Source organism: Colossoma macropomum, unplaced genomic scaffold, assembly GCF_904425465.1.
Source record: "Colossoma macropomum unplaced genomic scaffold, Colossoma_macropomum, whole genome shotgun sequence".
NCBI classification, from domain to species: Eukaryota; Metazoa; Chordata; class Actinopteri; order Characiformes; family Serrasalmidae; genus Colossoma; species Colossoma macropomum.
In genome coordinates, this window is record NW_023494796.1 from 13,475,270 (window position 1) to 13,619,448 (window position 144,179).

At 37.6% G+C, this 144,179-nt stretch overlaps 1 protein-coding gene across 3 annotated transcripts; it reads right to left on the reverse strand.

Moving 5' to 3' along the window:
* Positions 1-1,830: 1,830 nt before the first annotated feature.
* Positions 1,831-101,605, reverse strand: slit2 (slit homolog 2 (Drosophila)). Of its 3 annotated transcripts, XM_036583838.1 has the most exons (37): positions 101,135-101,605; positions 99,857-99,928; positions 97,248-97,319; positions 92,965-93,036; positions 53,836-53,907; positions 52,428-52,499; positions 50,295-50,366; positions 47,425-47,588; positions 46,622-46,754; positions 42,257-42,328; positions 41,611-41,682; positions 39,929-40,000; positions 39,326-39,469; positions 38,713-38,876; positions 37,374-37,397; positions 33,353-33,503; positions 32,798-32,872; positions 32,427-32,570; positions 30,368-30,511; positions 28,256-28,422; positions 27,069-27,201; positions 25,933-26,001; positions 23,562-23,633; positions 22,826-22,897; positions 22,123-22,194; positions 19,990-20,153; positions 18,663-18,787; positions 18,243-18,340; positions 16,431-16,570; positions 13,961-14,054; positions 12,525-12,662; positions 11,648-11,888; positions 10,464-10,594; positions 9,966-10,120; positions 8,752-9,040; positions 7,693-7,901; positions 1,831-4,564 (listed from the first exon to the last, which is right to left on the reverse strand). In XM_036583838.1, the coding sequence occupies exons 1-37, from the start codon at positions 101,296-101,298 to the stop codon at positions 4,320-4,322; spliced, it is 4,569 nt and encodes a 1,522-aa protein (XP_036439731.1). In that variant the 5' UTR covers positions 101,299-101,605; the 3' UTR covers positions 1,831-4,319. The 3 variants fall into 3 exon arrangements, with proteins under 3 accessions (XP_036439731.1, XP_036439732.1, XP_036439733.1); XM_036583839.1 differs by lacking the exon at positions 37,374-37,397; XM_036583840.1 differs by lacking the exon at positions 23,562-23,633.
* Positions 101,606-144,179: the final 42,574 nt, after the last annotated feature.

The window sequence follows — 144,179 nt, forward strand, 5'->3', positions numbered from 1 at the left end:
ATAATGTCTGATTCTGTCTGAAGTAATCAGAATGATCACTAGCGAAATATATTACAGCAAAAAAATCAAAGCTGGGTAAATTGCTGATGTTGCTGTTGAATTTAATGGTAGAAATGTTCTGAGCAGATATCAGTGAAAATATACCGTTTGAAGGCTGCGAATGTGTTTACTGTCTGTAGGGGGTTGCATCTATTAACGTAATCTAGAGTCCAAGGAGCTGATGGGCAGCAGGACTCTCACTAAAATTATACTATTAATTAAGCAGTCTACTCATCATTTTGACTTAATTAAACAGTAATAACCTCTGCACAGCCTTTTAGGGATTCTAAAATACTTTATTGGAAACAGATAAACTAGGAAGCCTTATATAATCAACTTTTTATCATTCCATTCAGTATGCTGTCTGGCCCACATGCGTTCTTTGGTCTTAGTTTGTTAATGTTCTCCTTGAGTTCCTGCTCAGTAACTGAGAGGTTAGAAGGGTTCTGATTATCCTTAATAGCCAATTCTAATTCTTCAAGTTTTTTGCTTATTGCTGTTTAATGTAGACCTTGTGCCTTACACAGTTCACAGAAAAAATGTGTAAATGTGCACTAGCGGAGCATGCTGATCAGTCTCAGCTCTCAGAACTTTTTTCCCCACATAATATCAAGTTTTGCTTTGGTGTTTTTCTGTACAGATTATTTCCAGTGATGTAGCCGAGTCAGCTCAGAAATATGTTCAGGTTGTGACAGCAGAAATATGAAAAAGTAACTTGAGTACTTAAGTAGTTTTTCAGTAAACTACTTATTTACTCTTACTTGAGTAATTTTATTTACTAATACCTTTACTTGTACTTGAGTAAAATATCACTACAGTAACAGTATTTGTACTTAAGTAGGGATTTTCAGTACTCTCCATACACCCCTGCTCATTGTGTTTTAAACTACCTTAGACCATTTAACACAATACCTGCTATTATCTAAATACAACAATCTGTCTTAAAGGCTTATGTAAATATGCTAATAGATTTACTTCTGTTTTCTATTCTCTCATACTGCACTCTAATATATGTCTATTTTTTATTTCTGCCTAATTTATTTCTGATTTATCCATCCATCTGTCCATATATCTAATCTATCTATCTACCTATATGAAAATCTTCTCTACCTTGTCAGGATTGTGTGGACATTACAAACAACTCCACCCCAGCAAGTCGTTTTCTGGCAAAAATGAGACTTTGAATCTTTTTGAAATATTGAATTGTGGATGCCATGTCTCAGAAACATAATCAGAGTAGGAGTCAGGTGATTGATTACATGTGAATGTGCAGGTTTATATTGCTAAACATAGTGGTTGGATAACGGGAAGCCCCGCCCTTCTTAAAAAAAGAGCCAATCGCCTTTTCTCAAAATCTCAAAAAACAATGCTGCTGTCGCCATCTACAGCCCTTTTTGTGTCATGACACTTTGACAGCTATGGTACTCTCACTACTTCTAAAATATTCAAACTGACCATGCCTATGGCAGCATAATCTGGTCTTTATTCCCGTCCCGCCCTCAGAATCTGATTGACAGGTTGCCAAAAGAATAGGCAGAATTGTGAAATGACAGGCATTGCATGTTACACACAGAAAAATGCAAATGCAAACAAATCACTTGCAATTAAATTTACATTCACAAAATGTAACTGCAAATACTGGACTGAACAAGCAATTTCTGATTAGAATCTGAATTTGAATACAGTCTGGATTATGCTGCACTTGTTCAGACTAATCAACACACCATTAGTTTCATGAGTTTCACACATTTTACTCATTCATAAGAGTATTTCCACAAAGAAACGACAATATAACAAGGAAGGAACATTTTTATTTAAAGATCAGTAAGATAATGTGCTCATCAGTGAAGGAGCACCATCCTCTACAATAAACATCATCATCATCATCACCCGGGTCTACAATACCGATTTAGCAGCAACATGTTAACATTAGGGGAGGAGAGGGTGGTATTAAAGTAGTATCATTTAGAAAAAAGAGTCACAGTTTTTCTTTTCTATTTATAGAGTTAAAAGGATTTTTGAGGAGAAACATCTTTAAAAGAGTTTTCTGGACTTCTATGGAAGCTAACACTACTCTCTCAGTCTAACACACAGTGGTGCTCTAGCTGGGGGGTAAACTATACATTTAAATTCTAATGTAAAATACATCTCTGTCACCATACAAAGTTTAAGGATATTCAACAAAAATATACACTTCACATTTGAAGATTTAGAACACCACTAAGGTTTTAGGCTTGTTTTTTTTTTTGTTTTGTTTTTTTAATCCAGTAAATTGGTCAAACCAACCTCTGAAGAAACACAATGTTAGTTTCTCTACTCTGTAAGCTATAGTGTGATCTACATTGCTAAGAAGATGAATATAAATTAATATATATTAAGAGGCTCCGACTTGTAACGCTACATGTGGGAAAAGAGGGAAATACAGTATAAGTACTGTGAAGGTTCTGCTGATACAATAAATACACAATGCTTCACATATAGAGTGTGTTTGTGTGATAAACTGTCAGAAAGAGGTCCAATGGTACACCACACTCTTAAAAAAATGAAGGTGCCAAAAATAATTCTTTGCACAATGCTGTAGAGAAACCACTTTCGGTTTCCTAAAGAGCCAGGATGCTGTGAAATTTCCATGGAAACATCATCAAAATTAAAAAAACAAAGTGATCTAAAATAAAACAAAGTGTCAAAATCTAAGGTCTTACTTTTTATTTTAATGGCAATGAAAATTAGAAACCGTGATTAAAAAACAATGTTTGTGTTCTTCGTTCTCCTACGGCGGTCACGTTCAAATAGTTTGAGTCTCAACAGTGAAAATATCAGCCATGTGCAACTTATTTCACTATGAGGAACATTAAACATGGGATTTATAATCTTGGTATATGTGCAGCATCAAGATGCGCCATAACTTCGCCACTACAGAGTTGATAGCACCTGAAAGCACAACTCGATACGCAGAATACAGCAAATACAGTACCGTCATCTGTATACTCAGTTTATGAAATGGTGAAAACATCCACAAACCACAGAAAGTGCAAAGAATAGCTACAAATAATGGAATTCACATACTGTAGCTACATATTGTAATCATTCTAGCATGTTTATGTTTATTTATTGTCATTTTCGTTTTTTGGCCAAGAACCTTTTAATGGATGGTTCTTTGAAGGACCTTTTTAAAGTTTACAGAAACTCAACATAATGTATAGGTCCAACAATGGGTAAAGAACCTTTACATTAATTGAAGGTTCTTCACTCTCATCTCTTTTTCACACGTGGTTCTTTAGGGTAGTGTTTCCCAACCACTGGCCAAGTGGGCACCCTCTGGTGGTCCTTGGGTCTCTATACTGTCATAAAAATCACTGTCTTCAAATGGTAAACAAAATTAATACAAGCCCTTCACAAAGCAGCTTTATCTATTTTTGCCACTTGCCTTTAGAAACAAAATACACTGCCCCAAAGTTCTAACCTTCCACTTGTGAGTGAAAAAAATGGTTAATTTGCCTGATTTCAGGTATAAAATAAGCTTATGTTAGCCTAATCTGTGTATGTTTTATGTTCAATGATATATTACACAATGACTTTTTATGGCACCCACACACTGCTGCATTGAAAATTTCCCCAAAAATGAATTTTTTAACATTTTTTTTCCTGTGGGTCTTCTTGCTTTCTAATGATAAATAGGTGCACCTTGAGGTGGAAACACTGCTCTAGGGAACCAAAAATGCTTCTTCTATGGCATTACTCAAAGTGGCACCTTTTTTTAAGTTTAGGCGGGTTTTTTCAATATCGCTCTCTATGGTGACATCTTACTTTGACCGGTCATTGTGGTAAAATGAGCCAATCGCAGTCCAAAAACCCGTAAAAAAAAGGCAAACGACAAGTTAAAAACGTTTAAAAAAAGTGGAAAATCAAAGGAGGCAAGTGTATTTGCCCTCCTTTTTCTCACTGAGGTGTTCTAGACAAAAAAACAAAAATAAAAACTCACAGTTCTATTGTGACTGCAAATGAAAAACAAAGAAAAAAAAAAAAACTCCACTAAGATCAATTTTTTGTCCTTTTTTCTCTGCTTCATAATAAAAAATAGGTTCTGTATCTTACAATAATTCTTCTCTTCTGAGGGAAGCAATCAATAGAGTCCAGCACTGAACAAAACAAACAAACAAACAAAAAACATTTCTATAAACAAACAAATAAACAAACAAACAAAAAAACTAATAAAAGCAAGTAGAAGAGTAAGGGAAGGCTAGGATTTCTTTTTTTGTTTGTTTGTTTTTTGTTTTTTTTTAGGATGGACATTTTGTACAGCCACACTTGACCACCTTCTCCACCTCCTGGACGAATGAGGAGCCATCCGTGCACTGAAAGGTGTATTTCCTGCGTTTGGTACGAAGGGCGGAGCAGCAGGTAGCCCCACCCTCACAGCTGCCTTTACACTCTAGGCGGGAGACTTTCTCCGTGGTCTGGCAGGCCGCGTAACCCTGCTGCCTCTGATAGTGATCTCGGACCCGTTCTCCCCTACACGCCACCTCTGGGGGGGAGACAGTAAGACAATATTAAAGCTCAGCCACAAATCATATTTACCCACTTTACCTCCCACCACAAATGTAAGCCACAACATGTTTGATGTCTAAAGTTTGCTTCTTTAATTTTAGTTCTGGAGCTATGAGGCTAATGTAGCTAATGAAAAATTAGCATTACTAATTACTAATTTGGTACTAACTAACATTATGCTGACTGGTTATTCTATAATCTCTAATATGGAACACCCTACCTGATGCAATCAAGAATGCTCCTATCTAAGTTACTTAAAACTCATTTTTAAAATTAACTTGGAAGTTCTATATTTTTTTGTGTATTGTTTTAACCATTAGTTTATAGTGCTTTAGGTTTCACAAAAGTGCATTATAAATGGAATGTATTATTATTATTATTATTATTATTGTTCTTATTATTAATAATAATAGTCATCATAATAATAATACTTTTTTTATGTGATCTGACACTGTATGACATACTGTTACCCAGTAGTAAACTGTGACTATTAGTGCATGGCCTTCAATTCGGGCCATTTATGTCAAATCTCTTTAAAAAAAGAAAACAAAAACAGCTCTACAGTAATGCTCATATAGGTTAGTGCTCCTGTCGGATTTCCTGTCGGAGGTATGTTAGTGCTAAGTTGCTGCTGCTGGCATTCATTTCTAACAACTGACTGAAAAGGATATAAGAATATTATTACAATACTTACAGAAATTAAATGCAACAAGCATGACGACTGCATAAAATTGAACAAAAATTACACATTTTGTAACTATTTGGACACAAGACACTAGATTTACTACCAACATAATTTGACATGGCCTAAAGTATAGACAGAATCCAGGCTGCTACTGTTTTTAGCTATGCTAATATAGCCATTGTAAGTATACATGTTTATAGACAACAGTGTGTCATACTATATACTATATACTATATAGTCTATTATAGATTCCTTAACAACTCCACATGGTTTGAAGTGCATGTGAGATAATACAAACATGCTAATCGCTTACTGATGCTAATTCCATTGCTTGTTAGCTACTTAAGCTTTGTAGCTCCAGTGCTACAACTCAAGAAGCAAACTTCAGACACCAAATATGCTTTAGCTGACTGACTACGTTTGTGTTAAGAGGGGGAAACGTGAATTGAACTGTGTAATGCAGTGTTTATGAGGATTAGAATTGCAGTGGGGAATTTTAACGATAATGACCAAAAATAATGATGAACGAAAAACAAGTGGACATCAACAGAATAAGAAACTGAGGAAGACAGAAAAGACCAAGCAAATTAATTTGCTCTGGAGCTGCTGTTAATGTGAGCGTCTACTCATGAAAACAAAAGAAAAAGCAACACCCCTCACCTGGTGGACCTTGGTGGGGTCAATAGCACTTTCAGTGGAAGCTTGAAATGTGCAGAGAGGTTAAAGCGTTAATAAGAAAGCTCATTAGTATTAGTGTGGTACAGTTACTGTGAAAAAGCCTGTATAAACGCAGCGCTGCAGCATTAGAGATTAAAAAGCAGCAACACATGCAAAATAAAACCAACAGACATTATGTTCAGGCATTTTCACGTATTCTAGAGTGATTCTCACAAAAGTCTGCCCAAGAAATGTCAAACCCTAGACAAACGTAAATAAATTTTCTTTTTACTACATGTAAGGCCTACATTTCTATAGTATAATTAAAAAAAATGTGTTCTATATTTTACCATTATATTTAATGATGGGAAAAAGACTAATAATAAGGTCAAATTTACTTTTCACATTTAGCTACACAACGAAACCTAAACATAACAACCTGATAGGTTTTATTTCTGCCACTGTGCAAATTCAGTTTTGAGTTATAAATTTCAAAAGTCTCTGTTTCAAAAGGTTCTAATATTGAGTTTAACTGAACTGGATTAACTTCATATGAATACAACTAACAATAGATTTTCACCTTAAATCAGTTTTACAATTTGATTTTTCATATTCTTCTTGATTCTTGTAATCATTCTCAGTCAAAACAGCACTGAAAATGACTCACCACCCAAGTAATATGTCATAAATCCACCGAGTCCTAGCAAGGATTCGGACTCGATCTCCCAGAATCCTCTGGGAGATCAGCTGACTCCTGAAGTCTCCTCACGCACCTATCAGCGCTCTAGATCACCGAAGTACTGATATGTGGCACCTGTGTAGTTGATCATATGATCTTCCTAGTTTAGCTTATAGGCCTGGGCTTTAGCCATAGAAAGTTGCGAGGTATTGTTTCCATTTGCGAACTACTAAGCGTTATATCTGTTGTGTATTTCTGTGAATGACCTGTACTTTTCGTTTCTCCGACTCTGCCTTTTGCTGTGCCCTCTGGATTGTTTGTCCTGGATCTCTGATTACTGGTTTTGACCTTTTTGCTTGTTTTTTGACTACGCCTTCAGCCTACCACCTTTTGGATTATCGCAAGAGTACTATGTTTGTTTGTTTATATCTGTTGTGTCTTCTGGATTTGAACCCTGCCTGTTTTTTGACTACGAACTTGGACTCTAGTAAAGCCTCCCTTTTGTTCTTTAACCACGAGCGTCTGAATTCTGTTGAAACATTACATAATACCTGCTCTGTGGTGGTGCTGACTGTTGAAGAACAGGGTAAAAGGGGGCTAACTAAGTATGCAAAGAAACAAAAGGTCTATGGTCTATAATTGTAGAACTACAAAGTGCACCTGTAAGTTAAGTGGGGCTGATAAAATGGACTATTAAGTGGCCGGTTAGTTATACGCAGCGTATGCTCTGAAACTCTGGAACACTCTTCCCCCGGACTCCGTGCATGTTTTTAAGAAGTGTCTAAAGACTTTTTTTATATTCTTGTCTTTGTTGGTTTTTACTACTTGAGGCATTTTTTTTCCTTTTATATACTTTTATTTATTTTGTTTTTATTTCTACAATGTATTTATGTGCATGTTTTTGAGAACTCTCTTATTTTTACTTTTTACTTTTGCTGTACATTTTGTTATAATAATAGGAGTGAAATAAGAGTTGGATGTGTTTATTATCAACTTTGTGAGAATCACCCCTGCTGTTACTTGTAGGTTTTCCCTCTGTAGTGTACATGATATGATGTTTATGTTAGGTGTATGTTATGTGTACCTCTGTCACAGTGCTGCCCAGCATACCCGCTGTTGCACTGGCAGTAGGCCTTGCCCAGGCCGGAGACATGGCAGTGTCCGTGTTTGCAGGCCAGAGCCTGGCATGGACTGAAGCTCTCCTCCTCATCACACAGAACGCCCACGTAACCCGGCACACATCGGCAACTGTACGAGTATGAGTTTATGGGCACACAGGTTCCTCTCACGCACCTGACAGAGGAGCACACCGCTCACTTACTTTAATTAGTCATATCTTGACACTATGATTTTATAAATCCATAAAAAATGAGCAGCTTCACTTCTCTATATATCTACTTTCAAGAACATCAGATGTTTCAGATTTCCATATTCATCATTCGTATCACAGTACTCTTAAAAATTAAGTATCAGTCTTAAATGAATTAAGCTTTCAGATTTGTATTCCGTAAAAAGTGGAAATCATGTCACATCTACATTTCATACTTCTCTGTGCTGATAAACATTATACAATTCACTCTGTTAACAAAAAAAGGAATTTTCAAAAACAATAAATATTTGTTAATAAAGTAATAAAGGTCTTATAGTAACCTTTATTACTATAAGACAAAGATCTGATGACCTTCAGTGTGGAGACATTGGAACTTGCTCTGCACAAAGTAAAAAAGTTTTTTCCCCAAGAAAATGGTAAATTTGATGTCATCTTTAACTAAAGAATATTTCCTCACTTCGATAGCATAATCGTTAAGACTTTTTTTCCGTAGCACTCACTTTGAGGTAATAATTAAAGCCATGCCCATTGTGGAAAAACACTTTTTTTTATTCTCTTGTCTTTGTTGGTTTTTAATAATTGAAGGTACTTTTTTCTTTTATGTAATTTTATTTATTTTGAAATTGTTTTTACTTTTATTGTTCCCTTTTATTGTACTTGTATTGTTTTATTGTTGTACATGCTTACAATTTATTTTTTATTTTTAAGTAAGACTATAGGGTTAAAAGGTTAATTTCTGGTGATTTCTATGGTTTTATGGGTAAATATGTGAGTGTTCATGGTTTCCAAACTCAGTGTGTGCACGTAACTTACTTGTTGCCAAGACAGGGGTCGTTGATCTGCTGGTCACACAGCTGACCAGTCCAGCCTGCCTCGCACTCACAGCTGAATGCTGAGTGACCTGTAGCATGGCACTGCCCATGCACACAGATGCTGCGCTGGCATGGCTGGCACCCAGGCACCACACCTCCCCGCAGTATAAATCGTGAGAGATCTTGCAGCTGATCGTTAATGTACAGGTTCCGGATACAGCCATGGAAGCTAGAACCATTTCTATCACCAGAATCCTGCTGGAGCGATACACCGGACTGAAGAGGAATACCTATAGAGAGAAAGAGAGAGAGACAAACAGAGAGAGACTTACAAAAGGAAGCAAAAAGTCTACTGTATCACAAATACAAATCGACACAAAGAAAATAAATCAGCTACATAACTTCAGTAAACAGCAGAATTGTAAGTCAGTGTTACTAGAGTCTGCTAGATGGCACTGTGCATAAATACTGAGCATCCCTGACCATAACACCTCTTTTTTATTTCCAAAATTACTCAAAATTTGTTTTTTGACATCCTAATAGACAGTGAGTATATTTTTGACTTGAGCTTCCTAACTAGCTTACGTGACCTTAGAGAACTCTTCATTAAGTAATAATTCTAAAAATATCAGTCAACACATTAACAAACTTCTTTAGTTTACATTGCAGTGCTCTTATTTTTTATGTAATACTGCTTGGTGTCTGTATCTAAGAGTAAAGCTTCAGCTGCCAAGTGTTATCAACAACAGAGGAGAACACCCTTAAGGGCTGTTGGGGGGGCATTATCACTGTATTCCCAAGGCTCTATATTATCATGGTCCTATACTCCCAGGGTCCTATATTCCCAGCACTATATATTTCCAGAGCTCTATATTCCCCCCAGAGCCCCCAGGGCTCTATATTCCCATGGTCCCATATTACCAGAGCTCTATATTTCCATAGACCTATATTTGAAATGACCCTGAAAGGGCCCTGGGAAAATAGGATTGGAAGCATAGGTATGCTCCCCCATCAGGTCCTGTTGGTACTAATCTTAAGCAAATACCAAAAAAGCATAAAAGTGGACCCTTCAGTACTGCACTGATGGTCAAAGAGAAAAGAAGAGTTTCACTTTTCTGATTCCAAAGCTTCCGATACTAGGCGCAGTGGACAAACACCCTTACTGTGTGTGTGTGTGTGTGTGTGTATGTGTAAGTGTCTGTGTGTGTTATATACCCCCAAAGTACAGCGGAGCAGTGCCAGGTCTTGAGTTGGGTTTGTTTACAGCTGGGATGGATTTGGGGCTTCCTCCATTGATGGATAGTGAGAGAGACTGATCCTTTACTACCAGCTCCACCACATGGAAACTGCCATCATTTACCGTCTCTGCACTGAATGGAGAGACAGAGAGAGAGAGAGAGAGAGAGAGATCTATCAGTATCTGAGCTTTTGTAGTGCTATCGCTAGGTAACCAGACTGAAATGTTTAATTTCTTTAGTCAGTTATGATGTAATGATATATAAGTTTAATTTGTATCATTATAGATTGTATTGTACTGATGGTGAAACAAAGCTTTCCAAAGCCGCAAAAGTCTATTTTTAAACTACATAGCAAAAGGCTTTATTACTTAAAGCTTTTCAAAAAAGTGGTCAACAGGAACTGCAGGGATTAGCTAGAGTAAAATATATCCATTTCACTAGTACAAACATCCTTTAGAATTGTGTATACATGTACCTGTACATAGCTGATGGAGGATATGATCCTGTATCATAGCTGACCCTCAGTCTGCCTCTGTAAAGCTCCACAGCGATCTGTCCACTGTCTGCTTTATACAGCAGCACACCGTTATCCTCTTCTGTAGCAATCTACACATAGGCACAATACAAACATCTCACATTCTTCATCACTGTCACATTCTCTTGTATGATGTATATCATATATACAATATTTATTATATGTAAAATATATTTTATTAAGATAAACAGGGACTAGACCAGAGGTTACTAATAGGCAGACTGAGGTCGGAGAAGAAAGTGAGCCAGATTATTTTACATGGTGTGCTCTTAAAATTGAAAACTGAATATAAATGTTGTTGAAATATTACTGAATTGTACTTTATTTGATTTGACATTAAGTAGTTGACTACATAAGATGTTGATATACCTACTAGGCTAATTCAGTACACAGTAAATGGCACTGAATCATGATGCAGGTTAGACATTATGATGTTCCGGACCTTTGCTTGAGGCTTGATTTTCTCTAACTGGACCTTACTGAATTTTAATTAAAGACCCCTGGACTAGACTATATACATAATCAACTGGCAGAGACTCATTATGATGGCTATTGTTTTAAAAAATGACCCTGTTCACCTGCAGAGTCTTGATGTAAATCTTTTCTTTCGCCAAGGAAGAGAGCAGAGAGCAGGTTTGCAGAAAATGCAGATTTATTGTCAACGTGCACTGAAGATCTCCCAAAGCCTGTCTGACAACAGCAGCTTACAAACAGATTCATATACTGTGGCTAGTACACTCCCAACGTCGTTGTTTCAGTCGTAAAAGACCTAAGGCAGCACTCTCATCCTGTCCTGGATCCTATTGTAAAACAACCAGTGTTGCTTTCTTGAGGACTCGGATCCTGTTGTAAATACTTTAGTGTCGTACACTTTGTGTTCTATCCTGAGAAACTCCTAAATCCCCTCTTTAAATGGGGTCATAAAATGCAATTTGGACTGTTGTAAATGAATGCCGGTCAGCTAATCTTAAGGAAAATGCATAACACTTAGTAGAAGCATAACAAAGAGAAAAATTGAACAAATAAAGGAACAATAAAACAAAAATCCCAACAGTCTCCTAAATGAATGATAATTGAGTCTAATGGTTGTGAGGTCACATATTCTCTAGTGCTTGAGCATGTACCTGCAGGGTTATGTTGATCGGCTCAGTAAGGAGCTCAGAAGAAACCTGGACGTAAGCGTCTCCGCCGATGAAGTTTACACTAATCAGTCGTTCGCACTTCACCCCTGCATAACCATGGAGACACTGACACACAGGGTCCGTGTCCTTGACTACGCACTCTGCTCCGTTGGCACAGTCGTAGTTGTCACATGGGCTGGTGCGGGGCAACACCATTGGAGGAGAAAACTCGCAGAACAAACCACTAAAACACACACACATACATACATATATACTTTTAAATATCACATCTCTTAAAAGGAGCAGTTCAGTAAAAAATTGGATATATGCAAAACTAGGAGTAGCCATGTGTCAACCGTTTCCCACTTAGTCCAGATGTGTACTGCTGTTCTGCTGTACACTAAATGGGCAGGTGGTGCTAAACTGCTGTGGGCTGAATGGGTGGGTCTAAATTGCTTGTTAGTTTCAATGAGAAGGGCTAAATTGCATACTAATCTGCATGGGTGGGGCTAAACTGCTTGTTATTCTGAATGGGTGGATCTAAACTTTTTTTTTATCTGAATGGGTGGGGCTAAACTGCTTGGTAATCTTAATTGGTAAGATCTAAACTACTTTTTATTAAAAATGGATAGGTTTAAATTGCTTGTTGATCTGAATGGGTGGAGTTAAACGTCTTTATGATTTGAACAGGCTGGGCTAAACTGCTTTTTAATCTGCATTAGTGGGTCTAGACTTCTTTTTAACCTGAATGAGTGGAGCTAAACTGCTTTTTAATCTGATTGGGTGAGTCTAGATTTCTTTTTAACCTGAATGGGTGGAGCTAAACTGCTTGTTAATCCAAATGGGCAGGGCTAAAGTGCTAAAGGCTAAACACACTCACCTGTAACCTTCAGGACACACGCATGTGTAGCCACTGAGCGCATCAATGCACTGCGCTCCATTCTTACACTTATTATCCACACAGTCGTCAAAGTCCAGCTCACAGTGATCTCCTGTATAACCGGGAGTACACTCACACCTTCAGACAGACAGACAGACACAATGGATTACTGACTGGGTGGCATCAGTGTCTGGACGCCTCTGATTGCCAGGGGTCTTAGGGACAATTCATTGCAGACGAACATTCACTGCACATTAGATAAACAAACAGCACTTGGTTACGTACAAATGACCAATTAAATGAAATAAATGCAGAAATGTTTTCAGCGTTCAGTCCTGTTTTCTGTTTTTGGTTATTACTGACTGGAATTTTGTTGTTGTGTTTACTTTTCCATTTTGTAAGACTACTTTAGTTTTTACTTTACAACCCAGTTTAAGGGGAATGAATAAGAAAACACAATGCTTCTTGATTCAAAAAAAAAAAGTTTTTGTTGCTGTTGCTGTTTTTAATTTACTTTGAGTTATTGTTGGAGGAAGGTGGGGGGTGGTTGTGGGGAGGGGGGTTTACAAGACCATGATCCATCCTTGCACTCTGTTACAGTTTACTCAACCTGACTGTGAACTTAAAAATGTTCAACATAAACATATACATCAAACCCATGATATCAGGTATTTCTCTGTTTTTCCTACAATCCCAACAGCACTGTAGTAACATCGTCTTCAAACACAATCACTGTTCTAGAGGTGTTGATTTTGGCCTGGTGGAAATAAGAGCACTGTAGAGAGTAATAAAAATAAATAACAGTGAAGACAAAGAAAAATTGAGAGAAAGTCCACACATAAGTGATACATTACTGTGAAAAAGTCAGAGACACTCTTTATTTAAGTTATTAATTTAGGGAAAAAAGCAGAAAACATACATTTAGCAGAAAAAACATGGCATTTAAAAACATAATTACTGCTATGATAAATAGATTTAAACAATGTGCTTAGATGCCCAAGACCTTTGTACAGTCCTATAGTTATATAGTCCTATAGTTAGATGGATGTTAATTGTATTTAATTTAATTGTATTTAATTGGATTTATTTGCTATCATTATTATTGTGTAGGTGGTGTTGTGCTGTGTGTTTCATTTTTATAGCTGTGAATTGTTTTCACAGTATGGAGCTCTCACCCCTCCCCTTTCGCCCCTTGTTGCTCACTAGCAGCTCAACACACAACAGTTTAAACACAGAGAGACAACAATGTCCTAATTAATCGGACAACAGAGTTACCAGGACAAAATACGTCACTTGATTATTTTAATTAAAAATCTATGCAAGTCAATTTCCATTCTGCTGACAGAATGGCCACTGGGGGGCTGCAGAGAGAGGTTAAATTGCAGGTATGCACATCTTTAGTACTAACAGACAAAGTCCTAAAAGGTTAAACTCACTTGTATCCGCGTGCAGTGAGGATGCATTTGGAGTTGTGTTGACACTGATTCAACTCTGGAGCGCAGAAATCCAGCTTATCCTCACACAGCTCTCCTAAACATGGCAGAAAGACTAAGTATCAAAATCTCAAATGTCCACTCGAAACTGTTGTACGAAAGTTTCATAAATAAGATGAATAGTTCGTATGTCATTAAAGGCAATCAAATCTGTGCTCTTTATGTAACTTTTATGAATAAGGTCAGTTATATCTGTTTATGTCCATTGGCACTTTTTGAAAAAAAGGTTAATGCACAGTTATTTTATATTTAATTGACTTAAATTTTAAATGCAAAGTTTGGATACTCTTAAACGCATTAGAACTAGTTAGGACTGGTTAGGCAACTAGTTAGAAATTGTCAGCTGATGAGAAATTCTCTGACTTTTCAAATCTTATATATATGCTAGTTTTTTTAGTCTATCCTTTTACTGCAATATGTGATCAAGCGTCAATCATCCTGCCCCTAATACTGCTCAAAGATCTGCCCTGCTCCTCTGTTTTGCCAAAAATTATTACAGACAGATTTCTTGGGTTTCACATGCAGATTTTTTGCAGCTGCTTACACATAGAACTGGTGAAGGGAAACATTAAAACTAGCCCTTAATCCATGTTGGCGGGAACTACCAGGCATGTTCACTATTTCCTTATTGGCTGAACTGAAGCTAAAGGAAGATTTTTGAGGGAGGCTCCATTGCCGCAGTGCAGGCGGAAGTTCTATAGACAGAAGGTGCAGAAGATTCTGAGGGATTCTTCACATCCTCTTTTTAATGAATTTGAAAAGCTCCCTTGTGGGAGGCCTAAAACGCCAGAAGTCACAAAGAACATTTTTGAGTATTAATTTAACCCACTAGCAGTTTCTGTGATGAATTCATAATTTAATCTATCTAGGGATCTGAACTGTAAAATTGTATGAATTGTGATGTGGCCATCGTGAAGCCAAAGGCAAATTTCCCGAAATGCACAATACAGTTATCTATCGATCTATCTATCTATCTCTCTACTGTGCAGCATTGCTTACACAAACATGATCTGCATAGAAGAGTCATCAGAAGGAAATCTTACCAGCAACTGATTACAAAAGTCAATGTCTGAATTATGCAAAAAAACATCTAGATAAGCCAAAGGCATTCTGGAAACAAAAGCTGTGGCCTGATGACATTGAGGTATGTTTGGAGAAAATGAGAAGCAGCATTTGATAAAAAGAACTTGCCAACTGTAAAGCATGATAATAGAAAGACTCTTAGCTGGCTACAAAAAGTATTTTCAAGCTGTGAAATCTGCCAAAGGGGGTGTTATTAAGTACTGATAATTTTTGCCCTGTTTCTTTTTCTATTTTTTAGTTCATCAAATATAAAATAACTATGCATTAATATAAGCTATGAATTTTATTTTTATTTTTTTTAAGTAATTTGCTGCAGAGGTTGTCATATAAAATGCTGCATAAAAGTTGTAATATTAAATTACAAAATATGTAATTTGGCCAGGGCTGCCCAAAGTTCTGCGTACAACTGCATCAGTATTATACACATTTGAAACAGTATGATTAGCATGGGGTTTTATACCTCAGTTATTCATTAAAACTAATAGCCTGCTCTACCCTCTGTCTGTGTGAATGTACAGCTCATACATCAGTAAGTAGAGTTAGAAATAAAGCTACCAGAATTAGCAGACAGACAGACAGAGAAAGAGGACAGAACTGAAAGAACACCAGCAACTGACCTTTCTCCACCTCATTGTTATTAGCAGCTAGCAAAGAAGACACAGACAAATAAAACATGAATGACAAAGAGAAAAAGAGAGAGAGAGAGAGAGAGAGAGAGAGAGAGAGAGAGAGAGAGAGAGAGGGAGAGAGAGAGACAGACATAAGATGGACCAGTTAGCAAAAGCAGAAAGTTAGCATGTTAGCATTAGCAAGTTAAACATGGAAAGCACACAGAGCAATGAAATGGAGGAATCACAAACTTTCACATTGCACATGTTTCCTGTAGACTTGTTTTCATGACATCAGCATGTTAGAAAACATAAAGACTAGAACATAAACTCTTGCAGGGCTGGGCGACAATATATTTTTATCATCGAAACTGATCTTTATTCTGGTGTAATACGCAATCATTTTATAAAGATATTTATTATCACTCTCCTCCTGTTCTAAGACGTTTTCAGCTGTTATACTCTTACAGTTGGTACACTCTTCATAATTTCAACACTGAAAGAAAACAACCCATAGCTAACTATCAGCTGAAAACACCTAATATTAGCTACTTCTGTTAGCTGAAAATAGCTAATGCTAACTAATTATGTTAACTGGAAACAGCTAACAATAGCTAACTATTATTAAAAATTCTAAATCTAACAATTATTGTTAACATTCTGTCGCGCAGACCTGCATAATAGTATCTGAGTAAAGCTGGCTAGGTGTGCATAACTGTTACCTGTATACTCAGGTGAGCAGAGGCAGGTGTAGTTGTTAATTCCGTCTACGCAGGTGGAGTTGTTTTCACAGTCGTTATCTTCACAGTCATCAATATTAATCTCACACTCATCTCCCTCAAAGCCCTCTGGACACATGCACCTGGGAACAGAAGTGGAATGGTGAGACTGGAAAGGTGAGTTTGAAATAGTGACTTTGGAGTGGTCATTTGAAAGTGGTTAATTCAAAATTGAAAAAAAATTAAAAGAGTTTGGATTGACGAATCAGGAATATGAGTTTAAAATTTGTAATGGCGAGTTTGGAATGGTGAATTTGTAATGATGAGTTTGGAAAGATGAGTCTGAAAAGGTCAGTTTGGAATGGCGAATTTATTATGTGAGGTTGAAATGTTGTGTTTGGAAAGATGAATTTGGAAAGATGAGTCTGGGAAGGTGAGTTTGGAAAGGTGAATTTGGAAAGACAGGTCTGGAAATGTTAGTCAGGAATACTCAATTTGGAATGGAGAATTTGTATTGGTGAGTTTGGAATAGTGAGGCTGGCAAGCTGAGTCCGGAAAGGACAGTTTGGAAAGAAGAGCTTGGAAATGTAATTTTGGAATGGCAAGTTTGGAACTGTCAGTGGCAGCTGGTGAATATAAAACGGAGAGAAGGTCTGAGAAATTTCTCCCAGACACAAACATAGAGACAATGTTTTTTCTCTACATTTCAATTAGTCTCTTCCATCCATCCGTTCATTTGTCCATCTACGCATCTGTACATCTGTCTGATGTCAGGAATGCACTGGACACGTCTCACTGTGTGTGTGTGTGTGTGTGTGTGTGTGTGTGTGTGTGTGTGTGTGTGTGTGTGTTTAACTGTCTTAATTGTTTAATTAAGTGAGAGATTATATTGACTTTCTCCATAAAACATATTCATTATTACAGAGGAGAGGATCTTGATCAAAATAATTAAACGCTTAAATAAATAAATAAAAAATAAGATCATAAGACTATGTTGCAGATCAAGTAGTTCAGCACAGCCGTGATATTATTCACCATAACACAAATTTCAATCCAAAACAGAACACTTCAGAATGTGTTCTAAGAACTAAAGGCTGTATATTGATTAATAACATAACTGTAAATATAAGCTGCTTTACCTAAAAGAAGTAAGAATCTTAAAGGACTCATGTCCACTGATTCAGAAATCACTAACTCACTGGTTTAGTCAAATATCAAAGTCAAACATCTCCTGAATACTCATTAATCTGGTAGCTCATTAACTCTCTAATTTATTTATTAAGTCAATTCTACCAATAATTTCCCCAACAGTCTTTAACTTTTTCATTAATCACACTACATCACTTATTTGCAAATTAACTCACTCATTTACTAATTAAACAACTCACTCACTAACTAACTCATTGAGACACTTACTCGGTTATAAACTAATTAACTCACTTTTTAGCTATGATGTCTTAACAAATTAGGTCACTAACATGTTAACTAAATAACTAAGTAACTAACTCACCCACTCAGTAATGAATTAAACCATCTAATTACTTAATTAAATTATCTAATTAAACACACTCATTAACTAAGTCACTTGCTCAGGAAGTAATTAAACAATGAACTTATTTGTTAGCTAATTAACTAATCAATTACTTAACTATTTTGGCTACTGGCTCACTTGTTATGTAAATTAACTCACTAACGTTAACTAATTAAGTCACTAATTGATAAACTCATTAATCAACCTAAGAGAGTGAGAGTAAAGGTGATGACACTGTTGTTCTTGAAGATGAAGGTGATGAAGGTGATGATGGTGTTTGTTACCAGTGAGTGTTCTCCACTCCATCCTTCAGGTGGCAGGTTCCTCCATTCTGACAGGGGTTACTGATGCAGGCATGGATGGGTTCCTCACAGTCCTGACCCTGTGCACGCACACATACATGCGTCAGCTGATGGGTAATATTTCATTTATTATTATACACTGTATGTTTATATTGGACGTCACTTTATTTTGACAATAGATCTTGCTACTTATTGTCTTCTTCTACACAACAACTCTACAGCAAATGAAAAACGTTCTTAACTTTAATGTACATTAATGTTACTTCCAAGAAATTTTGAATCGGTTCTGTTGGTCAATTCATAATGAAATGTTCACTCAGTGTAAAGAACAGCCAAAGCTTTTAAAGGATTTAAAGAGAAAATGTTCTGAGTTAAAAGGTTTTCATACAGCAGTAACAGTACCTTATATCCGTACGGGCAGGTGCACCTGTAGAAGTCTATGGGGTGGTTGGTGCAGGTGCCATTGTTCTTACAAGGGTTTGATAGACATGGGTCACACTTCGCCTGGATACTGATTTCCACTGGACCTGCATTTGTGAGAGAGAGAGAGAGAGAGAGAGAGAGAGAGAGAGAGAGAGAGAGAACTTTTTTATGAGCTTTAAATACTCCTACACACATGCCGACACTCACATACAGTATAATCAGTATATAATTTTCCCAACTGACTGTGTCAGATTTGCTTCATACTTGCAGGAAATTGTGTCTTTGTGCTCAGTAGACAGTGCGCACTTGTATCTTCATTCTTTTTTCAGGTTTCAGATTTGAGTCAAAATTTAAAAAAATCCCAGCTCACCTATATTTTAATGTCTACCATTAAAATAATTCATACTACTGGCACCTTTCAGTCAACAAATGTACCGAATTATATAAATTAATTTGATTTTATGATAGAAAAACACACTATATTACTGTAAATTATATGTATTTTATATAGAAATAATACATTCTAGCAAACTCTTTAATACTTTGTTATAGTATTCAACAAAAGAAAAGTCAAAGCCTGCAGAAGTCAGAGCTTAACATTAGTAGGACATTATCTAGGATCAATAGTTTAAATATAAAACCTTATGAAACTTTGCATCTTTTTATGTAGCAATCATTTAAGGCAAGACATTTTTTCTCATGGTTTTGGCAAGCCATAAAATGTTGACCTGGGTAAAAGTTAAGGCCAAGCCCTCTTTTTAAAGCTTCTGTATCTCAAGATCTTAAGAAAGTACAAGATTAAAATTATACACACACTCTACTGGACACAATAACATTTCCTGAAAGCATTAAATCTGAGATGGTCAGTCAGGAGGCTTTTCATTACATGGACTGACCACACACATACATAAAAGGGCTAAAGGGGTAGAGAACACATGGGACAGTGTTCAAACTGTCTGAGGTCAAAGGTCACACGATAGGTCCAGAGGGGCAAGGCAGATGAAGGCGGTGGGGTTTTATTCATTTCAGGGTTGTGATTGGCTGCCTTACCTGGCACAGGAAAACCACAAGGCCCCGGCACCTCTATAAACGCACCAATCAAGTCATGTTAGAATAATGATGGGGCAGCTTTGCATTTCATGAATCTTATTATTAATGAATACTAAGACTTTGTTAACTTCTCTCAGACAGAGCCAAGTGACTGCAAACCCAAGATAAGGTAAAAGGGCTGCTTGTGGTCCTCACATATTAACTCTGTTACATCAGATGCATATCTGTGTTGTGTGTGTGTGTGTGTGTGACATACCTGTACAGGTAAATTTTTTGGAGGGCGTGGTCAGCAGGAGTTTATCGGCCATGTCTGCAGGTCCAGCGCAGCGGGCAATACCTGGCTCTTTATAGCCACTCTTCACCCACTCAGAGAGCCACTGCATTCCACAGTCACAGTACAGTGGATTTGCCCCCAGAGCACTGTAGTAAACACAGGTAAACAACAACAAACGGTAAGCAAACAAACACCAGCACAATACATCATAGTGCTCTGATGTAAGTGTTACTGGACCTATCTGTTGAATTAATTCAAACTGCGGTCCCACAGTAAAAAAACTATAAAAAAAAAAAAAGATGTATTTAGGCCTTAGATATTTACAAGGATTATGTTATGATCTAAGTAATACTTGTTTTTCAATGTTGTTGTTATTTATTTCAAAGTGAAGTTGAAAGATTTAGCCTTTTTTGAGTTTAATTTTTAAATAAAAAGAAACTATATACAAAAAATGCTGTCCCACGTTTTTATGTTATTATCAGAAAGAGTTTTAGTCCACAGGCGGAGTCTTATTTTAGCCATGCGCCTACAGTTTTTAGAGCAGGAAGTGAGACTGCATCCCTCATAGTCACAGGTTGAGCAGTTAGATCCCATTGTTTCAAAATAAATGTGTCCCAAAGTCTGAAAATTAGTGTGTAACATTAAGAATTGTCACTACCGAAACACATATTTTCTGCAATAAAAAACGTTTTGTGTTTTAATGAAAAATATTCTGATTTTGTGTGTGTACAACTGTTCAAAGCTGTCAGGTACTGACTAGCTCACAATTAACTAGAAAAATTACTACTGAAACATTGGGTAAAGCTTCAGTAGTGTTATAATCTTATTTTGTCACTACCAATACAATGTTCAATCATTTATTCTAATAAATTTAAAGTACAATTAAGGTATAGCGTTACTTAAAGCAAAAGGATTTTAGTCTAAAGTCCAGGTCACTTGAAAGCCCAAAAGCTGTTTTCAGCTGTGACTTTAAACCAATTTGACAGAATGATCCTAGTATATTTTTCAGAGTTCCCCCACTGCCCCTATGAGTGTGCCTGTTTCTTCCCCTGTGCCATGTGCACATGTGCTTTTTAGCCATGTACTCTTGTTATTGTTTTGGTTCCCTTGCCCTGCCCTTTTCCCGCCTTCCCTATTAGGATTCCCACCTGTTTGTAGTTCCTGTCTCCTCCCTTTCCCTGGCGTTCCTTATTGTTTCCAGCTATATCTAGCCCTTTGCTTCAGTCCTTGGTAGTCCAGTCTACGTTGTTATGAGCAATGGTTATCTGTCTGCCCTGAGTTTGGTTTGCTCTATGTGTTTCTTGGTTAAAAGTTGTGTAGTTTGCTATTTGGTATCTTTCTCAGTGTTTGCGCTAGTTTGTTTTTGTTTATTAAAGTTTGCTCACAAATACATCCAGCCTCATTACTCTCCATGACAGCGTTACGCAACTGACAATGACACGCAACAATGGAAACATTGCCATAGTGACAGTGTTATGGAAAAACAGATGATTATCAGAGGACAGCTTTAGCAGTGTTGATTGTTTATTTAAGGTGTAATAAAGTCAGAAGGATGCTCTGTACTGTACTGTGATCCTGGACTTTAATAATGTTTGCAGTCACAGTTTAAAGATGTAAGGGATGTACAAATGTACAGTACTTAATTCTGCCTGTGCTACTTGATTACTCCACTGCTACAGCTGAAGGCAAAAGTTGAGAAAATGAAATTGGAACGTTCCACTGGCTGCCACTAGCAGTGGAAGACTTTTCCATTAAAAACAACAGAAGAGCCATTTTACTGTCGACCGCCTACCATCATAATATAACCACAGCACTAGGGATTTCAGTACAGTGTTGACAAACATATGCATAGGATATACACAATAAAAACAATCCACTAAGTTTATTTTTTTACTTTTTTTTAAAAAAATAACCCAAGAATTTTATTTTGACCAAATGAATGCATACTTTATTGATTATTATTGTAACTGATTATAATAATTTCAAAATTGTGTTCTGTTTCCAACTAATAACTGAATAATGCAGGAACTGTTACATTTCATTTGATGCAAATTTAAATCGTTAAACAATTAGTTTAAATAAATAAACCATTTAAATAAGTGTATAATCACTTACAGGTGAGAGAGAGAGGAAAGGTCTTTAAAAGCCCCTTCAGGAATTACTGCAATGTCGTTGCCATGGAGAGAGCTGCAGAGAGAGAGTGAGTGAGGATGGACGATATGGAAAATGTAAAACATCACAATACTTACAGACATTTACATTATACACAATATTTACCACATTATTTGTGTTTCTGTGGTTTGAAGTAGGAACAGGCAAAATTCACCAACAAAACATTTAAAAATAGACTACGAGTATAATAAATTTGCTTTACTCTAAACTGCTGGAACTATTTTTCTCTTTATATTTGAAACAATTTGCAGGGTTTTGTAGCTTTAATTTTTTCTTTACTCTATACAAAATGTTCAAGAAAAACAGTTAATCACTGGTATTCTATCATGAAAAATGTGTTGTAAAGTTATTTATAATAATAATAATAACAACAATAATAAATGTGTATTTAAACAGCGCTTTTCATTTTAGTCACATAATCCTAAAGTGCTTTACACTGGAATATATGTAAAACTAAAATAGATCAAATAAATAAGGAGAACAGAAGGGCCCTAAAACAGAGCCTTATGGGACACCACATTGCATTCTATGTTTGGAAAATTCCTGTTACAGTAACAGTAACATAAAATTATACTGACCGTCCTACAATGAGTCTATCACAGACTCCATAACAGCTAAACCAGAGGAGATAGCAAGCTGCACTCACAGTAATCGGAGAGATTTGAGTCCGTCGAAGGCTTTTGCTGGAATACACCTCAGTCTGTTGTAGCTTAAGATTCTGTCATTAGACATTAATGTTACAATACAGTACAGCCCAAACATATACTCACATATGCATACACATACATGCATGCATACACATACAAATGCAAACTTAAACTTGTATATATGCAAATCAGAGCTTCTATTAGCCAGCAAGTGCAGTTATTTCACTGGTAAAACCTCTGCAAGACCAGCAAATTAAAATCTCACCAGACACAATGTCCAGGAAAAAATACTTGTTCCAAGTCCATTTAAAAATAAGTAAAATCCTCCCCCTGCTGTCCTCTATATGCAGAAGAGACCCTTTCAAAGTGGTTCACGCTAACTGATGTCATGAATGTACATAAGAAACTGTTATGAAGTCCTAAAACTGGAGTTTAAAAGTGTTCAAAAAAATAACAGCAGTGCTGAAATATTTTATGCTGTTTTGTGTTTAGAACATTACTACAGTTTTCTATAAAAATTTGATTTTCAACAAAGGAACTCATCATTTTGGCTCAGGGCAGCCCTCTAGTGTCTGACCAACCAGAAGACATTGCTGAGCGGCAATTCTCCTTACTAGAATTTCTCTGATGTTACAAAAATTACGAACTGTTCACAAGCACATTCCATGATACACATGCAATAATTGTAAACACATTTGTAATAGTAATAATAATAATAATAATTAAGACACTCACAGTGTTAGCAGCTCAGACACGTTACTGTAGCTGTAGTTGGACAGCGTGCTGATTAGATTATTACTCAAATCGCTGCAAAAAACACACAAACATATACACACATGGTGCTGCTTACAAACACAGACACACACTGAATAAAACAATAGTCAAGTACAATAACAATATAATATAATATAATATAATATAATATAATATAATTTTAGCACAAGATACTGCACACTTTATTTCACATATTACATAGTATAATACAGTATAATTATATACTATAATGCAATTATATATACACATATACACACACACACACACACACACACATACATATATATATATATATATATATATATACATTATTTAAAATGTATGTTATTTAAAATATAAATAATATATTTTTATATTATAATTGACTATAATTAATAGTAATTCTCCAAATTTGAAATCCTGGCAAGTGAAATCATTACTAGCAAAATAACTAATTTCTCTTATTTCTCTTTTTGAGATAAAATATGTTTTATATACTTACAATATATAATTTCCACATGAATAAAATAAATGCACACAATTACTTCCAAAGACTAAAGCATGCTAAATCATGTAAAAGTGGAGACATTTTTGTTTTTGCTAAATCCTTTTAAGAGTACTTGAGCAAGATTAATACATTTTTAAAGACGTAACCTACACATCTCTGCTACAAATAAAAAAAAATAAATTTAATTCCAGCTCCTACCGTCTATGAACAGTTCAGCCAAAAGCATAGCAAATGCCCATGTGCAAATGCCCCCCCCATAACTGTAACAGACTGAGGGGCATGTTGTAACAGTTGCTAAAAAGCCTAGTAAACTGATGTAAACTGAATTAAATCAATAAAGCTCTATTGTTTTTTAATGTAAGACAGCAGCAAGGGGGAGATTCAAATAATATACAGAGATTATGAAACACTTCTAATGAAAAGAATTTACTATTATGGTATAAAACAGTCTTCATAGTAAACCTGGAGAAATATCTGTCTGACTTCTGTGAACTTTCGCAGACGACGTTGCTCTGAGAACACAAAATGACTAAATGTTCTACTGGAATCTGTTTACCTCCATGTTGCATTTTACCCTGTGCTTCTTTGTGTCCTGCTCTCCTCTGTATTTTATGTTATTCATGTGAAAATGATCAAGACCTTTAAATTAAAGAGTAAGTTGATAACACTTCATAACAACAGGACCTAATAAACAATAACTTAAAAACTTTCGAATAGCTTGTTAATGAGAGTTAACAACACTCTGTAGATTACAGATTACAGAATAAAAACAAGTTAAAGACTGAAACATGCAGCAGGATGTGAGGCAGTCACATGACCATGCAGCCTTTAATGAAGCCTGTTAATGAAGCATTATTAACAACCAGCATGGGACCAATAGCATTAATGTAGAGCATTCATATTCAATCTCCCATGCTCAGTTTCTAAAATCAATAAATTAATAAGACACTTTACACTGTAAAAAGATAAAAAAATCCAGCAGCAGGGCTGGAAGACTAAAACCCGCTAATTAACAGTAAAAGTATGTTTTCTCAACAACGGTAAAAATCTGTAAAATTACAGTCATTTAATTTCAACAATTTCACTAGTTCAAATCGTTATTCACACATACAGTATTTACCATAATAACAGTAACAGTGCTAAACTACACTACATATGTGGGAATGCATAAGTGGTTTAAATATAACAATACAATTATGGTCCTTTAGGAAGAAATTCAGTATATTATGGTATCTGAAATTGTTTATTTTAATACAATTCAGAATTTTTAAAAATAATATAACTGAAGTACACAGTAGGGGATAATGACAATAATAGCTATACTTTTTAATTCTCACATTTGTAAATAGCTTAAAAATTTTGTTTTGGCTCAAAGAAAATTGTGCAAACCTTACTGTTTATAATAATAGATTATAATTGACTCTAACACAATAAAATGGATAAATTAGCATATATAAAAATAAGTTTATTTTTTGGAATTTTCACTTTTTTAAGTCACGTTATAAAATGAAACTGCCTTATTTGATAGTCAGATAATTTCATTTTTATTTTTCAGGAAATAAATTAAAATAAGCAAAATTAGCTGACTAAGGAACAAGACCCTTAATATTTCTAGATAGATAAAATTAGGTAAAATGAGGAAAAATGTCTGGAAATAGGTGAAGTAATCTTGATGACTGCCCTTAGTGAGATAGGACTTTTTTCACTAAGACTGGAAGAATGGAATGAAAGAGTAAATGTAAAGAGGTCAGTTTGATGTGAAGGGGATGTTAATGTGGGAGCATTAGAAGGGCTGTGATTAGCCTTTTGTAATTAATGAGGCTGTGCGCAATCACTGGTACGTACATGAGCGTGAGGGCTTTATAGTTGGAGAGCTCCAGAGGAACCTGGGTGAACTGGTTTCCATCCAGATATCTATCAGAAACACAGCACACACAGAGGAAATAGCACATTAGCAACAACCACAACGGCTAAAAGAAGAGAAGAAAGACAGACTGTGAGGGGATACGCTCCACTATGAAGAGACACTGGTGTAATTAAACAGGTTTTACGTTCTGCTTGTCACAATCTGATAAACATCATTAAACAGACTGAATGGGAGTTTATTTTTATATGGTTGTGAATATAGTGGCTTTAAACAGCACACATACACTCAGACAGTGTGTTTCTGTATACACATACAGTACTGTGAGTCTATCTGAGACAATGATCTGTTAAGCTGTTTATGTGCACAGTTCTACATTCTACTTGAATGCTAATAAGCACAAATAGATTTTAATACATCATGTGATACTCCTCTGGAAAAGATTGGTTTGGAGAAAAATTAATTCAAGAGACAACACTGCAGCGACACTGATGTGGTGGTGATGTGTTAGTGTGTGCTGTGCTGGAACGAGTGGATCAGACACAACAGTACTGCAGGAGCTTCTAAACACAGTGTCCACTCACGGTCCACTTTATTAGGCCTTGTTGGTCCACCTTGTAGATGTAAAGTCAGAGACAGTAGCTCATCTTTTGTTGCACAGTTTGTGTTAGTCATCCTCTAGTCCTTCATCAGTGGTCACAGGATGCTGCCCACAGGACACTGTTGGCTGAATATTTTTGGGTGGTGAACTATTCTTAGTCCAGCAGTGACACTGAGGTGTTTAAGAACTCCAGCAGCACTGCTGTGTCTGATCCACTCATATCAGCACAACACACTCTAACGCATCACCACCACGTCAGTGTCACTGCACTATTGTCACACCTGCTCTGTGGTGGTCCTGCCCATTGAAAAACAGCGTGAAAGGGGGCTAACAACAGATGGATTACAGTCTGTAATTGTAGAACTACAAAGTACACCTACATGGTAAGTCAAGCAGTTAAAATGGACAATTAATGTAGAAACAAGGAGGTGTGATAATGAAGTGGCTGGCCGGCGTACATACACATACACACACACATATATGTATACTCATATGTAGACACATATATCCACTCACAGTTCAGTAACGTCTTTAGGAATTCCTTTGGGTAAAACCTTCAGTCCTTTATTACTACAGCGAACCACAGTGTCCAAACATGAACACTCAGCTGGACACCGAGCCAATGGAGAACAGCTATTCTCATCATTACCTACACACACACACAGATAGGAGTTTAAGCACAGTCTTGATATAAAAACAAAGCCAGACATTCAAAAAAGCATGTGTGTGTTATTGTAAGATTGTGAAAGTTTATTTAAGCTTAGCTAACTCAGCTCTATGCTCCACTTAGCATGATAGATTTTTATCACTGTAGCACTTTAAACCTTGTTTAAGGACAAAAACCCACCAACCTGACACACTGTGCAGTAATATTCTGCAATATTATAGTCAAAATCAGAGCAGTGTGATGTTTAGTTATTTAACAAAACCTGAGAAAACATGACTGATACCAACATCAATAGGAAAATGTTAAATAAATAACACCAAATACCAAAACAAATAAAGATCATATATTCAGCACAGACTGTCCTGAATGTTAAAGCCTACTAGATGTTTTATATAAATTTATTACTTAAATAAATAAAGATCTGGTAAATAGTGCTACAAATACAAAAGACATTTTGGAAAAGTAACGCTATAAATAAAATCCTATTTGGTGAATAACACTATAAACAAAAAATCATCTGGGTAAATAAAACTATACATATAAATCTACACACAAGTCATTTACACTATAAATAAATACCTTTTGGGTAAAAATATTTAGCTAAATAACAATATAAATTAAACATTTGGGGTAAAAAAAAACCTTTAAAATCTACTGGGTAAATAAAACTGTAAATTATCATTTATTTGCTAAATAACACTAGAAATAAAATTATTTCAGGTAAATAATACAATAAAATACTATAACAAAAATGTATTGGAAATTATAAACAAAACATCTACTAGGAAATAAGACTATAACTAAAAAACTATTAGGAAAGTAATGCTATAAATAAAAATGTATTAGCTAAATAACACAATAAATAAAGCTCTGTTGGGTAAATAATTCTCGGAATTCCATAATTTAGCAGAATAATGTTGTGATATTGTATTCTGGGATAATTACAGAATAATGTTTTGTACTTAGTGATTAATTAACTGAGTGGATTAAGCTCTCTAGTAAGTACAGCTGACTGCTGAGCTGAGAGTGTTCGTACCATCCTCACAGGCGAAGTCCTGCGCAGCCACATCTTGTATTGGGATTTCCTTCAAGAAGTAGGGGTTCTGACAGCGCGGGTTTCCTGTAACGATCCTTTTCTTCCTCAGCCACTCGCCCAGCCATGCCAGGTGACAGTTACAGTTAAATGGGTTGGCCAGCAGATTACTGTCACACACAAAATATACACTTATTAACCACAATCCACAATCCAATTTAGTCTACAAACTCAATACCTTACTAACGGTCCCACCTGAGAGAATATATATATATATATAATATATATATATATATATATATATATAGTCAACTGCAGAATTATTAGCACCTTTCATGAAAATGCTCAAAAATCAATATATTAAATAAAAAAGCAATTAGTGATACATCAGGCAAAAATATTCTTTGTGACTTCACTTGTGGAATTCATGAATCATATCTGTCTGCGGGTCTCAGGTGCTTTTCAATGTGCAGTGCCCTCCACAAATTTTGGCACCCCTGGTAAATATGAGCAATTCTTATATTCTTAATTACTCAGTCGTTTTGATCTTTCATTCAAATATTATCAAAAACTAACCTTTATTTAAGGTATAATGCTTGAAAGAATTTTTTTTTTCAGAAAAATCTTGTCATGAAAAAAATATTTTTTTTTAAATCTATGTGTCACAATTATTGGCACCCTTAGAAATTCCTAAGAGTGAAATCTAACTGAAGTATATTCTTATTCATATTTTTTGTTTTAAGTTCACTTGAGTGATTAGGAACACCTAAATGGTCAGCCATGACTTTGTGATTCACTGGGGAGTATATAAGAGATGAAACATAGACTAAATTCTCTCAGTCAGTCATCCATCGTTATGAGAAAGACCAGAGAATACAGCAGTGATGTGCGTCAAAAAGTTTTGGAGCTACACAAGGCAGGAAATGGCTACAAGAAAATTGTTGAAAATGCAGGAGATGTTAAGAATCTGCTGGGAAGAGGGTGTATGTTTGTACTGACCCCATGCACAGTTAGGAGGATATTTTAAGTGGACAAAGAATCTCCAAGGATCACAGATGGGGAATTGCAGAAATTTATTAGCTCTAGGGGTCACAAAGTCTTATCTGAATACGTGGTATCACAGACTCCATCAGGTACCAGCAGAAATAAAATCGAAACCTGACTGTCTCAGCCAGGAAGCTTAAACTGGGCCATTGTTTGGATCTTCCAGAGGGAAAATGATCCAAAGCATGCCTCAAAATCAACACAAACATGGTTCACTGACAAGAGAATTAAGGTTTTGCCATGGCCACTCCAGTCCCCTGACCTAAACCCCATAGAAAACCTGTGGGTTGAGCTGAAGAGGAGAGTCCACAGCATGGACCTCAGAATCTGAAGTATCTGGGGAGCTTCTGTATGGGGAAATGGTCCCAGGTCACTTGCCATACGTTCTCCAGTCTCATTAATCATTGTCGGAGAAAACTCAGAGCTGTTATCTTTGCAAAGAGAGGCTGTTCAAAGTTTTAAATGAAGGGGTGCCGATAATTGTGACACAAACAGATTTGAGAAAAGTATTCAGTTCCTGATAAAATTTTTTTTTTTTTCAATCGTTGTACTTGTGTATAAAAAAGGCCAGATTTTTGTTTGTATTTTGAAGGACAGACCAAAAGTATAAGCAATACAGAATGTTTTCACCCTCTTTCTGGCGAACTTTCAACCACCCCATGCTTTTCCAACTTTAGTATCATACTGAATGTGCTTAACAGTCATTTAGACTGCTAACGTTTTTATAACCATTTCCTAATCTTTGCATTTCCACAACCTTCTTTGATTCTTTAGTTTTTGATGACACATTTTACATGTGTGTAAACTCATTTTTATACCTCAGGGCTACAGGAAATGGTCATGGACAACAATGGAGTTCCTGGAAACTAGGACGAAGTTTATTTTCCCAAAGATGCTCATTTCTTTGGTTTTATTATAAAACATTTTGAGGGGTGCAAATACTTTTGTCCCTTATGTTTTTGAAAGCATACACCGTTCTTAAAAATAAGGAAAGATTTGTATTAAATAAATAGTAAGCAATTTCTTCAAATATTTTTATAATTTAAACAAGAAGAAAGAGTGTGTACTCACAGTGTGGAGAGAGAGTGGAGTGTGTCGAAGGCTCCTGGGGCGATAGAGGTGATCAGGTTATCATAGAGAGAGAGCAGCCGTACTGAACTCAGACCAGTGAAGCTGCTATTACTGACACAGCTTATCTTATTACTGCGTAACATCCTACACACACACACACACACACACACACACACACACACACACACGTACATTAGAATAGAAAAAACTAAACAGTGTCCTGAGGATGATTTACCAATGAGCTTCATAGCACCAGCAGGCAAAACGAGTTCTGAATCTGATCAGGCTGGCTTTACGGAGTGAAACTTTCATGCAACTGGGTGCATGTTGTAAGTTGCATGCAACATAACTGCTGTGCAACTTAACGGTTACACAAAGCAATTCAAAGTCATATACATGTTATTTACATATTCATATTTACATCACTTCTATTATCTTTGCATAATTCCAGCTGATATTTGGTAGTTTATAGTTGCAGTTTGTATATAGTATGGTAGTAGTATGGCAAATATGTACAGAAAATCATGACTATTTTGTGGTCAAGGAAACTGACAAAATAGAAAACCATCAACCTTTCATAGAGTGATCTTCTTTACCACCATCCTGTAAATCATCTTCTGTTTTATTTTCTTTTTCGACTAATCCAGTAAAATCAATCATTTGAAACAATGTGATGATGTGATCATGTCATGTGTTCTCAACTGTTTCATTAAACGTCTTCCACAAAGTTGAGGTGGTTGCAGCTGTTGCAGAGTTTCAAGTGAGCTGCAAGATGCAATTTAGTTTCATGTCCGTTTCAAGCAACTAAAGCTGCACATAAGTTTTACTGTGTAAAGCCAGCCTAAGTTGCATAATGTAAAAGTCCTTTTAACAAGTTTCATGAATCAGCCTATCAAAACCAAAGCCATAATACATTACATGACTATATCACACAACATCATTTCAAACAATTGTCTAATGGAAATTAAATAAAACACCTCTTTAGGTGCCCCCTAAAAGTACACAGAGCTCAGACACATTTGGGATATATAGAATTTATATCATAATAGAAGGGGAAAGTGACATGTTCCCTGATGGACTGAATACAGGATGAATGAGATAAGTACAACCTCAAAAAGAGTGTGAAAAATAGATCGATAGATAGACAGTTAGATAGATAGACAGATAGATAGATAGATAGATACAATTACATCTGAAAAAAGTTATACAAAGGCAATAATTTAAATTAATAATGTTAACACTACAGCACTGTCAGGTAACTGAGCTAGAACAGAAGCCACATCACCCCCTAGACTTCCTTTAGCATATTACATATCTGTCAGAATGACCGTGTGGATCATATGAACATTATAGTGCATTATAAAGCAAACACATTAGCTATTTTTCCATAATCTATACTGTTACCAACTAATCATATCAGCTAATTATATTTCTAAGATGACCAGGATTTTTTAAATCTTCTTTTAATCTGGAACAATCTAGAAATGTAATCGTTTATACGATATTTTTCACAGTAATGGACTCTCTTTCTTTCTCTCTCTCTCTCTCTCTCACTCTCTTGAGAGTTATCCTACAGCAGATGTAGATGTATCCACACAGTGACCTTCTGGCTGGAGGCCTGCAGTGAGAGAACTTTCACCACCACCAGACTCACTCATGATTTATGACTCTGACATTTAAGATCTAATGACTACAGTCACCCAGCTGTGAGTGTCTGCATATGTACATGTCTGTTTGAGAAACTAAAGTTTAACTAAAGAACCAAACAGTTCCTAAAGAAGAACCATATGGTTCCTAAAGGAGAACCATACAGTTCCTAGAAGAGAATCACACAGTTGTTCCCAATGGAGAACCATATAGTTTCTAAAGGACAATCACATGATTTCTAAAAGAGAACTACACAGGTGTTTCTAAAAGAGAACCACATAGTTCCTGAAGGAGAACCACACAGTTCCTAAAATTATACAATTGATCATATAGTTCATCTTGAGTTCCTTAAAAGTTCCTCTGGTAGAAACAAGTTCCTGAAAAGCACCTTAAGCGAGTGTGTCGTACTCACAGTGTTCTCAGGCCTGTTAGACCCTTCAGCATGCCGTAGTGAATGTTCTCCAGACGGTTGCTAGTCAGAACAAGTTCATTAACACCAGCAGCTCCTTCAAATGTTCCCTCCTCGATATCACTGATCTTATTACTGCTCAGATTACTGATCAACACACCAGTCAGCATGTGCAGTATGGAGTAACAAAGATAACAGAGAAAGAACAGACAGATGAACACAGAGATGATTTCTCTTAAATAGTGACTTTCTAGAAAACGGAAAAAAAATAATATTGTAATTGTAGTTATGAGATTTTATTCCATGTCATTTTGGACTGTTTCTATTTATCCACTCATCAGGAAATGTTGATATGCCTAAAGACAGAGACTCACATTTTCCGCAGTTGTGGGAGCTTTTTAAAGATTCCAGTGGCCTCCAACACAGTGAACTCGTTATTGTTTAATCGCCTGTAAAAGGAACACATTTAGTTCATGATTAATCAAGAAAAAGAGCATCATAATTTTGGTTTCAGACGTGAGGAGGCACTATGAGGTTAGTCACATTCTGGATATTGATGACACAAGTTTATATATGTAGATAATAAGTAATAGTTTCTACCAGGACCCTGGCTTTTTCGTGTAGTAAAAAAATGGAAATGGACGTAGCATAACCATTGAATGGGCTGCAGCGTAACCATGGAAACAGGTGTAGTCCTCTGATTAGTGGTGTAGTTGTACAATCGGATGGACCTTTTTCAATTTAGTCCATGTTCTAATTCTTTCTAATTCTTCTAATTTTGATAAGCTGTTTGTATAATAGAATATATTTATAATCTATTTATATTTCTATAATCTGCACTATTTACAGATTGTACAAATAACCTCTAGATTAGTTTGAAGAGGTGGGGTTGGACTATATTTTGAACTTAAATTAAATTTGTGACTCACAGTTCTGCAGTGTACTGTGGGATGTGGTCTGGTATCTTGGTCAGTTTCTGTCCAGAACAGTCCACTGTGGTTCCCTCACAGCGGCACTTATCAGGACACGCCAGGTCAGCAAAACAGCTTCCTCCCACTTTAGAGCGGTAATCTTCTACACCTACACACACACACACACAAACACACACACACACACACACACACACACAGAGTCACTGTTGTAAAGTCTACGGCAGGTGGAAAGTGTGTGAGAGGCTGTAGGTCAAAGGTTAAAAATGAAAGGGCCATAAAGGGTTAGAGGCTGCAGGATAAACTAGACCAGAGGAAACTCAGTTGTCACCATGGCAACACAAAACCATCATCACACAAAGCCATGATAACTCATGACTTTGCACAGCAACACTCACACTCCAGACACAACGGCGGTGCCTGTATTCACAAAAACATAAATTAGTAGAGCTGCACTGTTTTTCATTACATTATTTTTTTTCAGCTTAGAATTACAAAGATATCAAACCAAATAAATCAAATGTAATTAAAAATAAATAAAAAAGTATAAATGAATGTAACATTTGTAAAACACACAAAAAGAGTTTAAAACTACTTGATTTGTCAATGTGCAACATCTCAAAGCAGGATGCAAATTCTCCACAAGGGGGCAGTACTAACATTCAAATGGCTTCTATGTGCATTGTTGAAAGAGCAGAAACCACACCAGCAGGGTCTCACTAATGCACAAACTGTGTGTATGAAGTTGAGATATTTACAGAAGGGTTCACAAAACCTGAACATGCAAAGTTAAGGATATTCTCCTTGAATGCAGGCCTGGGCAATGTCAGAACTATTATGTCAAAGATATTTTCTTGTAAAAAAACAAAAAACAATTAGGATTATTAACTATCCACTGCAGCTTAGACTTACTCTTTCTGCTATCTATAGCTTACATGTTTTTTTTTTTTTAGCATTAACTGATATCATGAAAAAATCTTGAACGAAATCACAAATTAAATCATATTATACTGAATAACTCAACACAATTTGATAAGCTATTCCACTTTGTTTTGCTAACTGCAAAGACGTGCACTTATGAGAACCTGCTGGTGTGGATGAAGCTGCAGCCCTACACACACACTCAGAATAACACGGCATGCAAAAACGTCTCACACACACACACACACACACACACACACACACACACACACACACACACACACACAGGTGCAGGTTGACTCTTGTTCTTGCCATGCTGTCGACGCTGCAAGACGTTCCATGGTGCTTGACAGAACCATGCCTCAGTCTGAGCAGAGAAAACACATGGTTAAATCAAGCACAAAGGAAAACCCCGCTGAGTTAGAGAGAGAGAGAGAGAGAGAGAGAGAGAACAAATATATATATATATATATATATATATATATATATATATATATACACAGATAGAGATAGAGAGTGAGAGTATAAAAATAGAGTACAGCAGAGAGAGACGTACAGAGTATATATATAGAGAAAGATACAGAGTAAGATAGAAAGAAAGAACAAAGGATTAAGCCAGAAAGGGTGAACACATTAATCAATATTTTGATAATACTATGAAGAGAAAGAATATTAATAAAACGAGAAAGATAAGGCGAGCAGTATAAAGAGAGGGAGGAGTGTGGAAAAAGAAGGGGAAAGTGGAGATGAAGAAAAAAGAGAGAAAGGGTGTGGCAGGAAAATTGCAGCTGAAGCTGACATCAAGAAGTTCAACCAATTTGAGTAAACAAATAAAGAAAAGACAAAGTAACAAATAATACTATTCTAACAGAAATTCACATATATATTCATATATTTTGCACATATATGTGTCTTTACTTCACATATGAGTGCCTCTGGTCTGTGACTGACTGTATAGGAGTGAGGGGGTGGGGCCGATTAGGTCGGGGGAAGGGAAACGTGAGCAGCGCTCTGACTGGACGAGGGTTTCGTGGTTGTCATGGTTTCCGTTACTTACACTTACTGACATGATGGATCCCTGAGTGTGTGCGAGAAAGGAAGAGAGAGACACACCTCATCACACGCACACACACACACACACACACTTCAAAATGCACTTTGTATGCATTAAAGCGATAGTTTGATCGAAAATCCCTCCCCAGTTCACCCCTTTGCGTACAAAATGTAGTCGAGTTTTAGCACTGGGACTACAAGGCTAATGTAGCTAACATGCAAACATATGCCCCATCTATTAACCGGTGCTAACTGCATGACTAAATCAGCACATACTTGCCTCAAACAAGTGAAGTTGGCTTCCTATTCGGCAGCTTCTAATTAGAATTTTCTGTTCCACCTTAAATGCAGTTAAACTGCTACTCCACTTAAGGTGGAATGGAAAAATCGAATGAGAAACTGGTGAATAGGTAATCAGCTTTAGCTTTTGTGTTTTTACATTAAAGGAATATATTTTGGCAAAGAATTGATGTTTTGTATTATTTAACAATATTTCACTCTTACACAATTACGTAATGCTACTAGCCAGGAGGGTGACGACTAGCACGAGCTTCCTCTGAGACCTGAAGCTCCACCACATCTTCACATTCAGAGGAGAATGCTAACTGCTAATTCTGTTACATCAACTAACAGATGCCTGTGTTGGCTAGCATCATGCTACACAGCCATGTTACCCTTATATAAAAAACTTTCATATAAATCATATAAAAACTTTTTACATCGTCTTACATTAACTATACACAGCTATATAATTGGTGTCATTGCTTGTTAGCTACATTAGTATCAAAGCTTCATTGCTAAAACTAAAGAAACTTCAACCAAACATGTCTTGGATGATTGTATTTGGGGTTGTGGGGGGTGAACTATCGCTTTAATAGGAGATATTGATCTGTGGTCAGTAGAGCTGTTTAGTGATTAAACACACCTGCATGCTCAATAAGCTGTGCTGAGTTTGGGCTGCACGATATCCACATAAAATACAATGTTCATTAAAGCTGTATCACAGTGACGATGAGTGATAGGTTACGCTTAAAATAGTGTGTCTCAGAACCTTATTTATTAATTTATTGCTGCATAAACAAAAATCTAAGCAAATAGCAAAAAGCACAAAATTATATATTACAAAAGCAACATTCACTATTGTGCAAGATAAAAACAATGAAATACTAATAGCTTTTTACATCAGAACTGCAAGCACATTGAGGCTAAACAGTCAGCTGGCTTTTTCTATAAAGGCTACAAAAAACAAATAAATATTTTTATTTTCTGCATAGGCCTACAAAAATGAGTACATTTTATATATGTTTATTTACACTTATTCTAATGATTTACAGTGATTTTACAAGCACAGACACACTCACTGCTCTGATAAATGGTTTTAAACAAAGTGCTTAAGTGCCTATGACTTTTGCATACATATAATTCCTTTTAAAGCTCTTATGGTGATGCAAGTTTGTTGTAATACTGCTTCACACAATTAATTTGGAAGGCCAGGGCCCACCAGCAGGCTCAAAGTTCTATTATACATTTATATAACAATAGCTTATATAAGTTTAGCTCTGCCAGGTTGCAGTCCCTGTAGTTACTGAATAATAAGCCTTAGTATGTAATAAGCCTGAGTAAACTAAGGGGTTTACATGCATCTCTGAGAGTGGGAATACTCACAGAGTAATCACAACCTTTTTGTTTACAGCGGAGAGTAGTGTTTAAGTTGTCAGTTTTGTATTTGTATTTGTTATTAATTTATTTGCTCTGCCTGTGCAAAAGCAGGGTTTGGGTTAGAGCCCAGCACAGGAAAGCACTGGTTGAGCCTTTAACGCTGTATTTTGCCAGTCTAAATGCACCACTCTGCCACTGAATATGTGGTAACCTGATCTTTTTTGTCATTACAACCCTTAACAATGTATTTATCACAGAAACTCACATTGAGATAGCATTAAAAATAGATTCATTGTGCAGCCCTTGTTGTGCTGTAAGTGAATTATACTGTTTAAACAGGTGAGTGTTTGTGAGAGGCATCACAGAGTGCAGCACTATCTGAACATACCTGGTATGAAATACTGCTCTTTAGCTACAGCAAACACAAACACAGAGAAAACTCCAACATCAGTGTATGTGCTTATCAATAAATGAATATGAATATTGATCAGTGAATCCGGCTCATTTATAACCACACACACAGATCAATACTCATCTGACTCACAGTCAATGAATATTACACTAATATATACCTCACCTCTCTCTGTCTCTCGCTCTCACTCTCTATCTAGTTCTGTCTCTCTCTCTTACCTTTTTCTCTGTCCCTCTGAGTTTCTCTCTGTACACTCTCTGTCTCTCTCTCTCTCTTTCTATCTTTGCAGTACTGCTAAGACCACTTGGGCTCTGCTGCTGAATATTTAAATATAAATTGTGGCTAAAATATTGTATCACAGTAATATCATACTGTAATATGCTATCATGATAATATTGTATGGTTCTATTGTATTGTGATCACATTACATAGTGATACTGTATAGTGATAATATTGTATGGTTACATTAATTTTTTGACAAGTTATTTTCCTTGAAACAATCTCAATTTTTTTGTGATGAATTCTGGAAATTATTTTAATCAAAACTCCATTCTTGATGTTCTACAGCTTTCTAAGTAATTTGAGAATCTTCTACAGCTCTGTTCATCATTATGGTCAAATACCTAACAGTTCTTTAAAGAATGAACAGCAGATTACAATCATTTTAACTATTTATCTGAAACCAAACTGATTTTATGTTGTTAAAAATATTGATTCCATGCTTTTGAACAGCAGTGTGCAAATGTATTTATGCAATATTTGCAAATATAAGGCTCTTATTTGTTATGTATGTATATTGATATGGATATTAATTATCATCTGTGTTGAATAATGTATGAGGCCGTATCTTTGTGTGTGTATGTGTGTGCATACTCACAGTAGCGGTATAATATTTTATCATGATAATACGGTAGTGCTGCATTGTGATACTGTTATGTTGTGATAATACAGTATGGTACTAGAGTATTGTGATAACTTATATCCCATTGTGACAATGTTGTACTGTGATAATATCATATAGTGTTGTAGTATTGTGAAATTACATTGTGATAGTGCTGTATTGTGATAATATTGATACGGTAATAATGTAGTATCATTATAATGTTCCATTGTGACATTGTATCACAATAATGTTGTATTGTGACATTAGCATGCATTAGCATGGTGATACTGTATTGTGTTAAGACTGTGTTGTAATAAGAATGTTAATGTATTGAAAGATAAACTGTACTGTTATAATACTGGATTATGACTATGCATTGTAATAATACTGTATCATTGCATTATCATATTGTTATGATATTGTATTGTGTACCTGAACAGCGGAATTTTTTGCTCTTTATCTGTCCTATGCGTTTGTTAGCGAGGCGTCGTGGGCTGGTGCAGCGTGCTCCACTGGTCTCAATTGGATTCTCCTGCAGGTAATCGGCCAACCACTTCAGGTGACAGTCACACATGAAAGGGTTCTGCGCCAGGTGACTGATACATACACACACATATTATTGACATCAAAACAAACAGTAACAACTTTTTTTGTTTGTTTTAAAGTTGATGCAAATCAGATCAAATCAAAATCAAATCACGTTTATTGTCACATCACATTTACCCAGATGCAAGGGGAGAGAAAATCTTAGGTGTGTAGCCCCCTTGTAGAATTTAAATACAAATATATATATATATATATATATATATATATGTATATGAAGAAAAAAGAAATATATAAACACCGACTATAAATATATACACATATACACAATATACACTACTATTGCACTTTCCAATTTCCAAAGTACAGTTGTACACTAATAAGTTACGAAATAAAACTATGCTCTGTACACAGAACGTAAATCAAATGTAAATGTAATGAATTAATGATGTAAATGAGTATATAATGAATAATTTAACGTGTGAGTGACAATGAGACTCACAGTGTCTGTATGGATCTCAGTGAGGAGAAGGTGCCTTTAGCAATTGTCTGTAATTTATTGTCGTACAGAGAGAGCAGGTTGAGGTTCTGCAGGTCCTGGAAGGCGTCTACGCGCAAACAGTTTATTTTATTCGCATTTAGCAACCTGCCGGGACACAGCAATAAACAATACAGAACAACCTCGTTAAAAACGTTTCAGTGAATAGAAATAAACAAGACACATATTAAAACATTAACAGCAGTACTGATACCATGATGATTCGAAGGTTTGGAATGTTTATGTTATATATAGTAATAATGTATACAATGTATTTTTAAATATTACAAGCTAGATTTAGATGTTTTATTCAACACTTTCTGTGCAAAGTTTTCACATCCTTGTAACATTTAACATGTAACGGGTAGCAAGAGTTTTTAAATTATGCAGAAAAAAATAAAAATAAATGTGAAAAATGGAGATACAATATTTCTGTGTGATATAAAGCTGGTATTTGATACTCAGATGTATTGATATGGATATTTTTGTTGCACTGGGCTAATTAATGTATGAGGCTGTATTTCAGTGAGTGTGTGTGTGTGCACTTGTGTGTGTGTTTGTACTTACAGTAACTGTAGAGAGAAGAGTCCCTCAAACAGTCCTTTAGGAAGTTCAGTGATTTTATTACCATATAAAACCCTAAAAATGCAACACACAACAAACTTATTACTCATCAAATTACTCCAGCATTTTAAAGTTATTAAGTCAAAAGTTAATATATTTTTATATAATTTAATATAGTCTTAATATTTTAAGCTTTTTTATTTTATCTTTTTTAGTATTTTAAATGTTATTCAGCTATAATTTGTGACATTATTTTAGTATTTTACATTTCAATTTATTAACTTAATTGTGTATTTTAGGGACCTGTCCAGGGTGTATCCTGCCTTCCACCCAATGACTGCTGGGATAGACTCCAGCTCCCCCCGCAACCCAGAAGTGGCTTAGAAGATGTGTGTGTGTGTGTGTGTGTGTGTGTGTGTGTTTTAGATTATTAGTTATTATTATTTCTGTATATAAATTTTGATTAATTCAATTAATATTCTTAAATTACATTATTTCAGCATTTTAAGTTATTAAGTTGTATTAATTAATTGATGTTATGAAGTTTTTTATGAAATGAACTCTGTTTGAGGTTATCACATTGTTATTTCTTACATTCCTTCAGTATAAGTTTATTAAGTTATAATTCTTTACATGATTTATAAGGTATTATTCACCAAGTTATCTCAGTATTGTTACATCATCAAGTTATTCTTTATGTTATTTAAGTATTTCTTAATTATTATGCTGTTTTAAGTTAATTCTGAGCTATTAAGTTATTTTTAATTAAGGTATTTTAGTATTTAAACCAATTAAGTTGTTATAATTGTTCATCCACTGTTATTTCTAACTAATTTATTAAACAACTTAGATTAAGACTGGCGAACTGTCCAGGGTTTTCTGCCTTATGCCGTCCAGGGTTTCCTGCCTGAGCACTGGGATAGACTCCAGTAATTTACAGACTAGAGACTATATTATTCTGCATTTTCCTTTTTTAGATGATAAATATTCCATTAATTTAATATTTTTTGTATCTTGAATGTTCTTTGCCCTGTGAAGCATAAAGGTATAAACTAAGTGGAGTGATGTTATTCCCATGATGTGGATTTTTACTGTTTATAGTGGATACAGTGATAAACGCAAAAACAGAAGCACAAACAGCCCCACCCCCAAACTAAACATCAATCTGAACTAAATAGATTAAAAAATAGATACAATTATTATTATTCTTACTATTATTATTATTATTATTAGTAGTAGTAGTAGTAGTAGTTGTAGTTACAGTATTATTCATTTTTAATAATCATGATTGTCAAAAGCAGAAAACACTGTAAGAGTATTCGTCCATCCCTGTTCTTACACACAGATACTACATGTCATGTGCAGTTTTCCACAATGAAAGTTCTCCTTAACTCAGGATAAATCTGTTAAAGCTGCAGCATCACCCTAAAGGTGCGTGTGGGGGGCCAGAAACACACACAGCTGTACTGGTATGTGTGTGTGTGGGTTGGGGGGGGGCAGGGTTCATTGTGCTTTTTAAAGCTTTTAATGGCTGGTGTCCCTGTGAGACCCGTGTCTCACTGCACTAAAAGCCTCAGAATGGAAACGTTTATGAATAAGTAAGACTGAGTGATGTCAGCTTAATAAAACTCACAAATACACACTCACACACACACACGCACACATACTCACACACAGATACCTACAGTGAGTTTAGTGAGCGGAGACCTTGAAAAGAATCTGCAGCCAGTTCAGAAATCTGATTATTACTGAGATCTCTGTAAAGAGAATAAAAACACTAAGAAAACAATAGTATTTAGGAGAGGGTGTATGTGTGTCTGTATGTGTGTGTCTGTATGTGTGTGTGTGTGTGTGTGTGTGTGTGTGTGAGGAAATTAAACCTTAATTTATCATTTAACAATATTTTGTAACAATAGTGTGTGACTTTCTGTTCCATTCTGTTACATTCCGTAAAAGTTCATTCTGTTCTTAGTTGGATAAAGTCTAATTGGCAAGGAATCCAGGTTATTGATAACCTTACTGAGTTATGTTGTATGTGTGTATGTGGTGTGTGTGTGTGTGTGTGTGTGTGTGTGTGTGTGTGTGTGTGAGGAAATTAAACCTTAATTTATCATTTAACAATATTTTGTAACAATAGTGTGTGACTTTCTGTTCCATTCTGTTACATTCCGTAAAAGTTCATTCTGTTCTTAGTTGGATAAAGTCTAATTGGCAAGGAATCCAGGTTATTGATAACCTTACTGAGTTATGTTGTATGTGTGTATGTGGTGTGTGTGTGTGTGTGTGTGTGTGTGTGTGTGTGTGTGTGTGTGTGTGTATAAGAATACTCACATCCTCCTCAGGCGTTTGTATGGTGAAAAAGCGCCAGGTGGGATGATTTTGATGGAGTTCTGCTCGAGACGTCTGTGGAGAAACACAGTAAATGCAGAAAAAAGAGGTTACTAAACATTACAGGCAGATCAATCATTCTGTGACCAAGATCGACATTAAGGAGCTGAAAATTCTGTTGAAAAATGAAACAAACTCCAATAGTTGTAGTGGAACAGTCCTTTAATGACTAAAATAATTGTCAGTTCTCAACAATGACCTGACCACCCCAGAGTCCAGTACTCAACATCACTGAATGTGTTTGGGATTATTTGGATTGTGAGAAGCAGAAAATGCTAAACCAGATTTCTTTTGAAAAACTGAATGCGAGTCTCCTCAATTGCATCTCACACAGACAAGCAAACCTAAGCCAGTCTTGATCTATACACCTTCTTTTTGATGAAAACACACAGAAATTAAGGTTTTCAAAGCGCGTTTGTCAGAATGTTTGTGTATCTCCACACCAAACAAGCCCAACTGAAAGTGTGAACAAGACACTGCATTTAGTCATGTACCAGAAAGAAACATACAATTGAAAAGCTGCAAATATACAAAAAGATCACCAAAAAGTAAGTTTAAGTGTAACTAACAATCAAACTTGCACAACCAAAGGCGTGATATCCAACAAAAATTAAGACTAAAGGCAAAGTCAATCATTCCAGGTTTTTCCTAACAAAAACCAGCAAAAGTAACTGTATACAAACCAAACAATTTTGTGCAAAGCATTGTCAGCTGTTGAAATAAAACTGCTCCAATTTAAACATTTCAGCAAGATATGTACAGACATTACATTTGGAGTCCTTCAAACTTCAGTAACACTTTAGCCTCAAAATTCTCATCAGTGACTCTGGCTCTGTTTGGGGAGAGAATCAGGCCTGAATAATCTCTCCACTCCTGCAGAGCTGTTGCGGCTCTGCAACAGAACTAGATTTTTAGGGAAAATATCATAATCCTCCTTTCCTGTAAAATCGTTATAACACATAGTTCTAACACAGTTTTCATAATAAATGGTCTTAAACGCTGGAGGTAATGTGTAACTGCTAATTCACCAACATTTAACGCTGGAGAGTGACGCGCAGACTGCTGGACACACAGCAACGCAGACAACGAAATGGCAAAGAGAAGATTTAAGACGAACATCAATAATTTGGAGACGAATGGACTTATTTGCATTTATAAGTGCTCAGCTGGTTTCCTGATGATCCCCAAGTCGCAAAGCTGAAGTCAGCTTCTCATTCACCAGCTTCTCGTTCGAATTTTCCCGTTCCACCTTAAATGTCGCAGCAGTACAATCTGGCACGTCAGGCACCATTTAAGGTGGAACGGGACAATTCGAACGAAAAGCAGGAGAATGAGCAGCGACTTCAGTCTCGTAAAAAGTTGAACATTGAGAGAACATTGAGAGAAACTCGCAGAGAAGTTTTCTGAGATGCGAGAAAAGCAGATATAGCTGACCTAAAGCTTAAAGCAGAGCAAAGTAAGTCTGCGTTTTCTTTTATTTAATTTTAGCCTGTACTAGTACATTAGCACACACATACTTACAGCCAAGATAGTAAAAAGGACATAAAATGTTGAGCCTCCCAAGGTGGTTTTGTTTTTGTTTAAAGGACAAAATGGCTCTTCTTAACATTTCGGTTGCAACCCCTGAGCTAAGCCTACTAGCAAGGGGTGATCAGAGCGCGGGGCCACTCACAGTGCGTGCCCGTTTGCTCGAACTGTCCGTAGCTCAGTCAGGACTGCACAGTCGCCACCAGCCCAGTTAATGACCGCGTTCCACTGTTCAAATTTTGAACGGATTGCCTGAAGCCTGTAGCGAAATTGTAGCAAAAATGATCGCTATAGCTACACAAAATTTTGTAGGTGCTACAGCTATTAGCTACGTTTAATAAAACTGTAGCGGCTACAGCTATGAGCTGCAAAAATTTGTAGTTAACACCAAACGTAGCGTGCTACTTAGCTACTCCCCCATCCCTGACAGAATTCACCATCTTCAGCTAGCTAAAATAACACTGTAGCCAAGACCACTAGCTACCATAGCGTGGCTGAAGTTACTCTAAGATATTTGCTAATGTTGCTAGATAGCTTTCTTGTTGTCAAAGCCTACACCACTAGCCACAGTAGAATGACCAAACTTAGTCCAAAGAATGTCCTAACATTGCTAGCTAGCTAACTTAATGTACAGCTCCCTAATAAAAAAAGCTATGCTTGTCTATGCTGTAGCAGGATCTACAACACTAGCTACTATGGCATGGCTGAAATGACTTAAAAGCATTTGTTAACATTGTTAGCTAGTTAACATTATAGCATACATCACTAGTTACTGTAGCATTGTTCAAAGAAATTCCTAATGTTGTCAGGTAGCTAGGTTAATGCTGTAGTCTGCTTTGCTAGCTGCTCCAAGGCCTCTGCTAATGTAGCTAGCTAGCTAAGTTCATGTTGTAACCTACACTGATTTTACCCTTAAACATGCCAGGCTTATTATATACAAAGGCTTATTATTCAGGAGCTACAGGGACTTGGGGATATGAGGTTTTCTTCTGAAAGTGGGTGTATATTTATTTCTCTCTGTGTGACAGTAAGTCTGATTTACTCTCAACACGCACATACACACACACACACACACACACACACACACACAGATGAGATAAAATGTTTCATCTGCCGAACCACAGCTCTCAGGAGAGAAAATGACAAAAAGAGAAGGAATGAAGGACAGCATGGCAGTGTCTCACAATACAGGCAGCAGAACAAAACCACATCACTAAACCCACACCACTAAAAACACTTAGCTCAGATACCTCAATATCAACATCAAATTGATACCATAAAACTGATTACTAATACATTCATATCAATATAATACTTCAGTTCAGTTCAGTCATTCTGTATACACTAAAAACATAACTAAAACTATTTAGAGCACAATTTTGCATGTTTGCAGGAATTAAACTGAATTTTCTGAAAATCCATGACCTGAAATGACAGGCTGCAGGAAAACATTCATTAATTAAATCAACACCAACATGTAATACCACTGTGATAAAACATTATTATTCTTGCTGCACTGCCAGCCTATGAGTCACTGTGTCTTATCGAGTAAACTAGTCATCATTACCACATAAAATATCGTGTGTTGGACCTCTTTAAGTATGTTGTCAGCAGATTGCTAATAGTTTCCGGGGTGGCAGATGCTGCAGTTTGAGGTGTTTTTGATGTATTTTAGTAAGTTTCAGTCTCAGATACTCAGAGTATCTGAGACTGAAACTCACTAAAATACACACACAGAAGCACAGACTGTCTTGCGTCAAATGCACACTAAAATTGCCACAGCTCTCAGAATCTAACGCCTCACTTGAATTTAAACTGCAGTTGGCTATCCGTGCTTCCGTGCACAGGTTTTATCAGTTCGATGGGGAACAAATGAATGTTTATCAAGCTAAATTCTGGTAGCAAGCAATCGTATCTCTATAGATAAGCCGTTCAGAGGAGATACAGTAACTGAACCAGATAACATTCATGCTGAATGCCATGAATTTAGTTTGATGCCATAGGTAGCAAAGAAACGTGATATTTTTGTTTGTTGGTAGATCCACTTTATCTGCAGGGAGTTTGTTCTCATTGAGCATGTCAAGCTAAATGGTCTGTGAATGGTAGTTCTGCATGTCAGTCACTTCCTTATCACGCCAGCGGTTCTCTAAACCACCCGGTCAGGATTAAGAACCAGTATTTCACTGCAGTCTTACACAACTTGCAATGAAATTCATTTCGTATAGCATTTCCACACTAACAAAGTACTTTGTTCTTTGTGTTTAACAGAAAAACAGACTTCTGTTAACTGCCAGTTCAGCCCTGCTGTATTTCAGACATTGTCCTTAAGAAGCCAACTGCTGCCCACAGCACCCACTAGTGGATTTATTAGTTGACTTGTCTGTGCAACCCCTAGCTGAAACATGCATGTGCAAGTGTAACACGAGACAAACAGCACGTGGTGCTATAATTATATATATTCATATCTTCACAGCCTTTCAACCAATATAAGGCTAATAAACAATTGAAGAAAAGTAGTAACACATTCATTGCAGCACATCATGAGTCTTAAAACAAAATGATAAATTGTACATACAAATAAAGTGTTTTTGTAATTTTTTTAACTTACTATTTCATTGTAAGGCACTTTGAGCTGCTACAAGTATGAAACGTGTTTAATAAATTAAATAGTTGTTTTTCTTCTTCTCATTATTACTACCATACTATTACTGAATCAGTTGCAGTATTGTTACTGTGTTGTTAAAGACTGTACAGTCAGTCAGTAAAGTGATGAACACTCACATCTCAGTGATGGTCTCCGGCAGGTTGGTGGGAATCTCAGTGAGTCCTTTACCTCGACAGTCTACTATATTATTACTGCATGTACAGAATTCTGGACACTGCAGGACACTACAGGACGACTGAGAGTAAGAACCTGAGAGAGAAAACAGAGAGAGAGCAGGAGAGAGAGAGAGAGAGAGAGAGAGAGATAGAGAGTGAGAATGAATAGAGACAGAGAGAAAAAGGAACAGACCACAGAACACAGAAAATGAGAGGGAATGAAAAGAAAGAAAGAAAAAAGGAAAGAAAGAAAGAAAAAAGAAAGAAAGAAAGAAAAAAGAAAAAGGTGAGAGAGAAAGAAAAAAAGAGAAAATGGAAAGAAAGAGGGGGAGGGAGATTAAGAGAGGGATAAAAGAGAGAAAGAGAATAAAGAGGAAGAAGAGAGAAACAAGAAGAAAAGAGAGTAGAGAGAATGAGAGGACAGAAAAGAGTGATAGAGGAAGAAAAAGAGGGAGAAAAGCAGAGAGAGAATAAAATAAAGAAAAGAGAATAATATCAATTAAAGAGAATAATACCAATTAAAGAAAAATGGTTTGTTAATTGTTTGTAGGTGAAACATAATTAATTGTTATAATTAAATTAATTTTAAATGAATGTAACAATAACAGAGGAGCTAAAAGAAACGACTTGCCGTCATCAAAGTCTTGAAAGCATGAGCAAAGAAAAATACAAACAAACAGCCAACACATCAACACAACAGCACAACAACAGCACAATAACAACAACAACAACAAACGCCTACACACACCTACACTCGCACTCACCTGTACAGACAAACTCCCTCTTCTGAACCTCGGCTACATTGTGTCCCCTCATAGAGGGCGGAGCCATACACTGGGTATACAGACCGAGACGGGGTCTCTGCCGTAGCCAATCAGAGAGCCACGCCACATGACAATCACAAATCAGATTATTGGAGTGTAGACGACTACGAGGGAGAGAGACAGAGATAGAGAGAGGGAGAGAGAAAGACAGAGAGAGAGAGTGAAAGAGGGAGAGGGAAAGTGAGCCGGGTTTAATCTTCAGGAGAGGGTCAGTTGAAGGTCCCCTCTAAAAGATTTCTACACAAATTTACAATCAACACAAACATGAATATATTACTATGTGTGTGTGTTTGTGTGTGTGTGTTTATAGATGAATTCAATGTGATCTGAAATCAATACAGCAGTAGAACACAGTGAAAGTAGTTCCATGTTGAACGGGAGGTGATGTATATTATATAATACATTCAACAACATATGTGTTTGCATTATTTGTATTTATTGTCTCTCTGCACTGTTGTCTGCTGCTGTACATGTTGTTCATGGCAATAAAGCTGACTTTAACTATGTCCGAAAAAAGTGATTTGTGGGGCACTGCGTGGCAGCTTAATTTTGTAGATCATGAATAAGCTTCAACCTATCAGTGTCCAACATACTAACCTATGCTAATAAGAGAACTATGACTACAGAACATGCCTGTGCTAACCTTGCTAACTCGTTTGAGATGCATGGACTGTGCAATAAAGCTGTTAGCTAAAACACATAAATGAAATGTGCATGTAAAATTACAGCTGTGTCAAATTTATATTCCACATGTGTCTAATAAGCAGTGAAACATGAAGCCTTAACAAGTTTAGAGGATAAAAACTTGAATCTGAGCGAGTGAAAACGAGTGACTGAAAGACAGAATCTTTCTGAGTATTACAGCAACACTAGAGCTTTTTGTTTCTGTATCATCTGTTCAGACACACAAATGCTATCCAGGGTAGTTTGCCTAATCTGCATTAGCATACACCGATGAGCATTATGAGCACCTGCCTAATATGTTAGTCTTCTGTGCGCTGCCAAAACAGCTGCGACCCACCGAGACATGGACTCTACAAGAGCTCTGAAGGTGCCCTGTGGGATCTGGCAATGAGACATGAGCAGCAGATCCTTTTAGTCCTGTAAGTTGCAAGGTGGATTCGCTGCAGACAGTTACTCCAGATCTGGGGGTCAGCGCAACATGTTGAACTCTTCACTATGTTCCTCAAACCATGCCTGAACAATGTGTGCACTAGGTGCACTATCCTGCTGAAAGAGGCCACTGCCATCAGGGAATACTATTATCATGATGGGGTGTACCTGGTCTGCAACGATGTTTAGGTAGGTAGAACATGTCAAATTAACGTCCACATGAATGCCTAGAAAAGAACATTGTCCAGAGCATCACACTCCCACCACCAGCTTTTCTTTTTCCACCATGTATCCACAAGTACCTGACCACTCACATGATGTAAAAGAAAAGCAGCACTCATCATACAGGAGATCCTCTTCCATTGCTCCAAGGTCTAGTGCCGATACTCGCATGCCCCTTGTAGGCACTTACGATGGTGGACAAGGATTTGCATGGGCACCCTGACCAGTCTGTGGCTATTTAGCCTCATGTGCAGCAGGGTACGATGAACTGGGTGTTGTGACACATTCCTCCTGTAGCCTTCATTAAAACACCGCCAGTTCATGGGTTCTCCCACCATGGACCACTGTTGGTAGGTACTCACCACTGCTGACCAGGAGCAAGCCTTGCTTTACCATTTCAGAGATGTTCAAAGACGTTTAGGTTTTCACGTCAACTGCGAGAACCGACTGTTTGCTTAACATGTAATATGTCCCAGATCTTCACATGCACAGCTGTTACAAAACCATCATTGTTCTTCACGTCATCTGTGAGTGGTCATGACAATGCTTTGTCTATGTTTATCAATGCACTCACAGATCTTTGCATTCTTAACAAGTGTTGAGGTTTAGAGACTATGCCATTTTTAGTAGTTTCTTGGGTATAACATTAACACACAATATTTAACAATTTATTTGTCAATACAGACACATTTTTTGTGTTTTATTATTATGACTTTAGAGGTACTTAAGTCTTAGAGGTGTTAAGAGTTTTGTTTGAAGCTGCTGTGCTGCTCTTTTTTGTGGATCTCTTTTGCTCTAGCAACGTTTCTACACTCGTCCCGGCATATTGTGCAAAAACAAAGCTTTGTGATTGGTTGCTTTGAATATCATTCATATGGCCTCTTCTTGTTAAATTAGGAGGTTCCTCATCACATTAAACAATAAAACAGACAGATTCACTAACAACAATGGCTGGTTAGTTGATTACAGATGCTCATTCCTGTTTTAAACTGAAGATAAAGGAATGGATCCGAAATGAACTGCGCTTTACAATAAAGGTTTACTTAAATATCTCTCAAATTTCTTTTTAATGGTGGATTTAAAATGAACACTTACAGCAAGGCTGAAACTATGTTACTTGTTTACATTTTCGAAGCTTGTAAACTGGGAATTATGACTGAACTTGTGTTCAGCTGACTACAGCAGTGAGGTAGGTTGTGTGATCAGCTCTTCGTCTACCTCATCCTGTCGTCCTTTTGTTCTCCAACTCCTTCAGGAAGTGAATACTGATGTGGTGATTAAACTCGTTAGTTATAAACAAGCTCTAATTGCTGATTATCATTTAGAGCTGAACTCGCTCCCGCAGTGTCCACTCAAACGGCTTTATTACCCATCAGCCCCTTAATCACTCTGATTAACTCTTCTCCAGGGGGCGAGAGAGCGCCACGTGAGGAAAACAGACTGAAACATTAAAAGAGTAACGAAATGATACTCACAACGTGCGGAGTTTGGGCATGTGGTTAAAACTGTTCACCGACAAACGAGAGATATTGTTGTTGTTCAGCGTCCTGAGAGAGAGAGAGAGAGAGAGGGGGGGGGAGAGAGAGAGAGAGAGAGAGAGAGAGAGGGAGAGAGAGAGAGAGAGAGAGAGAGAGAGAGATTAAGAGAGACACAACAGAAGGAGGAAGATACAGAACAGAGAGACACAACAGAGAGATACAGAACAGAGAGAGATACAGAAAAGAGAGAGAACAGATTGTGAGACAGACAGAAAAAGATACAGAACAGACAGAGATGCAGAAACAGAAAGAGAGAGAGAGACAGAGAGAGAAAGAGATATCATTACATCACATAGCACATTTCAAACCTTCTAGACATGCAATTTCTACATTCCAGTTTTTGCATCTTGCATCTAGCTAAATCAGAACCAGATCAGCTTTTTTAGAAGGACAGTGCAGTGTTTGGGTTCATTGGCCTTTACTCACCGTAGTATGCTGATGTTAGCCAGCTAAAAGTGAGATAAGCAATCATGTGTTGTGTTTAATACTCAAAAATAATAATAATGTGGTAACAGTCTAAGGACTAAGCTTCAGTGAAGTTGGCTAGTTGGTGAGCATCCTCACTATAGCAATGCCTCTGGGCCTTGATACTTGATAGCTGCCCCCTCTAAACCTGTAAGCAGCCCTAAATAAAATGAAATCCAGGCTACACCACTGGTGGGTGCGATACTGTGACATTCAGAATAACAGAATGTGACATAATCCCTCCCACTATCATCAGTGTCTTCTCACTCTAACAGGATTTACACACATAATCCCCTTACAGTGGAAATCAGCTTCACTAATGCCACACTGAGACCCCTCATCACAAACATTTCGGGCTCAGGTGGAACAAAGCCTGAGTGTGAATTAAACTTAATGTACATTTGAATATTGCCAGGATTTCACAATACTGAACAGTCATTTTCACAGCAAAAAACATTTCATTGTGAACTCAGCATCACAACATTTTCTGTAAGAACAAAGAGTTAAAAAGGTGAAGAAAGAAAAGGTAAAGAACTAAAAATTGTATTTATTTCTTTGGGGCAAAATGTTATTGTTTATTGGTGTTGCCAGATATACATTTTTGCACGTTTGTGCAAATTATAAAATAAGTTAAAATGCCTATGAAGTGTCTATTTCTTCATATGTAAATGTGCAGTAAATTACTGGTTACTGAGTTGCATTATTTTTACAGTTATGCAAAAAATTGCAGTGTTGAGAGTTTTTTTCCAAAAACAGCCAAAAAGCTTTACCGCCTAAACAGGGAATTGAACCCACAATTGTAAAATTGTACAGGCTATCATGTTACCTACCAACCCTATTCCTGGAGATCTACTTTACTGAAAACTTTAGCTGTAACCCTAAAAAAACCCACCTGATTGATCTAATCATCACCTTCAGAAGCTCCTGATTAGCTGATGAAGATGTGTTAGCTTTGGTTGAATGTAAACCATGCAGAATCTCCAGGAAGATGCTTGGTGCAGTGGTCACTGCATTGGAGCTGAACTCTAGTTAAGAGGTCCCCAGAGTCACCCCCTACACCCCCTACTGCTGTTTGTTTGGTTGCTGTGACCACAGGAAGCAATGATCAATTCTTTCTTAAAGAAATTAACAGTGATTTATTGGTGGGATTTCAAGTGCTGTGGTGATGCATGCATCCATTTTTGGTTGGAGTTATTGATGTGAGATCTCCGCAGGTGGTCGATTCTGCACCAGAGGGGGCACCCAAGAGCAGAGAAGCTTGTGGAAACTGAGCTGACCCATGAACTCAATTTCCACAGCGAGACTGAGCTAAACCTTGCTGAAACAGATCTAAGAACAGCCATATAAAACACAATTATACACACCCACCAAAAGATCACTTACACAATCTGAAGGCAAAAGGGCAGGAGCTCAAACCTCCCCTGGAGTTTATCTGTGCACATGCATGTGGGCTTCACCATCTAAACCTATAATTCAATACTTATATAATCGTCTTAAAATCTAATAACGGTGAGGCAAATCAATAATCCAAGGAACCAGACTTAGGTCAATGTGTAAACACACTTTAACCATCTGCATTCATAATGACACATCTCAGGTACTCACAGCACTTCCAGGTCCCGCAGGGCTCGGAATGCTCCATCTTCAATACAGGAAATCTGATTATAGTCCAGCTGCCTGATGGACAGAAAGACATGGAAGAATGGAAAAAGAGAAACAAAACCTCACACTCTTCCACATATGGATAATCCTGACAATATCACACAATAATATTAGTATCTACACAATAATACTACAGCAACACAATATGACACTAATTCTCTACTATAATATTACAGTAACACAATATGACACTGTAATGCTCTACTATAACACTACAGTAACACAATATGACACTAATTCTCTGCTATAATACTTCAGTAACACAATATGACACTCTAGTGCTCTACTATAATACTATAGCAACACAATATGACACTAATTCTCTACTATAATACTACAGTAACACAATATGATACTCTAATGCTGTACTATGATACTACAGTAATACAATATGACACTGTAATGCTCTACTATAACACTATAGTAACACTGTATGACACTCTAATACTCTACTATAATACTACAGTAACAACATGACACTAATTCTCTACTATAATACTTAAGTAACACAATATGAGCACTCTAATGCTCTACTATAATACTACAGTAAGATAATATGACACTAATTCTCTACTATAATAATACAGTAACACAATGACACTCTATTGCTCTACTATAATACTATAGCAACACAGTGACACTAATGCTCTATTATAATACTATAATAACACATTATGACACTCTAATACTCTACTATAATACTACAGAAACACAATATGACACTAATTCTCTACTATAATACTTCAATAATACAATATGAGCACTCTAATGCTGTACTATAATACTACAGTAATACAATATGACACTGTAATGCTCTACTATAATACTATAGTAACACTATATGACACTCTAATGCTCTACTGTAGTAAAACAGTAGAACAGTATGACAGTTATGCTCTACAGTAATACTATAGTAACATATGACACTTTAATAATCTACTATAACACTGTACTAACACACCATGACATAACACAATATAACCCTAATAATCTACTGCAATACTATAGTAACAAAATATCACACTCTAATGCTCTACTGTAACACTTCAGTAACATAACATGACACTCTAATAATCTACTATAATACTACAGTAACACAATATTACACTCTAATGGCCCACTGTAATACAGTAGCACACTATGATACCAATATTGCAGAATGACATCTCTACTCAACAAATACTTAACTTTACCCATTACCCTACTAATGGGTACCAATAAAATTTACAGCATTAATACAATATACAGCATTAATTTTACTGCACTTCAGTATTCTTGCTTTCTGGCTATACTTATATTTTTAAGATTATGTTTTGTATGTATGTTTTCTCTCTCTGTAAAACACACTTACAGGTTTTTGAGGTCTGTAGCTCCTCTGAAAGCTTTCCTTGGAATGCCCTGAAATTGATTCTCACTCAAATCTCTGCAAATCACAAACAACACAAAATCATTAGCACTGAAAACCAGCATTAATCATACACATCCTACAGTAAATAGAAAAACAGAACAAAGCAGTGAGATACACAGTGGAGAGGAAAATAAATGAAGGAGTAAAAGAGACCGAAACAGAGAAGAAGAAAGAAGAGAATAAAAGATGAAAAGCACTATGAACGGTCTGTTAAGATTCTACTGTAGCTACGAGGTTTTTATAGCTAACAAGTAATTAAATTATAATTATACTCCACCCACTAGCATGATGCTAACTGAATGCTTAAAGCACTATGTAATAGTTTATGTTAAAACTGAAAAAAGTAGCATTAAATAACATACTAAAATATAGAGTGCATGCGTTGCTGTGAGCTGCCCTGTAAAGCCTGAAATAATCATTTAAAAGTCAGATGTACTGGGACGCATTTGGTGGCAGTTTTTCAGAGCCAAAGTTTCTCAAGCTCAAAAAGGTCTGACTCGATGTTTAGGTCTGAAATACAAAATCAACATTATACTGATAAAGATACTGATGAAAATAGTAGGTAATTCACTCACATCCTTTAAAAACAGTTTTGATTAAGCTCTCTTTGAATAGTTGTTCAACATAATCGCAAAATTAAGATTCATCCGCTTGTGGAGATCTGAAGCACAACCAATGCTACAAAATGTTCTTCCGCATGTTGTATGCAATTACATATTTCCACCAGAGAGGTCTCTAAATACCCAGCTCCTACACAGCATTGCTTTAAATCATCACACGCATGTCTCAAATGTGTTTCTGAAGCTGGTTTTCCATTTTGGCAGATTCTTATTCAAATTTTCCCCTTCACCTTAAGTAAGAATAAGAAGGCGCTGAATTGGCAGCCAACTTCGGCTTCGTGCCTCAAACCGCGTGGAGCTGTGACAAAGAGAGAAGGCAAGAGAACCAGAGGATGACCCTGATCACCTCTACAGGAAGAGTGCCTGTTTTTCTTTTCATTAAACGAGTGAAAAGAGGAGTAAATAGACTTAATCCTCCTTTTATCCCTCACTTGTCTCTCTCTCTTTCACTTCCTCTCTCCTTTTGACATCAGTGTTAATAGCCTGTTGTAACACAATCATACACTAGAAAGAGAAGTGGTCTCTTTCTAATCACACATGCAGTGTAGTATAAAAAGACTTAGACAACAGTTAGCTCTCATGACAATAGTCTTTAGGCATCACTGAAATGGTTATAATTCATACAGTCTTGTTTTCACTTTTGTCATATAGTGTAATAGTCATTTTGTGTAACTGAAGTGATCATATTTCATATAGTCTTGCTTTAATGTTTTTGTCCCGTAGCATGATGGTCATTAAATGTAACCAAAGTGGTCATTAAGTGTTTTTACTCGACCATAGATCCACTCAGTTCAGCAGGACATCGGGGCCCATTCAGAGTGAACTGAAGCTAAAGATGACCTTTGACCTCACCGTGTGTGTGTGAGTGTCCATCTCCACAGGAGTTAACTTTAATGAAGTCACACATACACACACATGCGCACACACACACACATGCAGATGAATGCAATAAGGAGCTCCTGTCAATCAAACTGCTCACCCATCAATCATCATCAAAAGCAGACGCTGTGTCTCCAAAACCAGACAAAACACCAGGGCGCTGTGTGCTGCCGTCTGATTGGTCAACTGACAGATGCTCCTATTCATCTAGACTACTGGCAGTCAGACTGAGTGACAGCTGACAGCGACCAATCAGAGCTCAAGAAAAACTTTCAGTGAAAAGACAGACAATCACTCTCCTTCTCTCTATTTTCTCTTTCTCTCATTCTCTGTCCCTTATGTCTCTCTGTCTCACCAGCCTAACGTAGACATATGGATGCCGGCATATGCTGCTGAGATAAACACCACTGCTGTCCACTAGGGGGCAGTGAGCGCTCACCAGCACAGTCCACACTGAGATTTAACTTAAAACTATTCACACTGCAGAAAGAAATGAACCCTAGCAGTAACAATTACCATAAGAATGTGGTAAAGTGTGAAATATAAACAATAAGGAGAGTGGTATTACTTACAGGAAAATTAAGTGGTTTGTTGTGAAATGCTCCATTCTAGAGATAATAACCAAGTCAGAATTGTTCACTGTGGTAGACGTCCACCTTTAAAAGTTCCTTCACAGAACATTACTATGAAATAGTTATGAATACACTGCCTGATGTCTGAAACATTATTTTATGATGGAACATTTTGATCTAAAATGTATTTTTAAACTCCGCTCACAGTGGAGAGGTACATGATGAAACTTTTTTTCAGATTTTTCACTATTTAACCTTCATCAGCATTGAACACACACACACACACACACACACACACACACACACACAAAGTGATGAACTGATTAAGCCCATCTGGCTTTTCAATGTTTTATTTAAAGGGCTAATATCTTTTATTTGTCTTGTATTTTCTGCCTGAGCTCCACTTATAATGTGTGTGTGGTTTTATGTACCAAAACAGTTATAAATCATTTTTACCTAAAGATTTTCATACCGCTCTTTAACCCTTAGAATTAAACAGTCAGATTTTCTTTCTGTACCTTTAAGACTGATGTAAATGAGCTCTGTTCTGACTGGCTGACTTCAATCAAACAGCAGTCCAGACTAAAGCACTCATTTTAACTTCAATGTGAATGGGCAGGGCTAAACTGCTGTAGATTGAATAGGCAGGGCTAAACTGCTGTAGGTTGAATTGGAGGATGTTTAGCTTGCATATATGGACTACATGCACTGGGGAGTGAACAGCATGCTTTGAAATTTTAACAATATTTATATACTACATCAAATAGTTTTATTTAAAGAAAATGTGACACAGAACCTTTAAATGAGCAAGAAAGCCAGTTCCCTCCCGTACCACTCCTTTGTTTTCTTTTTTCTTTTCCTTTCTTTTTTGTTTCTTTTCTTCTCTTTCATTCTGTCCATTCTTTGTCCAGTTGTCTTCTTTGGCACAGAAAGTTTCTGACATAACGTCTGTCACACCCTGCTGTATTTCACACACACACACACACACACACACACACACACACACACACACACACACACACACAGCATTACTGTTACAGCTGTATGTGTGTGTGTGTGTGTGTGTGTGTGTGAGACCACCTGTCAGCTCTGGAAATGTCACTTAATCACACACTAACACACACACACACACACACACACACAGTGGCAGTAGCAGGTGGTGAGTGTGTGTGTGTGTGTGTGTGTGTGTGTGTGTGTGTGTGTGTGTGTGTCCTGAGGGTCTCATTAATGTGTGTTTATGAACCAGAAGCGAAAGTAACACATTACTGACACACACACCCACACACACCCACACACAAACACACAGAGTGTAAAACTGAATCAACCTGAAGGTGGTGATTTAACTGAATCAACTCTGAAATGTTTGAATCAATTACAAATTAATAAAAGAAAAAACAATAAAATAATAAAAATTAAATATTCTAATATTAATAAACTATAAAAATGTCTATTCTAATATTCTTGGGCTGTTGTTCAATTTAAAACTCCCAAGTAAAGCTTTTGTTCCAGTGCAACATAAATACAAACCCAATTCCAAAAAAGTTAGAATAGTAGGTGAATACAAATAATACAAATGCAAATATAAATGCAAAAAAATAATTAGTAAATCTACTCATATTAAAATAAAAGCATTACAAAAACATGTAATGTTTTCTCTCATCAACAATTTCTTTTATAAATAAACACTCATTTTGAAATTGCTAACTGCAACACATTCCAGAAAAGTTGGGACAGGAGCAATTTAAGACTAGAATAATTGTGAAACACTCACAAAACACCTTAAGCAGGTGATTTGGTCATGCTTGTAAAAGGAGCATCCGGGAAAGGCCGAGTCCTTTATGAGCGAGGATGGATCGAGTCTCACCAGTTTGCCAAAATGCATCAGCAAATATCCAACAGCTTAAGAATGTTCCTCGACAAGCGTTTGCAAGGATTTTAGGGATTTCACCCTCTATGGTGCATAAAATCATCAAAAGATTCAGGGAATCCAGAGAAATCTCTGTACATAATAAGAAAGGGCAAGGGGCTCCTGAGTGGCGCAACTGTCTAAGTGTTGGCCCTATCATCAGGAGATCGCGAGTTCGATCCCTGGTGATGCTACAGCCATCCGTGGCCGGGAGTCCAAGAGAGTTGTTGGCGCTTTCCTGTGAGCGCGTTCGGCTGTCCAATGACGTTGTGTGAGCGGTGATTCGAAAAGATGTGGCAGCTGGCTTCACGGATCTCGGAGGAAGCCTGTGCTAGCCTTCACCCTCCCAGCATCGATAGTATCGTGTATTCGGGGAGTCCTAACTAGTGGGTGGATTTGGAGATGAGAAAATTGGGGGAAAAAAAGCAAGGCCAAAAACTTGCCCATGAGCTCCAAACCTTCAGACGCGACCGCATTAAAAACGGGCTCTTCTGTCATTCATATCACGGCAGGGGCTCAGGAATACTTTGACAAACCATGGTCAATAAACACTGTTCATCGCTGCATCTATAAAGATTGCACTATGCACAGAGGACGTCATATGTCAACAACGTCCAGAAACTCTGCGGACTTCTCCAGGCTCCAACTCATCTGAAATGAACTGATGTACAGTGGAAACCTTTTAGATTGTTTATGGAAATAATGAACATCATGTTCTCTGGGCCAAAGAAAGCAAGAATCTTTTCTTCTTTGGCCCAGAGGGATTGTTACCAACATAAAGTTCAAAAGCCAGGGTCTATGATGGTATGGCAGGGGGTATTAGTGGGTAATTTGCATATCTGTAAAGGGGAGCAGTAGGGGGTTAGGTGCCTTGCTCAAGGGCACTTCAGTCACGTACTGTCAGCCGAGGGGATCGAACCGGCGACCTTCCGGTCACAAGGCTGGTTCCCTACCCTCCAGCCCATGACTGCCCCCTGCCGTAGCAGAGCCTTCAAAAACAAGCTGAAGACCTGTATAACTGAAGGATGGCAAAAAATTTTAATCAAATTGAATCACAGTGAAATTTGACAGTTCATGATCCACCAAATCGTATCCTAAGAATTACAATCAAATCAAATCAAACTGAATCACAGTGTAACATGGGATTTTAATTATGCACAAAATCATTTATTAAAGAACTGTGATCAAACTGAATTAAATTGAATAAGAGTGAAATGCAAGATTTAAGGATGGAATGAATAATTCTCTGAAAAAGTCAAATAGATCCAAATTAAATCTAATCATCTTGAGTTTAGAGATTTGCAGTGCTAACTCACAGAAGTTTGTTTATTTTCAGTTCAAATAAAAGAAAGGTTAAAGTGTTTCTGTTATTTTGGCCTCCAGCCGACACAGACTAAACAAAGAGAGAGAGAGAGAAAGAGAGAGAGAGAGAGTGTGAGTGCGTTTTAAACACATTGTTTCTGTATAAAGTATAACACTTTCCCACACACACTCACAGTGAGAACGAAGGAAAAGAACAAACAGTGAGAGATGAAAGAGGAGTGATAACTCTGCTTCATTTCTCCTTCATCCCTCGCTCTCTCTGTCTAAATCTCTTCAAGATGTTTTTAGTCTCTGCCGCCAACATTCCACTGTGTGTGTGTGTGTGCGAGTCAGACTGAAATATTCTTGTTCAAATACAGACGCGCCTCAATGTTGTCTTTCACACACTCACAACTTTCACTCACAACCACACACACCCTTAAAGAGCGCAGACAACCTCCTGACCTCAAAACCCACCAAAACCACCCCCCAACCGCTCTCCCTACGGGCTTTGGGGTAACCGCCGACGGTCGTCATGGTAAAACCATGGGCATGTAACCATGGAAACACACAGTTTCAGCAACAGTGACATTAGCTAGGCTAGCACTATTGATAGCTAAGTTATAGCTATCAAGTTATAGCTCAGTTGTGACATAATCATGGAAACACATGGTCATAACAACTGTGATGTTAGCTAGGCTAGCAGTAATTATAGCTTATTTCTAGCCTCAGTCATGATGTAATCATGGATGCATCAACCATGGAAAAACATTGTCCCAACAGATGTCAAGTTAGCTAGGCTAGAGCTAACAATACCTAAGACATAGTTAGCTATCAGCAGTTTTTTTTTTTTTAAACTATTGCGTCATGAGCTTGCTGAAAAAACTGGTTTATGTTGGTCTGGTGCTAGTTTTCCTATCAGAAATAGATAATAAATACTTTCTTGAGAAAAAACATCACTTTAGGCCCAAGTTCTAGAAACGTGACTGACTGCGAATACAAATCAAAGTCAAACCAAGATTCGGTTGTTTTTTAGAAAGGGAAAACAGCAGTGGCAGCTCTATGCCAGGACTCTTCACTGATACAGGCACAGTAAAACTAACACATACAAGCTCAGATCTATGTTAAAGTCTGTCACAAGCTTCTAATAAAACACATGCAATGTCTTTTACAAGCTTTAAATTTCACTGTTTAATCTGGAACAGCCAAAAAATGTTCATGTGAGTACTAGTTAGCTCAGCACTACCATACTACAGGAATCCCACAGCGGCATTAGCAGACAATAGCATTATCATGAAAGTGTATTTTTTCTTTGTTTTTTGACCAAGTTTTGATATTTATGGCCTGAACTGAAGGTCAAGCTCTGATGGTTATCGTTCCCGCTGCTATTTGAATATGTATCCCTGTGGAGTTCATGCTGAGTGTGAGAACAGTTTATAAGAGCAGCTGAGAGAGAGAGAGAGTGTATGTGGTTTTCAGTCTGCCAGTGGGAATTAATTTCAGCCGTAGAGGATTTCCTTCTCTAATACACCGCTTAACCAACACCACAGTGTAGACTGAGTGTAATGACAGTTGTATCATTCTGAACCACTCATTCTGAGTAAATCAACAAATCTCTCTAAAGCTGTTAACGTGTTGGACTATAATACCATGTAATATCACAATGTTACAAGGCAGCTTTTTTATATAGCACATTGCATACACAAAGGAAATTTAAAGAAAACACAAACCTCAATTCTAATCAAGATGGGACAGTGTGTGAGATGTTAGTAAAATAAAATGTTAAAAAAATGATGTTTTACCTCATGAAAAATATTGTTTTGGTAAATACATGCTCATCCTAAATTTGATGTCTGTTATGTTCCAAAAAAGCTGGTTGTTGATATATGGCTTCTGCTTTTGTGTAGTAGAGTCTTCACCCCTTAAATTACATACTAAGGCTTATTACTCAGTAACAACAGAGATTGAATTGCAAACTGGTTGAGCTACTGGTTATAGAAGTGTGTAATAAAACTTTGGGCCCACCGACGGGCTCATTTAAGGGATTTTTAAGGGGTTATATTCATTACAGAAGCATGTTGGTTTTTAATGCAGCGCTGTCTGAAGGCTCATAGGCATTCAATATTGGTTTTCGGCCTTGCCCTTTGTACACTGAGACTTCTTCAGATTCTCTGAATCTTTTAATAATGTTATATGTAGATGGTGAACTTCCTGAATTCCTTGAAGTTGTGTGTTGAGAAACTTTATTCTTAAACTGTTAAAAAACTTTCAATTTGTTTATGGAAATAATAGATGTTGTGTTCTCTGGGCCAAACAGGAAAAGGACCATCCCTGCCTGTTTCAGCAAAACAATGCCAAGCCACATTCTGCACACGTTATAACAGGGTGTCTTCATAGCAAGAGTGTGCAGGTGCTAGACTTACCCGCCCACAGCCCAAACATGTCTTCCATTGAAAATGTGTAACTCATTATAAAAGGCAATACATGATAATGGAGACCGCATAATGTTGAGCAGCTGAAGTGTTTTATCAAGCATGAATGACACAAAATTCCTCTTTCACAGCTACAACAATTGGTGTTCTCAGTTCCCAAATGACTATGCGACATTGTTAAAAGTAAAGGTGATGTAAGACAATGGGAAACATACCCCTGTTCCAACTTTTCTGGAACACGTTGCAGGCATCAAAATTAGAATACGCAAATATATACAAAAAAGTTAATTAGTTGAAACATTAATTATTGTCTTTGTACTGTTTTCAGTTGAATACAGGTCAAAAAGGATTTGCAAGTCATAGCTGTCTGTTTTGTTATTTACATTTTTCTTACTTTCCCATTTTTTTGGAATTGAGTTTGAAAGCACAGTCCTTCTTTTCCATCTGACAGCCAACTACACTTTTTTTTTAGATATCTAAGCAATGAATTACTTGTTGAATAATCAAACCTAAACCTGAATGATTTAATTTAGTTGATGATGATGAAGGAATGCATCAACAGAAATGATCTTATTACATGGTCTTCTTATGACACAACATTGTGTTTGTTTACTGTTTATATTCTCTATCGTCTATTTATATAAGCACTAATTCCACCTAAATAGTTTCCCCCATACCTGTGGGACTACTTGATGAGTAAAGTGAGCAGTAATGAATTCATTAATCAAATTCAGAGTTTGTTCGAGCTGCTGTAAGTTCTCAGATATTCTCACTAATTAAAACCCATGACACCAGGAGCTCAGAGCAAGATGTTTAACCCTTTTAAATGGCCATGGGCCTGTCGGCAGGCCCAGAGTTTTATTACACACTTCTACAACCCAAGAATAGCTCAACCAAGTTGCACTGACATCCCAGTAGTTACTGAATAATAAGCCTTTGTATGTAATAAGCCTGAGATTGTAAGGGGTTGACTAGCACTAAACAGCACTAAATTCATAAACACAATTAATCAACATTAAATGCAGTAAATCATGTGATTAGGACTGTTGTTTATGATGCTTATAAAGGCTGGACACGCTAATTGTTTGTTGTGTATTAAAGCAGAGTCCCACTGAGACTTTCAGCTGTATAACCTGAATTGTGGCCAAAAAAACAAACAAACAAACAGCAGGAAAACAAACCACAACACGAACTGCCAATGCTGCACACAAAGACACAACAGAAACTCTCTTACTTCTTTTAACTTTTAAATGCCTTATATTACATTCTGTTAATTCATTTCTGGCTCATAGTTCATTAAAAGAACTGGGGAAATTGTGTGAAAAGTGCAGGTTCTAAACTTTCAATCACATTTAAGTTTGTAGGTAGAAGAGGAGAGATGTTTCTATGATTTGAATTTCAAGAAAAGTTATTGTTGTGTGTATAGAAAGAAAAACATGATTTATAATTTTTTGCAATTTTTGAAGTGCAGTCTGAAACCTGTCTGTATAGAATGGAAAGTGAATATGTGCTACCCTTCTAAAGCTTGGAATCAGTGTTTTAGTAATATAAAGGCAGTTTGGTTATATGGTTGATTAATATTGTATACGAAGGGTACTGTACAGATACAAATGGGTCCTCAAAGCTACAACAAAAGCTACTGTACAGTGTGAATGGGTCCTCAAAGCTACAACAATGGTTTTAATGTCTCATTGTGTACCTTAAATGACTTTTAAAGCTAAATTATATTCACTTATATCTGTATCTGTACCATTTCAGACTTTGGTTTTCAGACTGAGGGTCTCAACTTGGGGCCAAGTGGGTTGTGACAAAGCTGTTTGATGCACATACACATACGCCTAACCCTAGATGTATTTAAGCCACACCCATGCATTTTTGAGCAGGAAATGAGACATTTGATGTGTGTACAACTGTTCTAGGCTATGTTTGTTAGTCATGTACTGGCTTTGAGTTATGCTGAAAATCATCTAAAATTGTCCAGTTTACCAAACATTTCAGTAGTAAACATTTCAGTAGTGACAATTTTAGATATTTTAGTGTTGTGATTGTTTTGTTTAGAGACAATATGGAATCTTCAATCATTTATTTTAATAACACAAACTTAATTAATGTATAGGGTCACTCAAAGCAAAATAATTTTAACTCTATTTTCAACTTTGAATTTGAACCAATTCAGTAGAATGATCCTATGACACTGTTGTAGCATGATTGCCCTCTTAACTATGCATAAATATTTACTCACCAAATAGATATCTTTACATGCTGTACTGCATAATGTGGTAAAACTAAAGGTCCTCAAACAGATGTGGGTGAATGGTGGAGCACATACAAGCTGTACATTAGAAATACAGGAGTGAAGGAAAAACTGTATGCAGTAATCAACAGTAAAGTACTGTGATTTCTGTGCTCAAAGCTTCAAGTATGTTTTTTTCCTATTAGCAGCTAGCTGTCATTAGAAAAATGTACAAAATACTCTATATAAATATCTATATCTATATCGATCTGCTCTGCTGCTGCATCTAAAACTAGCTTGCTTAACTATAATTAGAGTATGGAGCAGGCTAGCTTTCTAAGATATAAATAAGACCTGTAAATATAAATGAAATGTATTAATGTATTCATAGTTAATATAGTAAGTTATTATTGTATAGAAGTTTCAAACAGGTGTGTAAATTAAGTACTTCGTGTCTATCACAATTTAATTTTAAAAAGAAAATTTAAATCACACTTTATTATGTAAATATAAATATAAAATCTAATAAACACAAACATGCTGACAGGCACTTTAGAAATGACTGTAGAGCCTCACCAGAGTCACACGCCAGGGGTGGGGGGGTTCGAGGGGGGTTATTAGAGTCAGTTGTTTTGATGTGAATGAAGTCATTAAGAGATAAATTATTCACGCCTCATTTCAGTCCTATAGGCCACCGTACTCTACCCAAACATGTTACCATGACAGCAGGAGAGCACAGAGAGAGGAATCACACACACACACACAGACACGCAGACACACTCAGCTGTCAGCAGATAAACACTCTGTACACACCGCACAAACAACCTTGTTACAGCTCTATTATTAAATTAATATTGTCTTTAAATGTCATTATAAGTTTAACATCACATACTGAATATTAGTGGAGCTCTGATACGTGTCTTTTGACAAATTTCAACTTCTTTTTCATTTTTCCTCTTTCCTTTCTTTCTCATCATATTACATTTGAATGCTGTGACTCATTCCTTACATATACTATTTCATGATATGTTCTTTCCTTGCAATCTCTTTCTTTCAGTAAAATGCTAATCTAGTTTGCTCTTATCCAGACAGACTTATGATGCCTTGACATGTTTGCCATAGACAGATGACATTTTCAGTAAAGCCGCAATGGAAAATTTAAGACATTACTTTACCCAACATTTGCCGCAGAAGTGGAACAAACAAAATGTTGATTGTTTTGGAGCCATGTGACTTGCTGAATTCTAGACGATCTCAGTACAACAAAAATAAAAGAGAACAGAGCGTCTTCCTGCTTTTTTCCACTTTAAATAAGCAATATCTTCTTGATACATATCAACAGATAGAAAAGGCCGAACTTTAGCAATATTTCTCAAATGATAGAAAGCTACTTTAGTGACTGCATTTTCATGCAGGATAAAACAGAGCTCAGAGTCTAGAAAATTTTGTGACATCCACTGACAAATATTTGACACATAGCTGGTGAACTTGTCTACAGAGTCGTGATCATCAGAGGGAATGGATAACTGGGTGTCATCAGCATAGCTATGAAAATTTATATTATGCTTCCTAATGACATAGGGAGCATGTACGAAGAGAAAAGCAAAGGCCCTAAAACTAAACCTTGAGGGACAAGAAATGCCTAATCTTTTTGATGAATGATTTCCAAGTGAAACCATGAATTGTCTATTACCTAAATATGATTTAAACCATTCTAGCAGCTTGTTTCAGCTGGCTGAGCTATGCTCTGTCTTATCAGGTCTATTTTATTTTCAAAATGAACTGCAAACTCTTCGCAAATTTTAGAAGATAAATCACCATGAGACGCACTAGCAGAAAAACTAGGGTTGATTAGTCGGTCTATGGTGGAAAAAAGGATTTTGGTATTATATTTGTGTTTATTAATCACACTACATATGTATGACTGGATATTTTCATAGCATTATTATAGATTGAGATTTGATCTTTGAGAATATCATAATGTACCTGCAGTTTAGTTTTCCTCCATAAGTGCTCTGATTTATGACAATTTCTCTTAAGCTGGCATATTTCTGCATTCATCCATGGATTTTTATGATATTTAGATATTTCGTTTTTCTTCCATTTGACCGGAGCAAGAACGTCAAGAGTTCCAGATCATTACAGTCAGCTCTGTATTCGCTGGACTATTATAAATGCTTTTAAACTCCTCAACTGTTTCTGAGTCAATATAACGCTTTTTAAAGTAACTTTCAGGTACTTTCTTCCTTACATCCTAATTGATTTGAAAGAAAATGCAGAAATGATCTGATATGAAAACAGAGACATTGTGTTTAATCCTTTAGTGATCACCAGATACAGAATGTGACCAACTTGTGGGTAGAGCTGCCCACATGCTGCTTTAAATCAAATGTCTCTAGAAGTCTAATGAATTCTCATGCATTAATATCTGATGGATTATCAATATGTAAGTAAAAATCCCCTCTAATATTGCATGTAAAAATAAATAAATAAGCAAACAAAGAACATACACACGTGTAATTCAGACGTATCTCACTGTATGTCTCAATATATCAGTGTCATTTCTGAATAAACTCCTCCTGCGCAATTCATCATACACTCACACACACACACACACACACACACACACACACACACACCCCTCAACCGGACCCTCAGGCGTCCCACCGCGGTCAGACTGTATGGAGGGGCCGCACATACAATAGAACTGCTGGAGTCTTTGTGTATCTGTCAAGCACATTAATACACTTATAACATACACACACCCACACACACACACACACACACACACACACACACACCCACACACAAAGAAACCAGGCCAGTCCGTTTCACAATCAGATGAGAAACATTCATTTTGATAAAAATAAAACTTAAGAGATGATTAGAGAGTGTATTAATACAATACATGTAACACAATAAACGTGACACCCAATAAAGTATTACAGTAATCAAATGACTTTTTCCTGTAATTAAGCAGTGCAACGCATTACAGTTTAAAATATTCTGATCACATTACAGTTACTTGCATTACTCCTATGTCATGAACAACAGGAACTATATTAATTACAGCACTGTGCAAAAGTCAGAAAGTCCCCTTTATTTATTTAATTTCCTGTAAAAACAATTATTATGTACAAGCTATTTATTTTTCAGGAAATATTACTGAGGAGATGAGATGTAAGATAATCCACTTGCATAAGGAAGGAGTCAAAGGAAAATAAGTGGAAAAACCAGGAGTGTCCAAAACTGGAGTTGAAAAACAAATTAAAAGCTACAGAGAAAATAGGACTCCTAACAACCATGTAAGACCTGGTAGACCACCAAAACTGTCTCCATCAGAAAAAAAATGTACTTAAAGCTTTCATCTTTGAGAAAGAGGAGAAAAATCAAGCTCCATTCTTGCTTCAGATCTGAAAAAAATCCACTGTGAGAAGACTCAATGCTAAAACTCAACGCTATGGGTCTAAAAGGATGTGTAGATGTCAAGAAGTCCTAACTGAGTTTGGGATTAGTTGCATAATGAGGAGTTAAATATATGCTTTTTCTGACTCTGGAAAATGAATTAACTTAAAGCCCCAGAGAACCTAAATGTTTTGTTTCCTGTGGGCCACAACGTACATGCACAAATTATGTCCTGTGAATAACTCTCCAATGGCCACTAAATGGCCAGTGTATTTCTTCAAAATTCTCGTTCAGAGTAAACTTTTTGATCGTAATCTTGGGTCATGTCTACTGAAGCAACATGCTCATCAATCACAAGGCTGATGTGGTTCTCACACCCAAACAACTTTAATAAAACTGTGTTCTGTGTCTGTGTCAGAGTAACTCTGAGAGAGACAGCTAACCACCAAGCAAAAGCTAACCTAGCAAAAATAGCTGACCTATGAAGCAAGGTCATCTGCCCAATTCGAACGTTTGTGTGTTCACCCAGCCAGAGTTCCCTGGAGGCAGATGCAGGAATAAGGCGAATAAGAATCTTCTTTAAGGTGCCTCTATATAAAAGCTGGGTAATATTTTTAGTAAGTGGTCTAAACACCACCTGTACATGTAGAGCTGTTTGACTCAATTTTTCCCGCTATGCTCACACTGTTTTTAGTTCTACTTCAATGCTGTAGCATGCTGGGAGTGTTACACTGAGGGCAGTCAAACTTGCACGCTTATTATAATATTAGGCCACAACCAAATAGTTCTTAGACATATTTCTGTATTTTTTTGTCATTCAAACTTTGGTGGATGTTTAATATGACACTCAATTTTAGTATTAGGCAAACATGTTAAATATTTTACACTGTGTTCTCTGTAATTTCTATGGCTATTCTGACAGGAAATTAACACAATTTGTGCAAAACAGTAGGTCACATCTAGCCTTCATAACTTCAGAACGGTTTAAGATACAAATACGATCCACATATCAGGACATTCAGCAGACCCGCCCCTAACTAGCAAGCATTACGTCGAGCTGTGACGTCAGCATCTGTGAGTAATTTGGCTTGGAAAATCACCTAAAATCCTGATATTATTGCTCTGCTGTTTGGCCTTCATATTATAACAAAGGGTTAAAACAGTGACATGATTCACACATTACATCACTCATCAGCCCTCACAATCCAGAGTGATTTCATCCACCTGTGACCATCCATCAGCCAGCAATCCAGCTCCAAGATCACCCAAACCCCACTCGCTACTGTTATATTACATCTCTGCTTTTAGCCTTCATATTATAAACAAAGGGCTTTCAGTTTACATTGATTTTGAGTATTAAAAATATCTGATATTTTTAATTAAAAATAAAGCCTGTCTTGCTGTGTATCAGAGTTTTAGCACTGAGCATGAATCCAAGAGGACAGAAAATCAATAAAAAACATGTCCGCCTTATGCTAATTGTTTATTTATACTCATAATAACCAATAGAATGAATCACCATAAAAATTATTGCACTTTCAGCTCACAGACGCTCCAGACTAACAATTTCTGAAAAGGTTTCTGAGGTGCAACTTGTTTTCAAGATCTCTATAATTAAAAAATACAAAATTTAGCAGGCGCGGGGTAAATTTTTGATCAGAAATGACCCAAATTCATAAAGATATTACATTTCTGTTAACATTTACATGTCAAACAATGGTATATCTGAGTAGCCCAGGGTCTTCTGAAAATAACAACATATGGCATGTGTGACTGTCACATGTAAACACTTTATAATTGCAATTGTACTTGTAATTGACCCAAAAACTACCCAGAAAATTCCTCAAAATTTTAGGTTTCTAAGGGTTTAAACAAATGATATGTGGTCTCTGATTTTACTGACCTGAATGTGATGCATTTCAGTCATAAATGTCATCTATATGGATTATGTGTATGTGTGCTGACTGCGTGACTCTGATTGTAAGCTTTGTAAATTTAGACAACAATCTGCCCAAAAACTGTTGGGTTTCCAGTTGGTACAGGTGTGTTGGGGTTTAGATGGTAACTCAGAAGTAATGTAGTGAGATTACTTTTTACAGGCAGTGATCAGTAAATTAATCCATTAGAGTTGGAGATAAATAATTAGTCATTTGTAATGGATTATTGTTTATAAGTCACTACCCTGACACTCTTGCCAGCGCTAATCTGTATAGTTCTGCCTCTAATACACACACACATAGGCACACACACCCCTTCAGTTGTTCCGGCTGACATTTTCATTATTAGTGGGAGTGTGAATTATTAAAGTGTCTGGAGGATCATAAGGAACCCACTGCTGCTGTATTTTCAATACTGACTTATTCCACACCAGTTCTAGGAGCCATCATAGATTTATATTTAAAAATGCAAGAAAAAGATTTAATTAATAAAAATTTCAAAAAATGCTTCAAACTGAGCTGCAACATCAAAACATTTTCACATCAAAGTCACAATTTAGAAGACTGCAATTTTCAAATCACAAGAGCTGCAGTTTTAACTGGAAGCTATCAACAACGCTGTCTCAATGGGTTATAAATAGGTCAATTTAACCCAATAACACTGACCTTATGAACTGCCTGCAAATGACGTATGCACAGTGACATCACAACCAGAATATAACCAGGACTAACTGCCTGTCTGGATTCAAGTTTCACGGCAGGAAAAATGGATGTGGGTCTGGACATTAATTTATAGAAAACAGTTGAAATATTAGTCAGAAAAAAATTGAGACTCTCAAATCTCAAAAACAACAGAAAATTTGAGAGAAAAAGATTTGTATTAAATAGAACTTCTTTTCTCGTTTTATGTAAATCCAATCATTTTTTTGTGAGATAGATATTTTATGTTATTTATACAACAACTGTAAAGAGGAAATGTGGCACACACATTAAACATAAAAAAATATACCCATGTACAGTAGCAAGGCCTATAAGTCTGTCTAAACTGCTCAAACTGTGAAAAAAGCCCCCCAGGTTAAGATGTCCCACCACCTTATTTTCTCTCTTCATCAAATGATGGCACTAAATCTAATCTTAATACGTTTACTGAATTGTCATAGTCTAGTTTCTCATGAAATTTCATCTGGATCACAGCATTCCTGGGATCAATATAATGACAATAACAACTATTTAATTAATGAGCAATTTTGTCATTTGTCTTTTATCATAGCTTATTAGAATGATGTGGAATCATTAAGACAAACTGATCAAGGCCTCATTTTAATAAAAAAAATAGTAAATTATATATTTTTAGAGCTGTACTGTAGAAATAATTTAATAATATAAATGCACAATTACTGTTTTTTAGCTGAATATAACATATTTAACATATATAACAAAATGAAGCATAAAATATGGCCTGTGCAAAAGTTACGGCACATTTTATATTTATTGGTTTTTTTTTGCAATATATTAAACTCAAGAAATATATAGTAATTGGGCACAAATATTTGCAGAAAATGCCATATTATTATTATGTACATTTTAATACACAATTGATTGCCAGGGGTTAGCATCACATATTCATATATATGATTATATATCTTATAATCATATATTATATGTAGGACCTATAATCATATAAACTACACTTTCTGTAAAGGTATTTAGAGACGACGAATTGAGGCAAGATTCACTAGGAGGACGTCTTGCCCCGATAGAAGGTCAAGACGGCTCCTTTTAAAGCTGTTGTATTTTGTGCTATATAAACAGAACTGTCTGCTGTTCCAGATTATTTCCTCTGACTTTGTGCAGGTTTATACATCATCCTGAACCGAACAAACTCACAGATCAACACAGATCTGACTTAGATTTACGGTAAATGTTCTATAGATGGACATTTTTTCTGTGTATCACACACATACACTTACATCCATAGTCCATAAAGCTGAAAACTCAAACACGCAAAGCCAAAGAGGAGGGCAGTTCATAAGAGGTCAGTTCTTTGTGAGTGAGCTGGACTGTAGAGTGAGCAACGTTAAAAACTCTACACACCCTGAAGGCAAAACCCACAAATCAGTCTGCACTGCACTTCTCTCTCTTTCTTTCTCTTTTCTTTCACTCTCTCACTTTTAAAAGCAGCCTGAGGTTAGCTGTTAGCCTTTTAGCCAGAGCGTGTTATAGCACGACTGTGTGTGTGTGTGTGTGTGTGTGTGTGTGTGTGTGTGTTATTATACCGTATGGTGGATAAAGCAGGTTTCTATAAAAACCTTTTATGAGCTCAGCCTGAAGCAAATAATACAATAAGCAATAAAACTCACACACACACTCCAGTACACTAATCAGAGCCTTAGGGTCAAAAGTGCTTTTATTTTCTTTTCTGTTTTTCCTTTACTTTCTAATCTGCTTGTAGTGTGTGTGTGTGTACGTGTGTGTGTGTGTGAGACAGAGAGAAAGTGAGAAACAGAAAGAGACAGAGAGAGAGCAGGGATGTGGAAAGGTGGTTTAAGTTGGGCTGAAATATACATACACACAGTTAAACAGTTTGAACACTCAGCCAGAGTTTGAACACCTCTGGTCAAATTACATGATTTCAACACATCCTCTACAGAGAACACACTTAAACATGACATTTTGATGTCACGTTTAGTGCACAGTTTCCATTAACGTGCTGAGTTTAACATATTGGAAAAAATTAATAAGGCAAAAAACATAAAACTGTTATATAGGCCACATTTTGTTTTTTCCCCCAATGTGTTAAATTCAGCCAAAAAATAATAATTATACATAATAATGTGCAGAATATATATATATTAGGGGTGCGGGAAAAAATCGATTCTTAGATGCATCGCGATGCAGATGTGAACGATTCTGAATCGATTCACAAATAGAATAAATCGATTTTCTAAATATTTAATTTATAACGTAATGTTGACGGAACGCAAAAGTCGGAACTGTCTGTGGTGGCACATAACAAAAACACAAGTGGAAGAGCGAGAAATCTGACTGGCTCCCTCTGCATTAAAAGCCAGGTTAGGTCAGGACTCACAGCCCAAACGTTAACATTTTGTCCTTTCAACAAAATCAAACCACCTTGGGAACCACAACATTTAATGTCCAGTATGTGTCACTATGTGTTAATGTCCTAGTATAGGCTAAAAAATATAAATGAAACCGCGGACTTACTCTACTCTGCTTTAAGCTTTAGCTGTAGCTGCTTTCCTCACATTTCCACCAGAAAACCTTTCCTCAGAAGTAGATCAGTTTCTTGTAAAATGTCTCTCAACGACTGTTTTATGAGGCTGAAGTCGCTTCTTATTCTCCAGCTTCTTGTTCGAATTTACCCGTTCCACCTTAAATTCTAACTGAGGCGCCGAATGTAAATGTGGCACTATTTAAGGTGGAACGGGACAATTCGAAAGAGAAGCAACTTCATCTTCGCAACTTCTTAGTGTTTGACAGTCTCTTGTTGCAGATTTAACGTACCAGGAAACCAACTGCGCTGCTTATAAATGCGAATAACACATTGTTGCTAGGTGACCTGCAGTCTGCACGCCGGTTCTCAGTCGTTGCGAAACAGGGCTTTCACGCTATGTTGTCCCATCGACTGACAGAACGACCCCCCCATCTCTACAACGAGACCAAAACCGAAGTTATAAAATCACTAAAGAAAACGGGTAGAATAGCTATAATATGTGCTGCGTGGGCATCCATTGACACTGGATCTTATTTCACCGTAACTGCGCATTTTATCGCAGATGAGTAGCAGCAGCTTCTCAAGCTCCAAACAAGAGCAGTGAATGAGAGTCTTCTAGTTCACTTGCCACATCACTTCCATCTGTTTTATTAAAAAAGATATTGGAAGTAAATTCATTATGGATCATTACAAATACTTTGCTTTAAAAGTACCAAGTCACTTTAAATAACAATAACATCGAGTCACTTAGTCACTTTAAAATGTATATTGTCTCTATATTCTGTGTATATTCTGTGTTTTTTTTTTGGTATATTTAATATATGTCAGATGGTTTTTCTTCTATTTTTATTTTTACCTATTTACTTTCTGTAGAGTGATTAGCTGTGCTTCACCACAAGCATTTCAATGCATAAATGTCCTGACATGTTGTGCAAATGACAAATAAACTTGAAACTTGAACTTGAAACTTGAGCTCACACAGTGAGAAAATATAAATGCTATATAGAAAAAAAAGATGCATTGATATGCATCGATAATCGTTTTATAATCGCATTGCAGCCCTCTGAATCGTAATCGAATCGTGAGGTGCCTAGACATTCCCACCCCTAATATATATATATATATATATATATATATATATATATATATATATATATATATATAAACCTCCACTGCAGCTTTTAAAAAGATGTAAAAAGCTCTCAGAATCTCACCTCTCACTGAGAATTTAAACTGGCTCTGGATATGTGCACTCCTGTCCACTGGCTTCATCAGTTCCGATTGGGAACAAACAACTTTTTATCAAGCTAAATGCAAGTAGCAAACAGCAGCGTCTCCATATCATAACAACAGCCTGGCAACATCTTAGCAACCACCTGGGAGAGCACAGCAATGGCTTTTGTCAAGCCTTTTTAAAGTTTGTTCACAAACATTCCCCTTCTAGTTTTAAACAGCGGCTCTTCTGTTTTTTTTATGTAGTTAAATCTGGGGGTGCTGCAACCCCTTCAGCTCCCCCACCTCTCACGTCTCTGTATGTGTAGTGTGGGAGAGGTTTTCATTCCACATGTTATCCTGCACAACTGGCAATGTCCGTCCGAAGTCCCCCACACTCCACCCCACCCCCACGTGCTGTGTCGGTGCACTTGCTGCAGTAGATTATTCATGCTTGGCTCGCTGGTCTTTTTCCATCTCTGTCCATCAAACACTAACTAAAATAAACTGAGTCTGTGCTTTCAATCAAACATCAAGCACTTGCATATTTACATAGCCATGCCCAAAAGCTCTGCCCCCACCTTCAGACTCCTTTGCTGTACACAGTTACAGCGGTTTGCAAAACATTACATTTTTTAATTACTGCAAACACACAGAAGACGTGCATGTATGTGAGACTCCTCCAACAGAAACACTGTCTAAAATTAACACACTGTGTGTGTGGTTGTGTCTGTGTGTGTGTGTGTGGTGTTGATGTGCTAAGCTCCTGCGGTCATTATATGTGTGTGTCACATTCCAGACAGTTCCTACATTATTTTTAGAGGCCGAGGGGATTTACACACTCACACACACACTCACAAGTCCTCACTGTCACTCATATACACACTACAGTGTGTTATTACCCAATCAACAGACTCCACCCATAAACGTGGTCTTATGTAGCTACTGCAAAGAAACAGCAGAACACACTCACTTTATATCACAATACCTACATTTAGAGTGAGTTATTCATTTAACCTAATGAGAAACTGTAGAACACACAGATGCAAGGCACCTCATGGATCTGGCTTGTTATGCACTCACATTCAACATACTCAAGACTGCATAATTAAATAGTTAGGACGTAAACAGAGTCATTGGGAGTGGTTTGGTGTGAAATGCTTGGTTCTAGAGAAACATATTGAGTCAGAATTGTTCACAGTGCTGATGGTAGGAACCAGACGTCCACCTCTAAAAGCTCCATCACAGAAAGTTATTATATGAAATGATTTTGATTGTGTTGTCTGATGTCTAAGCCATTGGTGTGATAGTCTTGGGAAGTTTTGGGCCTAAAAATATTTTTTAAATTCATTCATGGCGGAGAGGTCTAAACAGAGTGTTGTGAGGCAAAACAGTCCCTAAAGAAAACCTATTTTTTTTAGAATTACCACTATTTTACCATCATCAACATTATACATACAAACTCAGAAGACTTGTGTAGGTTCACTGGTGCTTTTGGATACTAAATAAAATGCCTATATTTGTGTTGTAAACATCACAACCCCTTATGTCCATCACCATCACTATAAAGAAATCGGAGTCTCTACAATGAACCATTTCACATCAAATCACTCTGAATGTCTTTGTTTGCATCTTAGTCACTACATTATGGGGGATTTCTGGAGAAAGCAGTGGAATTACTTCTTTGAATACTGAGTGAACAGCTGTGTTTAACTGAGTTTGTTACCGCTCACCACTGCTGATACAGAACTGTATATTTAATTGAAAATAAACAGCAAAGGTACTGCCTTTATACAATCTTTGTTTTTCTCTTTTTTCATTATTTCAATATATTTTCTTTTTTCTTGTCTGTGAACTTGCTACCAGTTCACTCACTCACACAGTTGCGCAGTTCCGCTCGCCTGTATTAAATTACTTTGAGTGTTGGTCCTGTTAGAGCTTCAATTGGAGTGACCTCACAGAACAGGAATTCCTGAGAGCCATACAGAACACGCTAACCAGAGGGAGAGAGAGAGAGAGAGAGAGAGAGAGAGAGAGAGAGAGAGAGAGAGAGAGAGAGAGAAATAAAATTAACACCTGCTAAGCCACAATTCCCAAACCAAAACATTTCAATCCCACAAAAACACTCGCACTGAGTATGTAGAGCTAATTAGCACAAATCAGTCCTCCCTGTACTTCGAGCACACTCACAAAAGTCTAAATCAGTCATGGTTTAGAACTGTTTATCTGGGTAGTAAGGGTGTTTTTGCCAGTAAAAGCACTATATAACATTAGAATAAATACAAACAAAAGGGGTATAAAAGTAAATGCATTAATATTACATTAACACAATACAAAAAAATAGTGCCGAGATAATAATTTAATGCTGTTAATGCTATGCTGGACAGTACTCACAGTAGGACTAAAAATAAATTAACCAGCAGCAAACTAACAAACGCAACAGCAAAGTGGAGCTCCAATTCCCCTCAAGTGGGAAAAATAACCCCAAAATGTAAGGACTGAGAAACCTGTGGTAGATCTGTACGGCTGTATCCTCACTGTTCTTTCCAAACAGAGCCAATGAACTGTAGAGCCACATTTACAACAAATCAGTCACAATCTGCTCATTTAGAAAATCAGTTTGCTTTGATCTTCCCACAACATACAGTATGAGCAGTGCAGCAGCGCACAAATTACAGTTTGAATGCTTTTGCTATAGAAACTAACTCGTGGGTTTAGATGATAGTTGGTGAGGCATTGCCCCTATAAATGACCCCCTAACACTGAACCTGGCACTCACCCAACTCCAATACATCTACAGAAACTCATACAGGAGTGAAATAAGAGACTCTCTGAACACAAAAATCACTATACATCACTATAGAGAGAGAGAGAGAGAGTAGCAGTTTGTGCGTCACCACAAAAACAATACAGGCACACCTGTGGGCTAACGGTGAGTGAGAGAGTGTGTGTGTGTGTGTGTGTGTGTGTGAGAGAGAGAGAGAGAGAGAGAGAGAGAGAGAGAGAGAGAGAGAGAGAGAGAGAGGTTTCAGTCAGACTGAATGTTTTTTTAATAATCTTAAAGAAATTCTGATCTGAAGGTTTAATATTAAATGGGTGTAATTTGCTTCTAAAATAAATATAAACAGTGAAGACGATGCCCATCAATTCATTCACAAAACAAAATATTTTATGTATAAACTATATTTTAATATTTTTGGAATGCCTTCCCAACAAGTTTTAGTTTTTTGGGGTTTTTTCCCATCATAGTAATAAGAAATTGTTTTCCTAATGTTTCCAATCTAGTCTAGTCTAGTATTTAATTACAGTGTCCCTCATTAATAACAATAACAATATAAAAACCTAATCAGTGGAATCAGTGTCTTTCAGTGCATTTTAGTCAGTTAGGTGTGTTGTTGGTGAGTGGGGTCTAAATAGCTCTAATTGGCAGGAGGCCAATATTCCTGACTGTAGTATCTGCAAATGTGTTATACACTTCTGATGTCTTTTATTCTTTTCATTCTGTTTCTACTGTTAACTGCTACTGTATGTGCTGCTCTCAGTAACTGCAGCCAATAAAGCTATCAAACTCATTGCTGCTCTTCTGAATGGAGTGTGTGAACGTAAAAGACAGCTGTTTCAGAGCTACTGCTGTTACACACACACTCACTCAGGGTGTAACAGGTGGTGTGTGTAATGAACTGCATAAAATCCGGAGGAACTACATCTACAAACATCAATTCCAAAACAGTTGAATTGAAATGTCAAATGTAATTAAAAATAGTGATTAGTAAATTTAGTTTGATGTGTGTTTAAAAACACAAACAGATCTGTATGTAATCCAACAGGAGAGTAACTGTAAAGAAAAAAGAACAACACTGAGATCAAATGGAAAAATAGCAGAGACTACAGCTGAGGTCTCTCCAGCTGGTGCTTCTACTGAGAAAAAGAGCTCAGTAATTTCATAGGTGTCTCCTTTTAAGTTTCAGAAGAGATCTCAATAACATCTGACATTGTGCTCAGACCTGGAGCAAGAGTGGAGCTTAGTTTTCTCCTCTCTCTCAAAGATAAAAGCTCACTTCAAGTACTGTTTATCTGATGGGGACAGGTTTGATAGTCCTGGGGGGTTATTAGGAGTCCCATTTTCTCTGTATCTTTTAATCAGTTATTGAATTCCAGTATTTGTACTGTTTTACAGTGGACTTACGCAAGTGGATTATCTTCCATCTAATCTCTTCACAAATACACTGGCCAAAAGTATGTGGACACAGCTATGCAATTTTCATTGAAATCAAATTTCATTCAATTCAAATTTCATGTAGATATGCAATTTCTCTAGACAAACATTGGAAGTAGAATGGGTTGTACTGAAAAGCTCAGCAACTTTAAATATGGTACTGTCACAGGATGCCACCTTTGCTAAAGTCAGTTCGTGAAACACATAGTAGCAACAGTAAAGTTTGGTGGAGGAGGGATACTGGTCTGAGATGTTTTTCAGGGTGTGGGGTCGGCTCCTTAGTTCCAGTGAAGGGCAATTTTAATGCTACAGCAAACAAGACAATTATCCAACTTTTTGGCAGCATTTTGGGGAAGGCCCTTTCCTGTTTCAGCATGACCCTGTGCAAAGGCGAGGTTTTTAAAGATATGATTTGATGCGGTTGGCATGAAGAAATTTCAGTGGCCTGCACAGAGCCCTGAGCTTAACCCCACTGCACACTTTTTGGATGAATTGGAACGTCAATTGTGAGCCGGATCTTCTCGTCCAACATCAGTGCTTGAACCCACAAATGCTCCTTTTGGCAAAAATTCCCAAAAACACACTCTAAAATCTTGTGGAATGTCTTCTTAGAAGAGAGGGGGCTATTACAGCCACAAAGGTTGGGGGGGTGGCTTGGGTACAACTCCATATTTATGGCCAAGGCTTTCAAATGGGATGTCCACAAGCTCATATAGGTATGGTGGTCAGGTGTCCACATACATTTGGCCATATAGCGTGTCTCCCGAAAAATGAGTAACTTAATTGGATGATTTGACTAAAAAATTTAATAAATGAAAGATTGACTTTGCACAGCACTATGTATCAACAATGGATCAACGATTTAGATGGTCTCGGCTCACTGTGTGTGTGTGTGTGTGTGTGTGTGCGTGCGCGCACATATTCCATTTTCTCATCTTCAAAAGTTCATAAGTTCAGACTCTGCACCCCCGCAGTGTCACGGCTTTCATCTACTATGCAAAATGGCCGCATGCTTCAGGTTTTTAATTGCTGCCATGATGACTTACTTCAATTTGAGCACACAAACGCACAAATACATACACTCACACGCAGGGACAGAACATATCTTACAAAAACATCTGGAGGACCTGTACAGCAAACTACAACGTTCCAATACGTCTAACACAACATCTAATCACATTCACTTCTGCTTCAAAATCTGTGTTAGCCTGTGTTTCTGTATTTAGCCTTTGTGAGAACCAGACGCCCATAACGATAGGAAAACATGACAATTTGTATGAGAGCCATTCCATGAAAAGAGTTCCATTTGAGTCAACAACAACTGATGCTGTATATATATGAGACAAAAATCTGCTACTATATATTCATTCAAATTTCATCATCAACCCTATGGAACCAAGCGTCTTGCCGGTGATCTATTCTGAGAACTTGGCCACTTAAACTTGTTAAAATCTGCCACCAGAGAAGTTACAGTGCGTGAATGTCCATCACGACCATAGTGAAAGGTATCAGCAAGTAGAGTCAGGGCTTTCTGTAAGGTACTTTGTCTCTTATCCCTGTATAAAAGATGCAAAAGACTGTTGGATGCACTGTGATTTTTTAAGCATGATCAGTAAGTGCTTATTATTAATTTGTTCAATCAGAGTAATGATAAACAATGTGTGACTTATGATTCTACCCATGTGCTTCCTTGCTCTGAATACAGATCTTTGACACAAACTACATAAAAAATCTCAGAAATTTATATTGTACATTATTATTATAATAGAAAAAGAGCAGATTCAACAGCACAAATACAAACTTTTTTGTTCAAGTCTTAAAGGCTCAACACAGAGTATTATTTTTTTATTTTACAGCCTAACGCAGCTACAGAATCTCATACAGGGTTGAAAGAGACTCTCTGAACACAAACAGCACTTCAGATCACTACAGAGAGAGAGAGAGAGAGAGAGAGAGAGACAGAGTAGCAGTTTCTGCTTCAGCACAAAAAACAATGCAGGCACACCTGTAGGCTAAAAGAAGGGTGTGTAAGAGAGGGAGATAGATGGATGGATGGATGGATGGATGGCTAGATGGATGGATGGATGGATGGATGGATGGATAGATAGACAGATAGATAGATAGATAGATAGATAGATAGATAGATAGATAGATGGAGAGAGAGGGAATAAGGCAGAAAGAGAGGTTTCACTTGGACTGAACGTGTGTTTTGTTTCTAAAGACATATAAACAGTGAAGATGACTGGCCGGAATGCACAAAACAAAACATTTTAAGTATAAAATATATTTTGTAGAATATCCTCCTGTACATAGTTTTTCAAAAAGTTCCTAATCAGTCCATCATTCTACATCTTTTTAATCATCCTTGAGAACATGGGCGTTTGTTACAGGTCTGACAGCCACTAATGTTCCATCTCAAATATTACTACACAAAACTTGTTTTAACATTACATTTTTGCTGTGCTATTAATACTAAATATCAATTTAATGTAAAAAGCCTTAATTTTAACTAGAATTTATGTATTCATATGTGTCCATGAGTTTTGCTTACCCCCATCATACCAACATTACAAATACAAATTTTTAGTTATAAAAATAATGTACTGTCACCTTAATGTTGCGTTCACATGTTTACGTTGAAAAAAAGTAATTCCATACCTCATAGCAGTACACAGACAAGCAGCAGGAAGCCACGCACACATTGGCATCGTGACTATGGTGCCAACAAAAATGGATGATTATCCGAAGAAAGCTTTAGCAGTGTAGATTATTTGGTGGAAAAGGGCAAGAGGATGATCTGTACTCTATTAATGCTTGCTTTGTTGTGTAATGCTGGGTTTATCTAGAATTCAACTACTAGACGTTTGGCGTCTATGGCTCAAAAAAAAATCAACATTCGGTTTACTCCACCGCTGCGGTTGATGGGAAAAGTTGTGAAAATTAAACTCATGGCAGAACTTTCTCTCAGGGCTCCATTGAAAATAATGGAATGTCTGGAGTTCAGCTGTCCATGTACTGCAAACATGTGAAAACAGATTAAGTGTAATCATGAAGAGGAAGTGACATTATCAAAAGCTGAAATTAGCTTTAGCCCTGAGGTTTTTTTTCTCCTTATTTTTGACTCTTTTGACATTTATGGGCCAACCTGAAGACCAAACTCTACTAGCAACTGAGAATTTTGGTACAACAGTTCAGTTTCAATGATGCAGAACTGAAGAGACATTCATTCTGAATTATGCTGAACTTCTGAACCTTTATGAACACACACACACACACACACACACACACACACACACACACACGTACACATAGAGGCTGTATTGCATTTCCATTTGTGTTTGAACAGGTTGAACACTTGCTTTCCTCCCTGCAGCCTGCACCACACACATTCCTGTCATTCCAAATACACACACACGTACCCACACTTGAGGCTCCTGGGCACGAGCATCTTTGCAACCACCACACACACACACACACACACACACACACACACACACACACACACACATGCGCACACACACACACATACACACACACACACACACATATATACATACACACACTCTGACAATAACACAAAGAATAATGTTATTAAACATCTCTTGTGTGATTATGTATGCTTTGAACAGCGTTGGAAAAAGTTTATGTAAATGTGCAATAACCTATTATTATAATATACTGCACAGTTATATTTCTGCACATTTTGGTTCTTTTAATTATTTTAAATATAGTAGCAGGCTTATGGCTGAAGAGGCTTCATTATACTTAGTCAACACAAATTCAAATACTTTTCACTCATGTAATGCTTACATCTACAGTGAATTGTACTCAGTGCTAGTACCCCATTGAGCCGTGCGGTCTGAGGCCCTGCGAGGCTCCAAGCAGTCAGCCACCCCTGAGCACTGACCCCAGTGACCTGGACAGTATCCAGCCCTTCACCCCTCAGAGAGCTTCACCACTGTAAGAACACTGCACTGTAGGGAGGGTGTGTGTGTGTGTGTGCATTGCTGTAGGGGAAGGATGTGTTTCCTAATGAAAGCTCAGCGTTTATCAGATTTCCATCACAGCACCTCTACTAACACCACATACCACACGCCTCCTGCAGGCTCTGACTAGTCTTCAAACAAGCCTGAATTAAACTACCTGATTACATCATCACTTACACTACTGTCACTCACACATAGACAGACAGATGTGTAAAACTGCTGTGAGTAATGGATAATGAAAGACATGTAGCACATTTGCCCCCAGCACTGAAAATCTGCATAACAGCCCTATATCACTCTTTCACTGTATCACCATCACATTATCACTCTATCACTATGTCACAGTATCATTCTATCACTATATCATTATTACCATCACTATCACTGTATCAATATCACAGTCACTAAATCATTATCACCATACCATCATTATCATGATATCACTATTTTCACTATATCACTATCTCTGATTTTCCATTGAAAAGAAAATATAGCCCATTCGTAAGCTTAATCCTGGTCCAGGAAATCAGACCTAAATCAAGATCACTGTATCACTACCACACTATCACTACATCACTATACTACTATATCATTGTATGACTGTCACTACAACACTATCACTATCTCACTACATCACATTATCACTGTATCTCACTATCACTGCATCATAACTGTATCACTACCACATCACATCACTATATCATGATCACTGCGTCACACTATCACTACCAAATCACCATATCACTATAACTGCATAACAATATAACTTCAACTACATCACAATATCACCATCACTATGACTTCATCAGTCTAAATGCTGACATTACACTTTCACTGACTTCAGTGACCCCATGACCTTTTGACCTTACCCATCACTTGATTTATAGAACCTTTAAACACACTCTTGCCTTATACCAGTTAATTGGCGAGAGAGAGAGAGAGAGAGAGAGAGAGAGAGAGAGAGTGAGAGAGTGTGCCTAGAGGGGGTGATTGTTAGAGAATTCACATTAGTTAAAGCTGATTAAGACGCATAGACTGAGCATGATTAAGTATGTAAGGCAGAACAGAACAACTGTACAGAACAGAGTTTTCATTCAGAGGCAGAAACAGAGACGGAGACAGAGACAGAGGGAGATCATGGGTCTAGTAGATGAAAAAACTCAACAACACAGAGAAATGCCAAGTTTCTAAAGTGGTTCCATTGTTGTGTGAAGTATGGAGCAGGTTGGTCCTGTTCTAGTCCAGCTCACTATGCTCCTCACTGAGGGTCTGATCTACTGAGTCTTTAGATCCAGTTTAAGATGCAGCAATGATTAAAGTGTACATTTTGGCTGGAGTGCCACTCAGTGAGAACATACCGTACTGAGAACAATACTTTACGCTGTGCCTCAAACGTACATCAGAGCTTTTGCTGCTTTTATGAGTAATGACACCCTCCTAGTTTCAGATCAACTCCACCTCTAGTTCAACTAGAACCTTTATCAATACATGGCTGCCACATTTAGTTTCAGCACATGAACACAGGCAGAGAGAAACATTCCAGAATAAAATAGGGAGGGATGAACAGAATGAGCACAATTCTCTGAGTGACATCAGGTCATATCAAATATATAGATCACATGTATAGTAATATCAGAACCTCATTGCAATGTGTGGGAAAGTAAACATTCACTACTGTTAGCTTTGTGGCAATGTAACAATGACAACCTCATAGACTGGCCAGCAGAAATTAGTATTAATGCATCTGTGGTAATTTCCAGTACAAACAGGTGAAAAAAGATTTTCTGTGCCAGTTTCTCACACTGATATCCATCACAAACATTATGCAGGAAAGTGAATGCAGGAACATTAACAACTGAGTTTTCTCAGAGTGTTGCTCATATTTCAAACACATATTATATGATCAAAAGTACATGGACCTAATTATTGCGTTCATATGTTTCAGCCACACCCACTGCTAACAGGTGCATAAAAATCAAGAACAGTCAACTGTCGCCTAGAGTTGTGTAAAGCAGGCTGCCACTGGACTCTGGAGCAGTGGGAACATCTCTATGGTGATGAATCATGCTTCACTATCTAGCAGTTTAATGGATGAATGTGGGTTTGGCGGATGCGAGAGAAGCACTACCCACTGAAATGCATAGTGTCGACAATAAAGTTTGGTGGAGGAGGGATAATGGTCTGGGCCTGTTTTTCAGGGTTTGGGCTCAGCCCCTTAATTCCAGTGAACAGTGTTATTAATGCTACAGCATAAAAAGAGCATAACAATTTTGACAATTATATGATACCAACGTTGTGGCAACAGTTTGGTAGAAGACCTTTTCCTGTTCCAGCATGACTGTGCCCCTGTGAAAATAGGGGAAATTTATAAAGACATGGTTTGACAAGTATGGTGTGAAGGAACTTCAATGGCCTGCACACAGCCCTGACCTCAAGTCCACTGAACACCTTTGGGATGAATTCGAATGCGAACCAGGCTTTCTCATCAAGACCTGAACCTCGCAAATGCTCCACAATAATGATAGCTTGAAAAGAAGTGTTAAAACTTCAACAAGATTCATATAATTTATTATTGCACAGCAATATATTAAAATATATATTTCAATATATTTCCAATAAAAAAAAACATTTACACAGTTTAGGGAGAAAATACTCTTTAAGACAGAGCATCATCACCTGTCAATCACTCTCAGGAACGCTGTCATTACAACCACATAGAGAGACCTAAATGTTACCACGGAGACGAGAGGAAACAGTTTTTAGACCCTGACAGAGCTGCAGCTGAACCCGCTATTATTCAATTACCCACTGAACATTCCGGTTTCCTGATGATGGTGTAGCTCAGCTCTGCCTCATACAGTCTGTCGGGTCGTTACTTGAAAAAATCCATTGCAAATGACTAATTATTTCTCACAAACTGTAATGGATTACTTTACTAATTACTAGCCAAAAATAATCTCACTACTCATTACTTTATTTCTCTCTAAAACCCAAACACATCTGTACCAACTGAAAACCCAACAATTAATTCTGTACATTATTTAGAAAGAAACAGTGGAAACAGTTCAAAAAACAGCTGAAAAAAAATCTTTGTGAGTGAGGTGTAAATCTTAGAGACCGGTTTGTGAATGTAGATGGCATCGGGTCATTCTCTTCTTCAGCACTGAGATATTTATCCACCAGTTGTACACTGGCATGATTAGATGACGGGGCAGAGTTTATGGAGGTTCCTACACTCGTGCTGCACTGCTTACCTCCACAATCTTGCAGTCAGCACATGCAAATTACATACAAGTACACACAGGCTATATACACTGAAGAAATTTATCATATGAACGAACAACATGTCATTAATACTGTTCTCATAATTGCTATTAAGGCAGTAACTGTAATTACATGAATTTAAACTGTAATGTTACACTACATTACAGGAAAAAAATCACATTACTGTGACATGTTACTCTGTACTGTGATGGCTTCACAACATTGTTAATAAGTGTTTGTGTGTGTGTGTGTGTATGTGTATGTGTGTGTGTCGTTTTCCCATGTTAAATGTGACTTGGCGGAGTTTGTGATGTCATTAATGATGTAATACAGTAATTAAACTGTGTAATGAGTGGATGTGCATACTTCTGTCTGTAACCGCAGTGATGTGCTCAGTAACCATGGCTATGATGCTTGTTGCCGTGGCGTTAGAAAGGTGAAAGTAAAGAGCATGAAGAAGCCAATCTGGTTGCTAGGTTACGCCCAGAGTTTCAGTTCCACATAAATGAGAAACTGGGCACCTTCATTTTAACACACACACACACACACACACACACACACACACACACACACACACACAGTGAGCTATTAAAGGAGCATTCCACCTTAAAATTTAAGGTACTGTATCCCTGTATAGCCTTATAAAAATTCATAATTTATGTTTTCATGTTGTGTCTAGCCTTAACCCTAAACTCTTCACCATAAACCCTAATGCCTAAACCCTTGAACCCTGACCATGACAAACCCATTAACACTTAATCTTAAACCTTTAACTCTAACATTACCCCTAAACCCTTAATCTTAAACCTTTTTTTAACCCTTGACCCAAACCTAAACCTTAATCTTTGGGAATCCCTGTGATGTCACCCAGTCCTGACAGCTTGGTTAGCTATAGGTTAATAACTCCAACATAGGTTGTAACTCCTAACATTTTTTGTAAATAGAATACATCCTTCTACTTTCTAAAATTAAAGGAAGTTCCTGCACGATGAAGGCAAAGAAGGCGTAGTTCTTTAAAACCTCCTCCCGCCTTCAACACGTATCATCAGAAGGGGCTTTTTCCTTGTCTTTAAAACAGAAAATTTCTTTCTAGAGACACTGCAGCAGTGCTATAGGAGGAGGCTAATCATGTTTACAACAGATGTAGAGATGGCTGAATTTTTCATTTGGCTGGAGTGTCCATTTAACTTTTGGAAACATCAAAATATGATGAATGAAAGTAATAGTGACAATTAAATATTTAATAAGTACAGTTACTAAATGTAATAAAACTGGACATTGAGTTTCAAAATGCGATTTAGATTAATATGGAATCACAAGCAGTATTTGACTGTGAACCAGAGACACTCTGTCTGAAACACCCCATGACACACTGCTCAGGTAGAGTTTTGTGTGTGTAAAGTAATAATAAAATAATATCTAACAATAACTCTCAATAAGAACAACTTTCATTTATGTTCAGTTTACACAAAAAACAAACTGTGTGTGTGTGTGTGTGTGTGTGTGTGTGTGTGTGTGTTTATGTGTGTGTGTGTGTGTGTGTGTGCATTGACAGACAGTGGTATTTCAATCAGCCGACACGAACAGACTCATAATTTAATTTAATTTCCTGAAATATTTGACCTGAATTCGCATAACTCAAACAGGGAACTGAAACAGACAGAAACAAAGAAAGAGACTGAACTCTGTTATTCAGTAAAGTATATTAGGGCTGTACTGTGTCAAACTGGAAGAGTTTATCCTAAACCCCTAAACCCTAAACCTTGCCCCTTAATCTCTAATCAATAAATCCTCAACTATAACCCCTAAAACTTTATCTCTATCTCTTAAACCCTAACCCCTAAATCCCAAACACTTAACTATAACCCTTAAACCTTTAATTCTAGCTTATAGACCCCTAAACTCTAAGCTCTAAACCTTTAACTCTAGCCCCTAAACCCTTAAACTCTAAATTCTTACCCCTAAACTCTAATTCTTAAACCTATAACTCTAACTCCTAAACCTTTAACTCTAGCCCATAAACCCTTAAACTCAAACCCAAATCCTAAACCCTAAACTCTTACTTCTAAACCCTTAACTCTAATCCCTGACCCTTAAACCTTTAAATCTAACCCCAAACCTCTAAATCCTTAACTATAAACCCTAAACCTTTAACTTTAGCCCATAAACCCTTAAACTCTAAACACTAACCCCTAAACTCTAACCCCTAACTCTAATTCTTAAACCTTTAACTCTACCTCTGAACGCTTAACTGTAGCCCACAAACCTTTAAACTCTAAACACTAACCCCAACTCTAATCCTTAAACCTTTAACTCTTCCCCCGAACGTTTAGCTGTAGCCAATAAATCCTTAAACGCTAAACCCTAAACCTTTAACTCTAGCCAATAAACATTTGAACCTTAACCCCTAAACCCTTAAAGTCTATTAGAGATCACTCCACATGGTTTGAGGAAAGTGAGTGATGAGCCCCCCTCATATACATGTGTATTCCAAACTTGAAGGATACAGAATCCAACACCCCATTGCATACACATACGTTACATAGGCATATGGACACTACAGATTCCACCACACACAATTTCTATGTTTGTATGTGTAAATAACCAAAATTGGCAGTGTAGTCTGTAGCATGCGTGACGTGCGTGCATGTGAAGGGGAGTCAGATTCTACCGGGAGACAGAGTACTGCACAACACCTCCAAGAACAACAGCAGAAGAGAAAGAACCATGCTGACTTACAAGGCAGAGTAATATTACAGGATTTTATTACAGGAGGTAAACTTTCAAGGCATATTCAACGTGAGATCAACAAAGACTGACCAAACTTTTTGGCATGAGATGAATTTATTTCTTTGCATGCTAGCCTGAAATGGGACTGAGGTTAGATGACTTTTGTAGTGGCTTCTGTTCCTTTCCCACACATTATACTGGGTCTTGTGTTTTCCATGTAATTACCTTTAAATTCAAAGATAAAAGTACCTGTGTCTGAAAAAGCCTTCAGAGAGAATCTAAACTCAAACCCGGTGTGACCGGCAGCCAGAGTTTAGTCTCCAGTACAGTGACCACTTCATACGGTTTCTCTAAAGCTTTTTCTCCAAACTTCTGCTGCTCCTTCTGAATAATTTACACACGACATTCTGATCTTTAAAGAGGATTTACACACACACAGGCATCTGACAAGGAGAGGGCTCTACAGGTCAAACTGTCACCATGGCAACAGGCTATAAACACTATCCTTATTAAAACCTGATTATGAAGGAAATTAAAACACACACGCACTCCTCATAATGCTACACTTTGCACCGGTGGCACTGCGGCACTTCTCCACTCGCTCTCTTTAATTCCAAACCTGTTCCCACCAGCTCGTGTGAACAGACAGAGCTCAGAACCCTCCTCCAATGTGTGTGTGTGTGTGTGTGTGTGTGTGTGTGTCTTGTGAGCCGACACGACTGAGGTTAAGCGTCCACTCTGCGGACAAAAGCCGGACCCTCTACAGCCCCGTGACCTAGGAAACGCTGGGCTCAGTAAACACACACGCACACACACATGCTCACGCACACACACACACAGACTAGGAGGTAAACAGTTTGGCTCGTCAGCATTTGTTGTGAGGATTAAACAGAAGAACATAAGTGACATTCTCTTCGTGATCACAGTTTCCACACTACAGTCCAAATATCAACCAAAACCTTCAACTCCAAACCCAAACATCAACCCAAACTCCAAACCTGAAACCAAATATTAATCCAAACCCAAACATCAACCCAAACTCCAAACCTGAACCCAAACGTCAACCCAAACTCAAAACCTAAACCCAAACATCAACCCAAAATCCAAATCCATACCCAAGCATCAATCCAAATTCCAAACTCCAACCCCAAACATCAACCCGAACTACAAACCCAAACAACCCAAACTCCAAACCCAAACATCAATGCAAACTCCAACCCTAAACCCAAACATCAACCCAAACCCCAAACCTAAACATGCATCTAAATTCCAACCCCAAACTTGAACGTCCACAACAACCTATAGCCCAAACCCAAATCAAGTCTTGAAACTCCAACCCAAACTCCAACTCAACCAAAACCTGACACTCCAAGCCAAACCACAACCCAAACCCAAACAACCCCAAATCAAACGTCAAACTCCAAGCCAAACCCAAATTCGACCCAAACCCAGATTCATACTCATTCCAAACCCTAAACTCCAAACCAGCCCATCCCAAGCACAACCTTTAAGTAGTCCTTCAACACCCACCCAAACTTTTGTTTCCTCAAAAAATATGACATCTGCTCACTATATGGCCTGTTAATCAGTCCACTTTACTTAATCAGTCCACATTATTTTTTATTTCAGAAAAAAATCAGTTCCCAAAAGCCCTCATCCCGGTCACCTCTTACTACAACGCAAAAGAAACTCTGCTTGTCCAAGTTTAGTACTTTGGACAAAGTATACTTAATTACTTATTTATGAGCACAGTTACTGGCTGTATAGCTTTTGAAAACAAACTCATTTGTGTCTGAACTCAGAAACGTCCCACCACTCACCCATCACTGTAAAGTACTGTTTACCTGGCTTCCTACCACTTACAGACCGAGATAGACCCAGAGTCTGCATTTCACAATGGGATGATAAGAGCAACCTACACTGGAAACTGACAAATCTGCTGATAAATCCAAGACACACTGAATAAATGTGACAATAACACTGAAAATCAAACACTGCTCCACTTTCTCCAGAGATCCACCAAAGCCCCCAAAAAACTACTTTCAGACAGAAGGATCAGCTCACGTTCTTCGGTTTGTGAGATAAAATAATACTTAAGCTCTTTTATTTGGTCAGTGCTGTGCAATTGGCACTCTTTGGCTTTAGCTGAGGGTTACAGCTGAAACCTGTTAGCCTGAAGGATTCTGGGAAATCCTGAGTTTTATAACTCTGTAATAGTTCTGTAAAACTTCTCGGTGTGAAATGTTCTGAGAGCTGAGCATCTGAGCTTGGTGTCCATGCAGATTGTGATTTTCAGAAAGGCTCATTGTTGAAGATCATGGTGTATTGTTAGGATTGTATCAGCTGCTCATGTCTGAAAGTGTTTCACTTATTCAAAGTTTTGAAGTTTTCTGCTTGACACCAGAATGCATGATTTTGTATTTAATGTTTAGAGGTTTTCATGTTTACTTTCGTGGATAGATTATTGTTAGGGGAATAACACTTCTCCAAACACAACTTCAAAAAACTTCAAAGACCTTCAAAATCTCCCAAGTGGTGCAAGTTCAATACTTTCCAAAACATCTACTATAGCACACCTCCTGAACACACACAAAAACTCACACACTCTTACAGCTCTATAATCTGTTTGATTTGTCTTAACAACCACTGACGGCTCCAATAAAAGCCACACACCCCGTTCTGGGGGAATTCCTGTAGTGCCTGAGTAACTGAATGAGGCATAATGGAGACTGCAGTACCCCGACACACACACACACACTTACTGTTCACCTTCATTACACTACCTTTATTATTGTGCATTTTCTGAATTATACAAATACTACTTATCTAAGGTTTAGAAAACTAAAATTACTTTTCAATTAAAGTATTAAATAAGTATTAATAAGTATTAGATTACTAACTAGACTAACTGAACACAAACTCAATTTTAACTCAACACCAATTATTCTAACTCAATTCTATCTCCAAATTAACTCAACACTAAATCTACATTAACTCAATGCAAACTCAATGCATTACTCAACACTAACTTCAAACTAACTCCATATTAAGTCAACACTAACTCCATATAAACTCAACACCAAGACCATGTTATCTCTACACTAAGTGCACAATACTAAGACCATGTTAACTCAGCACCAAGTACATATTAACTCAACATTAACTCTATTTTAACTCAACACAAACACCATATTAACTCTATACATATTCAACACTAACTCAATGCCAACTCAACACTAATTCTATGTTAACACTAACTTAATACTAATGCAAACTCTATATTAACACAACACGAACACTATATTAAATCAAAACTAACTTAACACAAACTCAGCGTTATTTCAATATTATTAAGACACTTTTTCTGAACTGACTTGGTCCCTCTGCATTCAATGGGCAGAAATAACAGCTTTTGCAGCAACAGTCAGGATCAGTGGGGTACCCCAACGACCACCCCCACCCCCACACATGACGAACAAAACAACAGCACTGGATCTCCTAGAAGGTTCCACACACACATATACACACACACACACACACACACACCATCCACTCACATTAGCATCAACACAGATCAGACTGAAAGAAAGAAAGAAAGAAAGAAAGAAAGAAAGAAAGAAAGGTACTGAGAGAAAGATAAAAAGAGAGAGAGGGTGGATGGAGAGATGAAAGAGGTGAACACTGAGCACAGGTGCAGAGAATGCTAAGTAATTTAATCACCACAAACCTCTCAACTGTGTGTGACGCTCAGTTCCTCCTTCAGAATCCTACGAGTCTTCTAACTGTAAAAAGCTTTTAATTCTTTTTTTTCTCTCTTTTACTCCCTCTTTCTTTTCTTTTCTGTTCTCTCTCTCTTTCTCTCCCTCTTTTATTTCTCACTCTGTACATACTCTCTCCCTCTCTCTATCTGTACTTTTTCCCTTCTCCCTCTCACTCTGTTCATTTTGTCTCTGTCATACTCTCTCTCTCTCTCAGTCTCACTGTCTCGCTGTCTGTAACAGATGTTTTATTGTGGATCTGTTTAATTTGATGTTCTGCTGGTGGTCTGGTTCTCTCACTTCTGAGCTCAGAAAAGCCACCATAATTATACAAACACACACACACATACACACACACACACTAAACACTGAGAGATGTTGTAAGAGGAGAGTTTGACTGAAACACAGAGTCCAGCTGAATTCTGAGAAAATTACCCATAAAATCCTCACAAACATCTGACACATTCACACTGCACGACGTTCACATTTACACGTTTGTCAGATGTTCTTATTCCAAGTGACTCTCAGTTTAATGGTGTTACAGATGGAGGTGAATGTAGGACTGTTATCAGTGATTAGTGCAGCATAGAATCATTATCAAGGGAGAGAACTGAATTCCAGTCTGCAGCACCTTTTCCACCAACACCACATTACAGCCAGAGACTCAATACAGCATTACAGTATCATCATCATCATCATCATCAACATCAACATCAACAACAACAACATCAACAACAACAACAGCAGCAGCCGCCTCAGGTATACACCAACTACACAGCACACAATACTGATACAGCACACAACAGGAGACCAGGAGGAGAAGAGAAAAAAAGAAGAAAATAGAGAGGATGAAAAGGAAAGAGGGAAGAAAAGAGAAGAAAAGAAGAAGAAAAGAGAAAAGATGAGCAAGACGAGGAGAAAAGTAAAAGAGAAAGAGAAATGGTGGAGAGGTAAAGGACTAGGGAGAGAAGCAAGGGAAGGAGAAAAGGAGAAAAATGAAAAAGAGAAGGAGGAAAGGAAGAGAAAAGTAAAGATGATGAAGAGGAAGTAGGGAGAAGAAAAATGAGTGAGGAAAAGGAAAGAAGAAAGGAGAAAGAGGTGGAGTAAAGGTGGGGTAAAGTGCAAGAGCAGGAGCAAAAGACAAGTAAAGTGATGGAGTTAAGGAGGAGTTAATTGAGGGAGCAAAAAAGGAGTTAAGTGAAGGAAAAAAAAGGTGATAGAATAAAAGAGGAATAAGAGAGGGAGTAGAGGAAAGAATAAAGTAAGGGAGTAGAGGATAAACAGAGTAAAGTGAGGAAGTAAAGGAGTAAAGTGAGGGAATAGGAGGAATAAAGGAGGATTAAAGTAAAGGAGGAGTAAAGTGATTTAGATGCAATTGCACTCACAGTCTGGAGAGTTTAGTTGTTGAGAGAAACAGCAGCTCTGGTAAAACCTGTAGATTATTCCTGTTTAACCTCCTGCAAAGAAACAGAGAGAAAGTTTAAATTACACTCCAGCTCAATCATATGGATAAAATACCATGGTTATACTTAAACATTACAACTTAGAGTACATATACACAATATACACACTGTTGAATCAATAATGTGACATTATTTGAACCAAAATAATTTCCTTTTTTTGGGATTATGTGCATGTGCTGATTAATCAAATGATATTATTGTTCTATAACCAACACTGAAACTTTATTATAACATGTAAGAATTCAACTTTAATATTTAACAATTACATATTCACAAGCAAGAATTCATTAAGAAATAATCAGAAATTACTTTGGAAACTTTAATTGTAACAAGCTAAAATTTGATTAATTTCTGTAAAAATTGTTTCTCGAATAAAAATGGATTCTTTCAGAATCCTGAAAGCCAGAAGAACAGAAATCCTTAACAAAGCTAAAAATGTGAATAATAACTAATGATAATGAAAATAATAATCTTTATTTATACAGCACCTTTCATCTTGAGTCCAAAATATCAAAATGCATAAAAATTAGATAAAATTAAAAAAAATAGAGTAAAATCAAAACTACAATCATAAAGAATAAAAACACACAGAAGATGGTATGTAAGTGGTATGAAATATTGATAAAACAAACAGTAAAACATCATTAGCATTAATAAAAATACCAACGCCATAATAATAATAATATTAAACTACAAAATAATATAAACCAAATAAGAATTTTAAAATAAAATTAAAAACTAATTTTATTACAAGTAACAAGTAGAATTTTTAATTTCAGGGATTATGAAAAAGCCAGTTTGAACAAGTAAGTCTTTAGTCTACATTTAAAAATATTTACTGAGATGGGGTTCCTAATACACTACTCCAGAGTTTCGGAGCTACATAAGAAAAACCTCCAGCACCAGCTGAACTGCAAGTGGTCCTAGGGTTTACCAATAAACCCGCTGCTGCTGAAAGTCCATGAGATGGACTGTAACATTTCGAAAGGTCTGTATGATGTCGTGGAGCTAAACCATGTAGAGCTTTACGTTCTTAATAAAACCCAGACAAAAATGTGTCTGTGAAAAAACTGGGTAATTCTTACTAATAAGAAGGGAATCCCAACATGCTAATATTTAATTTCTACTAGCATCATTTTCATTTACTACAGTTAACATCTTTTGAAGTTCACATATGATGTTTACAATTCGATTTTTATCTGTTCATATTGACCTAAATTAGTTTGTTCTACACACTCAGGTGTAAATGGATTTAGAGTGAATAAAAGTGTAAAACCTCCTAGAAGCTGAATGTGGTTAAAGACATTTTAAAAAGGTTTTAGAACAGAGTAATGTTGAAAACTTTAAAACTCAGCTCTGCCCAACTGAGTGTGAGTGTGTCGCACAGTGACTGTCTACTAGACACACACATACGCACACATACACACACACACACACACACACACTCTCAGACAAAGCCGGCCGGAAAAACAGATGTGGGAAAAACAAACAGAACCCCTCCATACACACACACACGCAGAACTTACAGTGTAAACACACACACATACACACACAGTACACACTCAACAGAAACTCAGTTAATTCTTACATTTAATGCAGTTACAAACTATATTTATAACTAATATAAACTATATTAAATATTCACATTTAGCTATTCTTCATGTCTCTCTCTTGCTTTTTCACTTTGTCTTTCTCTCTCTCTTCCTGTCTCTCCTTTCAGCTGGTAAGAAGCTGATCAATATTCTTACCCATAAAGGTAGTGTATTTATAATATATACATAATAATCAGTGTATATATATCACATATAATGAATATTGATGAGATTCAGTGTGTTTGTTTCTGCAAACTTTTCTTTCTGACAGTGTGTGTTTTACTTAAAACAAACTCTAAACTAGCTAGTGACGATGACATCATTCTTTAGCTGCTGCTTTACATCATCCTGATTAAATAAGTGATGAGTGATAAAATAGTAACGATGCAGCACAGCGGCTAAAAGGCCCCTCGTTCAGAACCCAGAAGAGAACACACTCCCTCAGGAAACACTCTCTCGCGCACACACACACACACACACTCAAACAGAAACACAGCGTTTAAAGGGAATAAGATCAGCACCCCGAAATAGACTCACACCTACACACTGTCGATCACCTTCACACATACATTCTCACTGTATACTTTATTATGGACACTTTATTAGAAACCACTACCTTGTACTTCCACTTACTGGCCCCTTTATTAGAAACACTGACCTTGTACTTCCACTCACTGGCCACTTTCTTAGATAAGGTAGGTGTTTCTAATAAAGTGTCCTGTAAGTGGAAGTACAAGATCAGTGTTCCTCAGAGTCACTCCACATTGTGCACTAAGTGGGGTTTTGGGGTGTAAAGAGTTACACACACAAACGAGTGTAGACCAGCCAAATAAAAACATTAATAACACCAGAGTAACCAACTACAGCAGAAAGAATGTGTGTGTGTGTGTGTGTGTGTGTGTGTGTGTTGGAAGGTAAAGGAAGTATGAAAAAAAGAAAGAGAATGAGAAGAAGGCAGAAAGTTCTAAAAGAGAGAGAGAGACAGGAAGAGAGAGAGAACGAACAGATCTGTGAGTTTCTCTCTATAAGCTTTACTTCATACCTGACTGCATTTCTCACAGTCAGCTAGCCGTGACAATGTGTGTGTGTATGTGTGGAACAGAGCCTCCACTTTTCCTCCCCACAGGGGGTCGTCACACCCAATACCTAAACACCCCCCACCACACACACACACTCCTGCGTGTGTTTATGAAGAGTTTTTAAAGTGTGTATGTGTGTGTGTAATCCTCTCTGCTATGCGGACCCCGCGCTGGTCGGCCGGGTGAACGCTTTTTCTCGCTTCACAGCAGGACTGATCTTACACACTGACTTTACCGCTAAGCGATAATGCAGTGCCTTTATTCTTGCAGTTATCACCATAAAGAGCCACTTACCACACACACACACACACATGCAAAACACATAACATGTAAACACTGCATGCAAATTAGATCAACACCATAATGTGGAGGTAGAAAAGTAGGAGTAAAGGAGTAGAGGGGTACGGGAGTAAAGGAATAAATGAATAAGGAGCAGAGGAGTAGAACAGAAAATGGGTAGAGGAATAAAAGACTAAATGAGCAGAAGGGTAGAGTAGAGTAAACGAGTAGAGTAGACAAGGAGTAGAAGAGTAGAGTACAAAAGGAGTAGAAAAGTAAAGGAGCAGAAAAGTGAAAAAGTAAAGGAGCAGTAGAGAGGCAGAGATGGAGAAAATGAGTAGAGTAGAATAGAAAATGAGTAGAGGAGTAAAAGAACATAGGGGGAGTAGAGAAGTAGAATAGAAAACGAGTAGAGATGTAAAGGAGTAGAGGAGTAGAGTAGAGCAGTAGAGTAGAAAAAGAGTAGAGGAGTAAAGGACTAGGGAAGTAAAGAAGTACAGGAAAAGGGCAGAAAAGGAGTAGAGGAGCAAAGAAGCAGAGGAGTAAAATAGAAAAGGAGTAGAGAAGTAAAAAAGAAAAGGAGTAGATAAGCAAAGGAGTAGAGGAGGAGTAGAGGAATAAAGAAGACAAGGAGTAGACATAAACAAGTAGAAGAGAATAGAAAAAGAGTAGAGGAGTACAGGACCAGAGAAGTCATGGAATAAAGAAATAGAGGAATGCAGTAGAAAGGGAGTAGAGGAGAAAATGGGCAGATGAGTAAAATAGAGTAAAATGGTGTTAAATAAAGTAGAGAAGAATAAGCAAAGTAAAGGAGTAGAGGAGTAGAGCCAGGGAGAGAGTGAGAGAAAGTGATGGGGGGAGTGGTGAAGGGTTAAAGTGCGTAATTCCAGCTTCCACTGTCACTCTCAAATCCTCCCTCAGGGCTAACTTGGCTGTCAGACAACACAAGTTAGTCTTACTATTCTTGTGAGGACTTCAATAGACTTCTGTATTACTGTGGCCAAGTAATACTACATCTACACCTACACCCAACTTAACTCCAACTTCAGCAACTAAAAGGCAATCTTTCTGCTCTTTTGTTTTTCCAAAAAAAGTTGAAATTGCATGTTTTCAAGTTGAGTGCCAGTATTAATGTCCTCACTTGTCCTGTTATAATATCTCATGTTGTCCGGTTATTGTAAGGACATTTGGTCTTCATGGGTGTAGCAAGACAAGCAGCAGTAAATAGTCATGAAAGATCACAGTGTGGACTTACAGTCTCTCCAACTCTTTCAGGTCCTGAAACGCTCCTCTCTCGATCACACTGATCTTGTTCTCCATCAGCTGCCTGCGTGCACACACACACAGTGAGAAAACACACCTCATTGTGACCACACATACACACACACCCCCACACACACACACACATACACAGGTGTATTCCTGCTCCCTACTGTTTTAAATGGGAATTTCACAGATTTTTCAAAGCTTCTGCATAATTAAATGGTTAACATGTAAACAGAGTCTTTCAGAGTGGTTTGGTGTGAAATGCCCTGCTCTAGAGAAACTTACCGAGTCAGAACTGTTCACCCCTAAAAGCTCTCTCACAGAAAATTTTTACATGAAATGGTTATAAATACACTGCCTGATGTCTGAGACGTATTTTATGATGGTTCTGAGAATGTTTTGGTAAAACATTTAAAAAATGCAGAGTGTTATGAGGAAAAATAGTCCCCAAGAAAATTTCTTTTTATGTACTTTACAGTATTTTACCATTATATACATCAGATAAATATTCAAAAGATACATGTAGGTTCACTGGTGGCTTTGGATAGTAAATAAAATAGAACCCCTGGTTTCTGTCACCACCAGTGTAAAGAAATCTTAGACCAACTGATTAAACTAAAATTAAAGAAATTGGGTGTGATTTACAAAATCCCATTCAATTTTATGAGAAGTTGTAGAACACAATCAAATCATATCAAAATACTTACATTTAGAGCAAGATTTTCAGTCCATCTAATGTGAGGATCAGGGTTTTAGCAATAAACATCTGACTGATAGATTAGCTGAAAGTCCAGCTGTTTTAGTGGCGCTATCAAAGCCCTGACCCTTACAATGATCTTTACACTGAAAATGATCTTGACCCTATCACTGACCCAAACATCAATGGTGACCCTGACTCTGACACTGACCCTGATTTTACATCACATGGACCAGTCAGGTTCAGACAGAATTTTGTCAGGCTATAGTGGAGTTCAGACAGTATTTTGTGGGGCTGCAGTCGAGTTCAGACAGAAATTTGTTGGTCTACAGTAGAGTTCAGACAGAAATTTGTCAGTCTACAGTTGAGTTCAGACAGAAATTTGTTGATCTACAGTCGGGTTCAGACAGAATTTTGTCAGTCTACAGTCAGACAGAATTTTGTTGGTCTTTAGTCAAACAGAATTTTGTTGGTCTACAGTCAGGTTGAGATAGAATATTGTCACTCTACAGTCAGACTTACACAGAATTTTGTTGGTCTACAGTTGGGTTGAGACAGAATTTTGTTAGTGTACAAGTAGACAGAATTTTGTTGGTCTACAGTCAGTTTGCAATAGAATATTGTCACTCTACAGTCAGACTTACACAGAATTTTGTTGGTCTACAGTTGGGTTCAGACAGAATCTTGTTAGTGTACAAGCAGACAGAATTTTGTTGGTCTACAGTCAGGTTAAGCTACAATTTTGTCAGTCTACAGTCAGATTTACACAAAAAATTGTTGTCTACAGTTGGGTTGAGACAGAATTTTGTTAGTCTACAAGCAGACAGAATTTTGTGGGTTGATGTGGGTTGGAAAGAATATTTGCAGGCTTTGTTGGAGTTTGTGTCAATTTTTTATTTCCCAAACACTCAGGCCTGCACTCATCACTGTGAGATGAGACTATGATTGACATTCCAAGATTTGCAGTGATAGAATAAGAATGTTTCTAGTAATTCACTTCAAGTTGTCAGTTTTACACCTTTATACCATTGTGCTGATCTGTTATTGGATTAAAGCTGCTGCTGCTAAATTTCTACACCAAATACCACAAATGCTCCAAGGACATATGCACTCATGTGACAAGTGATTCTGAGTTTCATTCACAGGCTGTTTGTTCTCTCCTGAACAGAATTACAATCAGTCATTCTGAGTTTCCTTACTGCGGAAATGAATAGTTTAACATTCAGCATTCATACAGAGAGAGAGAGAGAGAGAGAGAGAGAGAGAGAGAAAGAGAGAAAGAGAGAAAGAGAGGAGAGATGTGGATTTTTTAGTGGAAACTCTAACCTCTGGAACAGGACAGTAAACTTGTTCTTATACGGTTCCTCTGTACATCTCTGTCTAACACACACACACACACACACACACTAACATGCCATTTTAACTGAATATTCATGTACAAAGGAGGACAAATTCTCCCTTTATTTCTTTCTTTCTCTTTCACAGCCTAAACCCAATTTTACAATAATTGTTTGAGGCTTGTTCACATAATCCTGAGTTTTAGAATCACTAAAACCACACTGTCCAAACCATCTTAACCTCTTTCTCTCTCTCTTTCTTTCTCTGTTGTGTTACAAATTAACTGTTTTACCTCCTGCAACAATAAACATTTAGTACATTATGTAGAAGTTTTTCAGTATTTTTGCAGAACTTTGGTTTTCAGCAGCAGCTTTGTTTCAGTGACATCCCCTCACATAACAGTGTAAAGGTGTAAAAGTGTTAGATGGAGACGTTCAAAAAGATACTGAGGGTAAAGGTCACAAAGGGCTTTCTCTAGGTCTGATTGTGACGCGTTGTTTATAATGTAGATAGGATCTTGCTGACCATGAGTGATGTGAATGTAGAAAAAAGTTTGTACTTACAGCACTCGTAAGTGTCGGAGCCCCGCAAAATCAGCCTTGGTGATTTTAGTCAGATTATTATTGTTGAGGTCACTGTAAACACACAGGAGAAGACAGTGGTCAGTACAGAGGTCACAGCTTGGAATAACATATACATAAAAACTGGGCTACGTTATGAGTGTCATGTTAATAATGGTCAGTGATGAACAGCAGTCGGTGAGGCTGCAAAACACGTTAATTATCTCCATGTTAGGCTTTCAAATACTGACACTGCAGAACACAGCAATATGAGCAAATGAGCCCTCTAACCAACAACAAATAGAAGGGAGGAGGAGGAGCAGAGAAGAGCATGGAAAGGAATATGGAGGAGTGAGGAGGAGTAGAGAGTGAATAAAAGTACAGGGGGTAGAAAGGACTAAAGAAGTGTGAACAGAAGTTTAGATGAGTCTAGGAAAGTATAAAGAGATAAAGTTCAGTGTTTTGCTCCTCTTTGCTATGCTGTGTCTAAGAAGGAGGTGTGGAGATTTCCTAGAGAAGGAAAGTGAGGAGTATCCAGTACCGTCACGTTGATGTTGATGATCTGACCCTAAATTGACCCCAGCAGTTCTTATGTATTTATTTGTTTGTTTGTTTGTTCCATCAATTGTCCAATGAATTTGTATACATAACAAAAAGCAGAAGGAGAAGACCAGTGTTCAGCAAAGACATCTTCACTTGAGATATGAAGGATGTAACAAAAGATCCAGTGATAGAGAAACTGGAAGAGTGAAAGAGAATTTAGGATCCTGATGAAACTGATGAAGAACAGTAGCAGTGTGTGTGCAACTCAGTTTGTGTGTTAGTGCTCTAACAGCAGTTCAGAGTAGACTGAAGTCTGTTGAAACATTTAGCAGGATGACAGATAAAGAGGAAATTACAATAATCAATATAAAAGCTGATAAGGCTTAGACCAGAATTTGCATCACTGATATTCAGAAAAAGGTGAAGATTGTGAAGGAGAAGGAAACAGATTTAGTGAGAGATGAGGTTCAAGTGAAAGTGTAGAGTTGTTAAGGATGCTGAGGTTTCTAACTACCTGAGTGGGTTTTACAGCCATACAATCAATGTAAACAGAAAAACTGGACAATGTGGAGATTTGGGCTCTACAAGCAGAACTTCAGATTTATTTATTTAACATAAGAAAATGCTTACTGATCCAGAGTTCCAGATCAGAGATTCAGAAACCACTAATCATAAAGTTCTATCTATCTATCTATCTATCTATCTATCTATCTATCTATCAGTGCGCGCGTGCCTTACATTCTCTCGGCGCTCCTCGTGATGCCCCTCGGGACGCTCCTTAGTCCCTGCGCGTGGCAGTCCACCGCGGTCCCCGCGCATGTGCACTGTGGCGGACAGAGCTGCGCGCGCGCCCCGCGGACCAGCAGCGCGAGCAGCAGCGGCGCGACCCAAGCGCGCGCCATGCGGTCCTGGTGCGCTGTGCGCGACTCAGCGCGGGGCTCCGGGCTCGCGCTCCTGCACAATACACGCTCCCGCGCGCGCTCCTGCAGCACGGAACTCCGCGCGCGAACTCTCAAAGCAAACGCACGCGCTCCTGTGTGTACGCTCTCTGCGCGCGCTCCTCTCTCCGGGCTTCAGTTGCAGATTCTGCTCACGAGGCCATTCCTGCGTAATCACGCGGGGAAGATCGCACGCGCGCCCGTGTGTTAAAGCTCCGATCACCGGTAGAGTTCCGCTCGAGCGCCGCTGCTGCAGCTCCACACACTCAATGCGCACTGACCACACACTCTCCCACACACAATCTCTCAGTGGCGCGGACACGCCCAATGACCCGCCCCGACTCCGCCCACCAACCCGCCCACTGCTCCATTCAGCCTAAAGAGAGCACAGAGAAAGTGAAGCAAGAAAGAATGCAGAGAGAGAGTGAAAGAGAGAGAAAGATCGAAGAGAGAGAAATAGAAAGATTTCTCAACGAAGAGAAGAGAAACAGATTTCCTCTTGCCCAGAGACAGAGAGCAAGAAAAAAGAAAATATGAACAGAGAGAGTGACAGACAATATGTACAGGAAAAAAAGAGCAATATATATATATATATATATATATATGTGTGTGTGTGTGTGTGTGTGTGTGTGTACTGGAATTTGTGCACCAAATTTGTGGTACGGGCAGTGAAAAGAGTAACCCCACTGACCAGAACACACCTGCAGGTGTGTCAGGGCCGGGGGGTGGGGTCAAAGGTCAAACAACTTCTGAGGAGTTATTCTCTCTCTCTCTCTCTCTCTCTCTCTCACACACACACACACACACACACACACACATTACAGAAGTATAAATACAGACATATTTTTTTTATTTATTTATTTAAAGTCGAAGTCAGATAACTGAGTACAGAATATTAATATTTGACTGATGCCAAATATTGTATATGATACTGTATTGTATATGATAAAACACCATCCCTCCACAGAAAAGTAAAAACATGTACAAATCTGAGGCTGTATTTGTGTCTTGTCTGAGTGTTTAACTGTGTCTGAATGAAGTATTTCTCTTATCAGCAACAGGAATACGGGCGTGTGTCTGTGACGTCTTAATACACACTAAAGAGAGCCTGAACAGGTTTTTCAGAGAGAGAGAGTGAGGGGGTGTTAATGAGTGGTGTTTCTATTCTGTAGTTAATGATGCTTTGGTTTACAGTAAACACATTCACACTTCAGCTTTGCAGCTTACGTGCCTCCATAACAATCCAGTTTAACTCCATCACCACGACTTAAACTGGATAAACAACGTTCAAGCAGCTTCTAGTTTCAGGCAGCTTCTAGCTTCCAGTGTGACTGAACTAAATTATTAACCATATTCACTGTATTACAATAAAAATTACAAACATATGTTTCACAGGAACAATAAAGGATCAATGTTTAAGTAGTATCTACTACCTGGAAGTATCTATCTAAACCTGGATTAATCATAACCTCAGTTTCTTAACCTGCATTAATCATAGCATGAGTATTAAAAACTAATCGCAGCTAATCGCACGGGTATCTAAATCTGGATTAATTATGGCCTGCGCATCTAAACTTGGACTAATCATGGCCTGAGTACCTAAACCTGGAATGATCACAGCTGGAGTGCCTAAATCTGGATTAATCACAATCTGAGTATCTACACCTGGATTAGTCACAGCCTCAGTGTCTAAACCTGGATTAGTCACAGCCTGAGTCTCTAAACCTGGATTAATTACAGCCTGAACAGGTTGTGATTAATCTAGCCTGCTCAGGCTGTGATTACACCAGGTACAAACCTGGATTAATCACAATTTGAGTTTCTAAACCTGGATTAATCATAATCTGAGTAGCTACATTTTGATTAATTACAGCCTGGTTGTCTAAACTGGGATTAATCACAGCCTGAGTATCTAAACTTAAATTAATTAAAGTATGACGAGCAAAACCTGGATTAATCACAGTCTGTGTATCTAAGAGATGCGCTCAGTCTAACTCAGGAGTGTGTGTGAGTTGTTGTGGTTATGAGTGTATTTGTTTGATGTTTCTATCGAGACCTGTCATGTTCTTAACATGAACAATAACACAAGATTTACACTGTAATCCCGGTCACTCACACGCACACACACACACACACAAGCATATGTTTCTACACCATGTACACTCCTGTAAACACAGAGATTTATCAGCACTGACAGAGACGAGTGGAAACTATTCACACTTACAGACACACACACACACACACAGTTTTGTTAAGTGTGTGTGTGTGTGTACAGAATGGCTTTACTTCATCAGTTCTTTTAGTAAATCAGTCAAACTGCTTCAAAGACACACGAAAAAGGAATTCCACCAAATTTCCAAAATAATCAAAGATGACATAAAACAGAAAACTGTATTTACATTGAATAAGAAGAGATTAGTACATGGGACTAAAGTGTTGGAACCTCCTTCAAATACAAATCCTGCATTTGCAAAAATCACAGCCTTAGGCTCTGAACCTGAATTAATCACAGCCAAAGTGGCCTAACTCTGGATTAATCATAGCCTGATTATTTGAACATGGATTAATCACAGCCTGAGTATCTTATCCAGGATTAATAACAGCCTGAGTATCTGAACCTGGATTCATGACACCCTGTCTAGTGTCTAGACCTGGATTAATCACAGCCTGAGTATCTAAACTTGGATTAATCACAGTCTGAGTATCTAAACTTGGATTAATCACAGCCAGAGAATCTACACTTCGAATAATCAGCCTGTATACTTAAACCTGGATTAGTCACAGCCTGAGTTTCAAAACCTGGATTAATCACAGCCACAGGGTGTCTAAACATGCTGATTCCAAAATTCTAAACTTCTTCACTCACTAATATTTACACCCCCACACACCAGCATAGAAAAGTTTAGTACATAGAACTTAAGTGTTTAAACATGTAAACAAATAAGACACTAGTAAGACATCCTTCACCAAGTTCCCAAAGTTCTCTTTGAATGCCCAATGAGTTTGCAATCATCAGATTCATCTGCTCAAGGAAAGACTCACAACCTACACTACAGAATGTTCCTCCATATGCTGCATATAGTGACACCTTTCCACTGGAGGTCTTCAGATCCTCAAAACGTACACAGTGCAGTTTCAACGGTACAAGATTTTTTGGAAAAAATAATTTTGGACCATTTTTATTACTCTATCCATCAACACATTTTAACAAGGTGTACAAGATTACAAGTGTACAAAAGACACAAGATTTTTTTTCTGAAAACAATGATATGCCTGATGTCTGAGGCATTGTTTTATGATAAGTTTTGTGCTACAGTTTTAGCTTTAATGATATTTTTTACAATCCATACGTAATTCCCACTATTTCACCATGACCAACATTACATATAAAACTCAGAAGATGACTCAATTCGCTGGTCATTTTGGACAGCAAATAAAATGGCTTTATGTGTGCTGCAGACATTGCCACCCCTGTTTCCTTTCACCATCACTATAAAGAAAAATGAATGCCACTCTGAATGACTTTGTGTATCTCAACCACTTTACTATGGAAGATTTTTAAAAATTGGATGGAATTCCCCTTTAATACCATCTGTGTCTACATGTGTCTTTAATCAGTAAAACAATAGCTCTCTCCAGTATGGCAGCAAAATGATGATGACATAACCCCCCCAATAAAGCATGCAAAATTGGAACATTAGTCCAAACACACACACACAAACACACACACACACACACACACACACACACACACACACTCAGACACACACACAACAGCTGGCTGTAACTGTCTGATAAAGTATGATGCTGTTCCATTGCGCAAAAAAATACTAAATAAAAATAAAGCAATGAAATGCTTCAGTAGAAGTAAGGTTACAACAGTAGTTCAGGAAAAAGTCCTCCATTGCACCAAATTTAGTTGATCAGCCAAGACATTTGTTGTCTGAATTTGCTTCTTTAGCTTTTATATTGGAGCTACAAGGCAAATTTAGCTAACAAGTGTAGCAAGCTTATTCCCCAAGAATTAGCACTGTGCCAACTTTCATGCCTAAATCATAACACACTTGCCTTAAACGTGTTAGTGAAAGTCAAGACAAGTCAAAGTTTATTTATATAGCGCTTTTTACAACAGGTGTTATCACAAAGCAGCTTTACAGAAAAATCCGGGTCCAAGCCTCCATGAGCAAGCCAGTGGTGACAGTGGCAAGGAAAAACTCCCTAAGAGCAAGAGGAAGAAACCTTGAGAGGAACCAGGACTCAAAAGGGGAACCCATCCTCCTCTGGTCGACACCAGATAACAAACAGCATTAGTATAAAATATTAGAATACAGGGAAAAACAGGTGGAGCAATGGTTAATTAGATAGCTTGAGTTTATGCAGCAGCAGCAGCATCAGAAGGGTCAATTCATGCAGGTGAGATTTGCACAGCTTTTTATGGCGTGAAGCTCTATGGTGGTTGAAACTCTGGTGGTGACTCTAGCAGCTCTGGTGGCTCCCAGGCGGAGACGCAGGCAAACGTTGCTCAGGGGCTCAAATGAAGGGAGAGAGAGCGAGAGAGAAATTGATTAACAGGACAGGTCCATTTATGGAGAGATATTAGTGAGTAGTAGTGCAAACAACTGAGATTAGCAAAATGCTTGTGCAAATAGATACGTTTTGAGCCTAGTTTTAAATGTGGAAAGTGTGTCTGAGTCCTGAACAGAGGTCGGGAGATGATTCCACAATTCTGGGGCTATGTGGGAAAATGCTCAACCACCTGCTGTGGTTTTTCTAATTCTAGGAACTGTCAGCAAGCCATTATTTTGTGAGCGGAGCATACGTGTGGGTTCGTATGAATGAATTAATTCACTAAGATAGTGCAGGGACAGACCATTTAATGATTTATATGTTAAGAGAAGGATCTTATACTCTATATGAAATTTAACAGGTAGCCTGTGTAATGACGACAGGATTGGGGATATATGGTCGAATTTTTTGGTCCTTGTAAGGACTCTGGCAGCTGCATTCTGGAGCAGTTGGAGCTTATTTAGTAATGTATTGGAGCATCCAGCTAAAATGGTGTTACAGTAGTCCAGCCTGGAGGTTATAAAGGCATGCACTAGCTTTTCCGCATTGTTTAGGGCTAGAATATTACGTAGTTAAGAGATGTTAAGTGAAAGAATGTGGCTCTAACGATGTTGCAAACGTGCATCAAAAGAGAGACTGGAATCGAAAATGACACCTAGATTTTTTACAGTGGTGTTTGGAATGACCATATGGCCATCTAAATTTAATTTGGAGAGTTGAGATCTCTCTGCTTTGGGCCCAAGTAGTAGGACCGCAGTTTTGTTAGGATTAAGAAAAAGGAAATTGTTGGTCATCCAGCTTTTGATATTTTTATCTTCAAGTTTATTTAGATTCAGAGCCTCATTTGGTTTAGCAGATATGTAGAGCTGCGTGTCATCCGCATAGCAGTGAAAACTAATGCCGAACCTGTGAATTATGTTACCAAGAGGTTGTATGTACAGAGAGAAAAGCAGCGGCCCGAGCGCTGATCTTGGAGGACACCATATTGTACTAGTGTACGATCAGAGTGTTGCTAACACTGACAAATTCATAACGGTCAGTCAGATAGGATCAGAACCAGGACAAAGCTTGTCCTTTAATACCAACCAGATTTTTAAGCCTGTGGCTTCCTACTCACCAGCTTCTTTTTAGAATTTTCCATTTTACCTCAAATGGTTCAGCAGATTCCAGTTCCATTTAAGGTGGAATTGAAAATGTGAACTAAACTGCTGTAGACTAATAAGTGGCCTAAACTTCTGTGGGCTGAATGGGTGGGGCTAAACTGCTGTAGGGTATTTGGGCGTGGTCAAACTTCTATAGGCTGAATGGGATGGGGCTAAACTGCTCTAGGGTATATGGGTCGGGGCCAAACTTCTATAGGCTGAATGGGTGGGGCTAAACTGCTATAGGCTGAACCGGCAGGGCTTAACTGCAGAAGGCTGAATGGGTGGGGCTTAACTGCAGAAGGCTGAATGGGTGGGGCTAAACTCCTGTTTACTGAATGGGCAGGGCTAATTTACAGTAAAGTGAACTGCTGTGGGCTGAATGGGTGGGACTAAACAGTTGTAGGCTCAGTTGGCCGGGCTAAGCTAATATAGGCTGAATGGGCAGGGCTGAACTGCTACTGAATGGGCAGACATATGTGAATTTAAACTGTTTTTGCAGTTAGGTTTCCACTTATGGACTGTATAATCTGGAGAGTGAATGGTACATTGTAAACTTTAACAATGTTAACATACTAACAGACTATTTAAAAAGTGAAAATTCAGTTTTCCATGATTTGGGCCTGTTAAGTGAGAAAATACTACACTCTTACAATACCCTCACTTAGAGTCCTTTTACAAAAAGCTTGTCTTGGACCCTGTCTGCTCCCCCCACCCCCCTCACTTGAGTTAGCACATCCACTATCACCGTGACAACTTCTGTGTTTTTAATACGGGTTTTTCAGAAAAATCCTGATGATCTTTTCATTTCATACAGAGAGAGAAAGAGAGAGGAGAAAGAAAAACAGAGAGGGGGGGGAGATAGGAGATGGAGTAAAAGAAAAAGTAGGGAGAGGAGACGGTAAAATGGAAGAGAGTGGAATGAGAAAGAGAGAGAAGCTAAAGAGAGAGAGAAAGAGAAGGGACAAAGGAACGAGTGAGTGAGCAAGAGAGAGAGAGAGAGAGAGAGAGAGAGAGCAAGTGAGAAAGAGAGAGAGAGAGAGAGAGAGAGAGAGAGCGCAAGAGAGAGAGAAGCAAGAGAGAGAGAGTGTGGGAAAAATCAATAAGACTCCCACTCCAGATCTGTCACACACACTTAGGACAAATAGAAAAGACCCCAACACACACACACAGTGCAGAAGTGAAGTACGCAATGAAAACTGTCCTCACTCTCACTGCAGGAAAGAGAGAGAAAAGAGGGAATAAAAACAAAGAGAGAGAAAAAAGAGGGAGCGAGGTAGAGAGATATTGAAATGGCCAGAAAGAAAAAAGTAGAGAGAGACAGAGCTGTGCTGGTTCTATAGAGTTTCTCCTGAGTGCTTCTGCCTTTAATGGCCTTTTAAATAAAGCCTGTGTGTGAGTGAATGAATGGTACTACTGATTGTTCAGCGAGGCCTGCAGTCACAGCCCAGAATAACCTGGCCTTTATGCCCCCTACCCCTCCCATCCCTCTCTTTCTCTTTCTATCCCGCATCACAATTACTTTATTTCACAAGGTTATAGAGCTACAGGTCATAGTAAAAGAGGTTATAGAGTTACAGTAAGAGAGTTTAGAGAGTTATAGGTCACACTAAGGGAGCTTATAGAGTTATAGGTACCAGTACGGGAGGTTATAGAGTTGTGGTTTACTGTAAGGGAGGTCATAGAGTTACAATACTGGAGGTTATAGAGTTATGGTTCACAGTAAAAGAGTTTACAAAGATATGAGTCACGGTAACGGAGGTCATAGAGTTAGAGTAAGGGAGATTAGAGAGTTAAGAGTTATGGTAAGGGAGGTTATAGAGTTACAGGTCCCAGTATAGGAGGCTATAGAGTTAGAGTAAGGGAGGTCATAAAGTAATGGGTCACATTGAGGGGCACTCATAGAGTTACAGTACTGGAGGTTACAGAGTTACAGGTTACAGTAAGAGAGGTTATAGAGTTGTGGTTCATGTAAGGGAGGTTACAGAGTTACGGGTCACAGTAAATGAAGTTATATAGTTACATTTTGCAGTAAGGGATCTTATAGAGTTACAGTAAGGGAGATTAGAGAGTTACAGGTCACAGTAAGGGAGGTTACAGGGTTACAAGTAAGGGAGGTTATAAAGTTACTGGTCACTGTATGGCAGGTCATAGAGTTACAGGTCACAGTATGGGAGCTTATACAATTACAGGTCATAGTAAGGGAGATCATAGCGTTCCAGTAAGAGTGGTTATAGAGTTAAAGTAAGGAAGGTTATAGAGTTACAGTAAGGGAGGTTAAGGAGTTATGGGTCAGTGTAAAGGAGTTTACAAAGTTATGGATCACAGTAAGGGAGGTCATAGAGTTATGGGTTACAGTATGGAATGACTTATGGGTCATAGTAAGGGAGGTTATAGAGTTACAGTAAGGGAGGTTGTATTTACGGGCCACAATAAGATTGTACAGTTACGGGTCACAGTATGGGATTTTATAGAGTTATGTTTTACAATAAGGGAGGTTATGGGGTTACAGTAAGGGATGTTATAGAGTTATGGGTCACAGTAAGGGAGGCTATAGAGTTACAGTAAAGGAGTTTGTAGAGTTACAGGTCACAGTAAGGGAGTTTATATAATTATGGGTTACAGTAAGGGAAGTTAGCCTAGACAGACCAACTATCTAACATCCCTTACTGTTACAGGTTACAGAAAGGGATGTTATAGAGTTACAGGTCACAGAAAGGGAGTTTATAGAGTTATGGATTACAGTAAGGAAGGTTATAGAGTTACAAATCACAGTAAGGGAGTTTATAGACTCAAAGCACTGCTTCCTGTGGGCTATAAGGCAAACCACTTCAGGCCCAGCATAGCAGGTCCAGTGGGTCCAGAATGACAGGGGAAGATTCCACCCACAGGCGGAGGTATTTCAGCAATGGCTCCACCTGTAGACCACCACATCAAACACCTCAAAGATACACATCCAACACATCAAAGATACATGTAAAAAATGAAAGATACGCATCATTGGTAAATATCAAATATGTATCAAGTATCAAGCTCCCCAAAGATAGACATCAAACACAAAAACAATATATTCACCAAAAACTCAAATGCACATATTAAAAAGCTAAAAGATACACATGAAGGATGCACATCAAACACATCTAATAGATGCAATAGAACACACACTACAGATTATGATGCATGCAGGCCACTTTGATGATCTATGAGTGAAACACAGCTGCTCTGTGAGTAAAATATAGAGTTACATACCGTGCCTTGCAACCCCCTTAAAAGTCATCATATTCATCTCAATTACAAATGACACTAACACACAATGCACCAGCCAATATGATCCTAAAGTAAATATCTTAAAGTAAAGTCAAAATGTATCATTTGTCAGAGCATTTAAAAAAAACTGAAAAATGCTGCTTGCATAACTATTCAGCACCTTCAGACTAGTACTTGGTAGAACCACATTACATGGCAGTAACAGCTTTGAGTCTGTTACAGTAAGTTTCTACGTTTCTACCAGCTTTGCAGATTTGTTCCTGGCAGATTTGTTCCAGGTTGTACAGATAGGTTGGATGATTGTATTTTTCAAATAGTGGCACAGATTCTTGATTGGACTTGACTTTACTATTATAAAACATTAATCTTTTCGCTGTTCAACCTCTGTCGTGTTGCTTTGGCCTTGTGTTTGGGATCACTGTTCTTCTAAAAGGTAAAGTTACTTCCAAATTTTTGTTTATTTTTTAAACAGACTGAAACAGGCTGTCTTGCCGTTTCTCCCTGTATTTTGCGCCATCTGTCCTTCAATTTGAACAAGATGCGCAGTCTCCACTCAAGAGAAACATCCCCATAACAATATACTGCCACCCCCATTCTTCACTGTTGGGATAGTGTTTGTTGAGGAATGAGCAGTGTTAGGTTTGTGCCATACATAACGCTTTGAATTTGAGCAGTCTGAACAATGGTATTTCTAATTGGAATGGAATTAAGAGAGTCTTTTATGAAACTTTCTAAACTTTTTTAAAGATTCACAAGTAGTGGCTAATTGTAAGATAAACCTGGAGCTTTGAATACTTATGCAAACAGCATTTTTCAGTTGTCATTTTTCTAAATGAGAATATACACACATACATACATGAAGGAGAAAGAGAGAGAGAGAGAGAGAGAAAGAGGGACAGAGAGATAGGGAAAAGAAAGAGAGAGAAAGAGAGACATGGAAAATATATATATATATATATAGAGAGAGAGAGAGAGAGAGAGTGAGTGAGTGAGTGAGAGGGAAAAGAAAAAGATGAAATGTGTTGGCTGATAACGCAGTCACAGACCATGAACCAACCTCGATTCCAGACTGATGCCAGATTCTGACTGTGCTGATCCACTGAAGCGCTCACTGCTGGCAGCATCGGGTCGTCAGGCAGCAGATGGTTCCACTGAATGAGTCTCTCATCAGAGATAATGTGATCCAACAACAACTGAATACAAACCATTCACAAACCAAATACCGCACACAGTAATGCTGCAATAAACCAAATACCACACATGCAATGACATTACAATAAACCACATACCACAGATTAAAATAAAGCAAAACCCCCATACAATACCATTACAATGAACAAAATGCCACACACAACATAACAATAAACCAAATACCATACACACAATAACATTATAATGATATACACATCTAATAAACCACATACCAAATAACAAAAAATGCACTCAATATCATTGCTATAAATCAAATATCACACAGACAATAACACTACAATGAACCAAATAACACAAACAAACAATTAAATTTAATTTGATTCAGATTTTTATATTAATTTTTACATCACACGTCATCACAAAGCAGCTTTACATAGGTCCAAGTCCCAAACCAATAAACCAGGAGTGACAGTGTAACAGCGGACAGATAAACAAATGGAGCTGGAGGAATAACCACTGAGAGGAACCAAGACTCAAAAGGGAAGCTCTGGCTCCTCTGGGGTCTGTCTAACAAAGCAGGCTCAACAGAGACACCGTTTCTGACTTCACAAACCATATAAACAACCAACTTTCTCTTTAACTTTGTTAATAGATAGATACTCAGTCTGTGACTGATCAATGTACAAATACTCAGCTGTAATTAATCCAAGTGTGGATACAAAGACTGCAATTAATCCAGGTTTATATACTCTGTCAGCAATTAATCCAGATGTACATACTCAGTTTTAATAAATCCATGTGTAGATACTCAGCTGTGATTAATCCAGATTTAGATATTCAGCTGTGATTAATCTAGATTTAGATACTCAGCTGTGAATAATCCAGGTTTAAATACTCAGGCTGTGATTTATCCAGGTTTTAATACTCAGGCTGTGATTAATCCAGGTATTGATACTCAGGCTGTGATTAATCCAGGTACTGATACTCAGGCTGTGATTAATCCATGTACTGATACTCAGGCTGTGATTAATCCAGGTTTAAATACTCAGGCTGTGATTATTCCAGGTATTGATACTCAGTATGTGAATAAACTACGTGTAGATACTCAGGCTGTGGTTACTACAGGTTTAGATACTCAGCTGTGATTAATTGACGTATTGACACTCAGTCTGTGATTAACCCAAGTTAATCCAGGTATTGATACTTAGGCTGTGATTAATCCAGGTATTGATACTCAGTCCGTGATTAATCCAGGTTTAAATACTCACACTGTGATTAATCCAGCTTTAGACATTTAGCCTTTGAGTAATCCAGGTTTAGATGCTCAGATTGTGATTAATCCAACTTTAAATACTCTGACTGTGATTAATCCAGATTCTTCATGTGATCAATGCCACAAATGTCATGATAAAAAAAAAGGACGAGAGGGGTTCACGTCCCTGAGACCCTGATTGGTCAGACTCTTGTCCCTGATTGGTCCAAGAACTGTGTATGATCTGAAATCCTGAATGTCCCTTGGTGATGTATCCCGGTAAAAAAGTGATCCACTGTTGAGAGACAGATAACCCAGAGTTAGACTGAACTAATCTTAAAGTTAGCTGGAAAAGCCATAAATGCTGCTTTGAGAGATGGAGCCCTGGATAGACACAAGCCAGAAAAACATTATTCAACAAAAGCAATACAGCTCAGTTCACACTAGGCATTGACATCCAATCACAATGATTTATTCATTAATAATTAGAAATTGTGATTGTAATGATTAATCAGAAGCATTCAGATAAACTAATTACTATGTTAGAAGAACATAAAAGAACAGGCTGAAAAGTTGGGACTTCAGCTTCATATGAAAAATAAAAACAAAGGTTATGACCACAAAACACAAACTTTATCACTGATGGTAAAGGTGTAGAAGTGGTGGACAGCTTTTACCTACTTGAATCAATTATCAACAACAAAAGATCCAGCAGTCAAAAATATGACACAGACTTGCACTTGGCAGACTTGGCAATGATTTGTCTCCACTAACAAAGATCAGAATTATCCAGTCTGTGGTCGTCTCTGTGGTACTTTATGAATGTAAAGGCTGGACAATAAACAATAGAGACATAAAAAATATTGTTGCCTCTGAACTTTGGTGTTGTTGAAGACTTTTGAGACAACTTTGGATGGCAAATGGATCGTTGATCAAATCAAGCCTCACTGCTCACTCAGTGCCCAGATCACCAAATTGAAGACCCTGGTTTAGACATATTATGAGAAGAATCAATTCACTGGAAAAGAAAATCATGCTTGGAACATTTAAAGGCAAATAATGAAGAGGACGACCAGCTACAAGATGGATGGAGACAATCAGAGGAATCAGGAACAAGCCATTAAGAAGCCTGAAGATTGATCCAAACAGATTACAGGATGTTCTGGAGAAACACTATTCATATGGTCACCAGGAGTCAACCTGACAGCATTTGACAATAATAATGTTAGAGGTTATGTAAAAGAATTAAATCCCAGATTACCCTGAGAACGTTAGTAAGAACATGCAGCACTATGTCTAGTGTGAAGCAGGTGTACAACATCTAAGACTTGACATTTATTAAAAGTTTTACTATAATACATTATTACAAAAAGAACAAAATAACAATTAAAAAAGGAAATGGACTCCCGCTCTTTAGGGACATGAGGTTCACTTTCTTTTCATTTCCAGTTCCTGCGATCAGCAGAATGCAAAAATACCCCCAGAGATTAAATGTAACTTCTCTGAGGTAATTATAATTCATCATTATGAGAATAACAGTTTCTCAATAAAACGAAAATAAAACACATTTCCTGTGAACTTTACCTAATGCATGTGTTTCCATTTGCACTAAAGCGATGACATCATGATTCCACTGACATAGGCTGGGTGATACGAGCACTAAATAATTTCCACTTGCAAGAAATACACACCATCCATTCATCTCCACAAAGTGTGCGAGTGTGTGTGTGTGTGTGTGTGTGTGCGTAGTTCCATATAAACTCTTTTATAAATCAAAATAATGAAACACAATCTCTCCTTTGATTCTGAGAAAAATTAGAATGCTTTGTTTGTGAGAACACACACACGTTTCAAGATTTGGAATGCATACACACATACATTCAAACAAACACAAACACATACAGACACTCAGGCCACCCTGATCCCGGCAGGGTGTGTGTGTGTGTTTGTGTGTATGTGTGTGTGTGTATCTTGTGAGCGCTCCCGGGGATCAGGGTGGCCTGAGTGTGTGCGAGTATTCCAGATCTTTGAGCTTCAATATCAGCACCAGATTCAGTAAAGAGACGCATTAAACTCAAACCACATGTTGGTGAGAGCGGAAGATCGACACAGAGAGAGACAAAGAGAGAGAGAGAGAGAGAGAATGGGGAAAGCACCTCACTCTCCCGCTGTTTGAGCTGCCAGAGCCAATCCTCTGCACAATCTCCTCCTGTCTGCAACTCATAAAGGCCAAAAAACTGCAACTCCCATGAGGCCCTTCTGCAGTCAGAGCCAGACATGCAAATGGCATTCAATGTGGAGAAATAACTGACAAATAAAAAGACTGTTTTACCTGAAAAATAAAAAAAAACAAAACTATCTTAAATCTAGTCTAAAATATGATTATTTAATTAATTTCTACGTGTTTTTCTTGCTTTAGTTACTTTATCTAGATAAATTGTCTTTTCAATCAATAAATAACATTTGAAACAAGCACAATTATTTGCCAAGATAATACAGCATTTCTTCAGAAACTAGTAAGAACATCTAGAAATACATTGAATAATCTTCTAATATTCTTAAAGCAAGTTTGTAATGAGAAATATTGGACATCCAGTGTGTGAAATACCTGCTGGTAGTCAGGGGGTCCAATGTTGGCTGGCTGCTAACTTGCCATAGCTGATGCTAGCTTTAATGGCAACAAAATGTCTAGTTTAACAATTCTTCTTTGGAAATGCTGTTTTCTAGTTTGGTAATGGTGTCTTCCTCACGTTACATGAGGTCTTATACATCTTCTCTTTTGTCTTCAGTTTGAGAAATGAGTAACAATTTACTCTTTCCACCAATCTCTTGGAAAAATTGGGCGAGTTGTCAGATGTAAAAAGATGTCACAGTATATTCCATATTTCAGAGGTATCCTGATTCTAGTTACAGTTGTTGGGCTATGAAGGACCAACTGGGTGAACCAATCTGCTACAGCGCCACCCAGAGGTGGACCACTGCTGCATCACTAGTTAGTCAAGAATACCCAAGACAAGAAGCCTGCCGATTGTGGGTGAAGCAGGCTAAAGAATTACAGCATAATGTCATAATAAGTTCATTTTTAGGGACCGACAGAATTTTTATTTTGAGACATTCAGGGGCTGTAAGAGGTTCATTCGGAGGTCCTGGACCACCCCCAGGACCCCCCCAGGACCCCGTGTACTTCACACCTTGGATATATCAACAAGATTAAATATGATTTAACTTGCCAAAATATAATATTTTGCAGTGTCATAGATGTGCCACTGCTGTTTTACCCTTGGAACATCTAGATTATTGTCCTGGATACAAGGTCTAACTAGTTTTAATCTCTTTAAACACACAATCTTTTATTTTTGGAAAATGAACAAAGACAAATATTACAAATATTATTAAACACCTGAGAGAAAAAAATAGTGACTAGGCCTAAAATGAAATGTGTTTTTTTTGTTGAAAATTGTACTCAACTGAAGAGGCAGCTTCCGTTACTCATCCAAAACAAAAATCTACCTAATATCCCTGTACTATTTTAGAATTATAAAACATTTTTCAGTTCCTGTGTGTGCTTTTTTGGCATCCTAAAACCAGTGCTGTCACCTAGACAGCCTACAGTTGTACGCCAATTTTGGCCAAAGTCTGCTTCTCATGTTTTGTCCTTTTTTAATATTCATTTATTAACTACGGTTACTCAAATATCAAAATTGTTCAGAATGCACATCCAAGCTAATAAGATGATGATCTTATTAAAAATGTTAAAAGAAAATTTGTAGGTATATTTATTAAGCTGATCCTTAATTATCTTAATTAAGATGACCCTTAAATGTACACATAAAATTTAAAAGTGCTCCAAAAAAGATAAAACATTTTCTGAAAGTTATTGACCACTTCATCGTTCTCATACTTCCAGAGTTGCTTTTTGACCAACATCTGCTTTTACCTCCATCTAACAGCAGCTGGGCTCAGAAACATTATATTCTATTTGTGTTTGATCTGAAATACATGACTGAACACCAAACAGGCGATGAAATCCAGCAAGCAGAAATGTTACAGCTGCCAGATCACCAGCTGGCAAATCAAGAAGTCCTCAGTTCTGAGGAGTTAAGTTTAAAAACATACTTTACAATTGGCTCAGTTTTCCCACAAATGTTTAACAGGACAAATGGTTCTTCAGACTCATGTTTGATCTATGCCTCCTCATGATCACTGGAATCCAAGGTTCCTCTGACACAGTAAGGTCAAAGGTGTAACAAAGTCAGAAGAGTCAGAGGTTCCCTGAGCCTCAGTAGGATTTGTCAGTAGAGTCAGTAGAGACAATGCTTCCACAGACACGGTTCATCAGATTCAGTAGAGACAGTAGAGCACAAAATTAATCAGAAAGAAGCCAGGGTCAATTTTATTTCTGCTGTGTTTATTGTGATATGAGAGAGGCCTGTAAGTTATGTTACACATTTCAATTTCCATGGCATAGAACAGTCTGGATAATAAATTTATGTTAGAAATGAATAGATATGGAATAGGGATAGAGAATTTAACACTTCATTTAAAGGTCACCTACATAGACACTTTAAATCACATGCATAAGCATTGAATAACAAATTAATAAACCATTTTATCTGAGTATTTATAAACAGCTTATGCCAGTTATTGCAATAGAACATAAGGTATTTTTGACATTGCATTGACATAAGTGCTCTTAAACTAACAAAGCAGACATTTAAATGAAAATAGTTCCATTTATAACACTTTGCAGAGGCCTAGTAAAAATCTCTATATATCTCAGCTAACAGGGGGAACAAGAAACATCTACTTTTGCTAGAGTGCACGGTTTTTTGTATATATATATTGTATGTGTGTTTGTATATCACTGAAAAACATTTAAGTTTGAGGGTGTTAAAATTTTTCATAGAACTGATATATGGTGTTCCAGTTTCATTATTTGGTACTGATGCTTTATAAAGTGTAATAAAAAGTAAAAAGTTCTGTCAGTTAGTTTAGTTAGTTTAAGAGTCATTATGTTAACACAATGTAATTTATTTTGTAAAACATCCTATATTATCTTGTGATTATTGTCATAAGCTGTATAAAAGTCAAGTATTGTTTTATAAATACAGTATTCAAATCTTATGCATGCATTGTGACGTCTCTATACAGGTAGCCTTTGAATGAAGTGTTACTTAAAGTTCTCACAGATCTTGCAGAAGACCACAGTAACTTTGATGTTACAGTATGCAGACTTTATGTAAATAAGCACTGTGAATGTAAATGGTGTACGGACACCAGAGCACTCTGGACATCACAGACTGAGCCAGACATATTCATTCTGAATGTCAATCCACATACGTAAACTGGTCAAAACTGCAGCACCATCACTATGACAACCATAAACACACAAGCAGCCCAAACAAGCACATGGCATGATGGGAATCCTGAAAAAGCAGTTATGCATAATACACCCAAAAAAATCACTCTCTCTCTCTCTCTCTCTCTCTCTCTCTCTCTCTCTCTCACACACACACACACACACACACACACAAATAAAACAGTGACATCATTAACATGACATCATGGGTGTGGTCAAAAATCAAGAGTTCCTTTTGGTTTTTTAGTTTATCCTACAATCACACACGCTTACGGCGCTCCAGCAGGAGACGAAGCAGATGATGTAGATGATCCAGGAGAAACGGATTATCAAACATTAATTACAGCATGTTCTCATTATGGGTTCTGGAGGACGGATGCAGTCACATTACCATAGAAACCAGTAAGACCACCGAATACATACAGCTAGACAAACTACACACTTAACGGAAAAGAGAAGAACAGGAGAGGGAAGAAGAAAAAGAAGAGGAGAAGAGAGGAAAAGAAAAAGTAAGAGAGGAGAGGAAGAGAAAAGGATAAGAAAAATGAAGACAGAAGTGTCAGTGATATGAGATCAATCTGCTAGTTGAACAAAAAAAGAGAATGCAAGGAAACTCGCAGTTTATAGAGCTGTAGGAGAAAATAGCAAGTTTTGGAGCACAGATTCATTGTCTGTGTCTTTGAAGTAACTTTAATTCAACAAGGGCAGTAGAAGATGATAAAGAGTAGGGGAGAGGAGGAGAAGCAAAAAAGAAGACAGAGGGGAGAAGAGAATCAGGAGCTTTTTTATTATAAGGAGACTAGACTACAAAAGAGAAGGAGAAAAAGATGAGGAGAGGAGGGGTAAAGGAGGAGAGAAAGTGTAATGGGACCAGTAAAGGAAGAGAAAAATGAGGGGATACAGATAAAACAGGCAGTGAAGGGGAAAAGAGGAGAAGAAAAGTAAGGGAGAGGGGGTGTAAAGAAGGAGCAAATGGGGAAAGAGAGTAAGTCTTGAGAAAGGAGAATAGTAGAAGGAGAAAAGTAAAGGAGCAGTAGAGTTAAAGAGGAGATGAGGAGTAAATGAGGAGAGGTGGAGTAGTGAATAGAGGAGGAGTAAAGAAGAAGGAGTGAAAGAGCAAAGAAAGAATAAAAGAAAAGGAAATAAAGAGTAAAGGAAGAGGAGAGAAGAAAGTAAAGGAGGAGAAGAAGAGTAAAGAAGGGGTAAAGGAGGAGACGAGGAAGAAAGGAGAAGTAGAGGAAGAGTAAAAGAGAAGGAAAAGAGAAGTAAAGGAAGAGGAGACAATGAGCATAGAAAAGAAGAGTAAACGAGAAAAAGAGGAGTAAAAGAGGAGAGGAATAAAGGAATAAGAGAGGAGGAAGAAAGGAAGAGAAAGGGAGGAGGAGAGCAGGGGCAAACGAGGAGAAGAGGAGTAAAAAAGGAAAAGAGTGGAGGAGATGAAGAATAAAGAAGGGCTAAAGGAGAAAAAGAGGAGTAAAGGAGAAGAGTAATAAGGAGAGGAGGACTAAAGGAAAAAGAGGATGACTAAAAGAGCAGGAGAGAAGGAGTAAAAAAGGACAAAAGGAGAAGCAAAGGGGAAGGAGAGGAGAAAAGAAAGAAGAGAAAGAAAGTAGTAAAGAAGGAAGCGAAGAGGAGGAGTAAATGAGGAGAGGAGGAATACAAAAGGGTAGAGTAGTAAATAAAAGAAAGAAGAATAAAGGAAGAGAAGGGTGTGGAGTAATGGAGGGATAAAAGAACAGGAAAGTGAGGAGAAAAGGAGGGGTAGAGTGAAAAACAAAGAAGTATAGTGAGGAGTAAAGGAAGAATAGAAAAAGAAGTAAATGAGGAGAGCAAGAAGTAAAGTAGAAGTAGAGTGAGGGATAAAAGAGGAATAAAGGTGGAGCAGAGTGAGGAGTAAAGGAAGAGGGTGAGGAGTAAAGGTAGAGTAGAGTGAAGAATAGAGGAGGAAACTGAGGAGTAAAGGAAGAGTAGAAAATGAAGTAAAGGAGGAGAGTGAGGAGTAAAGATGGAGTGAAGAATAAAGGAGGAGGAGAGTCAGGAGTAAAGGTGGAGTAGAGTGAGAAATACAGGAGGGGTAGTGTAAAGAGTACAGGAGGAATAAAGGAGGAGGAGAATAAGGTTATGTTGTTTTGTCTCTGTGGTTTGTGTTTGTTTTGTACTTGATTTAGAATTGAACAAATTTCCAAACAAACTTTCTCAAACCAATTAGAGTTCAGAGAGAGTGCAGAGCTACACACACACACACACACACACATATATTTGGCGAGTGTTTTCCCCACAATTCCAGGAAAGGAGTCTCTCACACACACTTATATACTCATGCAAGCACAACTGTGTTAAAAGGGGAAATACACAGATTTTTCAAAGTTACTGCATCATTCAGTGGTCGAGTTCTTCAGAGTGGTGTGATGTGCCTTGCAATGGCTACAACACAAACACAGACATTTCATTTTGTATCCAAAACCACCAGTGAACTTAAATGTGTGACAGTGGAGTTTGACTAGGCCACAAACCAGGTGACTATACATCACAGAGCCTGCAGGGAGTGAACTGTTTATTAGGTGTACTGCAGTTGGTGGGTGTGCTCATTCTCTTGCGGTAAAGAATACTGATTCAAATTATTGATCTGAAACTCAATCAGGGAACACTACCAGTGTGACTTATTTGTTCTGGCATTTTATCAATATAAAAACTAATAGAAACTCTCAGAGATCTCAGTGAAGTTCCAGTAATCTGGGTTTGTAAAGTGTTCATCATCAAAACTGTCTCTTACAGTAAAGACGACGTTCATCTGATAAATATTAAGAGATATACTCTGGGCACAGGCCCAAAAATGTGCCTTAATGCGACCACAAACTGCAACTTATCGTGCAACCCACCCACTAACTGCGCATAACCACGCCCACTAACTGCCCCACCACATTTTATGCTGAGTCTTCTCACACGTACATCTGATCCTAAGAGTTTAAACGGCGTCAGTCTTTCATCTCATGTTCGAGGGCTGTGTCTCGTGTAGCCACTCCTTCTACTGCCGTTTAAGCCTCTGTGTCTCTTCATGATTTTCTTCTAAGTGTTATCTATAATTTTTGTGATATTTTTACTATGAACTAGCAGAGAAAGATCGCTGTTGGTCTTACCTGTTCACCTAATTTCTGACTTTCTGTATTCTGGATACATGGCATATAGCAAACATGCTTGTTCAATGAACTCCATAGAGGACTTCAATTTGTTGCAACTAATGTCAGATCTACCTTTAGAATACGTACTCATGAAATGAAAATAAATCTTTAAAAGAAAGACCATCAATTTTTGTTTATTTATGATTTTTAATATCAGCACATGGCATGCAGCAAACATGCTCATTCGATGAACTCTCTAGAGGACTTCAATTAACAGTTTCTTTACAAACACTGAAGTTCCTGTTAAAGCCTGAGTCGACTGATAAATCAACGTGATGAAAAGTTATTAATCTCAATGTTACTGAGCTCTATTAAAGCCTGAGTAGACCGATAAATCAGTGTGATGATCAGTTATTAATCTCAGTGTTACCGAGCTCTATTAAAGTCTGAGTAGCCTGATACATCAATGTGATTATCAGTTATTAATTTTAGTGTTAATAAATAATTAATAATCCTCTCAGAAGTAGAAATGTTTGTGAGTGATGAGTTTAGCATCGGTGTTGTACTGGACTCCTGCTTGGGGGATTATGGGAGCAGCAGTGGACTGAAGCAGGCAGTAAGAGAGAAAAAAGTTAAGAATTTCAAAACATTAAATAATAAGTGAAACATATCAACAGAAGAATTACATAATGAAAACTGCCAACCAAGTAAAAGAGAGGAACAGTGTGAAATAAGCAGAAATTACAGCAGTGTTGTTCTCAGGTGTCTTGTCAATATGTATTCTAAATGTATTCTAAATATGTTACTTTTTCATATATTGTAACAGAGGTATTCTGTGCAACGCTGTTTGTGAATATAACACTGCTCAGTAAACACACAACATTGTCACAACGTTGTCTATTTTCTTCTATTTTCTGCTAGAATGCTGTCAAATAGTGGTGCTTTTACATTGTCTAAACAACATTTTTACAACCGCATTATTCAGTAATGTTGACATATGGTGTTATGACTACCTGTGAGTTCCATGAGTTCCACACCCAACATAATGGAACATATGAGGATTCAAGGAGGTTGTGGCAACATACTGACAATGTTGCCACTATGTTGTCACAATGTTGTCAGATAACATTTTTCACAACTTTCTGAGGAATTCCATTTCAATGTTGTGACAACGTTGTGGGCACCAAAACAACAGGTTGTCACAAAGTTGTCACAACATAACTGTGTTGCAGGGCAGTAGATGCTTTTTCTGTGGCATAAATATCCCATTAAAGTGAAAATGTAAACATTTGAAACCATGTTGCTTCAAAGGAAATCTCTCAACAGCACATCTTTGAGACCTTAATGCAAAATTTACACCCGGTTTTAAAAGACGATGGGGAATCACCGCAAAACTGGCCATCACGAGCTTCTAAAACTTTAGTAAATTAGACAGTTACTTGTAATATCTTCACTCACATTTTGTGTGATCTTCCCTCAGAGGCATATGCATTTGGGAGAGAAAAGCAGTCCACATTTTTTCATGCACACAGCACATAAACTGCACCAACTTCATGGAGCATGCACAGATGGAAAACATCAGATTTGCACCTGAAACTGAGTAAAACAGTCTGTATGTCAGACACTCCGAGTCTGTACGTGAACTATTAACTGTTGTGTCGAACCAGTAAACGCAATGTTTGTTTCTGTCTCCAGGCGTAAAATCGTTTATCTCTCTCTGAGCAGACGACTCTTAACTTAGAACACCGTCATATGATCAGCGCTGCAGTGTGTAACTCTAGTGTGAGTATGTAATTCCAGTATGAGTGTGACAGTTCTGCTAAAGCTCTCAGAGCCATCTTCACCCAAAGTCCCTCTCATTTAAAGCTATAGTCCACCTAAAAGTCTAATTCTCCCAGAATCCCCCCACCCAAACGTAGTTGTCCAGACCACCTACATATAATGCTCCAGTGTTAAAACTAAAGAAGAAACTCTAGACACCTAACATGTCCTGTCTGATCAACAACATGTAAGATGAAGGGGGACTGAACTATGGCTTTGAAGTTTTAACTTCTCACAGAAGACAAAACCACAATAACCCAGCTGAGACCATATATATATATATATATATATATATTTTATGGGGCGGCACGGTGGCGCAGTGGGTAGCGCTGTCGCCTCACAGCAAGAAGGGCCTGGGTTTGATTCCCAGCTGGGCGGCCAGGGTCGTTTCTGCATGTTCTCCACGTGTCTGCGTGTGTTTCCTCCAGGTACTCTGGTTTCCTCCCACAGTCCAAAAACATGCAGTCAGGCCAATTGGACATGCTAAAATTGCCCCTAGGTGTGAGTGAATGTGTGTGTCTGTCTGTCCGCCCGCCCTGCGATGGACTGGCGACCTGTCCAGGGTGTATCCTGCCTTCTGCCCAATGACAGCTGGGACAGGCTCCAGGTCCCCACCGCGACCCTGAAGGATAAGTGGTTTAGATTATGTATGTATGTATGTATGTATGTATGTATGTATGTATGTATGTATGTATGTATGTATGTATGTATGTATGTATGTATGTATGTATGTATGTAATATTATTGTGTATTAGGGGCGCGGGAAAAATTCGATTCTTAGATGCATCGTGATGCAGACGTAGACGATTCTGAATCGATTCACAAATGTCAAAAATCGATTTTATAAATTTTAATTTATAACGTAATGTTGACGGAACGCAAAGGGCGGAACTTGGAAGTGGGTAAGTGCAGGGCCTGGACAGTCTGTGGCGAAACACATAACAAAAACACCACTGGATGAGTGAGAAATCCGACCGGCTCCCTCTGCATTAAAAGCCAGGTTAGATCAGGAGTCACAGCACAAATGATAAGAAGAGCCACTTTGTCCTTTCAACAAAAATCAAACCACCTTGGGAGCCACAACATTTATGTCCAGTATGTCTCGAATGCAATTGCAGCAGCATTTAAGGTGGAACGGGAAAATTAGAAAGAGCCTTCATCTTCGCAACTTTTTAGTTAGTGTTTGACAGTCTCTCATTGCATATTTAACGTACCAGGAAATGAACTGCGCTGCTTATAAATGCGAATAAGTCCATTCATCTCCAAATGTTCATCTGTCTTTCTCTTTTCCTTTTTCGTTCGCTACTAGCCAGGCGAAAACCTCGTTGCTACGTGACCTGCAGTCTTTTGTGCCCGCGAGACCAAAACCGAAGTTATAAAATCGCCAAAGAATATATAATGTGCTGCGTGGACATCCATCACCACTGGATCTTATTTTACCGTAACAGCGCAGCGGTGTCTCCAAACAATAGCACTGAATGAGAGCCTTCTAGTGTCACATCACTTCCACTTGATTTATTAATAAAAGATATTGGACGTAAATGCATTATGGATCATTACAAATACTTTGTTTTAAAACTACAAAGTCCTCAGACAGTAAGAAAATAGAAATCATGTATAGAAAAAAAAGATGCATCGAGATGCATCGATAATCATTTTATAATCGCATCGCAGCCGAATCAAATCGTGAGGTGCCTAAAGATTCCCACCCCTATTGTGTATATGTCTGTAGTTGTATAATTACTATAATGTATATAGGCATAGCTGTTTATTACTGTAGATGTGCATTATTCATGTCATTACTGTCAAAACAAAACCTTGCCTCTCCATTTTTTGCTGTTTTTTTATTTTTTGACATAATTTGAAAACACCAGGTGCCCTTTACATTGCGTAAAGTTTTCATGGTTTTGTTCTGACAGAAACAATATACATTACTGTAGCTGTTTATTATGGTAGTTATTACTATAATATCTGTTATGGTGTAACACCAGCAGACTGATGGTGTAAACACACTGATCTCCTCAGTCCTCAGCACTGCGTTACTGGAGTGGACAGCAAACTGGACTTGAAACAGAATTTTTCACTTTTGGGTGGCTTAAAATGAAGAACACTGAAACTGGAGCTACTCAAAAACATTTCCAGCCAAAACGCGCACACAGTCATTGTGGTGAGGTCATTCTGGGGTTTTCCAACACAACCAGACAAAAACCCAGAAAATCAAAACTTCTCAGAGTACCCTCACAGCAAGAACACCAAATCCAACCCCACCAAATCAATCTCATGAAAAATCACCTCTACTAAATCAATCTCATAAAGACTCCACCCTACCAAATCAATCTCACAAAAAATCAGCCCCACTAAATCAGTCTAAAAAAAAAGCCCCACCAAATCAATCTCCCAAAGACACCAAATCAATCTCATGAAAAATCAGCTCCACCAAATCAATCTAATAAAAACATCAGCCCCACCAAATCAATTTCATAAAAATAAACAGCCCCACCAAAACAATCTCATCAAAAAACAGCCCCATCAAATCAATCTCCTGAAAATCAGCCCCACCAAATCAAACCTCATCAAATCAGACCCAGCAAATCATCCTCTCTAAATCAGATTCAACAAGTCAATCTCTAAACATCAGTCCCACCAAATAAAACCGCACCAAATCAGCCCAGATTCAGAATTTGAAAAAATCCAGAGGAAAACTACAATCTCATTTCCAAAAAATGTTGGGACGCTGTTAAAAATGTAAATAAAAATAAAATGCAATTATGTGCAAATCATTTAAACCCTATATTTCAGTGAAAATAGTACAAATACAACATATCAAATGTTGAAACTGAGAATTTTTTTTTTAAATATTTTCCCATTTGGAATCTGATGTCAGCAACATGTACCAAAAAAGTTAGGAGGGGTGCAACAAAAGGCTGGTAAAGTTGTGTAATGCTAAAAAAAGACCTGGTGGTTAATTGGCAACAGTTCAGTAACATGAGTGGGTATAAAAAAGCATCCCAGACAGGCTGAGTCTTTCAGAAGATGTGGAGGGGTTCACCTTTCTGTGAAAGACTGTACAGGTAAATAGTGAAACAATCCAAGAATAATGTTCCTCAACGTAAAATAGCAAAGAACTTTTGCTTTTCATCATCTATGGTACATAATATCATTAAAAGATTCAGAGAATCTGGAGAAATCTCTGTATGCAAGGGACAAGGCCAAAAACCAGTATTTGCTGGCCATGATTTTTGGGGCCTCAGCCGGCACTGCATTAAAAACAGACATGATTCTGTAGTGGAAATCACCGGATGGGCTCAGGAACATTTCTGAAAATCCCTGTCTGTGATAACAGTCGCTGCATCAACAAATGCAAGTTAAAACTCTAAAATGCAAGAAGAAATCATATACAAACAGGATCCAGAAATGCTGCCACCTTCTCTGGGCCTGAGCTCATTAAAAATGGACTGAGGGGAAGTGGAAAAGTGTTCTGTGGTCTGATGAATCAACATTTGAAATTCTTTTTGGAAATCATGGACACTGTGTCCTCTGGGCTAAAGATCACTCAGCTTGTTACCAGTGCACAGTTCAAAAGCCAGTGTTCATGATGGTATAGGGGTGCATTAGTGCACATGGCATGGGTGACGTGCACATCTGTGAAGGTACCATTAATGCTGAACGATATATACATGCTTTGGCGACATACGCTGCCATCCAGACAACGTCTTTTTCAAGGAAGGCCTTGCTTATTTCAGCAAAACAATGTCAAACTACATTCTGCATTACAACAGCATTGCTCCGTAATAAATTAAGAGTACATGTGCTAAACTGGCCTGCCTGCAGTCCAGACCTGTCAACCAATGAAAACATTTGGAGGGTTATGAAAAATATGAAAAATATGACAAATGAGCCACAGAACTGTTGAGCAGCCAAAATCCTATATCATACAAGAACAGGAAAACATTTCCTGTTGTGTTGTTCTGTTGTGCTGTTGTGAGTGTTGTTAAAAGAAGAGGTGATGAAGCACAGAGGTAAACATGCCCCCGTCCCAACTTTTTTGGAACGTGTTATTGGCATCAAATTCAAAATGGGCATATATTTTTCAAAAAACAATAACATTTCTCAGTGTCAACACTTGTTATGTTGTCTTTGTAGTATTTTCCTTTAAAAATATGGTTTACATGATTTGCATATCATTGCATTCTATTTTTAATTACTTTTTTTCCACAGTATCCCAACTTTTTTGGAAATGGTGTTGTACTTGTTTACAGAAAAACATTTTAAATAATTTGAATGAATTGATAAAATGAATACAAATGTAGATAAAAACAATTATAAAATTGTGAATAAAAATGTAAACAAAAATAAGATAAATACACAGACATCAGTTTTACTGTTTATACTTTTGTTAGACACACATTTAAAGTATTTCATCATTAGCCTTCATATCAGAATGTCTAAAACACAATCAGGCTTGAAAAAGGTGAAAGGTCAGTACAGTAACCAATCTGACCGCAGTGTCAGTAAAGCTCTGGGTAAAAAAAATCTCCATCGACCACAGACCAGCAGAAACAATTACAGAGTGATTATTCCTCACAACACAAACTTCTTCTGGCCGGCACTTTGATCATCCGGTTACTGACATTTTAGAATGTTTACCACGTGTTGATTAAAAACAAGACAGAAGATTAACAGCTCAATATGAGACACACAGATTAGAGTGACATTTCAGAAACAAGAGACAGAGAGAGAGAAAGAGAGAGAGACAGAAAGTACAGAGTCCAGAGAGAAAGAGCGAGAAAGAGACAAAGAAAGAAAAAGAGACAGAGAGAGAGAGAGAGAGAGAGAGAGAGAGAAAAAAAGTTTTTGTTTTTCATAATGAGCTGACTTTCTGCCTTCTACTCTTATTCTAGAGCATGATAGGATTTTTTTTTCTCAGAAAAGCAATCACCCTGAGATTTTTGGAATTTGTAAAATTGCAACTACAGATCATTTTAAATTTTACTACCGCTTAAACTTGTAAAATAATCTGCCAATAGAAAAAGATACTTTCATAAGATAAGATCACCTAAAACAAATAAAAAAGTCTAGAAATTAGTTCAATCATCTAAAAATATTCTTAAAATATTCTCATAATGAAAAATATTAGATATACTTACTACATTTAAGTTGTTTTCACTTGCTAAGATATACATTTTTTTGCAGTGTGTACAGACTGTCTGCAGTGATGAGAATCCATAGAGTTGATTACAAGATTAAATTCCACAATTTTTTTCTTGATTCTTAGTACCAAACCTCGAGACATAAGGCATTTTTCACACATGCATTTTTACACAGGAACTTAATGGTAATTAACCAATAAAAGGTTCAGTGTGAACACAAGCCAGACACACAGTTCAGTTCCTGGGAAATTGCAGAGAAGCCAAGCTGACCGATGAATATAGTGACAATTGGATTATAGTACCAAACATGAATGCTGCTCCAGTGCTTTTGTTTTTACAGTGTTGAGTTTTCAGGTATCGTTAGTAAAAAACATCACTGGATTGTATTGTATTTTGTACACAATTCTAGAGAAGCATGCAGAACTGCTACTCTGCAACAGTGGCACAGCATGAGTAGTAAAACAGAACGTTTCTGTGAGGTTTTTGTTTTCACTCTAGATATAGAAACATATTTACTGTATGCATTTTCCTGTTCTGTTACAAATTTTATATTTTACTTTGTTTTTCACTGTACAAAGTAAAATCTAACGAGTCTTGTGATGTATCAATTCCCAAAAACATGAAATCAAAGAATCTACTTTTTTTAGATCAACTTCCAGCATAGAATAAACACTCTGGGCACTGGGCGCTGTGGTCTTTACAGTTAACTGGAGGAGCAGATTTTCTGAACGACTCGTGTTCCTGAATGAATGTAACACAATACACTCGTTTACCATGCCTGAGTGGAATAGAACAGGCGAGAGAGAAAGAGAGAGAGGAGAAAGAGGGAGAGATAGATGGAGATGAAGGGATTGAGGGATGGCCTACATTTATGAACAAATAAACAGATGAGGAGATGGATGTAATCAGTTAGACAGTCTACTGTAAAAGTGATTTACACAGATAATTAAAGGGGAATTCCACTGACTTTGGCATAATTCAGTGGCTGAGATATAAAGAAATTAATTCAGGGTGGTTTTATGTGAGGTGGTTCAATGTAGAGAAACTAACAGACTCCGATTTTTTCACAGTGGTCGTGATAGGAACTGGGGTTGCAATGTCTATAACACAAATTTAGCCATTTTATTTACTATCCAAAGCCACCAGTGAGCCTACATGTTTTCTGAGTTTCTATGAGGGATGTTGATGAGGGTAAAATAGAGGAAAATATGAAAAAATAAGTTTTCTTTGGGGACTATTTTGCCTCACAACACCCTGCAGGTATACTTCCATGAAGAATTGACATATGTTTAGGACCAAAACCTCAACTTCTCAAAACTATTGTAAAACAATGTCTCAGACATCAGGCAGCATATTCATAATTGGTTTTGAACTCGATCTGAAAGACGGCATCAATATGAGCAAGAACAGGCATTTGAATCAGATTTGTTTCCTGACAGCAATGAAGAAGGGTCTAATAAACTGTGCCATCACAGCAAAGATGCATATCTTCTTTCTTCCTATCCTGTTTGTTTATAAGTCCATGTGATCAAAATGTGTGTAACAGCTCACACATTCCCAACAGCAAGAACTTGCAGCTCATTTCTGTCTAATAAACAGAGAAAAAACAATGTAGTAAATGTGAGCGGAGGTCTTCATACAGTCCAGATCTGATCAGAAGTGTTCACTGGAGACACAGTTGAGACAACAGGAGTAAAGAGATGTACTTCTCACTGTACACAGATGATCAGATCACTGAGATGGCCATCTTATCCAGGACATCTACCTCATCCAGAATTAAAACACTCACAATGCTATCTTGGTCTTTTACTCCAAACTGAAAAACCTAAAAATATCCATAAACACACATCACATCTCACACATTCAGAGTTAAAACAGTCTGAAATCTTCTCCTTTAAAATCAGACAGAAATATTTCTGAACTGTCAGAGTCTGTAGCTCCTGAGGTGAAGGAGGAAACTGTCAGCACTGTGTTCATAGACCAATCAGATAGAGAGAGAGAGAGAGAGAGAGAGAGAGAGAGAAAGAGAGAGGCAGGGAGAGTACAAAGAGAGAGTACACAAGGTATTGAGAGATTATAGAGAGTTTTGATGTAGAGAGAGAGAGAGAGAGTATATAGAGAGACAGGGAGAGTAGCAAGAGAGTATATAGAGAGAAAGTACAGAGAGTATATATAGAGAGCAAGAGAGACAGAGTATGGGGGGAGTGAGATGAAACAGCTGCATTTATTTGAATGTTCTGTCTGTCTGTCTGTCAGACTAATGTGGTTTTAAACTGTTTAAATATCTTTTAAACAGGATTTAAACAGGAACCTTTGTCATGCGGTTGTTCTTTCCACAGGAATGCTTAAGACCCGTATGGTTCCCTCTCTGACCTCAGCTAGTGGACGGAGCCAGAGATTCTAATCAGAGCAAAAAATAAACTTTTTTGATTGCAAAAAAAGATTGCACAGCTTAAGCGATTTCAGAACGGTTGCTAAGGTGTTGCCAGGAGGTTGCTATGTTTTTTTTTAAAACGGCTAGAGTGTTGATAGGTTGTTGCTGTGAAATTCCAGGTGATTGCTGAGGTGTTGCTAGGTGGTTGCTAGGGTGTTCCTAGGAGGTTGCCATGGTATCCAAGGTGGTTGCCAAGGTGTTGCTAGGTGGTTGGCATGGAATCCCAGGTGCTTGCCAAGATGTTGCTTGGTGGTTGATATGGTATCCTAGGTGGTTGCTAGGGGGCTGCTAGGCGGTTTTTATGGTATCCCAGGCGGTTGCTAAGTTGTTGCTAGGCAGTTGCTATGGTATTTCATGTGGTTGCTAAGATGTTGCTAGACAGTTTCCATGGTGCTTGAGGTGTTTACTAAGTTGTTCGTACGGAGTTGCCAGGTGGTAGCTATGTGTTGTTGACAATGAATGGGAGCCTATGAGAGGAATGAGAGATGAAAAAATGACACATCGAGGAGTGCACGTAAGTATGGCTGTGGATTAGAGCTTGGGGACCTGCCCTGAGTGAGTATGTGTACGTTAATGGCACATCGGGAAAAAGAAAGATTAGAGCTTTGTTGGAGGCAAAAATGAACAGGAGTCTATGGGTGGAACGAGGGATGAAAAAATGACACACAGAGGAGCGCTGGTCAGTATAGTTGCAGTAGAGTTTGAGGACCTGCCCTGAGTTAGTGCATGCTGTTTGGTGGCTGCTGGACAAAGGAAATAATAGGGCTTGGGTAATGGCGAAAATGAATGGGACTCTATCATAGCAACGGAAGAAAAAACGATACACAGAGAAGTGTGGGTCAGTACGGCTGTAGATTAGAGCTCGGAGATCTGAATGAGCGCATGCGGTTTGGTGGCTGTCAAAGGAAAGAAAAATATATGGTTTGTCTGTGGGCAAAAATGAATGTACATAAATGAGCGGAATGAGGGATGTAAAAACAACACATAGAGGAGTGCAAGTCAGTAGGGCTGTGGATTAGAGTTTGAGGACCTGCCCTGAGTGAGTACAATCACTAATAATATAAATCGAATAACATCTAATAAAACTGAAATGAAACAAATCACAGGAAACAGCAACAACAAAAAATGAATATTAACAATGGTTCTGTATAGCACCAAAAAACCCCACTAACAACAGCATTTTAAGATGAAGTGGTACACACACTGATAAGCCAAAACATTATGATCACTCACAGATGAAGTAAATAATGCTGATTATCTTGTAACAACAACGCACATCAAGGTCTGGGATGCATTAGATGGTAAGCGAACAGTCAGGTCTCATACTTGGCATGTTGGATGTGGGAGAAATGAGCAGGCGTGAAGACTTGAGCCACATTGACAAAGGCCAAATTGTTAGGGCCAAACAACTGGGTCGGAGCATCTCTGAAACATCAAGGCTTGTGGGGTGCCCCAGGTCAGCTGTGATGAATGCCTAACAACAGTGGTCCAAGGAGGGACAAACTGGAGGAAGGATGTTGGGTGCCCAAGGCGAGAAGTTCAAGTTGTTGACATGGCCTGCAAATTCCCCGGATCTTTATTCAATATGTGGGATGTGCTGGAAAAACAAGTCTCCACCTCACAACTTACAGGACTTTAAGAATCTGCTGCTAACATCGAAGATACCACAGAGCACCTTCAGAGGTCTTGCATGGTCCATGACTCTGCAGGTCAGTGCTGTTTTGGCAGAGGACCAACCGCATATTAGGCAGGTGGTCATAATATCCTAGCTTGGCTCATCACTGTTTATTTAACCAATGCTTTTGCTAGAGAATCCTTGAAGAACACTTTTTTGAGGGTAGTAGGAATTATACCACACATTACACCACACATTTCTGAGTGATACCATAAGAACCATTTTTTATTCCCTAAAGAACCACGTTTTAAAGGTTCTTCACATAATGTAAAGGCTCTAAACCAAAGTAAAAGCTCTTCTTAGTATCCTTACATTATGTGGATGTTCTTTTCATAAAGATCTAATTCTTCTTATAACTGTAAGAAGGGAAGCCAGACTTGAAGCCAGAGAATGTTTTAACAAAGGGTTTTAGGGCCTAATGAGACCAGTAACAATAAAGAATAATATAGCTTCCTAAATCACACTGTTCTTGCACTCAAGAACTCTGACAGGATCAATACTTTTCTCACCCTAATGTTGGGATTCTACCCCTTACCGTTTTCCAGATCATGTTGCAAATATACACCTTTGACCCATAAGAACTGCAACCAGTAAAAAAAAACTGATGGAGAAGTAAATGCAACAGTCCAAAACAAACTTGTAAACCACTAGTCATCAGCATGATTTCTTCCAGTAAGACAAGTTCCTGGAACAGCAATCCCCTTGACAAATCACTGCCATCTGATATCAGTGTGTACCTCCTACTTGTCACTGAGGTGCTTCAAGATCCTACAATATGTATCAGTCAGTTTTCAATTGATGAAATTAAGCAGAATAGTTCACTTGTTGAACAAAATTTAATACTGATTGTGTTTAGCTGAAGCCAACCATGTAATCCCAAAGAAGCACTCTTACTAGTTTGTACATGTAGCTAGCCAGACATTTAAAAAGCTCCTCCCTCTAAGTTTTCCTGAGAGGTAAAACACTGCGTAGATCATTTCTTTTCCTAAAAATGTACTCTTCGATTCACTGAAAATACTGAAGCTTCAAATTCCTACCAGTGTCTTCTGCTCGTGCAGAACAACGGCTAACTCCACAAATACATTCTTTATGAGCTATTTCTATACTGAAATGTATTAAAATAAAACAAATTCGGTACAAAATTTTACTAAAGGCATTTCATATGTGAATAGATTATGTTAAGTCTCTCCTACAGGCTAGTCAGCTATCTTACCATGTAGCTAGCATTGCTAACTGGCTATCTGACTAGTTAGGTTGTGTTTAGCAAACAGTAAAACTAAGAAAAGTGATTGTTTAAGGACATGTTGGACAACATTCACAAATACCTAACAGATCAACTTATGAGCTAACTAAAGCTTATCTAGTTAGCATGCTAGCAAACTTAGTAGTATTTTGCAGAGCATGATGAGTTGCTTGTCCAGGGTAGCCAATAGTTGCTGATCCTGGATAGTCAATTATTGACTGTGCTAATCTGAGATAGCAAATTAATCCTTTTATTGACAGTATTGATCCTGGAAAGCATTAATCCTATTACTGATGGTATTAATCCTAGATTGATCAATTAATCTAATTGATGACTAGATTAATTGGAGGGTCAATACAGTCATAAACTGTTGTGATCCAGTTAATGACTGTATTGATTCTGGATAGCCAGTTGCAGTTCATAACTGCATTAATCCTGTATAGCAATTTAACCCTGTTACTGATGGTATTGATCCTGGATAACCAGTTACTTGTTTCATTGATTATGTTGATCCTGTATAGCCAGTTAATCTAGTTTATGACTGTACTGATCCTGGATAAGCATTTAATGCAGTTCATGGCTGTATTGATCCTGAATAGACAGGTAATCCAATTCATGACTGTACTGATCCTGGATAACTAGTTAGTCATACTGTTAACTGTTTAGATTTTTGATAGCCTGTTAATCCAGTTTATGGCTGCATACATTCTGGAATCGCCAGTTAGTCCTATTACTGACTGTTTTAATCCTTGTTAATCCAGTTTTTGATTATATATATCTTGGATAGCCAGTTAGTCATATTATTGAGTGTATTGATCCTGGACAGCCAGTTAATCTAGTTCATGACTGTATTGATCCTGGATAACAAATTAATGCTGTTACTCACGGTGTTGATCCTGGATAGCCAGCTAATCTAGTTTATGACTGTACTGATCCTGGTTAGGCACTTAAACCAGTTCATGGCTGTATTGATCCTGGATAGGTAGGCAATCCAGTTTATGACTGTTGTGATGATGGATAACCAGTTAGTCATGTTATTAACTGGTTTGATTTTGGATAGCCTGTTAATCCAGTTTATGAGTGTATCCATTCTGAATAGCCAGTTAGACCTATTATTGACTGTTTTAATCCTTGTTAATGAGTTAATCCAGTTCCTGACTGTATTAACTGTTAATCCTATTATTGACTGCATTGATTTGGAGCTAATTCAGCTCATGACAGTATTGATCCTGGACAGCCAGTTAGTCTGTGGATTCTAGATTCAGGCGGTCAAATGATTTGCATCCAAATATTAAAAATGACAAAAAAAGCTAAAAATAATAAAGCTAAAAAAATCTGCACCTTGAGCTTATATAATTTTTTTTTTTACTCCAATATATTAATATAATACAGAATGCGATAAAAATAACCTTGTTAACATCACAATATTTATAAACCTCACTCTATATCATAGTGGAAATATGCTTTTTAACATCTCTTGATTCAATTGCTAGCCAAACCTTTTTTCCAAAGCCAGTCAATGCATTTTTATTTAGAATATGCATACAAGCCTTGCCTTAAATAGAAAATATAGTGCATTAAACTACAATAAAATAGATAAGGCTAACCTGTTCAAAAAGTGTAAGGAAATCCATGGATATCATGAAATGTTGCCGTTTTAACATTAGAAAGTGTTGAGAGAAATAACTGTGTATTTTTAGGAAGATAAAAACAGTAATAGGCCTAGAAAAAAGCTTTGGAATTGACTGTGTATTCTTTTTCCATTTTTAATATTGCTTGTAAAAATTGTTGGTAACACTTTATTTTGATAGTCCACTGTAGATGCTGTAGCCCATATGTTGCCCTGCACAATTTGTCTTTTACCCCTGTAATTATTGGTCAGTTTCTGGGACTGCTGTTGACTAGACAGTGATAGATCAGTACAGTAGAGACACTGATATGGTATAGGTGTGGTGGCCCTAACAGGCCCTAACAATTTATCAGTATCTATTGTTTAGTATCTGTTTAGTAAATACTATGAATGACACAGTAACTAATATGAGTGATTCAGTAACTATGGGAAATATGTTGCAATATTAAGCTCAGCTGCACAGTTACAGTGCAATTACAGTTGCACAGCTGAAGACTTGTAAAACAGAAGATTGTCAAAAAATTTCATTTTCAAAATGGGAACAATTTGTGTATTCAGTCCCCTAATGATTAAGTGTGGTTAAAAGGAAAGGTGATTTAACACAGTGGTAAACATTCTCCTGTCACAACTTAATTTTGGAATGTGTTGAAGGCATCACATTTGGAATGAGCATTTATTTACAAAAACAATGAAGTTCATCAGGTAAAACATAAAACACAGTGTTTTTGTACCATTTTTATTTAATACAGATCAGACATAATTTACAAGTCACTGCTTTCAGTTTTATTAGCATTTAAAATTAGGGGTGCAACGATTATTCGACCTAGTCGACTAAAATCGAGGACCGAATTAGTTGGCAACTAATTTAATAGTCAATTAGTTGGTGACGTCATCATGCGTCTCCCTCGCGCTCACTAGGAATGTTCAGACATTACTGCTTACTGGAGAGTTAACAACAGTGCGATGGCAGCCTCAACAAAATCTTCAGAAGTGTGGGAGCATTTCACACTAAACTCAGAAAAAAGCAGTCAGTTGTGCTATACAAAGCTGACCTTAGCTGGCTATGGGAGCACATCCTCCATGCTGGAGCATCTGAAGAGGAAACTCGTTGGCTTACTGGATGAAGAGGATTGATCTCTGTAAGACATGCCCCGTCCCAAACCGCATACTAGCTCACTAAATAGTGTGTAAAAATAGTGCATATACAATTAGCAGTGCACTCATTATTGTAATATGTGAAGTACAGAAGTGTGTGGTTTGGAACTAGGGGTGGGGGAAAAAATCGGTTCTTAGATGCATCGCGATGCAGACGTGGATGATCCTGAATCGATTCACAAATGTCAAAAATCGATTTTCTAAATTTTTATTTATAACGTAACGTTGACGGAACGCAAAAGGCGGAACTTGGAAGTGCGGAAGTACACCACCTGGACAGTCTGTGACGTGCACATAACAAAAACACAACTGGATGAGCAAGAAATTACTCTGCACCCTCTGCATTAAAAGCTAGGTTAGGTCAGGAGTCGATAACCCAAATGTTAAGAAGAGCCATTTTGTCCTTTCAACAAAAGTCAAACCACCTTGGGAGCCACAATATTTTATGGCCAGTATGTTTCAGTATGTGCTAATGTCCTAGTATAGAATACAAAATATAAAAGAAAACGCAGACTTACTTTGCTCTGCTTTAAGCTTTAGCTATAGCCGCTTTCCTTCCATCTCCGCCAGAAAACTTTTCCTCAAGAGTACAACAGTTTCTTGTAAAATGTCTCTCAACGTTCAACTGTTTAACAAGGCTGTAGTCAGCTTCTTATTCGCCAGCTTCTAGTTCGAATTTTCCCGTTCCACCTTAAATTCTGCCTGAGGCGCCAGAATGTAAAGGCAGCACCATTTAATGTGAAACGGGGAAATTTGAAAGAGAAGCTGACTTCATCTTGGCAACGTTTTAGTGTTTGACAGTCTCTCATTGCAGGTTTAACGTTCCAGGAAACCAACTGCGCTGCTTAATAAATGTGAATAAGTCAGTTGGTCTCCAAATGTTCGTCTTAAACCTCTCTCTGCCTTTTCGTTAGATACTAGCTAGGCAAGACTGTGTTGCTATATGACCTGCAGTCTGCACGCCAGTTCTCAGTCATTGAGAACCAGGGCTTTCGTGCTATGTTGCGCACTTTGGAGCCGAGATACAGCATCTAGTCTTGAAGATTTTTTACTGAGGAGACCAAAACCGAAGTTACAAAAGTAAAAAAAATATTAAACGGGTAGGACAGCTGTAACGTGCTGCATGGACATCTATTTCCACTGGATCTTATGTCACCGTAATAGCGCATTTTATCACAGATGAGTGGCAACCAGTGTTTCACGTGCTCCAAACAAGAGCACTGAATGAGAGCCTTCCAGTTCACTTGCCACATCACTTCCATTTGTTCTATTAATAAAAGATATTGAAAGTAAACTCATTATAGATCATTACAAATACTTTGTAATTCTTTGTGAAAAAAAGAAATCCTGTATAGAAAAGAAATGATGCATCAAGATGCATCAATAATTGTTTTATAATCACATTGCCCTCCGAATCATAATCGAATCGAATCATGAGGATAGTTGTGCTAGTGAGGTAGTTAGCTAATGTTCATGTTAAATTCCGTCCTACTTCATGTTATGAGCTGAGCTGTAACGTTCTCTATTTCAAAATGCATGTTCTCTGGAATCGTTAATGGAGTCAGAACAGAGATGCAAGTAACTGTTATTCAAAGCGGCCCTGTTCACCTTCCAGATAACTTTTACACTTTTAAACATTGCACTGCTGTCTTTACATCGAGGCCACTGGTGCAGTCAAACTCGGCAAACACAGGAGAGCGTTTCCAAACCGTTTTCTGTTCTCCGTGAACGCTTGCCACCACCCGCAAACAGTTTCAGGAGGTAGTTCTCCGTGAACACACATGGCAGTTGGACGAATGGTTACCAATGAAATGAAATGTTTACACAAAATCATTCAAATTTAACTGTTCATAGAAAACAAGTTTGCCGCAAACGTTTGCCACTTTCCCATCCGCTCCATCAGAGCGCATCTTCTCTGCAGTGGGGAGTATCTGCTCTCAGAGGAGAGCGAGACTCTCACAAAAGCACTGAGAGACGCTGACTTTCCTCTGTCTCACTAAAGACATGTGACTGTAGAATTTAATGTAGACAGACAACAGAATGCACAAAGCACAGACCGCACAGTTTAAAGTTTAAAATTAGGTCAAATTTTTATTTATTTGATTAAAGGAAAACTGACTTAGTTTTGTTATATTTTATTGCTGCTACTTTGCACATCCTTGGTTATAGTTTACAGGTTTACAGGAAAAATATATTGGAATTTTATTCTGTTTTGTATTAGCAGGAAAGTCCATTAAAACAGCAAATTCTTGAGTGTCATTCATCTATACTGTCATTAACTGATTCAACTTATGAACTAGATTTATCAAGAATCAGTACACTCATAAATTGGGTTAACTCTCTATCTAGAATCAATACAGTCATAAACTGGATTAACTGACTATCCAGGATCAATAAGGTCATGAACGGTGTTAACTAGTTATCCAAGCTCAATACAGTCAATAATATGTCTAACTATCTATCCAGGATCAATATAGTCATGAATGGATTGACAGACTATCCAGGATCAATTCAGTTAAAAACTGAATCAACTGGCTATCCAGCATCAATACAGTCAATACCTAGGTTAACTGTCTATCCAGAATCTATACAGTCATGAACTGAATTAAGTGAATATTCAGGATCAATGCAATCTGTACTAAAATTAAATGACTATCCAAGATCAATACAGTCATGAACTAGATTAACTGACAACCCAGGATCGTTACAGTCATTAACTGGATTAACTAACTATCCACAATCAATACTGTCAGTAGTAGGACCAACTGGCTGTCAAGGATTAATACAGTCAATAGCAGGATTAATTTGCTAGATCTAAATCTCAGAATAACACAGTGATCTTGCAGGTTCCAGAAGAACATGTCCAGTCGACTATCCAGGATCAGCAGCTATTGGCTACCCAGGACAAGCAGCTCATCATGCTGTGTACTACCAAGTTTGCTAGCATGCTAATTAGATAAGCTTTAGTTAGCTGATAAGTTGACACTTAGTTTTACTGTTTGCTAAACATAATCTAATTAGCTAGACAGCCGGTTAGCAATGCTACATGGTAAGATAACTGACTAGCCTTTATGAGAGATTCAACATTATCTATCCACACTATCTGTCAGTTGATGAAATGACTTCAGTAAAATTTTGTACTCATTTGTTTTATCCTAATACATTTCAGTATAGAAATAACTCATAAACAATGTATTTGTGGAGTTAGTTGTTGCTCTGCATGAACAGGAGGCACTGGTAGGAATTTGAAAAACAGCAAAGACACAGGCTGATGTCACAAATCGTTGACTGGACTGGATCGATGTCACAAATCGTTGACTGGACGATAACGGTGTTGATCTTGGATATATTTACCAATGTTGATTCAGGACCATCTTCATGTTGATCCTGGATAGTTTGAATGAAGGAACCACCTCATTCATCTTTCAATCCACCTGCCCACAGGGAGCATGATCCAAAATTTCCTGACAGCCAATCATCCCCAAACCAACCTGACAGAACACATCAACTAGATCCTCAAACCCACCTCACACAGTATCTGTAGGATCAAGGGATTCTGGAGTTTGGCTCTGCCATCAATACAGCCTGAGAACAGAGCACTAGACTGACCACTGCTGAAGTGGCTCTGAGAAAAAACTTGAGGAAACACTGAAAAGGTTTTAAATAACCCTGATCACTCAGAATACAAAGTCATCCAAACAAAGCAAGACCCAGGTCTGAGAAAACATGAAAAAAGACTAAACCACACAAACTAACAGTGACGAAGCAATGGCAGGATGCATGCGCAAAGAGGAACGTCTCTTTATTACATGCTGAAAACTGATCTTCTTAGAATAAATGATGATTAAGAGCCACCAGACAGAACCACAGAATTACACAAAAGTCAAAAAATGCAGCTACATTCTGACAGTTTTCAAAGACACTAACAAGGTATCCTTCGCACTCTTATGTTGCCCATAATCCTTTGCACTTGCATGTGACCCAAAGATATTTCAAGAGTATGTGCAACCACACCTACAAAACTGCATTCCAAAAGCGTATACATGTTTAAATGAGTTTAGTTTATAGCCCCCTTTGAGCAGGATTAGTATTACATTATTATTACCTGGGAACAATTTGAGTGATTAATAAAGTCTGCGATTTTAATCCAGTACGAATCTGCCATGTCCATACGTTTTACATGTCTGCTAAGTAATAATTCCTTAGGGAATTACCTCCTATAATGCACCAAGCTCCTCAGTAATAGTAGTCTTGCTGGAATCGACATTACCGCTGCTTTACTTCAGGTGGAACTATAAAATTCAAACAAAAAGCTGGTGAATAAGAAGCTGATTTTGACCCTTAATCCTCAAGTTCATGAGAATAGTACTGAAATCAACAATATTTTTAGTGATGGCTGAATTACAAGGAGAAGGAAAATGAAATATTTTGAAAGCACCTCTTCCAAGGCCATTCAACATGTTGCTATTGTTCAGAAGTGTGGCACCTGTCACATAATGGTAAACAATTGTGTGATGTTTTGTTTTGGGTTATTTGGGGTAATTTAGGGAAATTACAGAGATCTTTTATCCTGTATGAATCGACAAGCTCACTCTTTCCTCTGTTAAAACTAACCCGCTTCAAGATATATAATGACTAATTATCACAATCCTGATCCTGGAGATTTACCAGCCTGAAGAGTTCAGATCCAACACCACTGCCTCTAAAATTCAGATGCCCCCTGAAGGCCTTCATAATCTGCGTCAAATGTGTTTGATTAGGGTTAAAGCTACACTCTGCAGGGTGGTAGATCTCCATGACCAAAACTGGGCATCCTTGGTCAATAGTAATAGTAGATGTTCTTGAAACTATATGTTTTAAACTATATGTTTAAAAAGTTAAATGTAATGTACAGTACAATGTACAATAAAATATAATGGACACTATTTCTTTAGTTGTAAATGTTAAGAGGGTATAAATGGTATGCAGGGATGAAATAAATCTGCTTGAGCTGAACAGTTTTTAGCTGCAGGATCACATTTAATTACAAATAATAGCAATGTTTTTCTGGTCACTTTACCATCATACAAATTAATAGGATTTCTCCACCAAATTTGCACAGAATCCTTTCCGGTCTTGGTAAACTGTTCTGTTTTGCATCATGCACTACAAACCTAATTCAAAAGTTGAGAGAGTAGGTGAAATGCAAATGAAAAACATAAAGCACTGATTTGTCTTTTTACAGGTTACGGTTAGGTAAGTCCAAATTTCATGCCTGCAACACACTGGTATGGCATTACACAAGACTGGGAAGTTTGTGGAATTACAAAAACACCTGTTTTGGAACACTCCACAGGTAAACAGGTGAATAGGTAACAGATGATGCAATCATGATTGGGTTTTAAAGGAGCATTCAATTGAAAGGCTCGGTTGCCACTTTTGCAAAAAAACTGCATGAGCGGCTAGCCAAATAGTGTAAAACAATGTTTCTCAATGCACAATATCAAGGGATTTAGGGAATTTATCATCTACAGTCCATAAAATTATTAAAAGATTCAGAAAATATCTCTGTGCATAAAAAGCAAGGCCAAAAACCAGTATTGAATGGCTGTGACCTTCAGACCCTCAGACAGCATTGCAGTAAAAACTGACATGCTTCCATAACGAATACAACACTGGCTTGGGAACACTTAGAAAAACTCTTTTCAGTAAACACAGTGTGTCACTGTTTCTACAAATACCAGTTAAGACTCTGCTATGCAAAGTAGAAGCCATTTATCAAAAACATCCAGAAACGTCACTGACTCTGGGCTAAAACTCATCTGAAATGGACTTATGCAGAGTGGAAACCCATGCTGTTGTCTGACTGACAAGTTCACTTTTCAAATTGCCAAACTGCCTTCTCCAGACCAAAGAGGACAAAGACCATCCTGATTGTTACCAACGCAAAGTCAAAAAGTCAGTATCTGTCATAATATGGGGGTGTGTTAGTGGGCAACTTGCACTTCTGTGAAGGCACCATTATGCGAGAGGTACAGCATCTTGGAGCAACATGTGCTGCCATCTAGATAACATCTTTTTCGGGGACATCCCTGCATACTTCAGCAAGACAATGCCAAGCCACATTCTGCATGTGTTACAATGTGGCTTCATAGTAAGGGAGCTCAGGTGCTAGATGGCCTGCCTGCAGTCCAGACCTCTGAGACACATTCAAAGTGCAATATATGACAATACGTGACCAGAGACCCTGGACCATTGAGCAGTTGAAGTGTGAAGTAAGAAGCATGGGAAAGAATTCCACTTTCACAGCTACAACAATTGGTGTCCCTCAGTTCCAAAATGATTACTGAACATTGTTAAAAGGCAAGGTGATGTAACACAGTGGTGAACATGCCCCTGTCCTAACTTTTTTGGAACATGTTGCAGGCCTCATTTTAGAATAAGCATGTATATACAAAAAACAACAAAGTTAATTAGTTGAAACATTAAATATGGTGTCAACTGAATACAGTTTAGCAAAGAGCTAGTCTAAAATAAGGATTTGTAAATCATTGCTGTCAGTTCCTGTTTACAATTTTTCCCCCACTAACTTTTTCTGGAATTGGGTTTGTGCAAATGAGGAGCTTTCAGAGGACAGTGCTACTGTGGACCAACCTTTCTCAACTGCAGCTGAGCTTCTGAAACACAGACAAACAGATTATTAATGAGTCACAAGGCTCCAAAACGCCAAAAACTATATCCATTAATAAAAGGCAGGTGAGCTTTCAGGATAGAGATGTGGTCTGGGTGAACCAAAGCAGTAAGTCTGGAATCAGACCCCTCAGTTATCTCAGTGGCTCTCATGCAGGAACTGAATAACTCTAGGCTGGTCTAACGGACTTTTGACTTACGTTCTGTGATTTTCTCTGAAATGCTCAATATCATCACGTAGGATCTGCAAGACTGCAAGTGTATGAAAAATGCTAATGAGAAGAACCTCAGCTTGAGCCTCCATAGTTGGTATTGACTCTAAAATCTGCACGATTGCACATGAACTGTGTTCTGCTTACTTTGCAAAACATTCTTCATTTGTTTGCCTAAATTTTTTATATTCATTTTTGGAACTCCTTCCAAATGAATTAGTCAAATTATAGTCTAGATAAACGGTAGTGGAGTTTCTTGGTAACAGTATTTAACATGTTAAACCCACATGTCTGCAAATCCAGATGTTTAAATTGGACAATTCTGCACTGATCCCAAAAATTTCATACTTAAAAAACGTTAGATTAAGAAATATTAGATGTTAGATTACACAAAAATGTTCAAGGTGCTAATAAAAAGATACTGCCCCAGACTTTGCTCAAATGCTCTGTTCTAGCTGCAATGAGTCAGAATGAGCCAGATGCGTGCGGATAAAAAAGGAAAAAGACTAGTTAAATCGAGATCCAGAGTCATCATCAAAAAACAGGCATAGGTCAAATCCAAAACAGACAGGAGGCACAGAAAAACAAACATAACACTAGGCAAACAAGTCCAAAGGGGTTCAGGCATAAGGCACAGTCAAGAACATGGAAGAATAAACGATACCAGAATACAAACAAACCAGAAAAACCACTTAGTAGCTCTGTGAAAAAAGCAATACCTCACAAAGAGCTAGTCTAAAAGCCTGGGCTTTAAACTAATACTAACTAATCATGTGATCAAAACAACAAGTGTTACAGATCAGTATTCTGGTGAAGAAGAGTGCTGATTGGAGCATGTTGGAGGGTCAGGTGTCACATGATCCCCCCTGAGGATTCTGGGGAATGGAGTCCTTGAAGGCTTCAGAGCCAGACAGAGGCATGACACTAGTAAAGCCATTCCATACCAAACCACTCTGAATGACTAAACCATTTAATAAAAAAAAACTAGAGGAATTTCCT

Excerpts from the sequence above, each read along its gene's own strand:
- slit2 (XM_036583838.1), bottom strand. The coding sequence starts at position 101,298 with ATGGCGCGCGCTTGGGTCGCGCCGCTGCTGCTCGCGCTGCTGGTCCGC. Across the intron at positions 39,470-39,928 it reads CTCTTCTCTCTACAGTTACT|GTTGCTAAATGCGAATAAAA; the intron begins GTAAGTACAAAC and ends GTGTCCCGGCAG. Across the intron at positions 4,565-7,692 it reads TGGGCAGCACTGTGACAGAG|AGGTGGCGTGTAGGGGAGAA; the intron begins GTACACATAACA and ends TCTCCCCCCCAG.